This window comes from Rhineura floridana, chromosome 17, assembly GCF_030035675.1.
Source record: "Rhineura floridana isolate rRhiFlo1 chromosome 17, rRhiFlo1.hap2, whole genome shotgun sequence".
NCBI lineage: Eukaryota > Metazoa > Chordata > Lepidosauria > Squamata > Rhineuridae > Rhineura > Rhineura floridana.
The window spans coordinates 19,195,662-19,339,840 of record NC_084496.1 but is presented as its reverse complement, the minus strand read 5'-3'; the positions used below and the strand labels follow the sequence as shown (position 1 = coordinate 19,339,840).

Here is a 144,179-nt window from a genome sequence, read left to right as displayed (position 1 = left end):
TGTGCACATGCCGGGGCCCAGGGCAAGCTGATGTCCAAGGACCCTGGCATGCCTGGGGCCGGCTCTGCCACTTTAAACAGTCTTGGCTTCTTCCAAAGCATCCTTGGAGCAGCAATTTGTTAACGGTGCTGAATATTGCTTGCAAAAAATGTGTGCATTAGTCAGAACTGCATAGAAACATGTTTTTATTAGGAGAAATTTGCACTAAAAGGCTGAAGAGTTTTCACGATTTAAATGAGAAACTGAAAGCACCAAAATTGACCAATCCTTATTTTTATATTTTTTATTTATTTGTTCCATTTTTAAACCGCCCATAGCGAATAGCTCTCTGGGCGGTGTACAAAAAGATTAAAATACAAATATCATAATAAAAACAGCCGAACAATAATAAACACAAACAGAAACCACAGAAATATAAAAGTAAACACATTAAAATGCCTGGGAGCATAGCCAGGTCTTAACCTGGCGCCGAAAAGATAGCAGCGTAGGCGCCAGGCGTATTTCTTCAGGGAGGCTATTCCACAATTCAGGGGCCACTACAGGAAAGGCCCTAGATCGTGTAACTGTCCTCCGGGCTTCCTGATGTGTTGGTACCCGGAGGAGGGCCTTAGCTGCTGAGCGAAGTGACCGGGTAGGTTCATAGTGGGAGAGGCGTTCCACAAGATATTGCGGTCCCACGCCATGTAAGGCTTTATAGGTCATGACCAGCACCTTGAATCTGGCTCAGAAACAGATGGGTAGCCAGTGCAAATGGGCCAGAACAGGTGTTATATGTGCTGACCGGCTGGTCCTTGTCAGCAGTCTGGCTGCTGCATTTTGCACTAGCTGAAGTTTCCGAACTGTCTTCAGGGGCAGCCCAACGTAGAGTGCATTACAGTAATCCAACCTAGAAGTTACCAGAGCATGAACAACTGAGGCGAGGTCATCCCTGTCAAGATAGGGGCGTAGCTGGGCTACCAACCGAAGGTGGTAGAACGCATTCCTTGCCACCGAGGCCACTTGCGCCTCAAGAGACAAGGAAGGATCGAAAAGCACCCCCAGACTACGAACCTGTTCCTTCAAGGGGAGTGTAACCCCATCCAGAACAGGGTAAACATCCACCATCTGAACAGGGAAGGCATTCACCAACAGTGTCTCAGTCTTGTCTGGATTGAGTCTCAGTTTATTAGCTCTCATCCAGTCCATTATCGCGGTCAGGCAGTGGTTCAGCACATCCACAGACTCACCTGTAGAAGATGAAAAGGAGAAATAGAGCTGCGTGTCATCAGCGTACTGGTGGCAACGCACTCCAAAACTCCTGATGATGGCACCCAGAGGCTGCATGTAGATGTTAAAAAGCATGGGGGACAAAACCGACCCCTGAGGGACTCCACAATGGACAGTCCAAGGTGTCGAGCAATGTTCCCCAAGTACTACCTTCTGGTGACGATCCGCCAAGTAGGAGCGGAACCACTGCCAAGCAGTGCCTCCAACTCCCAACTCCGCGAGTCTCCCCAGAAGGATACCATGGTCGATGGTATCAAACGCCGCTGAGAGATCAAGGAAAATCAACAGAGTCACACTCCCTCTGTCCCTCTCCCGACAAAGGTCATTGTACAGGGCGACCAAGGCTGTTTCAGTGCCAAAACCAGGCCTAAAACCGGATTGAAATGGATCCAGATAATCAGTCTCATCCAAGAGCGCCTGGAGCTGACCGGCAACCACCCGTTCTAGAACCTTGCCCAAAAAGGGGACATTCGCCACCGGTCTATAGTTGTTCAGGTCATCTGGGTCTAAGGAAGGTTTCTTTAAAAGAGGTCTTACTACTGCCTCCTTGAGGCTACTAGGGACTACTCCCTCACTCAAGGAGGCATTTATCACTTCCTTAGCCCAGCCGGTGGTACCAGTCCTACTAGCCTTCACTAGCCAAGATGGACAAGGATCCAGCACAGACGTGGTCGCACGCACCATTCCAAGCACCTTGTCCACTTCCTCAAGCTGCACCAACTGAAACTCATCCAATAATGAAGGACAAGACCGTGCTCTGGACACTTCAGTGGATTCAACTGTCATAACATCAGAGTCTAGGTCCCTACGGATGCATGCGATTTTATTTTGGAAGTGCCCTGCAATGTCGTTACAGCGAGCTTCAGATGTTTCAATGGTATCTTGAGGACCTGAATGTAAGAGTCCTCTTACAACCCTAAAAAGCTCTGCTGGGCGGCAAAGAGATGTCCTAATAGAAGCAGCGAAGTAAGACTTCTTTGCCACCCTTACCGCTTTTATGTACGACTTAGTAGAGGCACTTACCAAAGCATAATTGCATCCGTCTGGAGTTCGTCTCCATCTGCACTCCAGCCTCCTTCTCTCTTGCTTCATCGCTCTCAGCTCCGGGGTATACCCCGGAGCTGTATGAGCTCTGCAACGAAGAGGGCGCGCGGGAGTGATCGTGTCAATAGCCCGGGTCATCTCCATATTCCACAGTTTGACCAAGGCCTCGACAGGAGCGCCAGTACTATCAGCCGGAAAAACTCCCAGAGCCCTCTGAAAACCAGTAGGATCCATGAGTCTCCAGGAGCGGACCAACTTAATAGGTCCTCCACCCTTGCAGAGGGAAAGAGTCGTCGTGAGTCTAAAACTCAGCAGGCAATGATCTGTCCATGACAATGGGGTAGATGAAAAACACCCCACCTCCAGATCACCATCTCCATGACCAGTGGCGAAGATCAAATCAAGAGTGTGACCCGACACATGCGTTGGGCCAGTAACAAATTGAGACAGCCCCATGGTTGTCATGGAGGCCATGAAGTCCTGAGCCGCCCCAGATAAGATAGCCTCGGCATGAATGTTGAAGTCCCCCAACACCACAAGTTTGGGGGACCTCAACAACACCCCCGAGACCATCTCTGTCAGCTCAGCTAGGGAAGCTGTTGGGCAGCAAGGTGGACGGTACACCAACAGGATTCCCAGTCTGTCTCCTTGGCCCAGCACAAGGTGGAGGCACTCTAGACCAGTCGCTGTCTGGACAGGATGCCTGGTGAGCGAGAAAGTACTCCTATAGACCACAGCGACCCCGCCTCCCCGGCCCTCAGATCTACCATAGTGCTGCACCGAATACCCAGGTGGGCAAAGCTGAGAGAGGGCAACTCCTCCCTGCTCACCCACCCAGGTCTCGGTTATACATGCCAGGTCGGCACCCTCATCCACAATTAAATCGTGGACAAGGGAGGTTTTATTATATACCGACCTGGCGTTCAAAAGCAGCACCTGGAGATCTAAGGGCTGGCTGATAGAACAACCAGCAGTTCTGTGGCCTTGAGGAGAACCAGAACAAGGCACAGACACAACTTGTCTGGGGCGAGTTCCCCTTACCTGGCACGTTCTCCTCCTAATGCCATACCTCCCATTACCCGTCACTACGCCAATTGGGGCCCCCGAAAGCCCCCCCGTTAAGTGCAAAGTATGCTCTCCCAGGCACATTTTTAAAACACTTTAAAGCACAGACAATATATTCACACAACAGCAAATAAAAATAAAAATAGACATAAATACATACAAACACATCCACACTATCTCATTCAAACACGCAACAACAAAACAAACATACAATTAAAAACACCCACACAACAGCAAAAGCAGCCAATCTCTCCGGTGCCTTCTCTCCACCACGGTCGTTTCCGAGCTGGCTCTCACGGCGCTCTCACCGCCACTCACTGCCAGCTCTCCAAGGCCTCTCCGCGGTTCTCACGTCGCCCCCAAGCCGCTCCTTCTACTCCTTCTCGGCACCTCCTCACCACCACCAAGCCAGATCTCCTCGGCGTCCTCCCACCACCATCTGGACTGCTGTCGGGACTGTCTGTGGCACTCTCACCGCCACTCACCGCCAACGACCTGCCGTCCTGCCATCTAATGCCCACAGCTCTGCTCTCATCCAGGCAGCAACGTCCCAAGACTGCCGGGACAATGCCGTCCTGGCAGCGGCCCACGCAGAGTCGCAGCTCCAAGCCAGAGAGCGCCGGTGGCCTACACCAGACTGCACCGCTATAGGGGTTGACTCCTATGGCGCTCTCACCGCCACCAGGACTGCAGTCGGGGCTGGCTCCCGTGGCGCTCTCACCGCCACTCACCGCCCATGACCCTCCATCCTGCCATCCAACGCCCACAGCTCCGCTCTCATCCAGGTAGCAACGCTCCGCCAGCGGCTCGCACCAAACTCAAGTCCAGGCAGCCGCTCTCCGCTCCACGGCCGCTTTCCGTAACGGACTCCCGCGCCCCTCCGCCGCCGCCACGGCACCACCCGGCGCAAGGTAGGAGGATAACCGACTCAATTTAGCAAAGGGGGTGACGACTGTTCTGCTCCGTCCATGCATACCCTCAGATAGTAAATAGATGGTAAATAGGTGGTAAAAATTAGAGGTAAAGAGGTGGTCACTGCGGAGCTCCGAAAAAAGGCATCCGCCTACACCGCCATTTTCCAAGACTGCCAGTTTGGCTGGCTGGCTTCAGCAGATGGACAGAGTGATGCGCCATTTTGTCCGTTTGCTCAGGCAGCAACACGTCCTGGGTCAGCCCTGAACTTACCTGCTACCCACCCCCACAATCGACAATGTTCCTTGTGACGGGAGGATTTCACCAGTTTCCACATAGCTGAGTGGAACCTTCTTTTTTTTCCCCTCAATAGACAGGTCTGTGAGTTGAGTTAGTCTTTCCTCTTCCGATGTTTTACTTAAGAAGCCACACTGTGAGAGACACAGTGAGTCACATTCCTCAAAAGGAAAGGAAATATTAGAAAAGAAGTCTTTCAAGAAAAAAAAACTATACAACAAGGTTTCTAGAGGAGAAATTGTGTGGAAAGTTCACCAAATCTTGGCTAGCAGCAAGAATTCCACTGGAAAAAAAGCACCACCATAGAGCAGAAAACTGAGAATAACCTAAATTCTCCCTGGAACTATCTTGTCCTTCTTTGGGGAGCAAGAATCTGGGAGTGGTGCATTTCGCTCAGGTGTCCTTTGCTCCAATGGTTCTGTATCCACAAGGATTCCTTGAACATCAGTTTGGGAATAATAACCTCTCATAACTAAGTAAACCAGTGGTCTGACTTGGAAAACAGAGTCAGAACAGGAGTAAGGAAATCCTGAAGATCAAACCTCTCCAACAATGTCTCCCTTCATGTTGCATTGGCACAAGAAATGATTGCTCAACCATGCCATTAAAATGCAACCACCACCACCATCAAGTTGGCTTGATGTAGACTCCTTGAGTTGCCTGACTTCCAACCTTCCAAAGCTTTATAGGGAGCAAGTGAAATGTCCCTGCTCCCTTGTTAAAACATACTGTAAGCAAGTAAAATACTAGCTTTCTACTTGCAAGGAGAAATAGTGTTATGGAGGACAGTCTGGCTGGCAGCTGTTAGCAGCTTGGTTTCTGTGTTCTGTGCCAGCTGTAATTTCAAAACAAACATTTACCAAAGGGCTTTATATAATCTGAGTCTGATATACTAACTGTGATGCCTTCTCAACAGAGATAACCAGAGTTATCCATGCCCTGGTAACTTGAAGGCTGGGTTACTGCAATGCACTTTGCTTGGGGCTGCCTTTGAAGACAGTTCAGAGACTGCAGCTAGTCTAGAACACGGTTGCTAGGTTGCTAACAGGGATTGGGCAAAGAGATTGTATCTTGCCTGAGCTGAAACCATTCCACTGGCTCCCAGTTAGTTTCCAAGAAAAGTGGAAAGTCTTAACTTTTAAAACCCTACATGGCTTAGATATGTGTTGGGTTGACTTTTCTCATATCAATCTGCCTATGCACTGAGATTGCCATCTGATATCTTTCTCCGAGGGCCTCCACCATCCAAAGTGAGGCAAGTATGTGGTGACCGCAGAGAAAGCCTTTTCTGTGGTGGCTCCACACCTTGGAATGCCCTCCCTCCAGGATGCCTGACTAGAAACCACATTACTAATATTTCATTGCCAGACAACAGCATTCCTATTTTCTCATGCTTTTTAGGGAAAACAGGAATGTTAAGGGAAGCATTCCTTAACTTAGAGCAGCTTGATTTTGCCATCTTTTTAAATGGTCCATTCCTGTTTTAGCTAACTGTTTTAATTTGCTGTATTAGTTTCTGTGTTGTTTTAGTTTTTATTTTAAGTTGTACTTTCCATGTCTTATTTATTTATTTATTTATTATTTGATTTATATCCTGTGCTTCCTTGAAGCAGGAGCCCACCTTATTAGCTGCTCTGAAAACATAAGTGTAGATTGAAGGGGCTGTTGTTAGGGATGGGGGGGAGAGACATTTTATTCAGTTTGCATTAAAAGGTGAACCTGCCTACTTTGCACTATCCAAAGGAATACCTGGACTGAAACACAGCTGTCTTTCAAAATTCCCAAATTTTGCAATGCAGTTCACCAGCCAAGTAATGGGAACAAAAATGCATATAGAATAAAGTGTGCATGAAAACGTATATATTAGTAAAAAATAATGTTTATATTTATACTAGGGGACATTGCTTTGCAAAATTGTGTGTATTAGGCAAAACTGCATACCAAATGTGTATAACAGAAGAAATTTCCACTAAAATGGTGATGAATTTTCATGAGGATTTTTAAAAAAAATACATCTGCAAACTGATGTGGAAACGTGGAGAAATGTACTTACGAATGGAAAAATAAGAAACAGAGAAACCATGATGGACATGCTCTTCCATCCTGATGCACGTTATAATTGTGTAAGTGAATGAAGGAACAAACTAATAACTCATGCAGTAGTTACCAAAGCCTATATCATGGTAGCAAAACTCCAAACCCTCCACCAAGATAGGATTAGCAGCAATGCAGGGAATTATTGAGATTCCCAGAGCTGAGCTGAGTTGCTAGTCTAGGACAATTCATTATTGCGGCCTATTGCCGAAATAAAACACAAACACCATTCATTGGGTTAAATCATGGGCCACTTTATTAAACGGAATCAAATAGAATAATGAACCTGCAGAGGGGAAATCAAGTGCGGGAGCATTCTGATGATCCAGGCAAAGCCTGCTTGCAGCCATAGGGCAACCAAACCCTTGCCTGAGCCCGGGGCTGCCCTGTGCCAGACCCCAGCTCAGGCCACACCCTGAAGATGTGTAGGGGGTCCAACCCGCATCACCGCCCCCCGGAGCCCTGAAACTCTGAGCGGATGAGGCACATTGGCCCCAAAGGCGGCCTGTGTTCTGCCCCCGGGCCGTATAGCCCTGAGCTGCAGGCTCCCAGACCGCCAATCACCCCCAAAGGTGCCTAAAGGTGTCACCTAGCTGCCCTTTCCCTTTTAACCTTTCCCCCGCACTTCCTTGCCACAAAAGGGGGACAAGCCTCTGCTTAGTCTCCCTTTACCCCACACCCGATAAGAATCTTGTGCAGACCCCTCTGCAGGTCCGTCAAGAAGATGCCATCATTGCCTCACAACTGCATGTCCTCACATGCCTGCCACTGAGGGCCTTGCCCTCCAGCAGATGACCAGAGGCTATCGTAGCCTCAACTGCATGTCCTCACATGCCTGCCACTGAGGGCCTTGCCCTCCATGTCTGACCACGGCAGACAACCAGAGACTATCATGGCCTCAACCGCATGTCCTCACATGCCTGCCACTGAGGGCCTTGCCCTCCATGTCTGACCACGGCAGACAACCAGAGGCTATCATGGCCTCAACCGCATGTCCTCACATGCCTGTCACTGAGGGCCTTGCCCTTGAGTAACCAGGTCATTCCCACCCAGGGGAATGACCACCACCTGCGGGACCTTCCGCACTCAACCCTGCTGGAACAACATGGGTAGGAGACCATCCCAGTGCATACTCTGTCGACCCAGCCACCAATCCGTGGCCCACCATCAGAGGCCCAGCCGTGAACCAATGTGCATTTGCGGCCCCAAGGCCAGCCTATAAGATCATGCCATGGCTGCAGAGTAGACTGCGCATCTGCTCCATCCCCGTCCAGCAATCTGCCAAAAACAGAAACAATCGTGAACAGTTGGGTCCTGGACCTTCAGACTCGGCCCAGGGGTGAATGCACTCCAGGTGCCCCATAATTCCACCTTCCGACGGCCTACACCTGCATATACCAAACCAATTGCCCAGGTAGGCAATTCCCCAGCCCCAATTCCATAGGAGCATGTCCCCCAAAACCCCATGTGTCTGCTGCCAGGCTCTGCAACGCTAGACCAAAACTTTATGAGGAAAGATCCCTCCCCCTGAGTATCAGGTAACCAGGCCTGTAGCTACAGGCCAAAAAAAAAAAAACACTGTGACACCCTCACGGGACAAGTGTCCAGTCCCGGGGCAAGATAAAATAATGGTGTGCCTCTTGTGCCCCTGGTCTGCCTGGAAACAAACTTCGGACAGCAGGATGGCTCGTAGGGAAGTCTGACCTGGACCCAAACACTCCCGCCCTCCATCCGGAAGGCTCCAAAGTTAAGTGTGAGGGCCGCTGCTCGCAACTGCTGGTCACAGGGCACCTCCCTGAACAACAATCCCTGGCGGGTCAGGTGAACACGGAGGATGAGGATAAGGGGTACGGTGGTGTGCATGGGCCAGCCGCCCAGCACATGACATATCCCAAGCCATCTGAATGGTCCCAAAGGCCCCCTGCCAGCCTACCTTGCAACACTCTGATGGACAGGCTTTACTCCTACCATCCATGATGAATTCCTGTGCATGATTCATAGGAATAGGCCACACTTTGCATAGCCCATGCCGGCCCCTAACTCCCAGAAATCCCCTCCTGCCCTCTGATAGCTGGTGAGCATCCTGGAGCAACAGATAGGCATATGGCCATATCTGACTCCCCTCCCCCATCTCCCAGTGTGTGGTATGGGACTAGCAGTTCTCCTCCCCAGAGTCGTTCCCTCCTCTAACTAAAAACACCATTGACACACTGTCGGAAAGGGGGGGGCACGCCTCAGGTTGGCGCATAAGGTAGCCAAAAAACAAAAACAAAACAAACCCTGAAGCTGTGGTAAGGCTGTGACATCCCTGTTATGGCACCATAAACCCCACCGTCGAAGGCCCCCAACAACTGAAGGGCAGAAAGCAAACACTTTCCCAGCCCCTGAAAACTCCAGGATCTTGATCTGCAACGGTTCAAGCCCTTTTCTCGGGCAGCCTGCAGCCCTGGGTCCAAGAGACAATCTTAATACCCTGGAAGGTGAACCCTAGGGCAGGATCCTCCATTTTCCCAGCTGCCAAAGGAACCCCCCAGTTCATAGCCACGCCATAAACGGTGCCATCAGGTGCTAACATGCACCCAAAGTCTGCCCTACCTGTGAACCGTAAATCATGAACATAGTGCCCCACTGCTTCTGAGCCCTCTCGTCTCCTGACTGTCCCTTCCAAGAAGGAGCTGAAGTGCTCCATACAAGAATACAGCAGCCCATAGGTAATGCTCTGCTGCATAGTTGACCTAAAAGGCAAAACTCAACATCCGGCAATGCAGGCAGATTAGCTGCCACCCTTGCCCATAAGGCACCTCTGCCAGAGGCGCGCACCATATGGAATGCAGTGTAGTGCACTGTGCATAGTCTATCTGGTATGAAGCCATTACTGACTGACCCCACTTGTATGATGGATGATGAATCAGGTAGACTCCGCCCACTGCCACATTGGGCCCTATGGGGGGGCATTGTGAGAGCAGAGGTAGGGGATGATGGGAAGGGGCCAATAACCCTGCCCAACAGTATGTCTTTATCAATCGTCCCCTGGACCAGTGCGTCTGTACCTAAGATTGATTTAAGATCGCTGGCCATAAGGGCAAGCCAGGGGCCACAGTATAGGACCCAGAAGAACCGCCTAATAAAGAAAAAACCGCATCATAAATTGAGTCTCCCCATAAACTGGGCAGTCTGCCAGCAAGGTCCATAGCACCTCGAGCTTAGCTGGAAATGGACACTTTCTTTGAGCAGCCTCTGCTATCCTTCTGGCTTGTTGTTGTGACTTCAATTGCGGGTTCATATGCAGCAGTTATTAGATGGCATGGAGCTGAGCAATGTCATCCTCCAATGTCTGCAGATCAAATGACTCCCAAAAAGCACAGGACTAGTGGCCTGCAAAAAGGTGGCCATCTCATCCACAGCCAGTTTGCAAACTAGCTAAAGAGAAGATGCAAGCAAATGTGCATCCTGTACATGGTTACTGAAAAGAATTCCATTATGTTTAAATAATTTACTCAGAGAAATATGACTTGGACCAATTCTATGCGTACTTACTTATGAGAAAATCCCACTGAGTGTATTGTTACTTCTTCCCACGGAAGGGTGCACATGATTGCACCCATACAGCAGAATCCTAAGTATGTTTACTCAGAATATCACAGGTTAAATGGGTCTCTGGACTGAGGTTTATAGGACTTAACTAATGGAAAGGTTTGTATATTCTTACCTGGGTTTTGAAGAACGTATTTGGGGAGGGGAAGCTTGACAGTGAAAAGAGGGGATGAGCTCCCTTTGCATTAGCGGGGTTGAGGTAGTTTTGGAGGTGAGGTTGCAGCACTAACTGGAATCCCTACTGGCTCCTGCAGCCTCCTTTCTATCTCCAGCTGCCATCTGCCCTCCCCAAAAAGCCTCTGCTCAATAATGTCATTGCATTGATCCAATCCAAATGGCCTCCAACTGATGGCCACCATATGTTTCTCCTCATATGCTCTGGGATGAAACATCACCCCCATTATCTTTTAGAATATATCTCAGAATATTGCCACGTTATAACAGAGCATCTTTCTAGGGTACAGGTAAATTTTGCCCCTCTCATCTTCAAGTTCTCCCTAATTGACTAACCCCTTCTCCAAATTTTCCTGGTTTGCAAAGACAGTGTGTAAGTGGAATGGCCGTTTCAGTACATCCCTAATAAAAGCATCCCCACCCCTGGCTGTCCAGCTGCCTCTGGAATGTCCCCAGTGTCAGTACCACTCTAGGTAATTGGTAAATGAAAAGGAACATTCGGTTTAAACTAAAAATACTCTTCAGTATCAAGAAAAGGAGTCTATTCCTATTTCACTTTCTGTAGTGGGCGAGGGGGCCCCCATAGAAGTATCTCCTGGCCCTAACTGGAGGTGCTGAGGGCTGAACCTGAGGACCCTCGGCATGCAAAGCAAGTGATCTGTTACTGAGCTACACTCCTTCATCTCCAGGGTCCGAGACCCCTGTAAATGGTAGAATAATCCTAGTAATAAAACACATGAACTGCATTGGCTATGTTTCACTCCTCCGCAGCTGGGGGTGGGCGTCTACCCTCCGCCCTGGGGGCCCTGCCCTTCTGGCCCACTTTGCCCTTTTTGGGTGGCATCCTGGGATTAAGCGTGTAGCCGGGTCTATTCCCTTCCGCTAACCCCTCCCCCAGCCTATGCCCCATTGCAGAAGCCAGGGGAGTGCCTCCTCCAGAAAGGAAAGGTGGTAAGCATGAGGAAGCACTAAAGGGAGACCCAGCACCTTCACAGCCCGGCTGGACTGTGCCCTCTTCTCATCCTGCACCCCCCCAGTCACCAACCCATTGGCTCCCTTGTCCAGCCCCAGACAATCCAGGCCGCCTGGGCCACCAAGTGACCAAATAGGGGGTGTGATGGAGCTGGTGCCCAGCACCCAATTCCCCTACTATGTGGTAGGGTGAGGGGGTGATGATCTTTCCCACCCACCCCCACAGGGATCCCCTTGAGGAACCGTCAAGGAAAGAACGCGGCCAAAGGCCGCCTCGCCTGTGCTCTTGAGCCGCCCGTAATGCTTTGGATCTGCCGCCGTCTCCAGGCCTTGCCACTGCCGTCTCCAGGCCTTGCCACCTCCGAGGAGCTGCTGCCGCCGCCACCGCTGCGCACCACTGGGCCGCTCTCGATACCTCCAGAAGGCCTCCCCGGCCAGGAGCTCCGCTGCCGCCATCGCTGTAGGGCCTCCCACAGCCAAGAGCTGGCAGCCTCAACCCCGCCTAGCCAGGCGCCTCGCCGCCTCAACGCCGCCCAAGAAAAAACAAGGGAAGCCATGTGCGCCGGAGAGCTCCACGTGCGCTGAATGCGCCATGCATGCCCTCAGAAGGCCTCGCTGCTGCCGCCGCCGTTAAACCTCCCCATTGTAAGGCCTCCCTTGGCCGGAGCCTCGCCATTGCAAGGCTGCCGAGCTGCATGCTTCGCCCGATGCCGCAAGGCCTCACCGCACCGCAGGCCCTGCCGCGCCGAAAGCCTCGCCGCCAAAATTCAAAGGAAGGCGGGAGGCTGGCGAAGCGGACTTAAATGGCCTTCAGCAGCCCCACCTCCTATTGTGTGTCACGCAGGCACGCCAGCGCACTGTGTGCACACACACATCCCTCACGATGGCGGCCTGGGCTACGGCTGCGGCCGCAAACTCGCCCCTTTGCCCGGCATGTACCGGGTGCGGAATGGGATTGTGGAGGGAGGAACATGTTTCATAATGAGCTTTATGGCTGCTTCTGGCTGAATGCAAACAGCACATGATGCCATAATTGTTAGAGATGGATGTGTGAACGCCAGGACTACTCATAACACCTTATTGTGCAGGCTGCACCTTCTTGCAACACAATACACCTATTGGCTCTGCTGCCCTCAGATTGTCCTGACCTAAGGACGAATGGTAAAGAGAAGCACTTCTCCTGTTGTCTGAGGCTAGGGGGTTGAATTTTCTGAAAATCTTGACATCAAGCTTACCTGCACAGATATTTTTCTAATTCTCATCTAGCTCCTTGATTTCAAAGAGAAGTTAGTTATTTTGCTGTTATTTTCAAATGGCACAATGTGTGTTCATGAATATTATGGGTTTTTCCTCTTTGCTGTGGTTATCTTGATAACCATGTATAATATTTGCTGCTTGAGATCTGTAGACCAAATTATCTGTCTGTCTGTCTGTCTGTCTGTCTGTCTGTCTGTCCGTCTGTCTGTCTATCTATCTATCTAATCTATCTATCTACATGCACTTTAACTCAGTGGGACTGATCCTCAGATAAATGTGCATAGGACTGGACCCTAAGCTTTCCTTCCTTCCTTCCTTCCTTCCTTCCTTCCTTCCTTCCTTCCTTCCTTCCTTCCTTCCTTCCTTCCTTCCTTCCTTCCTTCCTTCCTTCCTTCCTTCCTTCCTTCCTTCCTTCCTTCCTTCCTTCCTTTCAAGAAAATAAAACCAAGACAATTACTGGATGCAAAGATGGACAAGAGAAGGAGAGGAAAAGAACTGCTGGACGTCAAGATGGAAAGTGTTCCTGTGCTTTTGATTGTCATGTGAGTGGCATACTTTCCAACTCTGCAGAGGTGGAAAAATAGAGACATGCTCAAAACATCCTTCCTCTCATTCCCAGCCATTCCGCTAGCACGTTGCAGGAGGCTCTACCCTGTGTGCTGAATGCCATCTTCACTTACTCTGCCAGAGCCTGTCCTGCAATGGTTTGTTTGAAAAACCAAGAAGGTGTTTACTCTTGTGGTTAAAAGATATGCTAGAAAAACAGAACAGATTATCAGCAGCTCCAACATCAGTGCCACTGATGGGGCATCAGCCCTGATGTCTGCCCGAGACCCTCCGAACTGGGTCCGCAAGCCAGCATTTGGTATGGAGAACTCTGTGTGTGTGCATGTGCGTGCGTGGATATGCAGTGAAGGCTGCTCCATCTGGATAAATGGGTCACTGCCCTACCAGCCTCAGTCTGCCCTCAGCTAGCTCCCACCTGCCTGCGTTCTTACAACCACTCCAAGAAGTGTGGCCCTGGTTGTCAGCTTCTTATTCACAGGGTTACTCTTGTAGACCTCAACAGGGAAAGGGATGGGGAGAAAACTCAAATTCGTTGGCTCTGCCTGTCATTGGCTCTGGCTCCACCTACTGTTGGCCTCCCTGCTTTCTGCTCCACCCGTCCCAATGGGCACCAGCTGCCACTGTGGGCACTGGAGTTGATACCTCTGGAGGGCCATAGATGTTTCTTCCCCACCCTCCCACCACTTCTATAGACTGACTGTTTAGGAGCACAGCTTCTTTTCTTGAGCAGTAATAATTATCTCATTGGCTTTAGTTCCACCTACTTTGGGTCTTCTCGCCCCCTGCCCTACCAGTCCTAAGGGGCACCAGACACCCAGAGCACCTCCACATAGGACCCCAAATGAGAGGGAGAAGGAGTGGGCTGCATCCTTCAGAGCTAGTATGGCTGTGCATGAAGGTGAATAGATTTCCTGCCAAGCTGCCTTCCACATATCCTCAATCAATCTGCAGTTGTGGTAGCCAGTTTCTTTCAGGAATGATGCCTTGAGCAAGGTCTGTGTTGCTCAGCAAGAAAAGGAGGGGAAAAAGATAAATGGTCTCTATCATTTTGGACAGCAGCATCAATTCAGATATGGCTTGTGAGGGTCAGTGGCAGCTCTCTCTGTCTCTCTCTTTCTGTCTTCTGGAAACAGACTTTCTCTTTCCTCATCAAAAAATAACAACACAGAAATAAAATGTAGGCATCTCTCCCTCAGTCCACTCACCCACCTACTATAAACAGTTTTGCAGCTCTTGGTTTCTGGAGAGATTTCTGCACAGAGGCAGAACGGGCCATCTGCCGCATGTGGGGGGCACTTATGCCTCAGGATGGAGGAACTGACAGTTTTTATTCTTATTTTTCCAATCTTTATTATTTATTTATTTATTTATTTTATTATTTGATTTATATCCCGCCCTTCCTCCCAGGAGCCCAGTTCAGTTCAGTTCTCTACATTTCTGCAGACATTTGTGATTTTTTAAAAACATTCATGAAAATTCATCACCATTTTAGTGTGAATTTCTCCTAATAAGCACATTTTTGTATTCAGTTTTGATTAATGTACACATTTTTGCAAGCAGTTTTCCCCACAGAATGCATTCATGTATCTTATTTTTACAAATATATTCATTCTAATGCAAACATTACCCTAGTACTTTTCTGTTTCATTGTTACTTTGATGGCTAATTGTTCCTTTGTGACTGCTATTGCTTCTTCTTTTTTGCTATTTTTCTTGATTTTTGTGTTTATTTGGAGTGTGTGTATGTGTGTGTAAATAACTGGTTGATTGTGTTACACTGTAAACCACTCTGACTTTAAAAACACACACAAAGCAGTGTATACATTTAGTAAATAAATAAATTCTCCCACAACCAGCCCTGTGCCAAGGATGGCCGTGTGTAGTGCTTTGAAGAGGGTGTTCCTCTATTTGGAGGGTCTACCTTTGAAGGCATCTTCTTTTTGTAGATCTGGCTGGACCAAGTTCAGTTTAAAGATCAAGAACCCTGAGAAGGGAGAGCAGGAGAGGCCTTGAAGTTGTCCATCAACAGTTAGCACCAAGACAGCAGACTGAGAGGGCGAGAACACAGGTCTCCCAGTCTTCTCTCTGTGGTGAGATGTGCTGTATTTCTCTATTTAGAGAGCCAGGGTGGTGTTAAGGTGTTGGACTATGGCCTAGGAGACCAGGGTTTGAATCCCCACTCAGCCATGAAGAGCACTGGATGACCTTTCACCAGTCACTGTCTTTTAGCCTAACCTACCTCACAGGATTGTTGTGAGGATAAAATGGGGAGAGAACTATGCACACCACTCCTTGGAGGAAAGGTGGGATATAAATGTAAAAAATAAATTAATTATAATAACTGGATCATATCCATCAAATTAATGGACATGACTGACTTAGTTTGATTAATTTCAGTAGGTTGAGTAGTTATCGTAGTCTGATTAAACCCATTGTTTCTAAATTCTTATCTATGTATATAAATTAGCATATGCAAATATTATGCAACTTCAAGTCCTCAGTTTTGGTGATGCATGAATGATCACCCTGCCTGAGCCCCTGGATAAAAAAAACAGAGATTCCAGGCCAACAGCCTTTCGGGCAGCCCAAACAGGGGTAGAGGAACCTTTGGCCCTCCAGATTCCATTGGACTCCAATTCCCATCAGCACCAGACAGCAATGGTGAAGGAAGATGGGAGATGAAGTCCAACAAGGTCTTAAGAGCCACAGGTTCCCCACTCCTCGCCTAGAACCTGAGTGCCTTTCTTTTAAGAAATTAAGGACTTCTTAGACATACCAAAGTCTGGGTATTGTTATATGGCATGCATTACATCAGTGGTTCCCAAACCTTTTCCCCCAAAGACTACCTGGAAATTGCTGAAGGTCTTGGTAGACCACTTAATGATTTATCTGCCTGTTGCAATTGTTCTGTGTTGATGCAGTTAATTACATTTTTATTTCATAGAATCATAGAATAGTAGAGTTGGAAGGGGCCTACAAGGCCATCAAGTCCAACCCCCTGCTCAATGCAGGAATCCAAATCAAAGCATTCCCGACAGATGGCTGTCCAGCTGCCTCTTGAAGGCCTCCAGTGTCGGAGAGCCCACTACCTCTCTAGGTAATTGGTTCTTCTTTTCCATAGAATTCAGATTGTAAGTATTCTTCACAGACACAACGTGGACCTCTTGAATGAAGCCCCTGGACCACAGTGGTCCACAGGCCGCAGTTTGAGAACCCCTGCATTGCATAGTAGCACTATTAATCTGATAGTTGCTACATAGGAAAAGGCCTCTGATTCATCTAGTGTGGAGGAATATGACTTACTTGGAAAAAAGAAAACAAGACGAAAGGCTAAACAGCTTGAGGCATTGTTTGTCCTTTCCAGCCACAACATAACACTGCGTCTGTGACAGTGGAGACAACAGACAGGCTTCTCTTTACTCTCTGGTGCCTGCTGTTTGCTTTTCCTGGTGCTACCAGGAGGTTGGCTGAAGCCTTTGGTGTGGTGTTCCATGCTGTGGCCATTCAGAAAACAGCCCAGTTTGTTGCTGACTGGTCTCTTTTGTTACTAATCCCCCAGTTTATATTGAGAATGGCAGAGAGAGAGAGACATGAGCAAATACACCAGCTCAGCTTTCACCCTGCACAACCCTTGGCCATGATCAACCCCTTTCAGGACAGCCAGAAATGAAAAGAAATAGATGTCTGCAGTGATGGATGTGGATTGCTGGTTAAATAAAATTAAAACATACACACACACGCACAAATGGAAATCTCTGTGCCAAGTGCTGGGAAGACTGCAGCAGTGTCTGTGTGGACCAGACACTCACCTTATTGAAGCCAACGGGAGCTTTGGCAGGGATGCGAACGGGTCCCTCAGATGAGCTGTACAGCTTCTGCCTTGCCAAGTTGGCAAAGCAGAGAAGTTCAGAACAAAAGAGCTGGCTGGCTGGTGTCGATTAAAAAGGCCCATCTAGGCCAACCACCTGCCTTTAGTTGGTCTTCTGTCCTCTGCCCAGCATTTCTCCCAGCCCTGCAGGGCTGACTGCAAGGCTGAGCAAAGTGCACTCTGGAGAGTCTCCTCCTAGGCGGGTGAGGCCTGATGGATAGGGAGAAACATTGTAACGCTATCTGACTGAATTCCGACTTCCCAAAACAGAATGCAAACTGACATGCAGCGGCCCTTCAAAATCCCCACTTGTTTCTAGGCAACGCTCACACACCTCTCTCTACCCTCCATCCAGTAAAACGGGAGGCAATGTTTTTGTTCAAGGGCACATTCCCGCAAGGCAAAAATACTCGAGGGCATAAGCATGGCTGGTGACCTGGGAAGAGAGGGTGTGTGGCATGGGAGAGTCCTGAGGGCCAGATAGGGTGGCTTGGAGGGCCGCATTTGGCCCCTGGGCTGGAGGTGCCCTGCCCTTGCTCTAACCCTAGCCTTACCCTCTTGAAGGCCTTCCCACCAGTCCCTACCCTAGTGGTTTTCAGCTTGGCAGCGCTGGCAACAGCTCATCTGCACGATTTAGGATGCGTTCTGCCATCTCTAGATTCTGGGTGAACGATGCAGCAGGGAGTTGGCACAGAGGCAGGACTGGCCAATGGCCTGCCAGGCTGGCCTTGCCTGAAACTGTTGGGCATTAGCAGTATCCTGAGTCAGTGTTGCGTGGCTGAGCGCCACCCCTGATGCATTGTGGGATTTGAAGCAGTGGCTTCAAGGATGCCAACCAAGGGCTGGCAGCAGCTCTCAGGGTTCTGACAGAGGCATTTTTCCTAGCCCTCCCTTGACATGTCTGTGACTGAACTTGGGACCTTCTGCAAGCAAAGCAGGTGCTCTACCACTGTGCTATACTGTGCTACCCTGAGCTCCTACTGGGAGGAAGGGTGGGAGATAAATTTAATTAATTAATAAATAAACAACAACAACAGCAACAATAACAACAACAACAACATATCCCCTTCCTAGCAGTTCTCCAGAATTTCAGACAGTGGGCTTTCCCAGCCCTAACTGGAGATGCCAGTTTTAACCTGGAATGTTCTGCTTGCAAAGCACAATGGCCTTCATCCTGCATAAAGCTGCTTCTTCCTCAGGCAGTGTTCTGGTCCACCTATTGTCTGCAACAGTGTTCTTGGGTCACAGATATTGTTGGACTCCCATCATCCCTGACTATTGGCTATGCCGGCTGGAGGTGATGGGACCTGTAATCCAAAGACATCTGAGAACCCAAGGTTGAAGAATACTGAACTACTTTGTCCATTTAGTTTAATACTGTCTACACTGTCTGAAGTGATCTTTCCTAATCCTGCCTGGGACTGAACTTGGGACCTTCTGCATGTGTTCTTCCGCTGAGCTAAACTCCCTTCCTTCTAGCTCTCTAGGGTTTCAGGCAGGTGTCTTTCCTGTGGAGAATCGCCAGTATCTTTGATAATGAATAGATATCAATGTATAAAGCCACCACAACAAATCCTCTTAAAAATAGCACTGTGTTTTGCAAATTAAGTATTGAATAATCAAAGAGCAGGCCTTTGAATCTTCTTGTGGATTTCCTGGTTCACTTCTCTTTCTCTCTGCCCCCCATGAAACTTTAACTGGGACCTAGGTTGTCAACCCTCCAGGTTTGGCCTGGAATGACCAGGACTTGACCCTGATCTCCAAGAACCTCCTGAGACAATACCGGAGATGTGAGAAACCACCACTGTGGTCTCACACCATCCTGTCATCTCAAGAAGTCTGAGCAGAAAAGTGGAGGAGATACAAAGGGACTGGGGGAGTTAATAGTCAGTAAAGAGTGGGGAAAACCATGGCAGTGAGTCCTAGCTAAATGTTGCAAAATGGAGTTAGGAGACTGATAGAAGTGCAGACAGCCAGGAGTGACAGAGAGAAGGAGCTGAGTATTCAAGAACAGTTCCCTGTATTGCTCTGGAGCTCAGCATGTTGCAGCTGCCTGCTGACTGAGCCAGGAGAAGGCCTCTCTGTGCTATTCTGGTCAGTCATATGATTTTTCTTTCTTAAATTTAAACACAAACATTCAAATCATGACAGACAGTGGTGGTGGTGTGGTGAAGGACCTTCAGACAGTGGCACAATAAAAAGGAGAAGGTGTTTGTATAGTTTTAATGCCAAATGGTGCAAGGAAGATGCATTCAAAATTGTCTTCACAAAGTCAACACAGTTACAGCGGAATGCGTTCTATGCCGTCAAGGGTTTTCCATTAAGTATGAGAGAAGAAAAGCAGTGAGTAGCCATACTGAAAGCATAAACTACAAGGAATTAGAGAAACAACAGAAAAGAATGTCACAAATCTCATCATTTCTTACCAAAAAAGACCCTTCCCAAGAAAATCAGGTGACAATATCTGAGGTAGGGCAGGTTTACCACAGTATTTCCCACCATTTAAGTTACACAAGACTGCAAACAAAATGCTTCCAAGAATATTGCCTGATTCTGAAATTGCACCCCCCCCCAAAAAAAATATTGTGGGCAGACAAAAGCAACCGGCATAGCAGAAGATATTTTGGCACCAAAATCACTAAAACTTTTGCTCTGTATATTACTTTTCTGTGACAGAGGGAGTTAAGCATGGCTTGTTTGATTTTTACAATGACAATGATAAGACAAGTGAGGCAGTTGCAACATGGATCTCCAGTATTCAACAGAAGCATGGTCTCAGCATTAACAGTGTGTCTTCTTATGTGGCTGACAATACTTCTGTAAATTCTGGAAAACACAAGTCTGTATCAGAAATGAAAATAATGTAATGACCACCTGATACAATTGGGTTGCAAATGTCATATAATCCACAATTGCCTCAAACATGGGATGAAGGCTTTGTGTTTTAATGCAGAAACACTTATCCTCAAGGTATGCAATGAGTTTAGCTTCTCAGCCAAGAAGGCAGAGTCTCTTTTGTCCTTTTCTGAGGAAGAAATGGAATACAAAGATGGGCATGTGCCAACAAGGTGGCTGTCATTTCTACCCACTATTGAATACATACTACAGTGTTGGCCTGTAAGTTGCAGTGAAATGAAGAAACTGGGCTCTTTCACACTTTCCTTTCCTGTGTCTAATGCCTTTTGGAGAGTGCTTTCAGTTTAATGACACAACTGTGGACCAAGGACCAGAACAGACTGAGTGATTAGATTGTGAAGGCCAAGCTGCAGGTGAAACTGAACATTAACATGACCTATGCAGAGTCTTTCTTTCTTTCTTTCTTTCTTTCTTTCTTTCTTTCTTTCTTTCTTTCTTTCTTTCTTTCTTTCTTTCTTTCTTTCTTTCTTTCTTTCTTTCTTTCTTCTCAGAAGGAGCCCAGGGCGGCTTCTCAAAAAAGAACCCAGATCTGCTAAAAACAGCAAGATGCCAGCTCAAATATAAATTTAAGAAATTGGGAAGCTGAGGAGAAGCCAACCCAACCTTAAGTTAAAAACATCTCATCCCATTTCAAGTATTAGTATGAAGGTGCCATGCTGACCACCTAGCTGCAGAGAAGGACAGAACAACTTAAGAAAGTGACAGAAATGGCCTCCACTAGTGGTTATCTTTGGAGACTCTTCCTGGGGTTTTCTTTTTTAAAAAAATACTCTTTATTTTAAATGTTTTTCACTTTTTTTACAGAATGGCAACAAAATGACATGCAAAAGAAAACTGAGTACATTGAGAGAAGAAAACAAAAAAGAACAAAAATAATAGACAATAAATAAACAAAATATATAAAATAGGGTGTGCTCTCTGGTCCAGTTTTCCAAGTCTGGGACAAATTAATGAGGTGAAATTTTGTCCATGGATTTAGACAGGTAAAGCAACATGTAGATCTCAATTTGAAAAAAAATCTCCAGGATTTTCCTCAGCCAGAGTTAGAAACCCTGGTGGGACCTGAAATAGTATGTGACACAGCTATCCTCTGAAATTTCCACGTTTCCAAATTTTGTGATGCAGTTCTTCAACCACACATTGTGTACAAAAGTACATATAAGAAGGGGTGTGCATAAACATGTGTATATTAATGAAAAAGATACACAAATTTATTATATTAGGCAGGCTCTCCCTTAGCATGTGCAGGGTCCGGGGCAAAAGCATAGTTGCCCCCCCCCCCACATTCTTTCTCTCTATATATATCCTTTCCTTCAGGCAGCGGCGGAGGCTTTGTATTTTGGGTGCTAGGAGCTTGCGGCTGTGGCTCCCTTTTTTGCAGCCTTCGTTGGCAGAGGCTTTGTATTTTTTGACTGCAGCTCCCTTTTTTGCAGCCTTCATTGTAGACTTGCTTAACGTTTCTCGCTGCGAGGTTTTCTCCTTCCCGGCTCACTCCCACGGGCGTCAGGACACCTCCGCTGCACCTGTTTCTCCAGGCTCGTTTCTACGGTCCCCTCAGCTCGCTACTGCGGCTGTGAGGAGGATGCGGCGGCTGCTTTTATATGCAGATTGCCAAGTGTGGGGCCCCCAAAGCGCGGGGCCCGGGGCAACTGCCCCGCTTCCCGGTGCCTAGGGGCGGCTCTGATATTAGGGATAATGGGTTCCAAAAATGTGTAATATTTATGTATTTATTACATTTCTATCCCATGTTTCCTCTAAGGAGCTCAAGGTGGAGTAGATGGTTCTCCTTCTCCATTTATCCTCATAACAACCCTATGAGGTAGGTTAGGCTGAGAGACTGTGACTGGCCCAAAGTCATCCAGCAAGCTTCATGGCAGAGTCAGGATTTGAACCCTGGTCTCCCAGGTCCTAATCCAGCACTCTAATCACTACATCTCTCTGGTATTGTATGCAATTGGGCAAGATTGTGTTAAAAATGTATATATTTAGAGAAAATGTATATATTAGGAGAAAGCACTAAAATGCTGACAAATATTTAAGAGAACTTTTTTTAAAAAAAAGCAATCTGATGCAGGAATATGGAGGATTGAACGAGAAACTAAAATTGACCGATTTATCTATCGTGATCTGTGCCTCCTAACATATGTTGTACTTTTTCCTGTGAAGACAACCACCGGAACCCACCTAGGGTGGCTGCACATGCACTGGCAAAAAAGAGGAGGCAGATTTGCATAACATTTGGATATACTAATCAATATGTACAGATACAAATTTAGAAATCAACTTCAATACGAATTCAGTACATCTCACCATAGTGGGAAAGACTGCAAACACCCTCTGTCTGCTGTCAGTCTGCTGTCCAGGTGATAACTGTTGATGGGCAACTTTAAAGTCCCTTCTGCTCCCCTAAGCTGGGCTTGGATCAGACAGCTCCTCAAATAGAGGATTGGCCTCTGTAAAAAAGGACACATGGCCACCCTAAAGCCAGCAGCTCCACTGGGCACATGGAGATCAGCACACACATTGGCAGCATCATTCATTTCAGAGTTGGGAATCCTCCATGCCCGCACATATCAACATGTGCCCGTCAATCTGCTTACATGAGGAATTCTGTGAATCCCATGAAGCCCACCTTTGGGTCATGAATTAAGCAATGAATTTTAGTTTATCCACTGTTTTATCCTGAAGGAAGCATATAATCTTTATTCACAGGGAAAGCCATATGTCAGTGGCAGAGCACATGATTTGCAAGCAAAAGGTTCCAGGTCCAATCCCTGGCATCTCCAGTTAGGGCTAGGAAAGACCCTTGTCTGGAACGCTGAAGGGCTGCTGGGAAGTGTGTGCAGCACTGTGCCAGAGCACACATGCTTTGCATGCAGATGGCCCCAGGTTCAGACTGAGGCATCTCCACGTTGTGCTGGGAAAGGCAACTGCATGAAATCTGGGAGAGCTGCTTCCAGCCAGTATAGACAATCTTTGGAGGCACCATATCAATTTCCCACAATGCGTTGGAGGAGGAGAGACACTCAGCTATGCAGTGCTAATACGGAAAGAGGAGGAAGGGCAACTTAACTCAGGCCTGCTATCATTAACTTAGGGGACACATGGATGCAAGTCAGCCAATGGCATGTGCAAAAAAGAACGCTGAGCTGTGAGGTCATAGCAATATCATATTGCTATCCCAGCAGTTTTCTCACTGCTTACAATTATCACTCCCTTTTATTCTTGTACATGGCTTCTTAGACTTTGATCTAGCCTTTTTGCTTAGCATCCTTTGATCCACTTTGGCTTACATTGTCTGTAACCTGACCTGCTGCATTGCCTTCTAATCTCCCCCTCTCCCCCCATTTTGTTTTTAAGCCGTATCAACCACTCTCTCCTTCTTTCATCTTTCTTTTGTACCAGTGTATACAAGGGCTGTAACAAAGAGACTACAGTGTTGGAACAACAGTTCCAAGAACCCTTAGAAGTCAGTCCATTCAAATGCAAGGGGGGTGGGGTTAGTGGAATTCCTTCCTTGGCAGATTTAAAATTCTGCAGTCATAATAAAAGTGAAAGGAATGTGCAGATATTTCAAAAGTACACAGCAGTATAATGTAGTTAGGAATCACAGCACTAACATGAATGAAGTACTTCAAATTCAGATACCTAATAAGGGAGTTTGCTTAGACCAGTCTTTTCCATACTTTGGTACAAGAGGCTGATCTTGGAACAAGTTACATAATTTTTGTTGGAAGATCAGAAATTCCAGTGAGCTTCTTGACTTGGTCAGGATTTGAACCTGGGTTCCCCCAATTGTAACTTGACTAAGCCTTGTCCCACCCTGGCTTATACTGTTGTACAAGGGAAGGACCATAGCTCAGTGGTAGAACATTTGCTTTGCATGCAGAAGATCAGAGGTTCAATCCCTGGCATCTCCCAGAAGGACTGGGCATGTCACCTGCCTGAAATCCTCAGCTTCCTATGTCCTTATTAGCATAAGCAGTCTGCAGGCTTATGGGATGCGGTTTGTTTCTTTTTACTAGAATCTTACCTTGAGATCCACCAACCAGAGCTGGGTGCAAAACAAAAATTGGGGGGCAGATCCAGATCCATCATAGTGGCTCAAGAGGTGGAGCCAACTGCATACTACACTCCATGAGTATTCACAAGTACCCGTCTTTGTTAGGGATGGATGGATGAGCCTATTTCTGTTCCATCTCCTGTCAATCATAAGTATGTTCTGTCTCATTTTTGACTTCTATGACTTCTCTGCATCAACTCCCTTTCTCTCTCTCTCTCTTTTTCCTCCATCGTTGTTCCTACAAAGATGGCTCAAATCTTTCTGGGTCTGAACACCTGCAAAGCCTGTTGCAAATTACTCAAATGTTGCAAGTGTGGGATGGTGCTTTTCCAGTTCATATCCTTTTGCACAGCTGGCAAACAAGATCCCTTTCTCTGAGCCAACAGATGCCTTTTCCCTTTGCTGAAAAATAAATTAGGTCACTTGAACATGTTTATCATGACTGTATGTATGAGCATGGATGAAGGCACTCAAAGAAACAAGTGCAGCTGCTGCTTAGGCAGCTTAAAATAAAATGATCACACACTTTGTAACCCCTGTGCAAAATCTGCAGGGCTGTTGCAATGACTCCATGTTCCCTGCATAGATGCCTCACTTCAGCACAGAGCTACAATAGTACTTCTTCATGCAATAGGCCTGTCCTGTAGATGTCCTTTTTATTGTGCATTCATGATTATTTGTGCTCATGATGGTAGCAGAATAGTTATACGCATTCCCATTTTCAATACAATTTACTCCTTCAAAAGTCTTTGGGCAGACATATGTGCATGTCCTTGCTGAAATCTTGTCTTGTTCTTACAGAGGATTGGGATTGGAAATCTTTTTTGGCTTTATAAAGATTATTTATTTTCTTACATTTGTATCCTGCCTTTCTTTCATTAAGGAACCCAAGGTGGCATACATGTGGTCCCTAGGCAACCTCCCATCCAGGCACTGACCAGACCCAGACCTGCTTAGCTTCAGCAAGGCAGTGGCCTCATGTGTCTTCAGACCACAGCACAGTGGGGAGGAGAGCCTGGCTGGGAGTCCTGAGTCTGTGAGTTCAAATCCCCGCTCGTGTCTCCTGGGTGTCAAGGGACAGCTAAAGATCACCCCCACAGTGAGTGACTTAGGGGTTACGTGCCCTGCCACCTGTGCAGCCGTGGGCAAGCTGCACAGTCCCAAGTAGCCCAGTTGCCCCCCAGCTGGCAGTTGCAGACAAGGCAGGGGCTGGCTTGTGCAGCTGTGGCAAGCTGAGCAGGCCCTAGCCAGCTGGGGAGGACTAGCATCAGAGGAAGGCAATGGTAAACTCCCTCTGAATACCGCTTATCGTGAAACCCTATTCATAGGGTAGCCATAACTCGGGATTGACTTGAAGGCAGTTCATTTCCATTTCCCACGTTTACTGTGCAATAGTGCCCCTCCAGACAACCATACTGCAATAACACTGGGGAAGCCTCACAGAAAAACTGATTAAGCAGGATGATTCGTGGATGGCCCAGTATAAATGCACCATGAATGCACTATTAGTGCATCAATAACGTGTTGCAGAATACACCTGGGGAAAAAACCCACAAGTCTGTAGGGGGCGAACATGGGATTGCCACTGAATTTTCTGCCACATGAGGTGATGAAGGCTCCAAGCTTGGGGTAAAGATAGGTGCAACATTTTTAGAGCACTTGGGCTGATTTGGAAGGGGTACGGTGTATTATTGTTGTTGTTGTTATTATTGTTATTGTTATTAAGAAGAGCCTGCTGGATCAGGCCAATGGCTCATCAAATCCAGCATTCTGTTTTCACAGTGGCCAGCCAGATGCCCATGGGAAGCCCACAAGCAGGACCTGACTGCAACAGTATTCTCCCTACCTGCATTTTCCAGCAACTGGTATTCAGAAGCAGGCTGCCTCCAATAGTGGAGGTTGAACATAGCCATTGTGACTAGTAGCCATGGATAGCCTTATGCTCCACATATTTGTCTAATCATCTTTTAAAGCCATTCAAGCTGGAAGGCAGAGAGCCAAGACAGCCAGTGTGGTGTAGTGCTTAAGGTGCTGGACTTCGACCTGGGAGATCAGGATTTGAATCCCCACACAGCCATGAAGCTCACTGGGTGACCTTGGGCCAGTCACTGTCTCTCACCCTCAGAGGAAGGCAATGGGAAACCACCTCTGAATACTGCTTACCAGGAAAACCCTATTCACAGGGTTGCCATAAGTTGGGATCAACATGAAGGCAGTCCATTTCTTTCTTATTCTTCAAACTGGAGGCCATCACTGCCTGCTGTGGAAGCGATGATGATGATGATGATGATAATGATGATGATGATGATGATTATAAAATGTGATGGTGAGAGGTGTGCGTTTCATTCTGCCCCCTCTCCTGACTGCATGTTTAATTAGGGTTTTAAAGCCTAGTGAAATACTCTGCAAGGTCTCTGAATTGGTGTGGGGCCTGGGGTCAGATCAGCCTCGGATCATTCTGGGCTGGATCAGGACTGCTGCAAAGGGCTGGACTGGGCCCCAAATCAGATTGGAGTGTGTGCACAGTCCTAATATTGAAGGCATGGGGGAGGAGTGAAAGTCTTATGAGCGGGCGCTTTGTCCTGGCCATGGGAGCTCCTCCCTCACTGCAGTCCCTGGTGGTACCCTCCCCAGACTGGCTCCAGCAAGTCACAAGACCCTTGAAATGAGCTCCTCGTGCAGCATGATGGAACTGTCAGGTCATTCAGGGCTTTGCACATCAAGGCTCCTGTCTTGATATACAAAGCCCTGAACAACTTGGGCCCAAGACACCTTAAGGGCCGTCTGAGCCCTTGTGTTACAGACCAATCATTGCGATCATCCAGAGGAGCGCTGCTACTTGTCCCTTGTGTTTCAGAGGTCTGACAGCCCTCAACCAGAATTCGGGCATTTAGTGTTGTCGGTCCCATGCTTTGGAACACTCTTCTGGCAGAGATTCAGCAGACCATCTCGCTGTTGACTTTCAGGCATCTCTTGAAGACTTTTTTGTGGTAACAAGCCTAGGCAATTATTTAAAATACCTTTTGAGTAGCCAGTCATTTTTAATGATTGTTTTGTATTGCTTTTAAATGTTTTTATGTTGCTGTACACATAACGATGTTTTGCAAAAGGGTTATATATAAATGCCTTTACAAATGAACGAACAATCAAACTGCAATAGGAGTGGGGAAAAGTGGAGGGACCCAGTGGATTTGCATGCAAGGATTTGAGGATCCCAGGCATACATCCTGTCTGAGCCCTAGATCAATATATTCCTGCTTTAGATAGGACTGGAAAGAACAACAACAAACCCAATGATTTTATCTAGGTGGTTTGTGTTTACCATGGTAAAATGGAGTGTTATTTATAGCTGCTTTTTTTTAATCCTCATGTATAATTGATGCATAAATCGGTCATGGTCTGTCCATGGACTGCCCAGCGTCTAATGTGGTGGCGTTGATGAGACAGCTTTGATCCAAGTGCTTACGATTAAAATCACTGAGGCAGCTGAGCAGACACACGGGCACCATTTAAGGACTTTCCCTAATCTCTTGTAAAGTGATTAAATATTGGGTGAATGTGTGCGTGTGTGTCTGTTTTCTGTTTTGGATGAAGAGCATCTAGCCAACACCTTCTCCAGGAATGGCACTCTCTGGCCCTTTGCCACACTGCTAAAACCGGATTTCCCTGAGAAATGGAAGAGGTTAAAAAGGGATCCCAGATGGGAATCATTTAACTAAAACTGGGATGGGGACACTTTTTCAATTGGAAGGCCACATTTCCTTCTGGGCAACCTTCTGAGGCCACATGACACTGATGGGCAGGGCCAGAGGCAAAACTGGGTGGAGCAATACATGTAAATTTTACTTGTTAGAGTATGCTACTTTCTACACAGATTCACATTCTCCTCTCTATCCTCCACCCAAAGAAGCAAGAGCTTCAAGGACACATTCCAGCCAGGCAAAAACACTCAAAGAAGCAGGGCTGGTGAGGAGCGGGGCTCAGGAGAGTATGTAGCCTGGAGAGAGTCCTGAGAGCCACATAGAGAGGTCTGGAGGGCCACATTTGGCCCCTGGGTATAGGGGGGTGGATGTTTCCCATGTCTGAACTAAATCATGCCCTGGAAGGCTGAAGTCTATGAGCATTATCATAGAATCATAGAATAGTAGAGTTGGAAGGGGCCTATAAGGCCATCAAATCCAACCCCCTGCTCAATGCAGGAATCCAAATCAAAGCATTCCCGACAGGTGGCTGTCCAGCTGCCTCTTGAATGCCTCCAGTGTTGGAGAGCCCACTACCTCTCTAGGTAATTGATTCCATTGTCATATGGCTCTAACAGTTAGGAAGTTTTTCCTGATGTCCAGTCAAAATCTGGCTTCCTGCAACTTGAGCCCATTATTCCATGTCCTACACTCTTGAACGATTGAGAAGAGATCCCGGCCCTCCTCTATGTGATGACCTATGTCCTATTTAAACTGGGGAGGCCGGAGCTTACTGGTCCAGTCATACTCTGTACCCAGCCTACCTCATAGGGTTGTTGGGAAATTAAAAGTTTGGGGATCATTTAACATCGCTCTGGACTCTTATGTAGCAGGGATGAGATCCAAAGTAGTATAATCACCATGACTGAAACTACTGCCAGTGCTGATTATAGATTACTCAACCAAGCATGGCACACTCCTTACCCCAGGTGAAAACAATGTCCAAAATTTAGTAACCTGATCTGAAGAAAAATGATCATTCTGACCCCCAAAGAGGATAGTTTGACGAGACCTTGAGCAAAATCCAAAAAACTCCAAAGATTTTTTGTTACTAATGGGACCACACCATTATGGCTATCATGATTTTGAAACCCAAACTGAGGAGGGGGCAGTTTGTTTAATACCCGGGTGTGAGCTCCATGCTGTCTGTCAGCCAGTGAAGACTGGTGGCTCTGATGTCAGTGGGACAGTGAATCCACTCTGGAATTTAGTCTGAACTTCAAGCTGTCCAAAGTGCTGAAGATCCTTGAAAGTCTGGACTAAAACCCAGAGCAGATTTACTGCCCACTGACATCAGAGCCACCAGTCTCCACTGAACTTGGCACTCTTGAACATAAACCATCAGCAACATTGTGTGAGCTCATTTCCAGACCATTTACTACTGCACTGCCTGGAACACTTTTGGTTCAGACACTGAGAATGCATGCCTGAAAGAACATGGTATGGAAATGAAATCAAGAGCTGGTATGGAAGCAGGATTCAATCCTACCACCATCAACATCTTCTCACTTGCCTTGGGATCTCTCTGTGTGTTCCTCTGATGCCTTGGAGCTAGCCATATGTTGTCCATGCCAGCTCATCCCTGGTTCTTTAGAATGGACAAGAGATTGCAAAGGTTTTGACAAAACCTTATCTTCTTTCATTTTCAGCATGAGCTTTGCCTTAGACACTTGCATCGAGGGTAGTGCAGCATTCCTTTACTTCCCCCCTCTGTGCCCCCCCCGGTGTTATTAGCACCCTACCTCATCCCTCCACTATATGAACTTGCCAGCTGATGTTGCTATGTGCTGATTTTGAGTAATTTCATTGTGATGCTCCTCTAAGATTCATTGAGCTGGCTGGATGAGTCTTGTTGGTGGAAATGGGGATGTCCATCTCCACCTCGGAATGCTAACTGTTGTGCACTATCTATCTATCTCAGCCTTTCCCAACCAGTGTGCCTCCAGATGTTGTGGGACCACAACTCCCATCAGCCTCAGCCAGCATTGCCAATGGTCAGGAAAGATGGGAATTGTGGTCCAACAACATCTGGAGGCACACTGGTTGGGAAAGGCTGATCTATCTGTCTGTCTGTCTAGTTGTTATATTGATTCCTTTTGTAGGGGTATGTAAACCACTTACAGAATTCTGTTTAATAACAACAACAACAACAACAGTAACAGTAACAGTAACAGTAACAGTAGCAACAACTTCAGAATCGCACTGGGCACAGATTCAGGAACCCTCACTTTGGTGTGCTGCTGCCTCACATTGCGAGCCACCAGGATTGCAATTCAGAACATCTTGGGCACCCAAGGTTGCATGCAAACTGCATTTTGCAGGAGGAATTCCAAATAAAAGGAAATTTAGGTTTTTGCAATTAAAGTGGATTAAAGTGCTTTGTTACTCTACCACAACCACTTCACTTTAAAAACGTTTTGTGATTCAGAATGTGATGGGGAATAATGCATCAAAAAGTGTAGAATGAATGAACCAGAATAAGTATGGCGGGATCTGTCCATTTCAGTTCTCTGTTTCTCCTTTTTTAAATCTTAAATTCAGTTCTCCACATTTCTGCAGCAAATTGTGGTTTTATTTTTTTAAAAATCCTAATTAAACTTCTTTGGCATGTTAGTGTGAATTCCTCCTAATGCAGACATTTTCGTATTCAGCTATGACATTTTTGCAAGGAACTTCTAATATAATGTGTATGTTATTTTTATGCACACCTTCACCTACTACATACATTTTTGTAAACATTGGTTGGTTGGAGAACTGCATCAGTTCAGAGATGTGCAAATTTTGAAGGATGACTATTGATTCTCATATTGTTTCAGAAAGTTGATTTGACTTCAGATATGAAGTAAATTGAATTTCTTCTCCATTCCTAATTGGGAAGATGTATAAACACCTGCCAGCAAATCAGGACAAATGCACAATGGATGCTTGTTGCCATATCATCTCCTTGCAAACAAATTAGAACAAATGCTCAATGATGCCTGGATACAATCTAGCATCCATGTAAGTTTTGTGCAAGCAAATAAGGATGAATACTCAATAAGCAGTAGGTCTGAAGGAGCCCCATGTGTCCTCGGGTTCCAGATTGGCTCCATCCAGCTTCCCAGGCAGGCTACTGGTCCTCTCCTGGCTAGAAAGTGCTTAAAAAGGCTTCCTGTTTGGGCTGGGATTTTGCCATGGCAACATTCAGCATGGCTCTTTCTCCTAATGTTTGACATCTAGTCTTGTTCTTTGATAGTTTCCAAATTGCGTGAAGTATTAGTTCCCCTCTATTCAGCACTGGTTAGGCCTCATCTTGAGTACTGCATCCAGTTCTGGTCTCCGCACTTCAAGAAGGATGCAGACAAACTGGAACAGGTTCAGAGGAGGGCAACAAGGATGATCAGGGGACTGGAAACAAAGCCCTATGAGGAGAGATTGAAAGAACTGGGCATGTTTAGCCTGGAGAAGAGAAGACTGGGGGGATAGCACTCTTCAAGTACATGAAAGGTTGTCACACAGAGGAGGGCTAGGATCTCTTCTCGGTCATCCCAGAGTGCAGGACACAGAATAATGGGCTCAAGTTGCAGGAAGCCAGATTTCGACTGGACATCAGGAAAAACTTCCTAACTGTTAGAGCCATACGACAATGGAATCAATTACCTAGAGAGGTAGTGGGCTCTCCGACACTGGAGGCATTCAAGAGGCAGCTGGACAGCCATCTGTCGGGAATGCTTTGATTTGGATTCCTGCATTGCACAGGGGGTTGGACTTGATGGCCTTATAGGCCCCTTCCAACTCTACTATTCTATAATTCTGTGATATTGACTCCTGGCTTGACACCTCATCTCTGATCCACCCACGATAAATGACTTCTACTTCCACCCTGACAGCTGACTATGGTTTAGCTTTGCCATACCATTTGCTTACAAGTGTTGCTTCTTAGGAAGAATTAGATTTTGTGCATAAGAAGAGCCCTGCTGGGTCAAGCCAAAGGTTCATCTAGTCCAGCATCCTGTACTCACAGTGGCCAACCAGATGCCCATGGGAAGCCCACAAGCAGGACCTGAGTGCAACAGTTCTTTCCTCACTTGTAATTCTCAGCAACTGGTTGTTATGGGCCACAGGGGCTTGTTGGTCCTTTTCCAGCACCTTACATTTTACATAGGCCCTAATCCACACTACCAGGCATCCGCCAGGCAATGGCTCCCAAGGAGACTGTATGTAGACATTGCCTGGAGGTTCCACCTCTGCTAGAAGGAGCTGGGTGGGGCCTTCTCATTCATCTGTCTGAGAGAAGGGAAGGAGTACAGCTCCAGGTCTCAGGCAGAATGATGGGTGGGGACACCTGCAGGATATAAAATGCCTCAGAGAGGAGAAAGAGGAGCAGAGGAATTCCAGGCAAGAGGTTAGAGTAGCTAGGTCTCTAAGGGAAGGGCCTCAACCAGAAGAAGGGAAAGAGTGTGGTGTGTGGCGTGGGGTGGGCAGGAGCCAACTACAGACTATCTCCCTAAGACCCATTGGGTGGGCCAAAGGGAATATCAGCATTTCAGGTGTGTCTAGCCCCCTTCCTCCACAGGAGGACCCTGTGACTGACAGCACAGCAGCCCGGCACCCCAGGAAAGGAGGCCTACAGAAGGGCTCATACTGGTGAAAGTAACCGGAGTGGTTGCTGCCCTGTGAAGCAACACACTTGAAATAAAGCCACACATGGAGCAGACTCATTGGGAGTCAGTGTCTTCTTTGACTGCTCAGTCAGGTGGGCAATATGGAGCACCCCTGTTTTGATGAGCCCTTTCCCTTGGGGTGCAGCATACTGATATTCAGAGGCATGCTGCCTCTGACAGTGGAGATATAGCATAGCCCTCATGGCTAGTACCACTGATCATCTTGTCCTCCAAGAATTGGTTTAATCCTCTTTTAAAGCCAACCAAGTTGGTGGCCATCCATGCTTCTTGTGGGAGCAAATCCCATAGTTTGAAGAAGCCCTTTCTTTTGTATGAACAGAATCTTCCAATCATCCAGCTTCATTTGATGACTCTGCATTCTTGTACTATGAGAAATGAGGAGAAAATGATTTTCTCTCTACTTTCTCCACACCATGCATAATCTCATGCACCTCTATCATGGCTCTCCTTACATGCCTTTTATATAAACTAAAAAGCCCCAAACCTTGTAACCTTTCCTTATAGGGAAAGTTGCTCCAACTCCTTATCTCAAGGTCCTGTTGTTGGTATTCTTACCTCACCCCCACCATGTTTAAAACATAGACCTTGAAGGAATTGTAAAGCAGACTGGGTGATTTCTTTTAAGTTAGTGAGACTGGTGGGAGAGACTAGCTGGCTTCATTTTATTTTGTTTCATGATTGCATGTTGCTTTGAAAACTCCTGTAAATAAAAAAGACTGATAAATTTATACTATAAATAAATAAAAGAATTTGCCATCTTCTTGGGAATCCAGAGTACAGGTTTTCCAACATAAGTTTGCAAAGAAACAAAGTAAGATACACACATACAGAAGCCTATTCTCTTGACCTACACATTAAGAATTTCTAGCAGTTTTCCATACAAATAAGAGCGCCTTCTCAAAAAAAGAGTGAAGAATTAAATCTGACACCTCAGTCACCACTATCCAATAAGAAAAGTCATGAACATTTGGGAAAAGGAAATGAGAAATGAGGTCAGCTAGTCAACTGTAAAGTCTGTTTTCCTGGATACATGGAAAATTGTTAAAGTAATTTAACACACCTGTAATGCTCTAAATAAAGAAGGGAAAAAAACTTTGTTTATGTATGTGGAATTTTGCTCTATTCTGATTGTAATTACAGTTTGTAAACTCGTTTTAGCTCTCTTTGGGGATTTTGCCCCTTTTCTTTTCCCCATTTTTCTCCTTTTAAAAAAATTAATCTGTTCTACTTGGTTCTTAATGAATTGTATTTTTGAAATGAAAATTTAAAAAATAGAAAAAAATGAATATTTGACCCAAGACTCTCATCTCACAGCTGGTTTCCCACTAGAGCATCAATGCTAGGGTGGATGGAGGAAAGTCAGAGTTAAAGGGCTCATCCAGGCAACTGGTTTAGTCAGCATGTGTCCTCATTTGTTTGTGCAAAGCTTGCACAGAGCAGTGGCGGCTGGTGGCTCCATGTCAGTGGGTCTCCTCCGGGTTTTAGTCAGAACTTTTAAGGAGCTGTCCAAGGTGCTGAAACATTCTTTCTGATTTGTTTATGGGGGAGTTATACGACAATGAACATTCATCCTGATTTGCTTGCAGAGTGTTTATACGGCTTCCTGTGAATAAATAAATAAATAATAATCATCCCTCTGGCCCACAATTTTCAGCACATTTCCACACCACTCTCCCAATTGCAAAAGAAGTCTGTAGTTGTTCCTGTTAAAGTGTGCTAGGGTGACAGAGTGCTTTAATCCACTTTAACAGCACATGCCTAAATTTCTTGGTATACACTTGAATCCCTTCTGCCAGATAGTGACAGTCTGGAATCACCCAATGTCTGAATGCTTCCCTCCAGTCCAGGCCTCTCTGTCTGACCCTCGGAACGCTCTGCATATGATATTGTGCTTTGAAGCCTCAGCAAGGGAACGGACAGAGGCAGCCTATACAGAATAAAACCCCACCCATCAGGTGACATCATTCTCCATTAGATTGACATTGGCTGATTGGCAGGTGGACATGTTTTTTTATAGGCCTCACAGGCCAAATATGACCTCCTGACAGGCCAAAATTGGCCCACGGCCAGAGGCTCCTTACCCCTGGTCTACACTGACTGGAAGCAGCTCTCCTGGGTTTCAGAAAGGAGGGGGTCTTTCCCCGCCCTACCTGGAGACATTCCCAGCCCTATCTGAGCCTGAGACCTTCTGCATGCAAAGCAGATGCGCTGCCGCTGCTCTTCCTCACACATCCTCTCCACCCTCATCAACTTCATACCAACAAACATTCCCCCAATAAATAATAATCTCTGCTTTTTCCAGGAAGAAGGATAAACTGGAACAAGAATTTAGTTGTTTCTGAACAAAGGAAAAACTCCCCCCCAACTTATATTCTCAACCATGGCAAAAGAAGAAGCAGTTTTATGTGGAGGTCATGAAACAGCCATTGTAGATATGCTCAAAGGTGGGTTGTTGAGTTTTGTTTTGTTTGGCCAACTCCTGTTGCTTAGATTAAGTCAATGGCTTTGTGGAATGTTGTTATCCATGGGGGCAGCGTGTGTGTGTGTGAGGAAGCATCAAGAATGTGTTCCAACATTGTAACTATCACTGTAGCATGGAGACAGGATTTAAAATCTATGAACCCAAAACAGGAGAGATTGGCTCCCATGGACAGCTTTGTCTTGTGTTTCAAGATCCACATTTTTTCCACAGTGCATGAAAGAAAAACACATTTTACAACACCCATCCCTTCCTGAGTTTTTATTTTCAAGATGCTGCAAATTAGCATTCAGTGACAGGGTGGTCTGGACTCTTAATTTACAAGACTGATTTGTAGCTCACAATTAACTAGCGCCAAGACAGAAAGGCTTTGAATTTACACTGTACCTGAGATCCAAGCTTTAAAATGTCATTTTGATAAAAGGCTTTTCAATTCCAATTATCTATTTGACACCCCCCTGAACATGTGATTGCTATTTAAGAGGCAAGCACATCATCCTGTCCTCTTGCTTAGTCTAGTTTTCCCCCCAGCCTCTGCTATTCACTTCTTAAGAATAAGAATAAGAATAAGAAGACAAGATTCACTAGAAAAGACAATAATGCTGGGAAAAACAGAAGGGAGTAGAAAAAGAGGAAGGCCAAACAAGAGATGGATTGATTCCATAAGGAAGCCACAGACCTGAACTTACAAGATCTGAACAGGGTGGTTCATGACAGATGCTATTGGAGGTCACTTATTGTAGGGTCGCCATAAGTTGTGATCGACTTGAAGGCACATAACAAGAACAACATAGTAGATTTCAATCTGACAAAGTAACTTTTTCTTACAGTGCATGGTTAAACTGTGGAATTTGCTCCCACAAGAGGCAGTGATGGCCACCAACTTTGGATGGCTTTATTTATTTATTTATTTATTTATTTTATTAAATTTCTATACCGCCCCATAGCCAAAGCTCTCTGGGCGGTGTACAAACTAAAACTTCCATCTACAATTAAAACACATATTTAAACAATTTTAAAACTACATCCAAATTTCAAAATTGTAAACATTTTAAGACAGACAAAAACACATATTAAAATACTAAATACTAAAATACTAAAATGCCTGGGAGAAGAGGAAAGTTTTAACCTGGCACCGAAAGGATAGTAATGTTGGCGCCAGGCATGCCTCGTCAGGAAGATCATTCCACAATTCGGGGGCCACTACTGAGAAGGCCCTCTTTCTTGTTGTCATCCTCCGAGCCTCCCTCTGAGGAGGCACCCGGAGGAGGGCCTTCAATGTTGAGCACAGTGTACAGGTAGGTTCACATCGGGAGAGGCGTTCCATCAGGTAATGTGGTCCCAAGCCGTGTAAGGCTTTATAGGTTAAAACCAGCACTTTGAATCGAGCCTGGAAACATATAGGCAGCCAATGCAAGCGGGCCAGAATTGGTGTTATGTGTTCGGACCGCCTTGTCCGTGTCAATAGTCTGGTCGCTGCATTTTGCACGAGCTGCAATTTCCGAACCGTCTTCAAAGGCAGCCCCACGTAGAGCGCATTGCAGTAATCTAATTTGGAGGTTACCAAAGCATGGACAACTGCAGCGAGATTTTCCCTGTCCAGATAGGGGCGCAGCTTTAAAAGAGGATTAGGCAAATCCATGCAGGACAAGCCTTTCAATGGCTACTAACCCTGATGGCTATGTTCTGCCTCCACTGTTGCAGGCAATATGCTTCAGAATACCAGTTGCTGGAACAGTTTATGGACAGGCTCAGGAATGTCTTTCCACTTCTTTCCTTTTATACTCTTTTCCATTCACTCTCTTTAATTGAATTGTTAACTGTGTCTTAATATGTTTTGGGCATCCTGTGGTTCAGATGCTGGGAAAATGTATGGCCATGTGATGGAGCTTTTAAGTTTATGAGGAAAGGTTGGGTGGTTTGGGGAAGGTAAGGATTAAACACACTGAAACAGATCAGGGTTGGGGAACCTGTGACCCTCTTTAGATGGTTGTTGGACTCCAACTCCCATCAGCGCTAGAAAACTGGAGTCCAGAAATATGTGGAGGGCCATAGATGTTGCCCCATTGCTTCTACAGACTGACTGTTTTGCCGCACAGCTTATTTGCTTATTTTCTTTAATCCAAATTTAAAGTAATAGGGTCCAGAATATTAAAATGCTGACCAGGGACAGGTACCTGATCAAGTTTAGGGAACCTGAGGTCCAGGGGCTGAATGTGGCCCTCCAGGCCTCTCTGTCTAGTCCTCTTCATGGAAACTCTCCTGAGGCCACACTCCTTATTTATTTATTTATTTATTTATTTATTTATTTATTTATTTATTTATTTGGTTGCATTTATATACCGCCCTTAGCAAATAGCTCTCAGGGCGGTAAACAGCATAGGGTAAAATACATACATGGCAATAATAAAATCACAAAAACATATATGACATAAAAACAAATACAGTTAAACAGAAAATAAAAATAAAGACTTAGTATACAAGATTAAAAAGCTAAAAAGATTAGAGTGATTAAAATGCCTGGGAGCATAAAAAGGTCTTTACCTGGCACCGAAAAGATAATAGTGTAGGCGCCAGGCGTACCTCTTCGGGGAGGGAATTCCACAACTCGGGGGCCACCACAGAAAAGGCCCTAGATCTAGTAACCACCCTCCGGGCTTCACAATGAGTTGGTACCCGGAGGAGGGCTTTCGATGACGAACGAAGCAAACGGGTAGGTTCATAGTGGGAGAGGCGTTCCACCAGGTATTGCGGTCCCACGCCATGTAAGGCTTTATAGGTCATAACCAACACCTTGAATCTCACCTGGAAGCAAATAGGTAGCCAGTGCAGGCGAGCCAGAACAGGAGTTATATGCGAAGACCGACTGGTCCTCGTCAATAATCTAGCTGCCGCATTCTGCACTAGCTGAAGCTTCCAAACTGTCTTCAAGGGCAGCCCAATGCATTACAGTAATCCAATCTCGAAGTTACCAGAGCATGGACAACTGAGGCGAGGTCGTCGCCGTCCAGATAGGGGCGTAGTTGGGCTACCAAACGGAGATGGTAAAATGCATTCCGTGCCACCGAGGCCACTTGAGCCTCAAGAGACAAGGAAGGGTCAAAAAGAACCCCCAGACTACAGACCTGTTCTTTCAGGGGGAGTGTAACCCCATCCAGAACAGGATGCACATTCACCATCTGAGCGGGGAAGGCGTTCACCAACAGTGTCTCAGTCTTGTCTGGATTGAGTCTCAGTTTATTAGCTCTCATCCAGTCCATTATCGCGGTCAGGCAACGGTTCAGCACATCAACAGACTCACCTGAAGAAGATGAAAAGGAGAAATAGAGTTGCGTGTCATCAGCATACTGATGACAATGCACTCCAAAACTCCTGATGACCGCACCCAGAGGCTGCATGTAAATGTTAAAAAGCATGGGGGACAAAACCGACCCCTGAGGGACTCCACAATGGAGAGTCCAGGGTGTCGAGTAATGTTCCCCAAGCACTACCTTCTGGTGACAATCCGCGAAGTAGGAGCGGAACCACTGCCAAGCAGTACCCCCAACTCCCAACTCCGCGAGTCTCCCCAGAAGGATACCATGGTCGATGGTATCAAACACCGGTGAGAGATCAAGGAGAATCAACAAAGTCACACTCCCCCTGTCCCTCTCCCGACAAAGGTCATCATACAGGGCGACCAAGGCTGTTTCAGTGCCAAAACCGGGCCTAAAACCGGATTGAAACGGATCCAGATAATCGGTTTCATCCAAGAGCACCTGGAGTTGGCTAGCAACCACTCCTCTTCTCTTTGCATACCAAAGGGGAGATAGAGGGTTCTCCAGCTGCCAAGGCTGCCCATGCTTACCTGCCTTCCTCTACCTGCCCTCCTTCCATTCGGGCTGTAACAGGTTCCCCACCCCACCCCATTCCAGATGACTGAGACAATTCCTGGTAAGGAGGGCCAGTTGGAGTGGACCCTCAGGTTTCTTCTCTGTCTAGGTCTGCTGGCTGGGGCTGATGGGAGTTGTAGCCTGAAACATCTGGAGGGCACTGGGTGGCAAAGGCTGTACTCAGTGATAATATTGATCTGAGATGGGAGCGATTCCAAGAGTGCTTTAACAAGCCTCACTGGCCTATTGGTTCGAGAGAAGGTTTTAGGACATCCTTCTCAAGTGAGTTGCAGAAACAAAGAAAGAGAAAGGGTCAAGCGATTCATGTACAGAAAGAGTGGAATGGGAAGCTGGCGGAGGTTGCTGCTGGAGATTGTTATCTTTTCTAAATGGCTCCCATGTTCGCTGCCTCTCTGCCTACAAAAGCACGAGTCCTGCATAATGAAGCAGCCATATAAAAGGCTCATCTCATCATTCATGTGTATTGAAGGCATATCCTTTTTTTTCTGCTGTGGGAAACAGGGATCTGTCATGTTGAAAAAGAACTAAAAGGAAAATATGAATGCCTGCTGATGAGGATGGTAAATGGCTGGGCTTTCTGAGGATTGCAGTGTGTGTGTGTTAGGGATGAGGTTCAGTAGATGAGTTCTGACAGTCCGGCTTTCAGTATTGATCTGACATGTTTTTGTTCCCAATTGTTTTTTGCGGGTTTTTACCCCCCCCACACACAAAAAAAATAACGTAATTGCTAACGAAAATGTTAATGAAAATGCTTATGCTGTAGGCACTTGTTCCACAGATTCTTTTTCTTATTTAATTGTCATTTAGGCAGCTAATTGCCCATTAATTCTGACTCTTGCCTCAGGCTAACTGCTGTGCTTAATGAGCAGCCCCCCCTTTTGCTATCCTCGTTGTTTTCCAGTGCTTTTGATTGTTAATGGCGATTGTAATCACCTAAAGAGAAGTTAAGAATGCATCAGCTTAGAGGAAAGCTGATTTTGAAGACAATAACGTAAAATTTGGAGCAGATTATTTTTAACCGTGCCAATGACATCTGTAACCTGCCGCAAGAAATCAATGCCCGTCAGAAAACAGGATTGTTGGATTATGTCAAAACTTGGTAATAAATCCAATTTATCAAATATTCTCCCCCCATCCCGGTGTGTGTGTGTGTGTGTATTAGGGGGAGGTAAAGCTGCCTTGGTTAGATATTCTCTTGAAATATCAGCTAGAGGACATACCATCAGGACACAGGAAGCTGCTTTCTCCTGAGCCAGACCATGAAGTTCACTGGGAAACCCTGGGCCAATTACTATCTTTCAGTCTAACCTACATCACAGGGTTGTTGTGAGGATAAAATGGGGAGAACAATGTACACCACCTTGAGCTCCTGGGAAGAAAAGGTGGTATGTAAATGTGGTAAATAAATCAATCCTAGCTCACTGACTGCAAGTGGCTCTCCAGGGTTTCAGAAGGGGGACATTTTCAGCCCTACCTTGAGATATGTTGAAGACTGAAGAAGGAAGATGTTCTTCCACAGAGCTATGTCCCTTTCCCTGAATAGGAACATAGGGAGCTGCCTTATACTGAGTCAGACCATTGGTCCATCTACCTCAGTATTGTCTACACTGACTGGCAGCGGCTCTCCAGGGTTTCAGAAGTGGCCTTCTGCATGCAAAGCAGATGCTCTTCCATAGAGTTATGGCCAATCCAAGGAGCTTGGTAAGCTAAAGGAAAGGGGGCCCTTTGGGTGAGACAGTCTGACCTTGATTTAAAAAAATATTTATTTATTTATTACATTTGTTCCCCACCTTTCTTTTCATGATAGAAACCCAAGGTGACATACGGTTCCCAGGTGGTCTCCCATCCAGGCACTGACCACACTTGACACTGCTTAGCTTCAGCAGGGAGCTGGCCTCATGTGCCTTCAGACCATAGCCTGGGACCTCCCAGCTGTTGATTTGGGGTCAGTGGGTGGCAATGTGAGAGAGGGCTTTCTCAGTGATGGCATCCTGACTGTGGAATAGTCTCCCCAAGGAAGTTTCTTTCTTTTTCTTTTGGATTAGGAAACCATTCTGGATCAGGGATCCAGAAATGATTTTTTTAAAATAAAAATAAAAACAGTAGCCAGTTTAAGCACACAAGCTTTTTTTAAAAAGCATGTTTATTGTAACATGTCATTTCACCTAGAGGAAACATTGATCTTCTGAAATGTCACATTCTGGCTCGGATTTTTTTTTTTAAATGAACCTCATAAAAATCTGCATCAGCCCTATGTCAGGGCACCACTTCCTCTTACTCTCTGCTAAACATAGGAGCATCACAAATGGGACCCATGGGTGGTGATGTGCAAGCTGCACTGCAGGAATTGTATTTATTCCATTTTTATTTATTTATTATTTATTTATTTATTAGATTTCTATACCGCCCCATAGCCGAAGCTCTCTGAGTGGTGCACAACATTCAAACATAAAAATACAATAGGTCACATATAAACAAATTTAAAACTTTTTTAAAACTTTAAAATTATAAAATATCCAGAAGAATCAAGACCATTTTTCAACACATACTAAAATGCTAAAATGCCTGGGAAAAGAGGAACATTTTAACCTGGCGCCAAAACCATAGTAATGTTGGTGCCAGGCGTACCTTCTCAGGGAGATTGTTCCATAATTCAGGGGCCACCACTGAGAGAGGCCACCTTTTTCTTGTTGTCACCCTCCGAGCTTCCCTATGAGTAGGTACCCAGAGCAGGGTCTTCGATGAAGAGCGTAGTGTATGGGTGGGTTCATATTGGGGGAGGCGTTCCACCAGGTATTGTGGTCCCGCACCATATAAGGCTTTATAGGTTAAAACCAGCACTTTGAACCTGGCCCGGAAACATATAGGCAGCCAATGCAAGCGAGCCAATTCATCCCTCAGCACTGGATTTCCTTGGAGAAGTCTGTCTCTTCATCAACATCCAGATCTTCAAAGTTGCATCCCTCGTTTCTTTTTTGAAGAGTGCACTCATTTCTTAGGGACTGCTTGAACCTTTATATCCCAGTTCGATCACTGAAATCATCTGCAGGAGCAGCTTTGGTTGCCCCCCGAGTTGGCGAGGCTAATTTAACATCAACATGAAATCGAGCCTTCAGTGTCATTGGCCCAGTTCTCTGGAATGCTCTGCCAACAGAGATCCAGCAGGCGCCTTCTCTTTTAACTGTTAAGCGTCTGCTGAAAACCTGCCAGGCTTATGCAGGCCATTAAGAACATGCTTTTTTCACAACAATTTACCTTTGTTTTTTATTGTATTTTTAATATTTTATTATTCTATGTTGGTGGTTGTTTTAAACATGTTACAAACTGCTTTGATGTTTTTAATGAAATCACAGTATACAAATATTTTTATAAATAAATAAATAAATCGTGCCTTTTGAAAATAAGAGCAAAGTAACTAGCTTCTCTTTATCAAGGAGCAAGATGAGAATTAGAAAAATATCTGTGCTGATAAAATTCATTTCAGAAAATTCAACCCCCTAGCCTCAGGCAGCAGGAGAAGTGATTCTCTCTACGATTCGTCCCTTAGGTCAGGACAATCTGAGGGCAGCAGACCCAATAGGTTTATTGTGTTGCAAGAAGGTGCAGCCTGCACAATAAGGTGTTATGACTAGTCCTGGCATTCACACATCCGTCTCTAACAATTATGGCATCATGTGCTGTTTGCATTCAGCCAGAAGCAGCCATAAAGCTCATTATGAAACACATCCTCCCTCAGCTCTAGGAATCCTGATAATTCCCTGCATTGCTGCTAACCCTACCTTAGTGGACGGTTTCGAGTTTTACTACCATGATATAGACTCTGGTAACCACTACACAAGTTATTAGTTCATTCTTTCATTCACTTACATAATTCACTGTATATCTTGCATCAGGATGGAAAAGAATGTCCGTGTTGGTTTCTCGGTTTCTCGTTTTTCCATTCTTAAGCACGTCTCCACGTTTCCACATCAGTTTGCAAATTTATTTTTTTAAAGTCCTCATGAAAATTCATCACTATTTTAGTGAAATTTCTTCTACTATACACATTTTGTATGCAATTTTGCCTAATGCACACAATTTTGCAAAGCAATGTCCCCTAGCATGAATAGTTTCGCCTAGAGGAAACATTGGTGGTGATGTGCAAGATGCACCACTGAATGTAGTATTAAAGATAGATCAAGCCTTAGCCAGTGATGGCATCCCCATTGAGACTGGCAGGGTGGAAGGCAGAGAGGCCAACAGTAGGTGGAGCCAGAGGCAATGACAGACAAAACCAGAGTCAATGATAGGCGGAGCCAACTAATTCTAGTTTTATACCTGCCCTGTCCATTGATGAGTTCTACAACGGCAACACTGAGACTTAGGAGAAGGAAGCTGGCAGCTAGGAACCCTCCCCCCCAACTGGTAAGAAGGTAAGCAGGTGGGGGCTGGCTGAGGGCAGACTGAGGTTGGTAGGGCAGTGTCTAATGCACCCTATTGAACCAATCTTCACTGTATCCTTATGCATAGCTGTATTCAGCTTACAATATGCATTTTGCTGATATAGCAAACCTTTCATAAACAGGATTGGGAGCGAAATGTGGACTATGCTAAGCAAATTCATCAATCCACAGGATAAGCATGAGTATTGGTTTTTATGAATAAGCAATAGCAGCATCCAAGAAGATTTCTCCAAGCACCCTTTTCAGAACGACATTGCCCTCTCCTTCTAGTATCTCACCTCACATCTTTTCATGAGCTCTCGCTCAAATGAATCCCTCTATTATTGCATTCGATTGAAGAGGGCCAAGAATTTGGATTGTCTGATGTCCCAGAAGAAATCTCTCCACCCTAGTGGCCCAGAGGTCTAAAAATGTCTGGATGAGAAATTAATATAGCAGAACAAACATCTGTCCTGGCACCCACCCGGTGCCACAAGATGCTGCAATACAGATGTAGTTATCTGGCGAGGCTTTGAAAGAGCCGCTTTCATAAGCCTCAAGCTTAACGTAGGTGTTGATTCTGGCACTTGTTTCAAAAGTGACAGTACACTAACTCCTAGCTCTTGGCAGTTTCCTTTGGAGAACACTCCTTCATATCATCCCTTCAAGCAGGGATAAATCACGCAATTACTGCATGCCATATGAGATAATATCTTAAATCCATCTCTGATTCACATGATATAGACTGTTGTGTGGTGTAGTGATAGTTTAATGGAAAACAATGATAGTTACTGGTAGTGATGGGGGAGAAATTTGATTCAGTTCACATATGAAGCTGAATCTATCAAATCCACACTTTCCAAAACAATACGAGAACTGAAACACAGCCATCCTCCAAAATTCACATCTGATTTTTGCCATGCAGCTCTCCAGCCAAAGAATGTTTACAAAAATGCATCTGTTAGGGGAAAGCGTGCATAAAGATGAATATATCTATCTATACAAATAATACAAATGTAAGTGTCACAATGTCACGCTGTGCAGTTTTGCAGTGTCACAGGCAGGCGGGGCAGTGAACAGCACAGCATGACCAAGCCACGCTGAGCTCAAGATGGGGGTGGGGAGGAAGGAAGGAGGCCAAGACAGAGAGCAGGAGAGCTCGTGGGCAGCGGTGGCCTGGGCGACCCACAAACCCACTTCATGGGAAGCCTCAGAATTGCTGCTGTGAAGCTTTCCTTTGCTCCAGGAGGTGGGAGAGAAGCCGGGAAGTGACCTGAGCAGGGTATCAGCAGTGGCGTCAGCCTGGGTGAACACAAGCAACCTAGAGGGTATGGTGGCAGTGTTTGTTGGGTTGGCAGCACAGGGCAGAGGCGAAGGACTGCAGCAGCATTGGAACAGGCAAGGCAAGTGGGCATGAAGGATAAATGGGCCCATGGCATCTGAGGCATGCCAATGCCTATGGGCACTGGGGGGGGTATTGTGAGGGAGGGTTGGCAAGGGGAGTGAGCTGCCTTGGGGGGATGGTTTAAAAGTGCCTGGGGAGATTGGTGGTGATTTGAAAATGCCAGGGGCTGTGTGTGTGTGAAAGTGCCAGGCATAGGGAGGATGGATTGGAAGTGCCAGGGCTGGGTGTGTTTGGATGGTTTGAAAGTGCCAGGGGTGGGTGGGTGATAGTTTGGGAGTATCTGGCGTGGGATGGGGATGGTTTAGGAGTATGTGGGGGGGTTGGCTGACAAAGTGAGCAGGGGCAAAGCCCCTAGTTAGTGGAAATAACATACAATATTAAGAGAAGTTGCTTGCAAAAATGTGTATGTTAGTGAAAACTGCATGCAAAAATGTGTATGTTAGGAGAAATTCACATTAAAATGCTGAGTTTCATGAGTATTTTTTTGTAAAAAATTGCACATTTTTGCAGAAATGTGAAGTGAATTTAAGAATAGAAAATAAGGAACTGAGAGAACTGAAATTGGCAGATCCTTCTATCCCTAGTTACTGGTAGTCAGCTGATGGCAATGAAGCAGCAAGTGTGTGTGTGTGTGTGTGTGTGTTCTTTTATTGCAGGGGTAGCCAGTGAGATGCCCTCCAGATGTCATGGACTGCAACTTCCATCAGCCCATCAACATGACCAATAGCTGGGGAGACAAGAGCTGTAGTCCAAAACATCCAGAAGGCACCTTGCTGGCTAACTCTGTTTTATTGTTACCTTGAATATTAGGAATATTTTTAAATTTTATTAAGTTATTCAATACATTACCATAAAGAAAACATGCAGAAAATAAAAACACAAATTTAGAAGAGATAAAGGAAGAGACAAAACTCTTAAACTCATCTGGATGTTTTGCAGGGTCATCACTTGATCCAGCCTCAAAGATCCCCTGGAGACCACCCAGCTTATGAAACTACGAACGTTCTCTGGTTACTAGTTTCACAAGACAGTTATGAAAAGAGCCTTGTTTTGCTGTGTATTGTTTCAACTGATTTTCATATGGCATTTTACATTGCTGTAACCTGCTAGTGAAGGACAGGTAAGAAATCTAAATGATGATGATGATGACGATGTAGAAGAAGAAGAATAAGAAACATTGGGAGTAGTGCTTTGCTGAAAATTTCTTCCACTTTTTTACCATTATTGATCAATTAAAGAGAAGTCAAACCACACTCAAAAATTATCTATAAGATGCCACATGGGTGGAGTCAAACCATTGATAAATCTAGCTCAGTATTGTCTAGCACTGGCAGCACTTCTTCAGGGTTTCAAGCAGTGCTTTCCCCAGCTCTAGCTGGAGACACCAGGGATTGAACCTAAGACCTTCTGCATGCAAGGCAGATGCTCTGCACTGAACCCCTATAGTTTGTTGTGTTTTACCTTATTTCAGGATGCTTGAGCTGGTTTTTTTCATTGTCCATTCTTTCATTATGCAAATCATTTCTCTGGGGATCTGCATTCTAAAGCCTTCATGGGACTCACATTGCCTAAAAATCCCACAAGGTCCTTGGCTAGACTTTCCTTAACACAGGAAATTAGGGAGGCTGCCTATCATGTATGTGTGTGTGTGAGAGAGAGAGTGTATGAAGTCTTTTACTTTTAAAGAAGTCAGTGCAGGTGTTTTTTTTTACAAGGAAGAACTTCCCTTACAAGCAAAATGGGCAAGTGCATCGATTTCAGGCACATGGTAGCCAGCCTCCCTGTGCTCCATGCTTCCATTAAAGCCCAGGAAAAGACATTCAGGCCAGGAAAAGCAAGTAGTCAAGGAGACTACAGAGTGCTAGAGCAGGAGCAGTCAACATGGTGCCCCTCCTCAGATGCTGTGGACTATAGTTCCTGTCACCACTGGTTGTTAGCCCTGCTGACTGGGGCTGTTGAGAATTGTAGTCAAAAATATCTGGAGGACACCACATTGGCTACCCCTGTGCTTGAGAAAAGGCTTCAGAAATAGTTCATGGACAGGAAAGCTCCCACACTACCCTTCACCACTCCACAGTGATAAGGTGGGCTCAACCCTGCACCCTTTGAAATGATAAAGAAGTTCTAAAGTGCTCAGTAAATAAGGCAGAAAGCCAGAAGTAGGATAAACAAAACCCACAGGAGACTTAAAGATAAGCAGAAGAGATAAGACAGAGATCTTCACAGTTCTTCCCGTCTATTGTTCTTTAGAATTATAACCCAGCAAAGACCGTCTATGCAATATAAACATGTTGGACAATTATAGAAAAAATGTTCTAAACTGTTTGTTGAGTTTTAAACAAAACATGTAGCAGGACTATCTTCTGTTTTTATGTACACAGTTGATTAAGAGAGCCAGTGTGGTGTAGTGGTTAAGGTGTTGGACTACAACCTGGGAGACCAGAGTTCAAATCCCCACATAGCCATGAAGCTCACTGGGTGACCTTGGGCTCATCACTGCCTCTCAGTCTCATGAAAACCCTATGCATAGGGTCGCCATACATCAGAATCAACTTGAAGGCAGTACATTTACATTTTTAAGCAGCACTCTTTGGAGTGGTTGTGATGGGTTGCTGAGGGTCTTCTGCTCTGCCAGTTTTTGTGGTGGGGCTACTCAGAGATCCAGACTCTTCCCAGGACTATAAACTTCCAGTCTCCAGGGCAAGTGGAACTTTGGGTTTTGAATATGGAGATTAGGAATGGAGAGGTCATGTCAGTTTCAGTCCTGTTTCTCATTTTTCCAATCAGCTCTCCACATTTCTGCAGCAATTTGCAATTTAAAAAACTCATGAAAATTCTCCAGCATTTTAGTGTAAATTTCTCCTAATAAACACATTTTTGTATGCAGTTTTTACTAATGTACACATTTTTGCAAGCAATTTATAATGGATATTTTTATATTATTCTCACCCATATATTCATTTTTATGCACACTCTCCCCTAACACATGGATTTTTATTAACATTGTTTGGCTGGAGAACTGCATCACAAAATCTGAACAAGTGCAAATATCAAAGGATGGCTGTATTTCAATTCTCCTATTGTTTTGGAAAATGCAAATTTGATAGATTTGGCTTGAAATGAGAACTGAATCAAAATTCTCCCCCATCCCTAATGGAGATAGTAAATTCTGAAGTTGTCATTATATATTAAGTTTCTACATTGCTAGACATGTTGCAGATTTATCCCTCTCCATTTTCAACATGGTACCAGCATACGAAAAGGGTTGTAGCATCTAAGGAGTTACTTACATGATCTGACCTAGGCATGGGAAACTGGTGGCCCTCCTGATGTTGCTGGAATACAATTTACAGGGTAGCTCAGTGGTAGAATATGCGATTTCCATGGAAAAGTTCTGATCAAGCCCCAGTTCAATCCCCACTATCTCTAGGTAGGGCTGGCAGAGACTCCTCCCGGAAACCTTTGGGAACTGGTGCTCATCAGTGTAGACAATACTGACTTAAATGGACCAATGATTTGAGCTTCCAATGTCCCCACAATCCCTGATGATTGGCCATCTCAGCTGGGGAGGATGGAAGCTGAAGTTCAACAATGTCTAGCAAGCCACTGGTTACATGTCACTGATCTAATCTTTGCTAATTTCTGATAAATTTCACTGCCATTCTATACGATGCCCACAGCATATCTGGACCTCCTGTCCTGACTTTTAACTGTTCATTCTAATATATTTCAGCCCATATATGCTTGAATAAAGACCTTCTGCTTTGTGACCTTTTCCAGAATGAAAAATATATGACCAACAGAGTGGTGGGTTGAAGGACACTGAGTGGCTTAAAAATACACTGTCAGGTTCTTTTGGGAATGAACTTTAGACCAATCTGCCAATAGCCTCTTCAAAAGCTGCTGGGTGTCTGGGACTACTGAGGTCAGGGCTAACAAAGCAGCCCCAGTTATGTCTCATTCTCTGTCAGCGGGGTGGGGCTGAGCAGTAAGCCCTTGGTCACAATTGGGTCAACTAATCTAGTCTGTTAACTCTGAAAAAAAATGGGTTTTCCATTTACAGTGCAGTGTAGCAGTTTGAGATACTTAGATGCTGAGATGCTGTGTCTTAATGGAGATCCGTCTTCCCCTGTCTGGCTGTCAGTAGGCTACATTAATATTAATCCCTCTGTCAGATAATGGAAATAGCCCAAAGTTAATGTGCAGGGGCTCTCAGCAGTGGATTTACACAATGCCTCAGAGAGTTGTCGTTTATGTATGTTCACTTTGGCTTTAAACCTTCAAATCAAATTCCAAACCCCATTTCAACATGGTTTTAACAAGCCTTTCTTAGGGGTTTCACAGTGAGATTTTTTTTTAAGTTACTAAAGCCAATTTGTACTACACCAGGACATTTAGACCTGGGGTTTATTGTGTTCATTTTACTGATAACACTAGTGCTTCTGTCCAATTTCACATATTCCTGTCACACTGCAGTACCTGCTGCATTGTGAAACTGGAGGTATTTGACCAACATACGACCATCTCATGCTAAATTTCATTCATACCAGTGGCTATGGTATGACACAACAATGAATGTCATTGGACATGCCGCTACTCCCCCACCCTTTGCATACATGCACATTTCTGTTCCCCCATGATTCCCTCATGAAAATGTTGGGAAAGAACTGTATGCCAGTATACTGCCCCACATTTCATTAATTTTCTCCCAAGATGTTCTGGGTTAATCGGGTTGAAAACTGATTTTTTTCCTGGAAAGCAATTGAGCACTACCATTATATTCTGCTAGGTTTCCAGAAGTGGCTTTTACATAATGTGAAAGATAAAAGGAAACATCGGGAAAATGGAATGAAATCCTGTCTGATTGCAGCCTACGGATATGCAGTAGCCCTCCCAGAGATCATGATGGTCTTATCAAAACTCCTGTCCATGTCCCTCAAAATTCCTTTAATCTTCTGTCTAGAAAGGAACCATAAGCTTTCCTCCAAAACTTTCAAAAAGAGGTCTTTAGGTGAAATTCAGTGGCAATTCTGTAGGATATACATTTTATCTCCTTGAGCAGTCCTGAATACTATGGCATTGTGCCCATGTTGTGGAATTTATGACTAGGTTCTTTTTCGAGGAGACTTAATAATGAAGCCAAAGCCTGGTTTAAGGTTATTTATTCGGCCAAGTGCTTAGCTGGAGCAAAGTACAAAGATGGTCAGATAGACTTCCGGGAAGGATTGCTTCGCTTGTGCCTGCCTCTGAGACGAGCTCTCATCTCAGAGGAAGCTTTTTCAGTTTTAAAACCAGTCAAAAGGGTTTTTTTTGACTGGTAAAAACTTTCTCCCAGGCAAGGGAGAAACGAAGAGTTCATCCACAAGCTTCGTTGTGTTTGTTGGGGGACTTGAATTCATTAGGATCGTCTATGAACGAAGGACCAGCCAGCAACGCCGGACGGAGCCAGGGAATTTCAAGCAAGGTCAAACTGATTAAGCGAGACGTTTTTCTTTTCTTCAAAGAAAAACAGATTTTAACAGGCAAGCATTCTTCTGTCTATCTTTATCATTTGGCTTAAATTGTTGCAGTAAAAGAGATTTGTTAAAAGAATCAGCAGTAAAGAATCCCTGGGTGAGTTATAACTTTTCTCTCTTATACACGGAATTAAGGCAGAAGGAAATCGAAATAGCTTATCGTTGTTTATATTGCAAAAAGCTGGCCTCAAATTGAGCATTATAAAGATACACACGGATGAGAGGCATCTGATCTGAGGAGAAAATTTTTGATTTATATGAACTTTTGAGTATTATACGTCTGGGACTATTTTTTCTGGTCTACTTCATTTTGACGAATCTGCTTGTTCTTTATGCCACTAACTATTTGGATGCTGTGAACTAAATTTGTTTTGCATTCTTGGACACATAAGAGATAAGGCAGTTTGTGCTGTCTACATTATGATGTCATCAGGTTTGGAATATTAACTCCTTTGTTGCTGGAAAAAGAAATAAATTGCTCTTTGCTTGGGAATAGTGCTATATTTGAAATTGAAGGGTTTTTTTTCTTCTTGGTTTTAAAGATGACAATTGGGAAGGTGGCTGAGACCCTGGAAGCAAATATGTTTCAGAAAATAATGGATGAGATTGAGATGGCGAGGCAAGAACTGAGACATGGCAAACAAGAGATGAAAATTGAATTTGGCAAAATGAAGCAGGAGCTGAAAGAAATAGGGGATTTTATGAGAGAGGAGGTTGATGAGATCAAAGTTATAACTAAACAAGCAATAGAAGAAGAAAGAAAAATCAAAGGGAAGATGCAAGTCCTGGAGATTGGAACAAATATATCAAATGTGGAACTGGAAAAAGATTTGGAGTTTATGGACCTTAGAGATAAAGATTACTGTTTGGAATTCAGCGTTGTCCCTGAAGAAATTGATGAAGATATCAGAGATAAAGCTATCAATGTTTCAAAAAAATTTCTGGACTGGAATGATGTGATGGAGCTTGAAATAGAGAAAATCTATAGAATTAATTACAGATACGTGACAATGGAAAAACTCTCAAGAGATGTGCTAGTACATTTCGTAAAAAAGAGGAACAGAGATATGACTTTACAACAACATTTCAGTAACACATTCAGAATTGATGGCAAGGAAATATTTGTGAGGAAGGAAATTCCCATCAGACTCTTATTATATGACTATGACAGCAAGATTATTATGGATACAAGGATGGAAGATGGAAGATGGAATTAACACTGATAATGGAAGAATGGCTATTGAAATTACTGGACCTAGCAGACTTGATGACATGGATTAATCGACATGTTTATTTGGAGAAAAATAGATGGATATATTTCTCAAGGACTGGAAACCTCTCTTTGACTTTTTGCGGAAAAAAATAAAGTGATGTTAATGAGATTTGATGATTAATTAAGATAACTACTGGAGGAAAGTGATTTTGTAATATATTAAGAGACAGGTTTGTTATATATTATAGACCTATAACTGATCTGCGACAAATCGGAAGTCAACATTTTATTTTATTGTATTAGTTATTAATTTGTTTTTGTTTTGTTTTGTTTTGTTTTTTGAAACTTTGAATAAAAATTAATGAAAAAAATAAAAATAAAATGATGGTCAGATACAGACATATATATACCCCCACATTCGTCATGACCATAGCAATGGTTTCATCCAATTATTCTTATTTATTTATTTATTTATTAAATTTCTATACCGCCCCATAGCCGAAGCTCTCTGGGCGGTTCACAACAGAATAAAACATCAATATACAATTAAAACCACATATAGAATTCAAAAACACACAAGAATACTAAATATTAAAATACTAATATACTAAAATACTAAAATTATTAAATATAAAAGTACAAAGATGTGATAATGTTACATGATTAAAATGCCTGAGAGAAGAGGAAGGATTTTAACCTGGCGTTGAAAAGTTAACAACGTTGGTGCCAGGCGTACTTCAAGGGGGAGATTGTTCCATAGTTCAGGGGCCACCACTGAGAAGGCCCTTTTTCTTGTTGCTACCCTCTGAGCTTCTCTCTGAGTAGGCGCCCGGAGGAGGGCCTTCGATGTTGAATGAAGTGTACGGGTAGGTTCATATCGGGAGAGGCGTTCCATGAGGTATTGAGGTCCCAGGCCGTGTAAGGCTTTATAGGTTAAAACCAGCACCTTGAATTGGGACCGGAAACATATAGGCAGCCAGTGCAAGCGGGCCAGAATCGGTGTTATATGTTTGGACCACCTGGTCCCTGTTAACAATCTGGCCGCTGCATTTTGCACGAGCTGTAGTTTCCGAACCGTCTTCAAAGGCAGCCCCACGTAGAGCGCATTACAGTAATCTAATTTAGAGGTTACTAGAGCATGAACAACTGAAGCAAGGTTGTCTCTGTCCAGATAGGGGCGTAGCTGGGCCACCAACCGGAGTTGGTAGAAAGCATTCCGTGCCACCGAGGCTACCTGAGCCTCAAGTGACAAGGATGGTTTGAAAAGAATGCCCAAGCTACGAACCTGCTCCTTCAGGGGGAGTGCAACCCCATCCAGTACAGGACGAACATCCATCATCTGATCAGAAGAACCACCCACTAACAGCATTTTCAGTCTTGTCTGGATTGAGCCTCAGTTCATTAGCTCTCATCCAGTCCATTGTCGCGGCCAGACACCGGTTCAGCACCTCGACAGCCTCACCTGAAAAAGATGAAAAGGAGAAGTAGAGCTGTGTGTCATCAGCATACTGGTGACAACGCACTCCAAAACTCCTGATGACCATACCCAGTGGCTTCATGTAGATGTTAAAAAGCATGGGGGATAGAACTGACCCCTGCGGAACTCCATACTGGAGGACCCAAGGTGCCGAGCAATACTCCCCTACCTTCTGGAGGCGACCCGCTAAGTAGGAGCAGAACCACTGCCAAGCAGTACCTCCAACTCCCAGATCAGCGAGTCTCCCCAGAAGGATACCATGGCCAATGGTATCAAAGGCCGCTGATAAATCAAGGAGAATCAACAGAGTTACACTCCCCCTGTCTTTCTCCCGACAAAGGTCATCATACAGGGTGACCAAGGCTGTCTCAGTGCCAAAACCGGGCCTGAAACCCGATTGAAATGGATCCAGATAATCGGTCTCATCCAAGAGTGTCTGGAGCTGATCCGCAACCACTCGTTCCAGGACCTTGCCCAGGAATGGGATATTTGCTACCGGCCTATAATTGTTGAAGTTTTCTGGGTCCAGGGAAGATTTCTTCAGGAGCAGTCTCACTACTGCCTCTTTTAGGCAGTCAGGGACCACTCCCTCTCTCAATGAGGCATTAATCATTTCCCTAGCCCATCCGGCTGTTCCATCCCTGCTAGCTTTTATTAGCCAAGAAGGGCAAGGATCCAATACAGAAGTGGTTGCACGCACCTGTCCAAGCACCTTGTCAATGTCCTCAAGCTGTACCAACTGAAATTCATCCAAAAAATCAGGACAAGACTGTGTTCCAGATACCTCATTTGATTCAACTGTTATAACATTGGAGTCTAAGTCCCGATGGATATGCTACTGTGATGCCCTGCCCCCTGTAACAGCCATCCTCCTCTATGCATTCCTGCAATATCAGTATCCTTGGCACATGCTCACTCTACTACAGCAGTACTATTCACTATTACCTACATGAGCCCCCTGCTTACAGGAAAAGGCGGACAGAATCCTCCTCACCCACTAGGGATAGGATCCACTTGGTGGTGCCAGTTCGGATCGCATTCTGCCGAACTAGCAGGTGGCTATGGTTGGTTTTCATTATTTTTCCTTTGCTTTTACCAATTCTTTTTTTTCTCCTGAAAAATAACAATATTATTTCTAACAACATTTTTCTATAGGAAAGGAAAAAGGCTTTCTCACTGCCCTGTGCCCACCCATCCAATTCCCCCCTTGGCCTCCTCCTCCTGCTTCCAAATTGTATTGGATCTCCTTCCTCCCCACCCAGCCTGGGAGAAAGCAAGAATCACCTGGTCATTCTCTCCACTGGCTGCCAGTTTGTTTCCGATCACAATTCAAAGTGCTGGTTTTGACCTATAAAGCCCTATATGGCCCAGGCCCAGACTATTTGTCAGACCGTATCTCCCCATATGAGCCTGCCTGGGCATTGAGATCCTCAGGAGAGGCCCTTCTCCCAGTCCCAACACCTTCGCAAGCGGGATTGGTGGGGATGCGAGATAGGGCCTTCTCGGTGGCTGCCCCCAGGTTCTGGAACTCCCTTCCTAGGGAAGCACAAATGGCCCCTTCTTTGCTATCCTTTCGTCGGCAGACAAAGACTTTTTTATTCCAACAGGCTTTTGGACTAGAAGATGATGAAGATAGGGCCTCATAAGGTCTGTTGTATTGTGCTATGGTCCTATTCTTAATGTTTTAAATTGTCTTAGTATCTTAAGTGTACGTTTCATGGTTTTAATGTCACGAATAGTTTAATTCTATTTTAATTGTATATTTTTGTATGTTTTTTTACCTATGTGTAGTTTTTATTTGTAAGCCGCCCTGAGTTCCAGTTTTGGAAAAAGGGCGGGGTAAAAATAAAGATTTATTATTATTATTATTATTATTATTATTATTATTATTATTATTATTACCATGAGAGAGGGACAGAAGGGCTGGTCAGTTTCCTGGTAGCAAAGCAAAGACACATACTAAATCATATTCACCTTAGCGAAGCAAAGATCCATGCTGGTCACTTTCTCCTTAGCAAAGCGAATACCCACGCTGGTCTGTTTCAGGTTAGCACTGCAACACAGCTCAGAGAATACAATGATAATAATATTGTTATAGTCAATGCAGTTTTTAAAAAATCCAGTGTTGGGAAAAGCCACAGAAGCATTCACAGCATTCAGGATTTACCCACAAAGATAGTGTGTGAGCTATGGGGAAGTCTGCTGCCAAGTTTAATATAGCAAGATTCTCATCCCTCTCTAGTGCCTGCATAAGGACACAGCATATGGACTCATGGATCAGTCAGCAGATACTTCCCTAAATGATAGCACTTCCCTTAGGTTACCTTAGATCAACCTTCCATAGCTTGGTTCTCTCTAGATGTTTTGGACTACATCAGTCCCAGCCAAAATGGCAAATGACCAAGGATGATGGCAGCTGCAGCCCAACACCTTCTGGAGGGCACCAGACTAGGAAGGAATGCCTTAGAAACTACTTACTCTCATACAAACCTACCTGGTCTTCACAATCAGCTTCAGAAACTCTGTTTTCTGACCCATCCACCTTGAACAGGAGCATTCCATGATGCAACATTTTGTTGTAGGGTGGCCACAACAGTCCCCTGTTTGAAGGAGTCTTCTGTATGAAGGATTGTCTGGTCCAAGTCTGGTTTAAAAACAAAGAACCCTAAGGAAGGAGAGCAGGAGGAGCCTTGAAGTTTCCCATCATTAACTGTTAGCATCTGACCAGCAGACTGAACAGGCACACAAGTCACCTGGTCACAGTCTTCCCCACTAGGGTGTGATGCATTGCATTTATATTTAAATCATAGTTATAGTTCCTTAATTTGCATCTACACATATGAGTTGTCATATGCAAAATTTATGCAAATCTGCATCCTCTTTTGTCCTCCCTTTTAAGAATTGATGATTTCAGCTCCTGATCTTATATCTTTTGCAGGGAGAGTATATGCACTTATTGAAAGAACCACTGAACAAAAGGCAGCATTTAGCTGACTGTAAAATAACCACACATTGAAAAGTGCTGGCATTATGAAGATTGAGATTTGTTTATTATTATTATTATTATTAACATGCACCATTGAAGCTTGTGGTGCTCAGTACAGAAAAGAGGTCCTTACCTTGAGGAGCTTACAGTCTAAGGTTCACCAGAAAGAGGGGAGTAAGATGGTGATGAGGGTAACAGGCCCATCTGGTTCAACATCCTGTTCGCAGTGGCCAACCTATGGGAGGCCTGCAAGCAGGTCCTAAATGCAAAAGCATTTTCCACTCCTGCAGTTTCCAGGCACTGGTATTCAGAAGTATACTGCCTCTGATGGTGGCGGCAGAGCATAACCATCATGGTTAGCTTTATCCTCCAGGAACTGGTCTAATCCTCTTTTAAAGTATTATCCAAGTTGGTAACCAACACTGATTTTTGTGGGAGCAAACTCCAGAGCTTGGAAAAGTTACTTTTTTGAACTACAACTCCCATCAGCCCCAGCCAGCACGGCCACTCAATTGGACTGATGGGAGTTGTAGTTCAAAAAGTAACTTTTCCAAGCTCTAACTTTGCACTGTACGAAGAAGTACTTTCTTTTGTCTTTCCTGAATCTCCAACATTCAGCTTCATTGGATGTCCACAAGTTCTAATATGAGAGCAGAAAAACCTCCCTCTGCCCACTTTCTATCCACTTTTGTTGATGCATTTCCTTGTCTTTGGTGATGCAGGTGGACACCCTATTTTGTTGCAAAACCTAAAGTTTCTACCAGCTGAGGACCTTTTTTCCTGTCCTTTGCAGAATATGAAAGAGATACTTTTGCTTAGAGGTTCAATGAACATAAATACTCTAAGATCTGGGACTCCTACTAAGAGGGATTTGCATGATTGGTATGCCACGTGGGCTCTGTCAAGCCTATTCCCTCCCATCCCATCTCCTTCCATATCCAACCCCTCCTCCCACAATTTATTTATTTGTTTTTATTTATTTATTCTTCCTTTCTTTTCTCTCGCTTTTACAAACATATGTCTAATGGTATTATGAATTGAAATTCTTACCTGCTCTGTCCCTCCCCTCTCCACAATTATTGTTCCTGCTTCTTACTTCTCGTTACAGTAAAATTTGAAAAACCAATAAACTATGCATTAAAAAACTAAGGTTTTGTTTCAGCTCTAACACTTTTGTTAGGTTAAAGAGTGGGAACTCTAAAACCAGCCTGACATGTTCCCCCCTCCCTTCTGACCATGCATATTTCCGGGTTCAGAGTAAGAATTGTCACATTGTATCCATGTGTATTTTATTAGCCATTTTTCATTGTAAACTGAATTACCGGACAACCTTCATAACAATAACAATAACAATGATGGTTTTGGGAGGGGGCATGATTTCACAGACAGCTGAGCAGAAGAACCTTCCATCTGAGAAATTAAAGTTCAGGTTTTTACAGCAAAACGAAAGCCTTTTCCCAAATTAATTCACAGCAAATTAAAATTCCCATGACTTGAAATAGTTTTCCTTCCTCTGTCTGCTATGTTAAGATAGTTTGACTCCTTTTTATCCTCTATGGGTAAATGGACATCATTTTCTTGAAAGACGACAGTTCTACAAGGTCAGCAGCCTTCAAAAAGCCTTCAAAAAGCCTTCAAAAAGGGTGATGGCTTGCTTGCTTATAAATGGTTATTCAAGGTCGGACCTTCTTCACCCAACTCTCCTAGATGGATTGTTGGCCTTTGTACATTGAGCTGATTAAACCATGCTCCATCCAAACACTGTCAAAAGAACGTCCTTCCTGAAAATCAAAAGGGTCACAGAACATGCAAGGCCTGAGTCCTGTTTTAACTTAAGGTTTACAGAAGAGGGGAAAATCAGAAACAACAGATAATAAAAGCATTCAGATTTAATTGAAAGACTTAAAAGGAGCTCTGCTGGATCATACTGATGTTCCATCTAGTCCAAAATTCCTACTGATTCCTACTGTGGCAATCCAATACCCACTTTCCTGCAAGGAAGCCCCATTGAACTCAATGGCACTTCTGGATGAGTAGACATGATTAGGATTGCACTGTAAATTACCAAGCTCCTCATCAATCCTCTAGAGCAGCCTTTCCCAACCAGTGTGCCTCCAGATGTTACTGGACTACAATTCCCATCTTTCCTGACCATTGGCAATGCTGGCTGAGGCTGATGGGAGTTGTGGTCCAACAACATCTGGAGGCACACTGGTTGGGAAAGTCTGTTCTAGAGACTATCGACCAATCTGTACTTTACATTTAAAGCTGTATCATACCACTTTAAAAAGTCACAGCTTCCCTCAAAGAGTGTAGCTTGTGAAAGGTACTGAGAGGAGACCCCCTATTCGCCTCATAGACCTAGTTCCCAGAATTCCATGGGAAGAGGGATTGTCAAACCACTGTGTGAACTGTAGCTCTATGAGGTGAATCAGGGTCTCCCAACAATTCTCATTATCCAAGATTCTTTGGGGAAAGAGTAATTTAACAATCAGTCCCTGTTCCCAGGAAACTCTGGGAATCATAGCCATGTGAGGGGAATAGGGAATCCCATTGACAATTCTCAGCACCCTTACCAAACTACAGCTCCCAAGATTCTTTGGTGGAAGCCACAACTGTGTAAAGTAGTATAATGCTGCTTTAAAAATAGAGGGCAGATGGGGCCTGTCATACAGGAAATAAAAATGTCTAGGGAGCATAGTCCTTTGTTTTATGGTTTTTAAAAACATTTTATTTACAGGAGCCCAATTCCAATTTTTTAAAAGTTAAAATTGACAGGAAACTCGGAATTGGCAGGAGTTCATCCAACCCTTACCAAGATTATTATTATTTTGTAGCTGCTGAACAAGGGAGGAGACAGGATGTGGTACGGCAACACTGGCGGCTAATAACCTGAATGATGGATTAACAACAACTTGGCCAAGTTTGACTTGCCTTTTCAGCAGCAAAATTTCCAGCAAGTCATTGCTTGCCTGAAGCGATAACTTTTCTTTCTGCATTAGCTGGAAAGAAAACAAGACAAGAAAAAAATTTGTTCAGCCCACATTTCAATTTATCCTGTTCCCTCCTGACAGGGTTATTTTGTTTTAAAGAGCAATAAGAAACCAAATGATATGCCCAATAATACACATCGGGGTAGTTGTTTCTTCTCCCCTTTCCATCCTGCAGTAATTTTTAAAGAGGAGTAGGGAAAAAAAGGGGAGAAAGGGCAAATGCTATATTAGGCTGCATTAACAGAAGTATAGTTTCCAAATCGCGTGAAGTATTAGTTCCCCTCTATTCAGCACTGGTTAGGCCTCATCTTGAGTACTGTGTCCAGTTCTGGTCTCCGCACTCAAGAAGGATGCTGACAAACTGGAACAGGTTCAGAGGAGGGCAACAAGGATGATCAGGGGACTGGAAACAAAGCCCTATGAGGAGAGACTGAAAGAACTGGGCATGTTTCGCTTGGAGAAGAGAAGACTGAGGGGAGATATGATAGCACTCTTCAAGTACAGAGGAGGGCCGGAATCTCTTCTTGATCATCCCAGAGTGCAGGACACAGAATAATGGGCTCAAGTTGCAGGAAGCCAGATTTCGACTGAGCATCAGGAAAAACTTCCTGTTAGAGCCAAACGACAATGGAACCAATTACCTGGAGAGGTAGTGGGCTCTCCGACAATGGAAGCATTCAAGAGGCAGCTGGACAGCCATCTGTCGGGAATGCTTTGATTTGGATTCCTGCATTGAGCAGGGGATTGGACTTGATGGCCTTATAGGCCCCTTCCAACTCTGCTATTCTATGATTCAGGCTGTGGGTACCACTGAAAAACAGCATGAACATAATTTTGAGCCCAGAAGGGTAGAGCTGAGCTGAAAATTCTCAGAAGACCTTTTTGGGGGGGAGGCACCTTTTTTAGATTTTTCTTTTTTTCAGTCCACAAGAAAAAGAAAGGCATGTTGCAGACTATTCTATGAATATTGTCCACTATACTGCTTCCCTACCTACAGATCCTCTTGGGCGTTCGGATTATCAGAGGAGGCCTTCTTGGTAGTTCCACTGCCCTTGGAAGTTTAGCAGGTGGCAGCCTGGGAGAGGACCCTCTCTGTGGCAGCCCCTAAGCTGCAGAATCCCCTCCCCATAGAGGTATGTCTGGCACCTTCATTGTCTAGCTCTAGTCATATGCTGAAGATGCATCTTTTTACCCTGGTTGTACTTTTGCATTCTTGTAACATTCTCCTCTGGTGTTTTATGGTGAATGGCAGGTAAGAAGTATTTATTATTGTTATTGTTGTTGTTGTTATTTGCTTTTTTGGTAAAAAAAAAATGAGGTGCCAGTACTCATATCTTGATAAAAGTGTTGTGGGTGCCAGCCCAAAATGGCTGCCATAGGCAGCAAAAAATGAGATGCTGGTATTCTGTACCAGTGAGTACTGTCACAAAAAGCCATGATGATAATTATAATATTTAAAGTGGAAGAAGCCGCAACCATATTGGTGCCTGGCTGCCATTTGGTATCTTCTACAATGCATCCTAGAAAAAAGGCTATGGCTGAGGTACTGTAGAGAATGCAAAATGGCGTCCTGGCTGTCAGCATAGTTGCTGCTGCTACCAACTCTTGATGTGGCAGTAAAACCTTAGGAAAAAGAGAGAAATGATGTTTCCGATATTGTTAGTAATGGTTCCCCACCCACAAGAAATTTCTGGAGAATTTCTCCCCAACCCTAGAGAATTTCAATGAAATTGTTTCCCCAATTTCTCTGCCCACAATTGAAGGAGGGAGAATTTTAAGAGGCTATTTGCACAAAGCTGTAGTGGAGTTTTTCTTTTTTAAAGGAAAATGTGAAAGTTTGCACACCAGTAATGTAATGAATCAATGGGATCTCTTAAACAAAACAAAAAGTCCTGTCACTTACCAAACAGTCCCTGGACTACACAACAGAGAGGGCTTTGGGATCTCTGGTTTCTCCTTTTGTATTGTGTTCCTGGCAAATAAAATGAAAATGAAAAACACACACAATGAGAAAGAAGATAAAAAAGAAGAAAGCTTCCATTGATCCCCGTCTCAAAAAATGTCCACCAAAGAGATTCTTATTTTCAGGTAGCTTTGCTGGTTCTTGAGGGACAGATTAATTCATCCACTTTATTTGAGTAAATAGTCTCTCGTTCCTGCTCTCCCCCACTTTTTTTAGAAGGGTGATGAACGGGGAGTCAGGGCCCATGCTTCCTTTGAAGCAAATGGAAGTTTATCCTTAAGGCCATGCCCAAGATTCCCGTTATACACCAATTGTGGTTTTTCCCACGATATGATTAAGCTTTCCTGTATGCCACCTGTCTCAGTCAGCCAGTGAACTTTAAGTGAACCCTTCCTTCTAAACCTCCAGTCATGACACCAACCTTCACGTCTTCATGTTGACCACTCTAAGTGGTTCAGTATTATCTGTTGTAGCAAAGAAGATGGGCAATGGAATGGCGAAATGGAATCCTAGCCAGTTAGGCTTGTTTGACCTTTCTGAGAAAAGTGGGGATGGGAGATGGGAGTGTAACATCCAAGCTTATTAATAACATAATTAAGTGGTTGGGACAATTGCCAAAAGAGGTAATGGGGATCGGGGTTTTATGCCAGAAATCTGATTCCTGATCCAGCTGTGCAGAAGCAAAGATGGACCCAGTGCATTGAGATGATCAAGATATAGCATGATGTAGGTAGCTGGGTGTGAGGAACCTTTGGCCCTCCAGATGTTGTTAAACTATAGCTGCCATCCACCCCAGCAAGCATGGGTAACGGCCAGGGCAGATGGGAGTTGTAGTACAGCAACATCTTGTGGTCAAAGGTTCCCCATACCTGCATTGAGCAGAGTCTGACATCACACAACATGGTAAAAACTACTGGTAAAACTAAGCACAACTGGTCTTTTGAGCTACCTCTGTGTGAGACTGTCTGGGAACCATAAGCAAGACACCCTTAGCTCTTTGGACAGGGGTGGGGAACCTGTGGCTCCCAAGATGTTGCTGGATACTAACTCTCACCAGCTCCAGCCAACATGGCCAATGATCAGAGATGATGGGAATTGTAGGGCCACATATTACCCAACCCTGTCATTGAAGGAAGAGTGTAAAAAATATATAAAGATTCAGGTAATCCAGATCAGTGTTTGTATGTACAAACCAATAATGTTAACAAAAATCTGAAGAAATTTTGGTCCACACATGGAAACTCTTAGGCATACTGGGGGAAATTTGATGAGGAATATCCATGAATCTTATTGGCCACCTAGTATTGTGATCTCATCCCATTCATGCTGTGTTCTCTGATAGGTTCATCGATGGTGTGTGATCCTGGATGGAGAATGAAGCAGCACCCAGACAGAAATAATGGTGGTAAAGCAGCACCTATCAAGAAAAATTATTGGGAAAAAGTAAATATTTACCAAAGTAAATATATTTACCAAAAGTAAAAGTATATTTACCAGTATCTACCAAAGTAAAAGTAATATTTCCAAATATTATTGGGAAAAAGTAAATATTTGCACAGTTTAGATATTTTTCAGGAGAAATTTCTAGCCTACTAAAATAACTACTTTTGGACTGAAAATCAAAGTGGGAGATTCTTTAATAGAGGATCCTTAGTCATGTATGTATAAATTAGCATATATACATATTATGCAAACCAGTGCCTTTTTTGGTGATGTGTAAGTGTCTCCCAACTTCAGGGCCTCATTTGGTGACAGGGCCTGGGCAAGGAATCCTCTGTTGCCCCCCCTTTATCAGCAGGTCCTGGTGGGCATTCCAGGCTGCAGTGGTGGCATTCCAAGAAGTAGTGTGTTACTTATGGACCACTTATGGACCATTTAGGGGCATTGTGGGAAATTAAAATGGCAGCTGGATCTAGCTTTCTAGTGCTATGTGGAATGTCAGGCTAGGAACAAAGAAAAAGGAGGGCCTGGGGAGACTTCAGCTGTGGGACCTGTCAGGATTGCCCAAGGATTGGCGTGTGCTGACACCAGCCCTGTTGCAGTTATTTAGTTATATAGAGATTAAATTAGAGCTTGGAAAAGTTACTTTTTTGAACTACAACTCCCATCAGCCCAATCCAGTGGCCATGCTGGCTGGGGCTGATGGGAGTTGTAGTTCAAAAAAGTAACTTTTCCAAGCTCTGGATTAAATATAGATATATAGATATCACCTGCCTTCATTTAGGTATTCATTAATTTTTATATACTGCTTTTCAGAAAAATCATCTCACAAAGACAGTCACTCACTAACAAGGCAATCCAAACTGCGACTGGGCAGCAGCAAAACATCTGCAGCCCTGATGCTAACACTGGCTGGAGTGGAAGGTGGTTCCAGCAGGTTTGGGGGGAACAGCATGGAGCTGCTGCAGCGATGAGGCCCAGACTGAGCCTGATGCCAGGCATACCAGGTGATGGCAGTGTGGCTGGCTCATAGAATCATAGAATAGTAGAGTTGGAAGGGGCCTATAAGGCCATCAAGTCCAAACCCTGCTCAATGCTCAGCCCCACTTGGCCCCCGGAATGCTCCACTCAGTGGGTGGAATGAGGAGCTCCATGCTGGCAGAGGAATGCTGGTGGGGGCAGCACCTCCATCCAATCCAACCTGCCCCTGACTGCCTGACACAAAGGTGAAGAGGTTCATTTAAAAAAAAAACACCCAAAAAACCATTCCTATTCAGTATGTGACGTTTCATCTAGGCCAAACTACATGTTACAATAAACTAAGGATGGAAAAATCTGTCAGTTTCAGTTCTCCTAGTGGCTGGTATAGTACAGTGGGGAGGAAAGCCTGGCTGGGAGTCCAGAGTCTGTGAGTTCAAATCCCCACTCTTGTCTCTTGTGTGTCAAGGGCCAGCTAAAATCACCCCACAGCTCAGGGGTTATGTGACCTACCGCCTGTGCAGCTGCGGGCAAGCTGCATAGTCCCAAGGAGCCCAGTTGCCCCCAGCTGGTAGTGCAGACAAGGAAGGGGCTGGCTTCCTTGGCCCTAGCCAGCTGGGGAGGACTAGCCTCAGAGGGAGGCAATGGTAAACCCCCTCTGAATACCGCTTACCATGTAAACCGTATTCATAGGGTAGCCATAAGTTGGGATCGACTTGAAGGCAGTCCATTTCTATTTCAGTTTCTCATTTTTCTAATCTTAAATTTAATTTTCCAGGTTTCTCCAGGAACTTGAGGGTTTTTTTTAAAATCCTCATGAAATTTCTGTAGCATTCTTACGCTGGATCCTGAGCCATTTGATTTCCTAGTGCATTTTGTGTCCTGGCACAGCAAATAAGGTGCGCGCGCACACACACACACACTGCTGTTCACCTTCTGCAATGGCTCGCAGGGAATCCATCACTCCCTAGCCTCTCTTATGATTGCCTGGCCTATTTAAAAGTTATTAAAGATTGGGCAAAGAGGATATCCTGTGAAGAGAGTTCCATAGCGATGGGGCCACCATGGAGAAGGCCCTGTCTCTTGTGCTTGTCCATCTGATTGATGGGTAAAGGGCCTAGGAATGATCGTTGTGTGAAACTGTAGAGAGCCATTGCTGGTCTGTGGTGACAGTACTGGGCTTAATAGACCAATGGTCTGACATTTTTATGCAGCTTTGATCATGCATATAGAGTTTTCAGTGCCAAGGACTTAGCCCTAACTACCAAAATTGAAGAGTCAATCCAGTTCTCTCTGTATCTCATTTTTCCAATCTTAAATTCAAGATTTCTACATTTCTGTAGCAATTTGTGATTTTTGTTTTTTAAATCCTCATGAAAATCCTTCAGCATTTCAGTATGATTTTCTCTTAACACACACATTTTGTATGCCATTTTGACTAATGACACATTTTTGCAAGCAATTTATCCTAATGCAATGCATTTTTGTATGTTATTTTCATTAATTTTCACCAAATATGCCGCCAAACAAGATCGGCCTCACAAGACCTTCTCTCGGTCCCACCTGTGAAAACAGCTAGGCTGGTGCGGACCAGAGAGAGGGCCTTCTCGGTCGTGGCCCCCACCCTCTGGAACTTGCTTCCTTTTGACCTTCAACATGCCTCCTCCCTGATGGCTTTTCGTCGAGCCTTAAAGACCTTGTTATTCAGGCAGGCCTACGGGATTTCTGGGGTGGGTTAGACTATTATGTTGTATTACTAACGGGTGGTTTAGATGTATTGTTGTTTAATATGGTGACTGTTGTATGAATATGTTTTAAATTGTATTTTATATTGTGTAAGTCGCCCAGAGTGTCTGTTAAGTCAGACAGATGGGCGACTAACAAATAAAATTTTATTATTATTATTTTATTATAATATATTCATTCTTATGCATTCTTGCCTAATCTCTGCATTTTTATTCACATTGTTGAAGAATGGCATCGCAATATTTGATAATTGGAAATTTTGGAGGATGGCTGTGTTTTGGTTCTCAGAAAGTGTATATTTAATAGATTTGGCTTTAAATGTGAACTGAATTTAATTTATTCTTCCATCATTACTGCAGATTAGTGCGTTTCAGCAGCAGAGGTCTGAAAGACTATCTTGATGTGCGTTGTTGACTGCCTCTTTCAACACGGCTTTTAAGTACATATCTCAAGTAGAGATGTTTGTTTTTAAGATTTTTAAGATTTTTTTTTTAGTGTTTTATCATTTGGTGCTTCTGGGAGGAAGGGTGGGATATGAATTTAATAAATAAAATGATAATATTAATATTCATAATAATAATGATGATATTTGTTGCTCCCAAAGCTGTTTTATTGGGAGTTGTCTCTGGATTTTTTAAATGAAGCATCATTAAAATGTGTAATTGATGCTTTATACTCTTAATTATTTTTTGTAAGTCACTTGGAGGACTTTTTTATTTAGCAAGTGACTGATAAGTTCAAATAATAATAGGAAGCTGCCTTATACTGAGTCAAGCCAATGGACCATCTAGCTCTGTATTGTCTACTCTGATGGGCAGTGGCTCTCCAGGGATTCAGGCAAAAGCTTTTTCCAGACCTACCTAAAGACACCAGAGATTGAACCTGGGACCTTCTGCATGCAAAGCAGATGCTCTACCACTGAGCTATGATTCTTCCCCAGAATCTGAATCCGTAGGATTTTAATTTTGATGCATCAACCATAATATATGACTGAATGGAATCTCTGTCTGTCTCTCACACGAGCTGCATTCAGAGATGGGGTTCATTGTGCTAGTTTTATTGATTATAAAGATAGTGCTTCTGTCCCGATTTCTCACTTTTCTTTCACACTGTAGTACCTGCTGCCTTTTGGAACTGGGAGTATTTGATCAATATACCACCAACTTGTGCTAAATTTCATCCACACCAGTGAGCATACTGGTGGGATACAACAATGAATGTCATTGGACATGTCGCTACTCCCCCACCCTTTCCGCACATGCACACTTCTGTTACCCCATGATTCCCTCATAAAATGAAGGGAAAGATCTGTATCCTTGAATACCACTCGAAATTTCATCACAACTCCTATGATTTTCTGGGTTAATGAATTGCAAATGGATTTTTTTGGAAAGCAATTCACATGGAAATGAACACAAAACTTCTGCTAGATTTCCAGAAACGGCTTTTACATCATCTAAAAGGTAAAATGAAATGCAGAAATTATCAAGTAAGGAAACATCAGGAAAGCAGAATAAAGTGCTGTCTGAATGCAGCTTATGTCACATTCCAGCTACCAATACTGCTAGTGCAAGCCACTACTCCCAAGTAAACCCACCAACAGAAAAGGGGGCCCACCAGAGTACACCACCACCACCAGGACCTGCAACAGGAGTGTAGTGAGACAATTTTCATTTGGTGGGGCAGAGACAAAAATTGAGGGGGCTAGGCTATTGGTTGCTATAAAATTTCTGGGGGGAAATGTTTTTATAGGTAATGACAACCCTTTCCCAATTCATGCATTATAATTAGGAACTATGGCTTGCGATGGTTACAAAGAAGCAAATCAATTTAAATACAATATTTTCCACATGCAAAATAGTAGTGTAAACTAAAAAGCAGTGACTATGAAATAAATGTGTATCAAGTCATTCTACCATAATGATCTGAACTATTAATAAAGTCTAAAGCACAGTAATTTCTCTGCAAACTTGCAGAGGACCTGTTCACTTAAAATTCCTTCAAACATGTTATTTTCAAAAGCCAAGATTACTAAGTTTGCTTTTTTCTGATGAAACATTGAATGCCTGTATGGTGTCAGCGCATGTGTCAAAGTTGAGAATGAATTGTCACACAAAGTTGTAGATGAGTCCTGCAGCATACAAAGTATACATGTGTGGAAAGGCTTCCTTGTGCAGGTACAATGATTAGTAAGATGGTGAACAGTGAGTTCAGTTCTCCTGAGGCAGCTACTTCCCAGAACTAACTACCCTGGTCTCCGTTGCCATGTCAGGAAAGCAATTTAGAGAAGTTTCGCTTTAAAAATTAAATTAATACCTATAAACATCACTTTTCAATTCTTTTATAATTCCCAGGCCGGTCTAAAATACACTTTTAACTGTTCTTCTTCAGGGCTCTGATGAATCCATTACCTTTTGCGAAGGCAAATTTATAAATCAAGCCATGCAGAAAAGGAAGAATTTGCTTAGGCTCAAGTCCTGATTTTATTTATTGTTATTGATAATGTTTTATTGTATGTATGTGTTTTAATTGTTTGATTGCTGAGGTCTGTGGACTATGCAATAAAGAATTTGATTTGATTTGACATAAGAAAATGCTTGACAGCATGTCACATAAGAACTTATACATTTGTCTGAACTACAGGTGCTAGAATCAACTGTACAAGCACCCAATCTCTGTTCTACAGAAAGGCCCTGGGCCAGCCAGCTAGCTCACACTGCTTCTGATGGCTCTACCAGCACATGTCATACACTCTGTTTTGGTAGTACATAAGTTCGCATGAGAAAAGTTAAATAAGGTGAATTGTTTATAATGATTTGCACAGCTTGGTGGAGGTCTAAAACTGTTGCAACTAAGCCTCAAGCCACACTGTACTCTTCAAAACCATTTTAAAAATGGAACCAGCTTGAAAGGATTGAAAGGACATCTTTTTCAACTTGTTACACCAAAAAGGCTCTTTACATCTGGAGGAAGCTCCAAAAATACACACCAGATGGGCAACCAAGATATAAGACAACACCTTTATTGATTATCTTTTGCAAAAGAGAGACCAGGTATTCGGCTCCTGCCTGAAAACCAGTCTAAGGCAGGGTTACAAGGTGCCAGTGATATATGCTTTCGAGTTCTCCTCACACAGCCCCTCCCATCTTGTTAGTATCTTTTCAGTGTGCTCCATTGTCTTTTCATTGAGCTAGCTCCCTGGCCTTGATCACTTCATTCGTGCTGTTCCTACCTCCCTCAGGCACAACACATTCCAGCTTAGTCACTATCTATATGGATGGTGTCCCATTACATGGGGTGAATAAGCTAGCTTTTAAGTATCAAACACCAACTGAGCATCTAGCCTCTACAGGCACATTAGGATTTTTTTTTTTGCTTCTATGTTAGATCAGGTTAACCCATTCTATACTGTGCCAAATTAACACCGCATACACTATAGTTCCCAAACTATGTCTCATTTCATTACAAACTTGGGAAGAAATGCCGCCCAGACATGCATGCACACACAGTATTCCAGCTCCTCATTGCCTGGGCTATGTTAGTAAGGTCTCATTAGGCTTCCTGGGCCTTGGAGAGCCAGCTCACTCACCTCTCTGCTTCTTCTCAGGTCCTGCCCTGGACTAGGTTAGGTTGCTGCACTCCCTAGGCCAGCCTTTCCCAACTGGTATGCCTCCAGATGTTGTTGGACCACAATTCCCATCTTTCCTGACCATTGGCAATGCTGGCTGAGGCTGATGGGAGTTGTGGTCCAACAACATCTGGAGGCACACTGGTTGGGAAAGGCTGCTCTAGGCCCAAGACCTAGGCACACCCACCAGATGCACTAACACCACCCACTACCTACAGAGGCTGCCTGAGCAGTACAGTGCAGGGGGAAATGCTCTGCAGTGCATCACAATACTGTCCTTCCCACCTTTTCTTCCTCCAGTTGCAAACCTTTAGGTTTGCCAATTCCCTCCCCCATCCATCAAGACTTGTGTTCATTTCATTCACAGTTGTAACTTTTAACTCTGATATTTGCTGTGTTCGCATTCCGTTGGTAACTTTGCCCTGCCCCTCTCTTTGGTTGCCTAAACTGTATTTATAAAAGCTCAATTGAAGTTTTAAGTTACTGCAATGCTAGAAATTTGGAGGCTGAAGGAAAATTTTATGGGGGGAAGAATTATCATTTGGGGGCAATACCCTCATTGGCTCCCCACCAATTGCTACACTGCTGCCCTGCAGCACATGCAAACTCACTCTCACACATACACACACATCATGACAACTATTCCTCCCAAGGAGAGTCTTATACACATGGTAGAAGAGTATAAAACTATGCATGGCATGGAGAAAGTAGACAGAGAAACACTTTCTTCCCTCTCTCATAACACTAGAACTCATATACTTTCAATGAAACTGAATGTTGGAGGCTTCAGGACAGATAAAAGCAAGTCCTTCTTCACACAGCACACAGTTAAACTGTGGCATTTGCGCCTACAAGAGGCAGTGATGGCCACCAATTGGATGGCTTTAAAAGAGGATTAAACAAATTCATGGAGGAGAAGGCTATCCTAGCTGATGGCTATGTTCTGCCTCTACCGTCAGAGACAGTGGGCCGCTGAATACCAGTTGCTGGAAATCACAGTTGGAGAGAGTGATGCTCAGGTCCTGCTTGCAGACTTCTCATATGTGTCTGGTTGGCCACTGTGAGAACAGGTTTCTGGCCTGATCAAGCAGGACTCTTCCTAATATACAGCCAAGTGTATATACAGTAGGGCCCCGCTTTAGGGCGCTTCGCTTTACAGTGATTCGCTAATACAGCAGTCTCAGTTAGACGCAATTAGACTAAAGCCCCACTCATATGGTGCTTGTTCTGCTTTTACAGCGGGTTTTGGGCATCACGCGCCATTTTATTCAATGAGTTCAGCTTTATACCGGCTTTCGCTTTACAGCGGGGGTCCGGAACGTAACCCGCTGTATGAGTGGGGCCCTGCTGTAGCTGAAATGATTGTACAGTCTTGCCCTGTAACCCTTGCTACCATCGTATTCCCCTCTTTCTGGTGAACCCTGGATTGTAAGCTCCTCAAGGCAGGGACCACTCTTCTTGTTACTCTGTAGAGGACCACAAGCATTGATGATGCATATCTAACAAGAACAACAACAACAACAATAATAACAAAAAAATCTGAATCTCAATAATGCCAGCATTTTTCAATGTGTGGTCATTTTACAGGCAGCAAAATGCTGCTTTCTGTTCAGTCCTTGTATACTCCCTGCACAATGAAAAAGATCAGTAGCCCATTTCAGGGAGCTTGAAGTGTCAGTGTTGATATTGGTAAAGTTGCTCAAACCTTTTCTTTTTCCTTCCTTCCTTCCTTCCTTCCTTCCTTCCTTCCTTCCTTCCTTCCTTCCTTCCTTCCTTCCTTCCTTCCTTCCTTCCTTCCTTCCTTCCTTCCTTCCTTCCTTCCTTCCTTCCTTCCTTCCTTCCTTCCTTCCTTCCTTCTTTCTTTCTTTCTTTCTTTCTTTATGTAAAGCCACATGGAAAATCTCCTTGGGGTTTGGATTTTTATTACCAATCTGAAACTCAGAACTGGGTCAGCAGAAGTTCAGCTGATGCCTGCAGTTCAGCTGCATAACCTGGAATCCAGTTTATTATGTGAAAACCTTCGATTGGCAGCAGAAAGTCCTTTGGGATATTGTCAGAATCTCCTTGCATTCCAGAGCTTAGCTTGCTTCTGATGCTGTCATTCAGTGATGCTTCTCTATCTGTTGCTTAAATCACTTTGGGATGCTTTATGGGAAGCGATTCATAAATGTAATAAATAAATAAATAGTTCTAGTGGTTAACTTTTTTCTAGTAGAGATAGCCATATTCCAGCTCCTACACTTAAAGCAGTAAAGTAGACCTGTGCATTGCTTCCTAAATGTCATGACACTTGTATCTGGCAGTGATCTGGACAGAGTAGGAGGTTCCAGATGGGGAGTCAGGTCAGGGACAAGGCTCAGAGCTGACAGCTGAAGATAGGGAGAGACAGTTGCACCTGAGACCACCAGGGCCTATAGGGCCAGAGCCGAGATCTTCACAAGCACCTTCCCCCTGAGCCTGAAGAACAAGATGCTTCCCACTGCACATCAAAAGTCCAACGGTGCAGAGAGTGCATGAGGAGGGAGACTATGGAGCGGAGGAAGAGTGCCCATCTTCAGATCAGAAGACTGGCCCTTTAAGCTCTGAAGCTCTCTACAGGGAGCAGGAGCCTGAAGGTGATAGTCTGGAGACAGAGGCCTCAGTCTGCTCCCAACCTTTGTCAGAGCAAGTTGCTCACTTGCAGCTGTCTATGGTCCTCCCCCCACTCCACCCCTTTTTCTGTGGGATTTGGCATTGAATCAGAACACGCCACTAAAGAAAACAGAGGAGCCTGTCTCAACATGTCAGTAGGCCCCAAAACTAGAAATGGGGGGTGTTTTGCTGAAGTTGCCCTTTTATATGAAGCAGGTGAATCTAGCTGCCATTCTGGTAATGCTGAAAAAATCTCCTCTGTGAAAGCTTTCTTGATAATTCATTGAGAGAATTGGGATAGAAAATATAAAAAACCCAAGTTAATAACATGGCTATATTGTCAGTCTAAATTTATTTATAGAGTGCTCTCCCCAGCGAGATCTGCCTGACACCAGGTCTGCCATCATTCTGGCACCAAGCACAGCTATTTTTTTGTTTTCCTAGGGATTTGGGCAGTACCAATGATATCATATATCATATATCATATTAGATTGTTAAATCTTTTTAATCTATTTTTGTAATTTCATGATTGAATTGAATTGAATTGAAACTTTATTTTTACCCCGCCCTTTTTCCAAACTGGAACTCAGGGCGGCTTACAAATAAAACTACATGTAGTTAAAAACATAGAAAAACATACAATTAAACTATGCACAACCTTAAAACCGTAAAAGGCACTTAAAAATCTAAAAACAATTTAAAATAATACAGATAATAATATAAAACAATAAAACAAGCCTTTTAAAGCCCAATCCTAAACACCTTCTATCCCAAAAGCCTGTCGGAATAAAAAAGTATTTGCTTGCCAATGGAAAGATGGCAAGGAGGGGGCCATTCGTGCCTCCCTAGGAAGGGAATTCCAGAACCTAGGAGCAGCCACCGAGAAGGCCCTATCTCGCATCCCCACCAATCGCACTTGCGAGGGTGTTGGGACTGAGAGAAGGGCCTCTCCTGAAGATCTCAGGGCCCGGGGAGGCTCGTATAGGGAGATAAGGTCTGACAGATAGCCTGGACCTGGGCCGTATAGGGCTTTAAAGGTCAAAACCAGCACTTTGAATTGTGACCGGAAACAAACTGGCAGCCAGTGGAGCTGTTGTAACAAGGGAGTTGTATGGTCCCTGTAACCAGTAGTTTTTGCTTGCTTGTAAATTGCTTCAGGACTTTTTTTTAGTGAGACACAATCAACACTGGAGAGCCAGTGTGGTGTAATGCTTAGACTATGACCTGGGAGACCAGGGTTCCAATCCCCACTGAGCCATGAAGCCCACTAGGTGACCTTGGGCCACTCACTGTCTTCCAGCCTAACCCACCTCACAGGGTTGTTGTGAGGATAAAATGGGGATGGGAGAACCATACAAGCAACCTTGAGGCCCTTGGAGGAAAGATGGGATATCAATGTAATAATAAATAAACACATTCAGTAAACCTTAACCATACATTACAAATTTAAAAATCCTAACAATTGTATGCCTTTTCATGACACTCGAAATCAGCTGCCTGAGTGAGGTTTACCTAATGATAGGGCCGGCACTGATTTTTCCCCCGCTACAAATTTAACCTCACTTGCTCTGCCTCCATGTTCCCTTTCTCTAACTGGAAATGTGACTTTTGATTCCCAAGAGATCCTTAATATTGTGGGCCTCATGGAGAGTTCCTGGAGTGATCAGGAGGAGGAAGAAAAAGTCTAGAATCCTGTGGAGGGGCCTACTGGACTGCAGAGGGAGGGGTAAGAAACAGGAGAAGGCTTCAGCAATTTAGACAGTAACAGTTCTGCCCCTGTAATTCCAGTTACAACTGATGATATGCTGTCTGGCAATGAGCCAGCCTCTTTCCCGCCTCTCAGCCCTCTGTTGTTGCCCCAGCCAAAGCTGCTCATGCCTCCTCTCAAGAAGGAGGAATCGGAGGCTCAATCAGAGGCTGTATCCAAGGAGCATCTCAATGAACTGTTGCCAAGGTTGCACAGGCAAATGCATAGGTGTGAGTAGATAGCACCAGCTTTTCAACTTGTCCCTTGCTCACGCAATTCCATTCAGAGAAACCTTCCCCATGCAAATAGAGATAGCCTGCCCCAAGCTTACTTAAAGGGTCTCAAGGGGCTGCTGTTGCTGCAACAGCTTGAGAACTTGTGCCTGTGTAGAGTACCGTGCAGAGAAACAGAGTTCTGTATAATCTGTAAGCTGATCTATGAAGCGCTCTAAGCTGACTTTTCACATTAAACATAACAGAGAAAAAAGCATCAGTGAGTCTGAGTCTGAATGCAAGGGGATTGGCCAGGACACTTGGCAAACTTGGGCTCCCTCCCTACTGGCTGACATATCTAGCCTTCTGGACAAATGCTTAGAAGTCTGATCTTGCCTAGACCTTGTATTTGTTCATTTGGCAGAATACACGGAGTGTTGTCTCAGATTATGATTCATGTGTTGTTTACCTGCTTCCGTTTTTGCACTCATAAAACACACACACACACACACACACAAAGAGCCCAGTTGTTCATCTTCTTGATCGTCAACAAGTGGCATTTCTTCCAGAACTGGCAAATTATACTGCCTCCTAACTGTCAGAAATATTTTTCAGAAAAGTTGTTCACCCTCATTACTGCATGGAAACGTTGAAAAACACACATCACATGGTTCTCTCCCTCTCCATTTTATCCTCACAACAACCCTGCGAGGTTATGCTGGGAGGCAGTGAGTGGCCTGAGGTCTCCCAATGAGTTTCATGGCCAAGTGGGGACTTGAACTCCCAGGTTGTAGTCCAACACTCTAACCACTTTGCCACACTGGCTGTCTAATGTCAACACAGGGATGGGAACATAGGGTCCCTCAGATGTTGCTGGACTACAATTCACATTGTCTCTGACCATTGGCCATAGAGGCTGGGGCTGATGGAAATTGTAGTCCAATAACACCTGAAGAGCCACAGGCTTCCCACCTGTTTCAGAAGACCCACCATGCCAAGGGCAAGTCTTTTCAGGGAAATGTTAAGAGTACATATGTTGTGTGCAAAAGGTCACAGCTTCAGTCCTTTGCATCTCAACTTAGGGCTGGGAAAGGGCTCCTGTTTGAAACCCTGGCGAGTTGCTTATAGGACCAGTAACTATATAGTTACGTTCAGACTCTAGGCTCAAGAAAATAAGAAAGCTTGTTTATTATACGAAATACATGCTTGATAGAAAAAGAGTTCCTAGTTTGATCTAACAGAGCTGGAGATGCAAAGACCCATGCTTGGTCTTTGCCCTCATGTTTCTGGAGAGAGAGGAAGACAAAGGCAAGACGTCTCCTCTCTCAAAGCATGATGGTGAAAAAGGAGGAGCTGGAAATGAGGTCCATCTAATCAGAAGAAAGGGGAGCATGGAGATCAAAGGGCAGTGAGGCAGTGTAGGAATCTTGCTTCCCTCTCTATCTACATTAACACCATACAAACCCACCAAGTTTGAGTTGCATTCCAACACTTCCAACAGAGAGCATCTCACAGCCAGTGTAGACAATACTGAGCTCCAGACTATAACACCCATCATGCCTCCTGTTGGCTATGCTGGCTGGGGAACATAGGAGTTACAGTCCAACAACAACTAGAAGGCCACAGGACCCCCACCCTGAGCTGATCTAACTTGATGGAGGGCACTACCACTAGGGATGAGGGAGAACTATCACTTTGCATTTAAAGTCAAATTTATTAAATTTGCATCTTCTGAAACAATATGAGAACTGAAACATAGTCATCCTTTGAAAGTTGCACATATCTTGATTTTGCAATGCAATGTTATTAAAAATAAAAATGTACTGCCTTCAAGTTGATCCCGACTTATGGTGACCCTACAAATAGGGTTTTCATGGTAAGTGGTATTCAGAGGTGGTTTTACCATTGCCTTCCTCTGAGGCTGAGAGGCAGTGACTGGCCCAAGGTCACCCAATGAGCTTCATGGCTATGTGGGGATTCGAACACTGGTCTCCTGGGTCGTAGTCCAACACTCTAACTGCTATGCCACACCGGCTCTCAAAAGACATTAGGAGAAATTGCATACAAAAAATGTGTTTAGAAAATGCTGAAGAATTTTCATGAGGATTTTTTTAAAAAATAAAAAATATCTGCAGGAATGTGGAGAGCCAAGTTTAAAATTGGAAAAATGCAAAAAGGAGAGAACAGAAACTGACAGATTCATCCATCCCTGGCCTGTGCATGAAATTGAAATAAGTGCATATTCTCCCTTTCTTTACTCCTGGCCTCCATTTTCCTTGCCTTCCTCTGTTATTTCCAGTGCATCTATTTCTAGACTGTAACTCACTTGCAGTGAGGGTGTCTCCTTCCTAAGAAATCAGCACTGGAGAACTAGTGTGGTGTAATGGTTGCTAACCTGTGTATATGAGGAGAAATGTGCACTGAAATGCTGATGGATTTTCCTGAGGACTTTAAAAAAAAAGATTCACAAACTTATGCAGGAATGTGGAGAACTTAAAACTAGAAGATGAGAAACTGAGAGAAATAAGGATTAGTGTATCCCAAGATAACAGGTACCTGCTCCATGTAAGAGCTCATAAAGCTGCACTGGCTAAGTGAGAAAGAGCAAAGAAAAATGTAGAGAAGTGTTCAAAGGGAGATGCAGATTAGTCTGGTGTCAAAGCAAACATGAGTTTGTGTCTACGACAATAACTCCTTCGGTACTAGGTGGTGCAATTTCTTTCCCTCCGCCCCTTCCCCACTCTTCACAAATTGGCTAAAGAATTTCCATTCTAAATATTGTATGTTGGAACATACAGACCACCTGTGTCTGGAATTCTTGTGCAAAAAAATATATGTTACAAGTAAAGACATTGCCTAAAAATGCTTCCTGAAGCAAATATATGAGATCCTACAAAAGTAAATACATGACGTGTCTATAGAGCGTTTTTCAGTGCATATTTATATACCGCTTTTCCTACAAGTACATTTGTGCTCAAAGACAATAATCGAAATACATCATTAAAAAAAAATCACTACAACATAACAATAGCAACTGAGGCCCTTGGCATTTGCTCCCTCAGGGATACGATTTCTTGTTTTTATAGAAATATTTCTGCAGTCATTCTTGCCAGGAAACAAGACACTATTAAGTCAATATGTAATACAATAATGTAACTCTGTCAGGCTTACCAGCTTCTGTACAAGGATGTCCTTTGCTCTTCGGATCTATTTGTTTCAAGGGTCTCTGCTCCATAGGGGTGGGTGGCTTTTTGCCCATACATGTTTTATTTTCTATATTTTGTATTCTGATCTTTTTTATTTCTATATATCTAAATGCTTAATAAAAAGTACACGCAAAAAACTTCAGGAAAAAAGGATTGGTAGGAAGTTTTCTAGGGCAAAGAAACCTTTTTCTTATTAAAGTCATGGAGGATAAGGCCATCCATCAATGGCTACTAGCTATGATGGCTATGTTCTACTTCCACAGCTGGAGGCAGCATGTTTCTGAATACCAGTTGCTGGAAACGGCAGGAGTGGAGAGTACTCTGGAGCTCAGGTGTGGCTTGCGGGTTTCCCATAGGCATCTGGCTGGCCACTGTGAGAACGGGATGCTCATAGAATCATAGAATAGTAGAGTTGGAAGGGGCCTATAAGGGCATCAAATCCAACCTCCTGCTCAATGCAGGAATCCAAATCAAAGCATTTCTGGCAGATGGCTGCCAGCTGCCTCTTGAATGCCTCCAGTGTCGGAGAGCCCACTACCTCTTTAGGTAATTGGTTCCATTGTCATATGGTTCTAACAGTTAGGAAGTTTTTCCTGATGTCCAGTCGAAATCTGGCTTCCTGCAACTGGAGCCCATTATTCCATGTCCTGCACTCTGGGACAATCGAGAAGAGATCCCGGCCCTCCTCTATGTGACAACCTTTCATGAACTTGAAGAGTGCTATCATATCTCCCCTCAGTCTTCTCTTCTCCAGGCTAAACATGCCCAGTTCTTTCAGTCTCTCCTCATAGCAGAGCTTGGAAGATTACTTTTAAAAAGTAATAAATGACACTTACAGGTACATGGCCAAAAAACGTAGTAATTACTGTTACAATTACAATTGCTCTGAAAGTAACTGATTACTTTACTTTTCCTCCAAAGTAATCACTACAATTACATTTCAGTTACTTAAAAAAGCCGCCTACAAGCTGCTGGCCTTGGCTGCTGCACATCTAAGTAGCCTAAAACAACATTAAAAATAAACAAACACATACAGAGGTAGTAGAATAATTATTTTTATTCATAAGATAGCAATGGTGGTAAGGGTGGTGGGGAGGGTGGCTGAGGCCACTACTCAGATCTTTGCATGCCAAACCAAGTGCAACCCCCCCACTCAGCCAGCCAGCATAATTGCTCTCACTTAACCACCTCCCAGACCCTGTCCTGCCACCAACTAAGGGACACTCACTCAAGCAAACATTTCCCCCTGAGATGCAAAAAAGTTAAAATACTGCAAATGCAGCACAGTAGCCAGACAGGGTGGTGGCCACTTTGTGTCAAGTGCAAACTCCACCCCGTCTCACTCTCCGCCTCCTCCCTTGTCGCCTCCTGCCCATTCACAGAGCATGAGGAAAGAGTGACACTGCACAGAAGCCCAGTTTGAGGTACATGATTTTCATCCACAAATCAGAGGAGCAGAAGACTTCCCCTGCTCCCCCCTCCCAAGTAATGCCCAAAAGTAATTCTGGAAACGTTACAATTACTCTACAAAAGTAGTAAAATTACTCCTAGTTCTATTACAATCAAAATGTAAAGGAAACCCACTCGTTACTCAAAAAAGTAATGAATTACAAGTAATTCATTACTTGTAACTAGTTACTTCCAAGCTCTGCCTCATAGGGCTTTGTTTCCAGTCCCCTGATCATTTTTGTTGCTCTCCTCTAAACCCGTTCCAGCTTGTCTGCATCCTTCTTGAAGTGCGGAGACCAGAACTGGACACAGTATTCAAGATGAGGCCTAACCAGAGGAACTAGTACTTCACGCGATTTGGAAACTATACTTCTGTTAATGCAGCCTAATATAGCATTTGCCTCGACTCGATGAGCCAATGGTCTGATCCAGCAGGCTCTTCTTATGTTCTTATTAGAAGTGTGCAGGTTGCTCCAGATGGACTTACCCCCCTCCAAAACACAGGGCCATCTACCATCAACTGCCTTGCACGAAGGATTCCAGGAGAGAGAGGGAGGCTGACAAAAATCATGTGCTCCAATTGGATTAAACATTCCACATCACAAGGTCATTCTGTCAACAACTGATTGCTGCCCTGGGCTCCTGCCGGGAGGAAAGGCAGGATATAAATCAAATAATTAATAAATAATGAAATAAATAAACTGCCCTGTGGGCAGAATCCTGATGACTTTTTATATGTTCATATTGTTTATCTCATTGGTTTAACAATGTTGTTTAATATTTCTTGTAAATCATAGAAACATAGAATTTTACACTTGGAAGGGGCCTATAAGCCCTTTGAGTCCAGCCACCTGCTCAATGCAGGAATCCAAGTTAAAGCACACCTGAATGCCCACCACCTTCCTAGGTAATGGGTTCCATTGTAGTACTGCTCTAACAGTTAGGAAGTTTTTCTTGATGTTCAGTTGAAATCTGGCTTCCTGTAACTTGAGCCCATTATTCCGTGTCCTGCACTCTGGGATGATTGAGAAGAGATCCTGGCCCTCCTCTGCGTGGCAACCTTTCAAGTACTTGAAGAGCGCTATCATATCTCCCCTCAGTCTTCTCTTCTCAAGGCTAAACATGCCCAGTCTCTCCTCATAGGGCTTTGTTTCCAGTCTCTTGATTATCCTTGCTGCCCTTTTCTGAATCTGTTCCAGTTTGTCTGCATCCTTCTTAAAGTGTGCTGTCCAGAACTGGACACAGTACTCAAGATGAGGCCTAATTAATGCTGAATAGAGATGAACTAGTATTTTACACAAATTGGAAACTATACTTGTGTTAATGCAGCCTAAAATAGCATTTGCCTTTTTTGCAGCCACATTGCACTGTTGGCTCATGTTCAGCTTGTGATCAACAACAATTTCAAGATCCTTCTTGTATGTAGTATTGCTGAGCCAAGTATCCCCTGTCTTGTAACTGGTGCATTTGGTTTCTTTTTCGTAGGTGTAGAACTTTGCCCTTATTCCTGTTAAATTCCATTCTGTTGTTTTCAGCCCAATGCTCCAGCCTATCAATATTACTTTGAATTTTGTTTCTGTCTTCCAAGGTATTAGCTATCCCTCCCAATTTTGTATCATCTGTAAATCTGATAAGCGTTCCCTGCACCTCCTCATCCAAGTCATTAATAAAAAATGTTGAAGAGCACTGGGGCCATGACTGAGCCCTGAGGTACCCTGCTTGTTACCTCCCCCCCCACTTTGTGAAGGAACCATTGATAAGCACTCTTTGAGTACGATTCCATAGCCAACCATGGATCCACCTGATAGTCGTTCCATCCAGCCCACATTTGACTAGCTTGCTAATCAGAATATCATGGGGTACTTTGTCAAAAGCTTTGCTGAAGTTGAGATATATTATGTCTACAGTATCCCCACAGTCTACCAGGGAGGTTACCTGATCAAAAAATGAGATAAGATGTATCTGGCAGGCTTTGTTTTTGATAAATCCATGTTGGCTTCTAGTAATCACTGCATTGTTTTCAAGGTGCTTACAGATTGACCGCTTTATAATCTGCTCCAGAACGTTCCTAGGGATTGATGTCAGGCTGACTGGTCTGTAGTTCCCAGGTTCCTCCTTTTTACCTTATTTGAAGATAAGGACAACATTAGCTTTCCTCCAGTCATCCAACACTTCACCCATCCTCCATGATTTTGCAAAGATAACAGACAGTGGTTCTTAGAGTTGTTCAGCCAGTTCCTTCATTACGCTAGGATGCAGTTCATCAGGCCCTAGAGATTTGAATGAATTCAAAGTAATTAGGTATTTTTTGAACATTTGTCTATCAATCTCAAGCTGCAATCCTTGTGCTGCCAGGAGGGTAATAGACTCTCTTTTGGGAGAAGACTTCTGCTGTTTTCCACCATTTTTTCTTATTGGAATTGTGTGCAATAGTGCCTTTAGAATTTCCTTTTTAGAAAATTCTGCCCATCTTGGACTCCTTTTCTTTTTGGGGTCACTTGCCATGGAACCTTACTTATCATTGTTCTGAGTTTATTAAATTGGTTTTCATGAAATCCACGGTACACGTATGGCTACTCTCAGGTTTTGCTTTCTTTAAAATGAAGAACTCAAGTACAACATGGCCACTTTCACCCAGAGTTCCCGTAACTGCCATTTCATCCACTAAGTCATCTCTATTGGTTAGAATCAAGTCCAGGATTGCTGATCATCTAGTTCCTTCCTCCACTTTCTGCAGGAGAAAGTTATTTCCAACACAAGTCAGGAATTTCTTGGAGGGGCCATTTTTGGCAGAATTAGTCTTCCAACAGATATTGGGGTAATTGAAGTCCCCCATTACCTCATGCCTCCTTGAAACATTGCCTCCTTCTTGGACTTCCGGGAAGGGTGACTTCGCTTGTGCCTGCTTTTGGGACGGGCTCCCGCCTCAAAAGAAGCTTATTCAGATATAAATCAGTCAGAACATTTTTTTTTTTTGACTGATGAAATTTCTCCCGGGCAGGGAGAAACGTAGAGATCAACCTCAAAAGCCTGTTTTTGTTGGGAGGACTGGATTTCATTAATTTATGAGATAAGGTCCAGCCAACAATGCCGGACGGACTTCCAAACAAGCTCTATCTGTTTAAGCGATATGTTTATCTTTTCTTTAAAGAGAGAACGGACTAACAGGCAAGCACCCTTCTTTCTATTATTTTTTTTACTTGGTTTAAATTGTTGCAGCAAAAGGAGATTTGTCAGATTGATTGGCTTTGGACAACTTCTGGGTGAGCTATAACTCTTCTCTGTTATTCACGAAATTAACAGCTTATCTCTGTTTCTGTCGCAAAAAGCTGTCCTGGAAGTGCATTCTAAAGATAATAAACAGAAGAGGGATTTCTATTCCTGATTTCTATTCCGAGGAATATTATATTGTCTGGGACTATTCTCTTTTTGGTCTATTTTATTTTGACGAATCTGCTTCTTCACGACGCCACTAACTGTTTTGATGCTGGGAACTAAATTTGTTTTGTATTCTTGAACATAGAGAGATAAGGCAGGTTGCTCTGTTTATACTGTGATGTCATCAAGCCTGGAATATTAACCCAATTGTTGCTGAAATAAGAAGTGGTTCTTCTTTATTTTTGTTTTGTTTTGTTTTCGTGGTTTTAAAAATGGCAATCAAGAAAGTGGCTGAGAATCTGGAAGTAACTATGTTTCAGAAAATAATGGATGAGATTGAGATAACGAAACAAACCCTGCGACAGGGTAGTAAGGAGCTGAAAATTGAACTGAGCAAAATGACGCAGGAGCTTAAAGAAATAGGGGATCCTGTGAGAGAGGAGAATGAGATCAGAGATGAGAAAAGAAAAAATAAAGGGAAGATACAAGCCCTGGAGATTGGAACAAATGTGGAATTGGAAAAAGATCTGGAGTTTATGGATTTTAGAAATAAAATCTACTGTTTGGAATTTAACGTTATCTCTGAAGAAATTAATGAAGATATTAGAGATAAAGTTATCAATGGCTTGGATAATCTTCTGGACTGGAATGATGTGATGGAGCTTGATATAGAGAAAATCTATGGAATTAACTGCAGCCATGTGACAATGGAAAAACTCTTAAGAGATGAGCCAGTGCATTTTGTAAAAAAGAAGAACACAGATATGACTTTACAACAGTATTTCAGCAACTTATTCAGAATGGATGGCAAGAAAATATTTGGGATAGAGGAAATTCCCATCAGACTCTTATTATATGACTATGGCTACAACAGCAAGATTATTATGGAATACTGATAATGGAAGATTGGACACTGAAATTACTGGACTTAACAGGACTATTGAAGATGGAAGATGGAACTAATAGGGATAATGGAATAATGGCTATTGAAATTATTGGACCTAACAGATTCTGATGAGATGGATTAATCGAAATGTTTATTTGGACTATGGTTATGACAATAAGATTATTATAATTATTAACGAGATGGATTAATTGACATGTTTATTTGGAGAAAAATTGATAGATATATTTCTTAAAGAATTGAAACCTCTCTTTGACTTTTTGTGGAAAGAATAAAGTAATGTTTATGAGATTTGATGATTAATTAAGATAACTACTGGAGGAAAGTGATTTTATAATATGATTTAAGAGACAGGATTGTTATATATTGTAGACCTATAACTGATTTGATATGTGACAAATGGGAAGTCAACATTTTATTTTTTTTGTTTAATCATTTTTGTTTTGTTTTGTTTTTTGTCTTTGAATGTTTTATGATTTTGTTTTCTATGTTTTATGAAAATTTGAATAAAAATTATTGTAAAAAAAAAAACATTGCCTCCTTCTTCTTGGTTGGGTGGTCAATAGTAGACTCCAATCACCATCTTTCTTTTATTCCTTGCCTCATTTATTTTAATCCAGATGTTCTTGACTACCAAGTTCATTCTCCTGTATTTCTGTGCAAGGATATATATTTTTAACATATAGTGTGACTCCACCTCCCTTTCTATTCCTTCTGTTCTTTCTGAACAAGTTACAGTATATCCTTCAGTCGCTGTATTCCAGTCATGGGAGTCATACCACCAAGTTTCAGTTATACCTGTCAAGTCATATTTACCCTCCTGCATTAAGAGGTCAAGCTCATCCTTTTTATTTCCCTTACTCTGGGCATTAGTATATAGACACCGAAGACAATGTGATTTAAGATCTGACTTCCTTCCTACATTTTTATGAAGAGTATTATTGGGCCCCATTAGAGCTGTTCTCTCAATTCATCTTACTGTGCACAAGCTTTTGTTCATCGTTACCACCAAGTTTACATCACCCTCCCCCTTAGGATTCAGTTTAAAGCTCTCCTGATAAATTTCTCCATGCTGTGGCCAAACACATTCTTTCCGGTCCTTGTGAGGTGCAACCCATCACTTGCCAGCAGCCCATCTTCCAGGAAATGTAACCTGTGGTCCCAGAATCCAAATCTCTTGTGTCAGCACCACATTCCTAGCCATCATTCACCTGAAGTGTTTTTCTTTCCCTTTCTACTCCTCTTCTAAGTACTGGAAGGATGAATGAGAAAACTATCAGTGCCCAAAGTCCTTGAGTTTCCTTTCCAGAGCTCCAAAGTCTGATGTGATTTCTTTGTAGCTCTACTTGGCAGTATCATTTGTTCTCACATGGATGAGAAGAAAGGGATACATGTCAGTGGGCTTTTTGAGTAGCTCTACTTGGCAGTATCATTTGTTCTCACATGGTTGAGAAGAAAGGGATACATGTCAGTGGGCTTTTTTTTCAGTCACATCTCTAATCCATTCTCTAGCGAGACAGCATACCTGGCGAGTCCATGGATCTTCTTGGCATACTTGGGTTTCAATCCCATGCATGAGGGAGACTCCCACTACTAACACTCTTCTAGTTGTTGTAGGATGTAGTTTCATTGCCTCTGCTTGACCAAGCTTCAGCCTCTCACTCACTGTCCATCTAGGTTTCCTGTAATTCTTCCTCTGCCAGGCTGTCCTCCAGTCTCATCCTCAAGTGCCTGAAATCAGTATCATAGTTCCACCAGTGAAAAGTGTCTTGTGTTCCTGTCACCCCTTTCCACTGAGCTTCCTCCATTTCGTTGTTCCTGTCCTCAACACTCTCTTCTTCTGCTTCAACTTGCTGGTGTCCTTCCACCTCCTGTACTTCTCTTTGCTGTTGTTGTTCCAGCTTTCTGTCTCTTTATCTTCTCTTATATTGAGTGTAGCCATTTACTGCTCCAGGCCTCTCACTTTGACTTCTAACAGTGCAACCAGCTTGAACTGGTTGCACATGCATGCCATGTTGTTCTCAGGCAAGAAAACAAACATTGCACATACCTTGCAGATCACCACCACCGGAGTGTCCTTTCTGACTATAGTCTCTACTACCTTTTGTTTCTGTCTTCCTACTTGTGTTGGAATGGCCTATGCTTTGTCCTGTCCTCCTTGAAGGTTAACAGGAGAGTCTCACTGGTCTATGATGCGTGCTACACAAATTTTTTTTGTTAGGGACCTCCCTCTTGACCTCCTCACCAAACTCCACTGCCAAACTCCTGTTAGGTTTCCCTGTTAGCCCACTGTGTTCTCTTGCTCACTTGTATGGACCAGCTAAGGCAGCTTCCTCTGCTCTGCTCAGTTAGGAGTCAGGAAACAGAAGTCACCTTGGAAGGATTTGTATGCTGAAAGACAGGATACAAATAATTGTAATGAATATATCCAACAATTAAAAGCTGGATTAAGGCAGGAGTGGGGAAACCTTGGCCCTCCAGATGTTTGTTTATTTATATATTATTTGATTTATATCCCGCCCTTCCTCCCAGCAGGAGCCCAGGGCGGCAAACAAAAACACTAAAAACACTTTAAAACATCATAAAAACAGACATTAAAATACATTAAAACAACCTTAAAAACATTTTTTTAAAAAGCTTTGAAGATTTTCTTTTTTTAAAAAAGGTTAAAAACATTGGTTTTTTCTAAAAAAAAGTTTTAAGAGCATATTAAAAAGCAATTCCAACACAGAAGCAGACTGGGATGTCACTAGTTAAAAGGCTTTTTGAAAGAGGAAGGTCTTCAATAGGCGCCGAAAAGATAACAGAGTTGACGCCTGTCTAATATTTAAGGGGAGGGAATTCCACAGCGTAGGTGCTGCCACACTAAAGCTCCATTTCCTATGTTGTGCAGAATGGACCTCCTGATATCTGCAGGCCCTCAGTGATTGACTGGGTCTATAAGGGAGAAGACAGTCTTTCAAGTATCCTGGTCCCAAGCTGTATAGGGCTTTGTAGACTAAAACCAGAACCTTGAACTTGGCCCAGTACTATATGCCGAACTATAATTCCCACTAGCCTTAAGAAGCATGGCCAATGGCCAGGGATGATGCGAATTGTTGTCCAGCAACATCTGGATGGCCAGAGGTTCCCCATGTCTGGATGGTGGGATACAGTAGTAATTTTATATTCTAATTATTTGAAGATCAGAAAGAAAGAGGCGGGAAATCTCTGTTCACAGGCAGTATGCTAAGGGAGAGGGATCTCAGACCTGGGAGCCAAATGTGGCCTTCCAAGCCTCTCTATGTAGCCCTTAGGACTTATTCCATGCCACATCCCCATGTTTATTATTTATTTATTTTATCTAGTATTACATTTCTATCCCACCTTTCTTTCAAGGAGATCAAGGTGGTGTGCATGGTTCTCCTCCCATTCCATCTTCATAACAACCCTGTGGGATAGGTTAGGCTGAGAGACTGTGGCTGTTGCTGTGGCTGTCTACTTAGGAGCTGAAGAAGCAGTTACAGCTGATACAGTCAATAAAGAATCAATCACCTAGAGAGGTAGTGGGCTCTCTGACACTGGAGGCATTCAAGAGGCAGCTGGACAGCCGTCGGGAATGCTTTGATTTGGATTCCTGCATTGAGCAGGGGGTTGGACTTGATGGCCTTGTAGGCCCCTTCCAACTCTACTATTCAATGATTCTATGATTCTAAGCCATGAGCTAAAATTCTTGCCTCCCCAGTAATTGTTCCTCCATACTGAGAGTTTGCATTTTAATATCTCCCTGCTTATTTATTTACTCAGTATGTGGCACAGTGCGCCATTTAAAGTGCTTTAAAACTGTGGGTTTAATTGACTGCATAATAGCCATTAGCCAAATATGTGCAATTAGAGGATTAATAGGTACTCCAGCTACTTGGGGCCTCTGAAAAGTAGCAAGCATCCATCAAAATGTTAACTCAGCCCATCAAAAAGTCAAGTCAGCCTGCATTTTAAACATGGAGCTTTATGGGCAGGATCCAAACAGTCATAATGAAAAGATGTGCACCGGTGTTATAATTCTCATGTTCATCCAAATGGAGCAGGGATCCACTGAACAGCCCTGCTCCTGATTCCTCTTCTATATGCCTAGTCATTTTATAACTTCATTTTTACAGCATCTATTCTACCTGAAAATGATAACAAATGCTTTTCCTATTTTGAGATCAAAGAAACACACTCTTTATTAAATAGAGCTTTATAATTATTTGTATATGCAAATAATTTTAGGTTATTCCATCATCAAGAGGTGTCATGACTGGGTAACTGGCCCTCTCACTGTTGCTGGGCAAATTCCCATAAAAGAGGGGCTAACTTTCACCAAATTGTCCCATTTCATCTTGACTTACCTATGGGATGTCCAGTGGTATAATGAGACAAGAGGGGACTGGCTCTTATGCTTTCTTGTTATGAATATTCTAGCTCAGGCTAGGTAAGCTTTGTTATTTTGTGCTTGTGTTGTATTTTCTCATTGTATTTTGATTAAGTGTTGACTATGCCTAACTCTGCTTTAGAATATTGGGCTTAAAGGAATTTGTATGCTGTTCTTTTATATACACTTTTATTATATTTAATAAACTGGCTCATATTACTTAGTGTGTGTTACTTGGGGCTTTGGCTCTGAAACCAGTACCTTGACCACAAAGCTACTGACTACTGATTTGGGTTTGGCTGGAAGCTCCAGAGTAGTGAGTGGAACATTTGGCTCTTGCTCTTGGGAATCTCTCCCAGTCTATTGGTGCTCCCTTGACTCAGAGTAGGACACCGGGTTAAGGGGTGATGGCAGTCTACCTACCTTACAGGGCTGGCATTGGGTGTAACTCAAACCTGGTAAGGAGAGGCACGGGGAGTGCCGGCCCAGGGACAATTGCCCTGGGATTAGGGGGTTGGACCCAGGGCCTTTGACAAACCTTATTCCCAAATAACATACAGGGTTATTTGACCAACTAAACAGAAATTTGGCCATTATTTGCTGTCTTAACTCAGCTGAGATAGAACTCCTATAATTTCTGATTTCCCTCTATTCAATTTATATTGTGCTAGTTTCCCATATATTAATATAGTTTCTTTCACTTGATGAAATTAAAGGCTTTGTTAATGTCAGTACAATGTCATCTGCATACAATTTAATTTTTTCTTCTCATGATTTATTTTTACCCAATATATACCTTGACTTGTTCTTAACATAACTGCCGATGGTTCTATTGCCAACACAAACAAAAGAGATGACAATGAACATCCTTGCCTTTAGATAAAGTAAAGGCTTCTGATTCCTTGCCATTTATACATAATTTTTTTAGGTTTTGTGTAAATTACCTTTATCCAAAACCTAAATATCTCTCCAAAATAGTTTCCCCTAAAAAAAAAATCAAATAAAAAAGGCCACTCAATACGATCAAATGCTTTTTTCAGCATCTAGAAATAAAGAGGTTGTTCCTTGATCTGTTGTTAAAGCATAATCTAAAGTATGTAGTATTTTCCAAATATTATCTGACATTTTTCTGTCCCAAATAAATCCTGATTGGCCTAATTGCACATACATTGCAATTATTGTGTTTACTCTCCTTGCCAAAATTCCAGTAAATATATTATAGCTGAACAGAGAAATAGGCCTGTAAGAAGTAGTTTTCATAATTTTCTTTTACTTTATTCCAGGGGAGATTTGTTCTGAACCAGACCCTCCTCAGCTCCTGTCAACTTTCCCCCCTCAATCAGTTTACAAGCTGTTCTGCCACCTTTTTATTTTAAGCACAAGCAGTCTGGTTCCATCCCAGCTCAAGTGGAGCCCATCTCTTTTATACACTCTGCATGCCAATCACCTCTCCCCACTATCTATATTCCTAATGATTGAATCACCCACTCCAACCCCTGGAGAAGTATCCTAGGCATAAGAGGATATCTGCTTGTCCTCCAATGAATGGGGGATCATTTCCCTGTTCCTCAGATAGATGCCGTCCTTCCCCTAGGTCCTCATTATCCATGATAGCAGGAGGGCTATCATCCTGGGAGCGGGACACAGCTATAATGTCTCCAAAGGTCTCATCCACAAACCTCTCTGCTTCTCACAGCTTCTCCAGGTCAGCCACCTTGGCCTCAAGGAAACAAACCTGTTCTCAGAGAGCCAGGAGCTCACTGCACCCATGGCATACCCATGACTTCTGTCCAACAGACAGATAACCATACATATTACAGAAAGTGCAAAACACTGAAAAGCCCCCACACCCCTGCTGGCTTCCTACATTCATAATTGTTTTTGTAGTTTATTTACTTTATTAAAAGATTAGGTTTTGTTTAGGTCAAGGAACAGACCATATTCCTATGGTCTGTGCACCAGACCTCATTCCATGCAGACCTAGTTGATCCAAACACACCTATATAACATAGTAACAGGTAGTGGAGACTGGTAGCTCTGATGTCATTTGCATAGTAAATCCACTCTGGGGTTTAGTCCAAACTTTCAAGGAGCTATCCAAGGTGCTGAACCTATTTGGGGAATATGTTTCAGAACTGTGGACAGCTCCTTAAAAGTCAGAGCAGATTCACTGCTCCACTCACATCAGAGCCACCAGTCTTCGCTGGTAACAGGGTTTTTCAAACTCAGTGGTGCAAGTCATCAAGCAGGAAGACTTGACTGGTCTTCAGCCCCCAAGATGCATTGGTGAGAAAGCTGGCTTGAATTTATTTAAGTTAAATTCTTTTTTAAAAAATCCTCATGAAAATTTTTCAGCATTTTAATGCGAATTTCTCCTAATAAATGAATTTTTATGCAGTTTTGACTAAAGACCACAGTTTTTTGAGTAATTTATCCTAATATAATGCATTTTTGTATGTTATTTTTACCAATATATTTTTGCACACTTTCCCCTGATATATGCACTTTTGTAAACATTGCTTGATTGGAATGGAAAAAATGCATTGCAAAATTCAGATAAGTGCAAATTTTGAAGGATGGCTCTATTTTGGTTCTCATACTGTTTTGGAAAATACGAATTTGATAAGCAGCTTTAAATGTGAACTTAATCAAATTCCTCCCTTCTCCATAGTCACTGCAGGTTACTGGGAGGGACAAAGGGAAGTAGCTGGGAGCTCTGTGGTATCCAAATGAACCAGTGGAGCCAATTTAGTGCTTCTACCAGTGCATTTGCACTGTGCCAGTTTCCTCGCTGCCTCCCCAATCTCCTCTCCATCCCTCTAAGCAAACATAGCCCACCTGCTGGGAGGATAGCATAGCAGCTACATCCCACTCAGTCAGCTGCTTCTGTTTACCCCAACCTGGACCACTGGCTATGCTGGCTGGGGCTGATCAGGGTTGTAGTCTAACAACATCCAGTCCAGAGCTCTCTTGGCTTACTACAGTGAGCAGCTATACATGAAGCAAGGGGGTCTTGGTTGCACCCCTGGCAGTTCCTGATAGCCTTTCCCCCTCCCCAGTCCTTCCCAAATTCTAAAGTTAGTGCTGACCAATATTGGTATGATAGGGATAGAAAGTTTGGTCAATTTCTGTTCTCTCCATTTCTTATTTTTCCAATTTTAAATTCAGTTCTCCACATTTCTGCAGCAATTTGCATTTTTTTAAAAAAAAATAGCCTCATGAAAATTCTCCAGCATTTTAGTGCAACTTTCTCCCAATAAACACATTTTGTGTGCAGTTTTGACTAATGTACACATTTTGTAAGCAATTACTTGTCATATAATGCATTTTTGTATTTTATTTTCACATATATTCATTTTTACACACATTTTCCCCTAATACATGCATTTTTGTAAACACTGGTTGACAAAGAGCATAACAAAATTTGAATAAGTGTGAATTTCAAAGGATGGCTGTGTTTCTGTTCTCATGTTGAACTACCGCATATGGGAGGAGGGGCGGGATATAAATAAAATAATTAATAAATATTCTTTTGGAAAGGGAAAATTTGAGAGAGTCGGCTTGAAATGCAAACTGAATTGAATTTCTCCCCCAAACCTGTGATGAGATTAAGTGTGCTATATGTGTGGTTTTTCAATTAAAGCAAGAAAGGGATATCATCTCTGATCAAGGAGGAAATATTAAGCAGCAAGTATCAAACTGAAAATAAAAAAAGTCAGGAACAATATATGGCAACAATTTTTTATGTTGTTTCCTATCACTTGTATACAATCAAATGTTTAAGAACAAAGCAAAACTTATTAGAATATGGGGTGAATTCAACACATTTGCAAAATAGATCCTTGCTGCGAGATAGTGATAAATCAAACCTTCAGCATACATGTTGGATAGTGCTCCAGCTGGGTTTTTAAGTTCAATTGGATTGTCAGCTATCAATTGAAATTTATTTTCTATTGTGGTTTAAATAAAGTTGAAATACGACTTTCAATTTTTTTTAAATTGTGGTTAGGTTCATGGTAGCCCTCATGTCCTCTAACATAAGGTGAGTTTTTGCATTCACACTTTTCAGTGTCTGGAAATTTTGAATCCTGGCATCAAAGGATTATAGAATTCACTTCCACACTTTCCCAAAATAGCCATGACCTGCCTTTCACACTTTTCTTTTTTAGGTGAAAAAGGAAACCACAAGCCATTAGAAAACAGAGCTCCATTGAACAAGAAACTCCCTCCTCCTTTTACTCCTTGGCAAGTTAAATTCTCTCTCCCCCCTCCCACTATTTAATTTTAGGCTGTGTGCTTATAGTACAAGGGAAAGGACAGCCTGTCAATAAAACTTACTGTATATGGATAAGAAATACCAAAGGCAGAGGCTCAGCGGCCAGTGAAAGCTGAGGTCTTGGCATCCAGAAACTCTCTTGTGGTAGTATAAGTGGAACAACTTGACAAAGTCATAACCCCAAAATGAGGGACTTCCCAATCTGCTCTGCAGATGCAATATTAAATGTAGGCCATCACTACACAAATGCTGTTGCTCTAAGTCAGCCTTCACCATCCTGACACCTTCCAGATGTTTTGGACAACAACAACTCCCCGTCCCAAAAGCCACAACCAGCATAGCTGTGCTGGCTGAGCTGTTGAAAGCTGTCATCCAAAACATCCAGAGGGCCCAGGCCGGCAAAGACTGAGTCTGCTAGGGCTGTGCCCTGGATTCAGCCAAGGCTTGAGCTAAATCAGGCCCATTCAAATGTTTTGGGGCCTTGACCAAGTCAGGTTCTGATAGCTACAGGTCAGATTTGATGACCCAGAGTGACCCAGGACTGTCAGGGGGTGGGGCATCAGGCAGGAAGAAGGGTTGCCACAGCTCTCCTTCCTGCCTGATGAGTAGAGGCAGTGATCCTCCAAGGGTGTGGGTGCTGTTTGTAGGAAAGCCCTTTGCAAACCAGCATTGTGCAGGATTGCTCCCTCTGCTCACGAACTGAGGGAGCGAACCTGGGTGATGCTGTTTTGCAAAGCAGCATCACACAGGATAAATTACCCCTGCTCTTGGGCGGGGGGGGAGATTTGATGTCTCCTTCCCCTGCCCCGCCAATGTTTAATTTGTTTTTTTTACCCTAATTAAACATGTCCCCATGAACTTATTCTGGAGTGATCCGTGCAGGGGTGGGTAGTCCCTGGGTCGACCCAGGGTGGGATGTCCCCCTCTCGATTAGAGCCACAGGGCAAATGGGGGAATCTGTGCACAGCTCTACCATCTGTGCTATACATTTAAAGCATTATTATACTACTTTAAACAATCATGGTTCTCCCAAAGGATCCTGGGAACTGTAGTTTGTTAAGGATGCTGACAGTTGTTCAGAGACCCCTCTTCCCCTCACAGAGCTACAATTCCTGGAGTCCCCTGGGAAGAGGAATTGATTGTTAGACCATAACTATTTAAAGTAGTATGAGACTGCTTTAAATGTATAGTGCAGATGGGGCCTAAATGTCATGGAAAGTGATTCTAAGCACGAAAGCATGCATGCACACACAAGGAAAATGTACAGGTATGTTGTAGCAGTGCATGCTTTGTGTGAAAATTATAATCAGTCTCCACTGGGCAGCTCTAAATTTTCCTTTTTTTAAAAACAATACGCTGCTTCTCTTCCAGGTACTTTTAATCTCGGAAGCCCAGAGGATGATTTTGCCGTATCTCCTTCTCACATGCAAAAATATCCAGCGCCTTCCTAACTGCGCCTTAGGGAGGTGGGAAAGGGGGCACTGTAGCCTTTGGCAAACTTTAGACTTCTTGAGGACCGTTCTGCTGCTGCTAACACATGTCTCTTGTTTACTCACTAACAGTCAACCTCCCCAGCCTACTGTGCTGACAGAAGGCATCCCAGTTCCTTCATGGGATAACCTTTGAATGCTCAATGCTGATCTGGGGGAGATAAAATATATCTTTCTGTGCTTTCATGTTTCTGGCCTCATGGTGGTCTATCCTAAGATCAGTTGGTTTGATGTAGGTAGATGGGTTGTTGTTGTTATGCATGCTTTTATTTTTACTGTTCTGCTGATGCGTGATACTTTCCTTTTTAAAATACTGAGTTCATTGAATTTAGAGGGAAAAATCATGGTTTTCCCCTTCAGTCAAATTCTACCACCAACGGTCCGTCTGCCACCAAGTCCTGTCCTGGCTGCTGTCTCAAGACACAACAATAGAGGGTCTTACTTGAAAGTAAGAGATAAAGCTTTATTCAAGCGAGCAATGGTACAGGTTCAGCAGCAGGCATAGGATATACGGAACCCAATACAAGAGTTCAAGAACAGGGCCAGAAGTTCAGGATAAGACAGAAGCAACAAAGATGTCCTGACACCCTGACCCACCCCTCCCTCCAAGCTTGTAAGGGCGAAGTGGGGCGAGTTTACTCCTGAGACTCTAGCTGCATTCAAATTAGGGCTGTGCAAGAATTCCACCCACTGGATTTGGTTCCGAATTGTCCATCCTTTCATTTATTCTCTATATTTGCTGATCGGATTTTTATGTAGTGATTTTCTGCAGCTATTTTAAAAAATATTAATATTAATAACAATATCAATCAATAACAATTTTATCAATATTTCCTTTCATTTTTTGATATTTCCTTTCAACATATTGACATTTCCTTTCAAAATATCAATATTAATATCAATATTTTTTGCTAGGGAAAAGCGGATTAGTAAAAGCAGTGGCTAGCAGTCAATGAACAAACTTGATTTGATGCCAGCCTGTTAAGTTGATGGAATGCTTTTGAACCAGCATGGATGCAATCTGTGTTATTGTGTTATCTTTCTTGATGATAATGCTAGTGCTTCTGTCCTGGTTTCTAATGTTCCTTTCATACTGCACTACCAGTGTTTTTGCATCAGTATATCACCACATTGAGCTAAATTTCATTCACACCAATAGATGTGTGGTGTGACACAGCAGTGGGCATCATTAGACTTGCCACACCCCAGCACCCTTTATGTGCATGTGCCCTTCTGTGTGCTGGAATACTGCCCCAAATTTCATTATGAGAGCAGCAGTGGCATGATTTCAAGAAAACTGCAGGAAAAATAAAGTGGCAAACTCCTGTGATTTTCCAGGTTAGCAGGGTTGCAAAGAGATTTTCTCTGGAAGCAATTAACATGGGAATGAGTGCTAACTTTCCACTTCTTTCCTCTAGATTTGCAGAAGTGGCTTTTATGTCATTTGTAAGATCGAGTAAAATGCAAATTTCAACAAGTAAGGAAACATGGGCAAAACAGCATAATGTGCTGTCTGAGTGCTGCCTCTCTCCTCACAGGAACGGTGTGCTTACAGACATGTTTCTCCAGGGTGGATGCGTCTGTTCCCATTAATGTAGATGGCAGAGAGTTTGGGGCGATGGGCTGGTGTCCTGTCCCCTCCCAACTCTGCCTCCTGTGCAGCCACACACACATATCCACACAGGCTGATCAAATTCTTTCCCACTTCCCAATGAGACTCTCCACTCCATGGAAGGGGTGGAGGGGAAGGCCAGCAAGTCTGCTTCTCCTTCCCTAACAGCTAGAGTCAGAGGGGCAGAACCTCTGCCCTTCATCCCAGATTGCCATGCTCATCCTCCTCCTCTATTCCCTCCTCCTCATCTGTCTGAGATTGCCACTCCAGGCCAGACCGTGATGGAACTGGAGGACTCATGACATGCCCTGTCGGAAGGAGCCTGATGACTTTTTATATGTTATACCATAATACTTCAGTTAATGAAGTAGATGCGTTCCTGGACATTACTTCTGTAACAGAAACTTTGGTACTAGAGGTACAAATAACATAGAAAGAATAGGGATAAGTTCCTGCACCACAAAAAAGAAGAGCAGTTCAACATATTTCAGCAAATGTTTTATTCAAAACTACCAATACGCACATCTGAAATGAAACAACCAGGTCAGGTAAGCTTTGCAAACAGACCACTTGAAGGCTTCTTCCAAAATGCATCAAGGGATGCCTGCCTTGCCTTTTTCCTTTTATCATGTAGCATCTTGCTATAGCAATCTAAAGCTTTGAACACAGTTCTCCTCTCCATATGCTTGAGCAGGCAAGCAAGGAGCAGCCACCACCCCCGTGCTTGGTCTCTCACTCTCTCTCTGCCATCCTTCCCTACACTCAAGCAGATGCATCTGCAGTAAACAATGCTTCCAGGGCACCCAAAGCACTGTTTATTGTGGAGGTACCTGTGCCACCTGCAAGGAGCGCCATTCCAGCCATGTCAGAGAATGCTGCCTGCAGCAGCCGCAATCCAGTAGACAAGGAGCCACATACTGATTATGTCAGGGTGTACACACCTCCATGTTCCCCCAAAGACTTTGTTAAAATGAGCTTCTTTCTGGAGGATTTGTTAACTGAGGTATTATTGTACACTGATGTGAATTTTACCTTTGTACACTAAGCTAATTTCCACATGTAAAATTGCTATTTAACTATTTAACTTTGACCCTCCAGATGTTGCTGAACTACACCTCCCATCATACCTGGCCAATGGCCATACTTAGCAGAGCTGATAGGAATTGTAGTTCAGTAACATCTGGAAGACTGAAAGTTCCTGCCCCTGATTTAACTAGATCAAAACTATTAACTTATCTGAAATATGCTTTCCCTAAAGGCAGGGAGAAACTGTTATTTAATAAGATGCTAGTAGCAAGGATCTTATATGCAAAATATTGGGGGGAAAGCAATCTCCTCACTTAAGGGAATGGTACATTAAACTTTGGGAACTGGCAACTTTGAGGAAAATCATATCTTATAAGGGTCCGATCGGGGGAAAGCCCCAGTAAGAAATAGATTTGAACAAGAATGGACAATGTTTTAAGAATGTTGGAATACCAAACAGAGGGTGACTGTTGTATCCAGTAACTCTTACTCAGAGTAAATCCATTGAAATTAATAGACCTATGTTAATCACATTCATTAGTTTCAACACTGGATATAACCCTGTGTATGTTTGACCATTTTCTACATAATTAATATTGCTTTTTTCCCCCAGGGAAAGCTACACATTACCAACAGCCAACACAGCTGATACTTACCCTAGTAAGAATGAGGGTCAGAAGCTTTTTTAAAAAAGGCTACTTCATTTATTCAGCAGAGATGGATAAAAATGACCCTGTTTTGAGATCCCTGGCCCATAGACTAACAGTCCCTATAGGGTTATGTTTTACCTGAGTTCTCTATAATAGTACCACTTTTGTTGCCAACTTATCAAGTAGTCTGAGAAGCATGACTTCCTGTTCTGAGGGTTATCAGGAAGTGAGCCAATATAAATGTAGTAGTCTTTGTAACCTTTTTTTTTTAAAAAAAAATAACAGATTGTGTTGAATACAAATAAGCTCATGGTTCAGTTCCTCATAGACTGAATTCTGTAGCCCTGAAATACTCTTGTAGATACACCTTAAACTGCTTTGATCATGGATTTTAAGATGTCTTAGTTTCCCAACACATTCCTGAGCTCGTAGAGCTGTCTCTCGGGTATGATGTTTCCTGTGGCTTTGTAAAAATATAGAACTGGTTGAATAAATATTTGTCATCTTTCAACTCTGGTGGTCTACAATTTGTGCCAATAATGTTTTCTTTTACTTTTTGCATTGTTCAGGAATACAACCAGTTATGAGTTGAGAAAAGGCATCTGTGTTCAAAAGACCAGTCACTGAAGCCATCAGTCAAACCCAACATGGTGCCTTCTGGAACTTGTGGGCTCCAGTTCCCATCAGGATTGGGCAGTGTGGCCAATGGTCAGGGATGACAGAAGCTGTAGACCAGCACCAACATCTAGAAACCCCCATGTTGGCTACTCCTGCCTTAGACCGGCAATATTATAAAGGCAGACCTTTCCCTCCAAAGTGACATTTTTAGAGTTTCCTTACTGGCTCTGACCAAATGGTCTCTCTAGCTGAACATTCCAGCAGTAGATAGCCAGACAGCCCTGGGAAGTTCAGAAAGAAGACACAATGCCTAGACTCTAGTTTCCACAATTGTTTTAACAGCAGAAGGGCAGGATATAAATCCTCTTAATCAATCAATAAATACTGCCCAAGATCTGACTCCTGCACACAAGAGGAAAAGAAACTGAAATGTATATACTTACCCAATTTATGAGATTTTCAGATAAACAGGGGGAAACCACCATTTTGTTTTCTAGACACTGCCTCAGGTCAATGAAATTGAAACACAATCCTGGCTTCACTGATTGGCTGCAATCCTGAACGGGCGGGGTTAAAGCTACGAAGTGCTATAGTACTGTGTACAGTACTGTTTAAAGAAAGATTTAACAGTTAGGGGGGCGGCTGACATTTTTATGTATATCTCGAGAACCAGACCACCTAGAAACCTAATTTTTTAAAAAAAATTAAAGCTGAGAATCCGGGCCACCTAAGAGGCTAGCCAGGCACCAGATGGCATGCAAAGAATCCGGGTAAAACCTGGCTAACTGGGCAATATGGCAACCCTAGGGGGGGCTCACATTTAGTCCCCAGGCCTGAGCTTCTCACTCCTCAACGTAGACTTCTGTAGATCAAGAATCATAGAATCATAGAATCATAGAGTTGGAAGGGGCCTTGTAGGCCATCGAGTCCAACCCCCTGCTCACAGCAGGAAATCCACAGCTAGAGCATCTCCCGCAGATAGCTGTCCAGCCTCTGCTTGAAGACATCCAGCGAAGGGGATCCCACCACCTCCCTAGGCAGTCGGTTCCATTGCCGAACTGCCCTTACTGTCAAGAAGCTCCTTCTAATGTCCAATCTGAATCTACGCTCCTGCAACTTAAAACCATTAGACCTAGTCCTACCCTCTGGGGCAGCAGAGAACAAATCTGTACCCTCCTCTATGTGACAGCCCTTCAGGTACTTACAGAGTGCAATCATGTCGCCCCTCAGCCTTCTCTTCACCAGACTGAACATGCCAAGTTCCTTCAACCTTTCCTCATAAGACTTGTTCTCCATACCGGCTATCATCCTCGTCGCCCTCTTCTGAACCCGCTCTAACTTGTCTATATCTTTCTTAAAATGAGGCGCCCAGAACTGAACGCAGTATTCCAGATGAGGCCTGACCAATGCAGAATATAGTGGGACTATTACTTCCCTCGACCTGGAAACTATAGCTCTGTTTATGCAGCCCAAAACCGTGTTTGCCTTTTTTGCCACAGCATCACACTGCTGGGTCATGTTCAACTTACGATCCACTACAATTCCAAGGTCCTTCTCACACGCACTACTGCTAAGCCGGGTATTTCCCATCCTGTACCCGTGCATTTTGTTTTTGTGGCCTAAATGCAGAATCCTGCATTTGTCTTTATTGAATGTCATTTTATTAATTTCAGCCCAATTTTCTAGTCTATCCAGGTCCCTAACCATCTAGTCATCTCAAATACTGTAGGGTTTTTTGCAGAAAACTCCATGACGCCTACTGTGTTGCTTCTACATATGGAGACCCAGAACAGCACATTGTAGGCTTGTCTTCTTTAAGGATCCCTAGACTGACCACCATGAGACACCCCCACACACATTTCCTCATGAGAATCCTGAAATGCATCTCTTGCCCTTTTGGCGAAATCTGCACGGTGAATAATTCTCTTGACAAAACTAAGATTCTTGTGTGAATCTGTCTGTTTTACTTTCTCTCAATTTCTCATTTTCTCAATTGTAAGTTTAGTTCTTCACATTACCACATCAGTGTGAAATTTATTTATTTATTTTAAAAAGTCCTCATGACGTTTTTGTGCAATATTGCTTAATACACACATTTTTTGCAAAGCAATATCCCCTAATATAATGCACTTTTGTATGTTACTTTTAGCAATATATATATATATATATATATATATATATATATATATGCACACTTCAGCCCAGTGTATGTATTTTTGTACACATTACTTGGCTGGAGAGCTGCACTGCAAACTTTTAAAAAGTGTGAATTATGAAGGATGGCTGTTTTTCATTTCTCAGATTGTTTGGGAAAGTGAATCAGGGAGGTTTTGAAGTTGTCCATCAACAGTGAACACCTGGACGCCAAACGAAGCACATAAACATCTGATCAACCTGGGTGAGGTGTATTATATATTTAAGTATATATTTAAATCATAGTAACTATTTCCAAACTTGCTTCTCTTTTTATACATTGGAAAATGTGGATTTTATGGAAATTTATCTCCTGTTTTGTCCTTTTCTTTGGTGATACATTTCCTCTTTTGGGAGATATGTAAATAACCACCCTCAACAGCCTCTGCCACCTCCTCATGGGTGGGATTCTCTCTTCCTATCAGTCTCCTTCCACCCTTGACTAAAGGTGGGTTTACTGTGTTCTTGCCTTCAATTAGACATCAGTAGAACATATTATTAAATATGGAGTTGAACAGGGCTACTGGGGCACTGCCTTACCAGCCTCAGTCTGCCCTCAAGCCACATGCCTACCTCCTTACTTAAAACACACCAGGGGGTGGCCCTGCCTGTCAGCTGCCTCCTCCTCTTTAGTCTCAGTGTTGTCCCTGGAAAACTCAACAGGGAAGAGGGTGGGGGACAAAGACAGGATGAGCTGGCTCTGTCTGCCCTTGGCTCTGTCTCCACCTACTGTCGGGCTCTCGGCCTTCTGCCCCACCAGCCCCAATGGGCACCAGCCACCACTGGGGTTGAACATTACAGTGCTGGATCAGTCCAAAGGCTCATCTAGTACAACTAGCCAAAGGCCTATGAGAACAGGACATGAGTGCAACACCCTTCTTCCCTCCTGTGGCTTCCAGCCATTGGTATTCAGAGGGAAGCTGCCTCTGAAAACAGAGACAGAACATTGCCATAGTGGCAAGTAGCCATAGCTAGCCTGCTTCTCCAAGAGTTTGTCAAATCCTCTTTGAAAGCCTTTGAAAGCTAATTGTAATTGGGTCATGGAGATGCTAAAGTTTTGTGTTCTTGCATCTTTAGGATGAAGGGATCCGTCGATTTTGATTCTCTCATTTACTCATTTTTCAGTCTTAAATTTGGCTCTCTACATTTCTGCAGTGATCTGTAATTTTTAAAAACATCTTCATGAAATTCTTCAGCATTTTAGTGCCAATTTCTTACTAAAACAATTTTAATGTAGTTTTGACTAATTCACACATTTTGCAAGCCATTTCTCTAATATAATGCATTTTATATGTTATTCTCATGAATATATACATTTTATGCAATTTACTCCCTAATTTATGCATTTTTGTAAGTATTGTTTCGTTGCATTGCAAGATTCAGATATGTGCAAATTCTGAAGGATAGCTATATTGGTTTGGAAACTGAAAATTTGATAATTTTGGTTTTAAATGTGGGCTTACCAAATTTCTTTGCCATCCCTAAGCATCATTGAGTGAACACCATAAAGGGTGACAATGGGAGCAACTAGAATTAGAGGGATCAAATATTAAAGTGCATGGGAGCAACTCCAGCCTCAAAGTTGGGTGTAACTTCCTCCAGTTGGCAGCTAGCTCTCTGAGCAAGCAGAGAGAGTTATAGGTAACTGATAGAGCAAATGTTTTCCATGCAGAAGTTCCCAAGTTCAATCCTGGCATCTACAGGTAAGGCTGGAAGAGACTCCTGCCGCTGCCAGAGTGTAAACAACACTGTTGGATGGACCAATAAGGCAGCTTCTTATATTCCTATGTTGCATTTCATTTATTATGGTAAGGACCTATAATCTCTGCTACTCTGGCATTTTAACAGTCAAGCTGATATTTTCTGTTTTGAATTTTAAGGCTAGGCCCTCTCATCCTCCAAGAGCCTTTATAATTTATTTATTTATTTATTTTATTTATTTATATACCGCCCTAAGCCCGAAGGCTCTCTGGGCAGTGTACATAAAAGATAAAACAAGCACAGTGTATAAGTACAATAAATACAATAAATCAAGAACCAAAAACAAACAAACAATAAAAGAACCAAACAACGTCCAAAATACAAGATAATAGTGAAATACTGTTAAAATACACTTTAAAATGCCTGGGAGTATAAAAAGGTTTTCACCTGGAAAAGATAGTAGCGTCGGCGCCAGGCGCACCTCATCAGCAAGACTGTTCCACAGTTCAGGGGCCACCACTGAAAAGGCCCTAGTTCTAGTCACCACCCTCTGAGCTTCTCGATGGGATGGCACTCGGAGGAGGGCCTTAGATGTTGAGCGCAGTGTACGGGTAGGTTCATATTGGGAGAGGCGTTCCACCAGGTATAATGACTAGATTAAATGGATGCCTTAAAAAAGAAATATTGCTTTTGCCAAAATATGTGCAAGAATGTTTCCTTTGGGTAAGATTTTTTTTTAACTAACAGGTTTGGGCATTGTACTGAATGATGCACAAACCTGGCTTTCATCAGCTTGCTTTGCTCTGAAAAATAAATCCATTATCAATTGTAGAAAAACAAGTGGGGGGGAGGGGACAAGCCTGGAAAGGGATTCTGGAAGAGAGCCACAGAGCTGTCTGTTCTTTGCGATATTGCGTTGGCTCTAGTACATACAACATGTTTCAAAACTAGAGAGTAGGTGAAGCATGTTTAGGAATTTTCAGTGGAGTGGCCAAGTTTTTCTCACGTAGCTTGCGTGACTTCTGTTATGTTCTGACAGTCCAGATAGCAAAGTATTGCCTGCCTAAGTTAGTTTTTTAAAAAGTCTCCAAAGCTCACCATGTTATTTATTTATTTTTATTTTGTTTATATATTACATTTATATCCCACCTTTCCTCCAAGGAGCTCAAGGTGCCAAACATGTTATCTCCCTCCTGATTTTATCTTCACAACAATCCTGTGAGGCAGGCGACAGACAGAGACTGGCCCAAGGCCCAAGTGACTGGCCCAAGGTCACCCAGTGAGTTCATGGCTGAGTGGGGTTTTGAACCCTGGTCTTCCACATCCCAGCCAATTGATGGGGATAGTGCCCTGAGCAGTAAGTGGGCATAAGCACTTGAGGCCTCTTCCTCTAGAGACACATTGAGCAATCCATATTAATCATAGATTCATAGAATTGTAGAGTTGGAAGGGGCCTACAAGGCCATCGAGTCCAACCCCCTGCTCGATGCAGGAATCCAAGTTAAAGCATACGCAACAGGTGGCTGTTCAGTGTCTCTTGATGCCTCCAGTGAGCTCTAGAACAAGGATGGGGAAACCTGCAGTCCTCCAGATACCATTGGACTGTTAACTCCCATGAGCCCCAACCAGCAGAGCCATTGGTCAGGGATGATGGGAGCTGTAGTCTAGCAACATCTGGAGGTTCAAAAGTTTCCCATCCCTACTCTTGAAGCTAGTCTAGTAAGGAAGAAACATGAGCTCTATTATAGAGTGCATGCTTTGTGTGCATACATTTGTATCCAATGTGGTGCTAAGCTATGTCATATAATTACTCTACTGGTGAAATATTTTGCACCGGTGGAACATCATTGCACAGGATAATGCATAACAGAATGCATAAGCAAGCTTCTGGTAAATTTGTTATGGAATAGATTGAGCAATCTGTTATGTAATTAGTTTTCCTAGCGTAACTATTTCTCTGGATTCTTCTGTTGCACAACATTAAAGCTCACTCATCCATTAGTGCAAGAGGCCTTTGGATACAGAATACAGAATATAGCCCATAATGTCCAAGTTCAGCAACAGACATATTTAGTCAGAGCAGGGATGTTCTTAACAAACCCATGATATTTTTTTCTGCCATCTGGCTATGTCCCATTTCATAGAATCATAGAATCACAAAATAGTAGAGTTGGAAGAACCCTACAAGGCCATTGATGCAGGAATCCAAATCAAAGCATTCCCTTTGATGGCTGGCCAGCTGCCTCTTGAATGCCTCCAGTGTCAGAGAGCCCACTACCTCTCTAGGTAATTGGTTCCATTGTCATATGGATCTAACAGTTAGGAAGTTTTTCCTGATGTCCAGTCGAAATCTGGCTTCCTGCAACTTGAGCCCATTATTCTGTGTCCTGCACTCTGGGACAATCAAGAAGAGATCAACTCACTGATCCTATTAGTTTTCAGGGTTGGACCTACCATGTAGCAAGGTGAAACTGATCGATTTTAACTGGCATTGTTATTTTTTTTAAGTGAACAACAACAACAAAAATCAATGTCCTCAAATTTATATTCCCCTTCTCTCTGTCCTTGTTCCAAGACACTTTCAATAGGAATGGGGGAGAAATTCAATGCACTTTTCATTGAAAGGAGAGCCTACAAAATTCACAAAATACACAAAATGAAGCACAGCAATCCTTGAAATTTGCCCTTCTCTTCATTTTGAGATCCAGTTTTCCAACCAAGTAATGTGTACAATAAAACTGGGGCAAAGTGTACCAAAAACTCATATTGCCCAAAGTTGTATCAAAATGTTTATAATAGGTGAAATTCACACTAAAATGCTGATGAATTTTCTTGAGGAGTTTTGTTGTTGTTAAACTGCAACTTGACGTGGAAATGTAGAGAAGTGGAAAAATGAGAAATTGGGAGAAATGGAAATGGACAGATTTGCCCTTCCCTCTCTTGCTGTCTTTCAGCCCTTTTCGTCTGCCACATAGTTTCAATTCTCCATGCACATCCACAGACACTTTTTGAAATAGGAAGCTATTCCTCCCACAGCCATAACACATTCTTTTCCTTTTAGATCTTGCTCTGTAACAACAGGCTGAGCCGATCACTTGACAGTTGTCTCTTAATTGCAGTGCTGGCTGTTGGCCTTTTTATTTGGGGCATCTCACTGTCACATAGTCGTCAAGCTTTTCTAGTTTAGCTCAAGTGTTTTGGTATCCCTTTCACCTGTTTGTAATTCTGTAACCTATGTTAGAGGAAGAAACTCAGCCTGCCTGGCCTAATGAGATGAGAAAATTAAGCTGGGGTGGGGTGGGGGTCGACTACGAATAGGAGAAAATTTGCCTCAGTTTGCATTTAAGTGTGAATCTACCAAATTCACACTTTCTGAAACAAGTGCTGAACTGAAAAAAGTGCAGCCATCCTTTGAAATTTACACGTTTCTGAATTTTACAATTCAGATCTTTGGTCAAGTCATGTGTACAAAAATTACATAGATCAGCACATACAGAATACAGCAAACTAGAACAATATAAAATAGAATTAAAATACAAAAACAGTCAGCCCCTTATGTAACATAAGATATTAAAACAATCTTATTTTATCAGCATTCTACAGCAGGCGATGGTGGTTCAGCAAAAACTAGCCACTAAGCTGTAACTGCAGGATTCTGATTATTGTTGTTGTTGATATTGATATTGATGATGATAATAAAATACTACTACTACTACTTATAATAATAATAAACAACCCACCTTCACCCAGAGGTCCCAGAGCAGGTTAAAACAAATTTGAAACACATAATTAAAACAGTTAAAAACAATGTAACCAACATCACAGAAAATAGGGTGGGTCCTAAACATATTCATCTCAGGTGTCAAAGGCCAGGGTAAAGAGTTACTTCTTCAGCATTTGCCAAAAGTTATACAGTGAAGTTGCCAGATGCACCTCGGTGGGGAGGGAGTTCCACAGCTTGGGGGCTGCCATAGTAAATGCTTTCTCCTGGGCCAACCCCACCAAACTTTTGAGGGTGACGGAACTGCTGATCACTTTTGCGGGTGACGGAAGGGATCCCTCTGCTGATCTCAACACCTGAGGGGGTCAGTAGGGAAGGAGGTGGTTTTTCAGATATTTGGAACCTAAGTTGTTTAGGGCTTTAGCACTAACGTGAGCACCTTAAACTGAGCCTGGAAATGAACTGGCAACCAATGCAGGTGTTTTAAAACAGGTTATATGAGTTCTAAAGGGAACCCCTGCCAATAATCTGGCTGCTGCATTTTGGACCAGTGGACGTTTCTGCGTCATCTCCAAGGGCAGCCCTATGTAGTAATAATCCATTCTAGAAGTTACTAGTGCATGGAGCACTGTAGCCAAGTCTTGTGTTGTAATAATCCAGTCTAGAAGTTACCAGGGCATGGAGCACTGTAGCCAAGTCTTCTCTGTCCAGAAGGGACCAAAGCTGGCTAACCAGCCTGAGCTGGAAAAGGGCACTCCTAGCCACTGAGATCACCTAAAACTCCAGTGTTGGATCAAGGAGTGTTGGATCTAGGACTACTCCCAGGCTGTGGGCCTGCACCTTGAAGAGCAACCCCATCCAGAACAGGCCGTCTTCCCACTTCCTGGACATAAGAACTCTGGACACATAACACTTATATCTTTTCAGGATTGAACTTCAATTTATTGGCCCACATCCAGTCCATCACTGCCTCCAAACATCGGTGCAACACTTCAACTGCCTCTGCTGATTCAGATGGAATATAGAGATAGAGCTGGGTTTCATCTGGATATTTATTTATTTATTATTTGATTTATATCCTGCCCTTCCTCCTAGCAGGAGCCCAGGGCAGTAATATTGATGGCATTTCACTCCAAAACTCCTGATGACAGCTCTTAGTGGCTTCATATAGATATTAAATAGCATGGAAGAGAAGATGAAACCATGAGTAACACCACAGGATAATTCCCACAGTGCTGAACAGGAGCCTCCCATAACTACTTTTTGGAGTGGCTCTGGAGGTATGAGCGGAACCACTGAACCACTGAAGCACAGTGCCCCCAATCCCCACCTCCTTGAGATGTTCCAAATGATACCAGGTCAATAGTATCAAAAGCTGCTGAGAAATCAAGGAGAATGAGCAGGGTCGCATTCCCCCTATCTCTCTCCTGACAGATGTCATCAACTAGGGCAAACAAGGCAGTTTTAGTGCTATGGCCAGGCCTGAAGCCAGACTCAAATGGATCCAAGTAATCAGTTCCACACCCCTTTGCACCATCTTTGCACATATAACATTTTTAAACTATGGGATTTGCTTCTACTAGATGTCATGATAGCCACCAACTTTGGCTGTCTTCAAAAGAGGATTAGACAAATTCATGGAGGAAAAGGCTATCAATGGCTACTAGTCATGATGGCTATATCCTCTTTCTGAATACCATTTGCTGGAATCCACAGGAGGGGAGAGTGCTCTTGCACACAGGTCCTGCTTGTGGGATTCCATGGGCATCTGGTTGGCCACTGTGAAAAGAGGATGCTGGACTAGATGGGCCATTGGCTTGATCCAGCAGTGCTCTTCTTATGTTCAGGGGTACTGTACAAAATACAAGAGAACAGGTCTCTGCCCTGAGGGGCTTGCAATTTATAATCTGAAACAAGAAGTCAGGGGTACCTGGGGACAAACATGCACACTGAGTGAAAATCGCTAAAGGGGCATGCCTCTTGCCTAGTGCCACTTCAATGCAACCCTTGAGGAGATGTTTCCTGTATCACATATTCCCCTCCCAGAGCTACAATTCTCAAAGCTGTAGAGGGAAGAGGGACTGACTGTTTAACTATGGGAATTGTAGCCCTTTGAGGGGGATGGGAGTCTCTCCTAACCATTCCCATCAACCTTCACAAAGACAGTTCCCAGGATTCTTTGGGGGAAGCCATGCCTGTTTAAAGTGGTATGAAGAACTTACACAAAAGATTGTTGTTGTTATGTGCCTCCAAGTTGACTGCGACTTATGGCGACCCTATGAATCAGCAACCCCCTTTAGGATGCACACCTTAACATGGTGAGGGGGTTTGAGAGTGTTGAAGAAGCTGAGAGCAATGCCGTCAGGAGTCTAGACCAAAAGGCTAGACTCCTAGCAGGGGCACCCATGGCGGAATGGTCAAAGCAGAGACACCAGACTAAGATGCATCCAAACTCAGAGGAAGGCAATGGTAAACCACCTCTGAATACCTCTTACCACGAAAACCCTATGAACAGAGTATCCAAAATGCAATACGAGATAGTGCTGGAAGATGAGACCCCCCCAGGTCAGAAGGCACTCACTGAGCTACTGGGGAAGAACAAAGGACAAGTACGAGTAGTGCTGTGACTAATGACGCAGCTGGGTCAAAGCCGAAAGGAAGCCCAGAGGCTGATGCGCACAGATGCGAAAGGAGAGTCCGGAGTTGTACGACGCACACAGTAGGAACATGGAATGTGAGAAGCATGAACCAGGGAAAGATAGAAATTGTCAAGCAAGAAATGGAGCATATCAACATTACAATACTTGGCGTGAGTGAATTAAAATGGACTGGAATGGGACATTTTCAATCAGGCAACTACAAAATATTTTATGCAGGAAATGAGAAATCAAGAAACGGGGTTGCTTTAATAGTGGGAAGTGATGTAGCAAAAGCAATTAGGAGCTACAACGCAAGGTCTGAGCGAGTGATATCAATGAGATTAAATGGGAAACCTATTAACATAACCATCATCCAAGTCTACACTCCAACATCAAACGCAGAAGAAGAGGAATTGGAGAGATTTTACGCAGGGAACAGAGAAGAACTAGGGATTGTGGGGAAATGGGGCTTAGGAGACAGAAATGAAGCAGGAGAAAGACTTATTGAATTCTGTGAAGCCAATGATTTGTTCCTTGCCAACACAGTTTTTGAGCAACCAAAAAGACGGCTGTACACGTGGACATCACCAGATGGTCAATATAGGAATCAAATTGATTATATAATTGGAAACAGAAGATGGAGAAGTTCCATACTTTCTGCAAAAACAAGACCAGGAGCAGACTGCGGTCCAGATCATGAACTGATCGTATTGAAAATCAGAGTAAAGCTAAAGAAGAAGAACAAAGCACTCATAATGCCAAAATACAATTTAAATAACATCCCAGAAGCATATAAACATCAAATAAGGAACAGGTTTGAGGCTTTAAACTTAGTTGACAGAGAACCAGAAGAACTATGGAATGAAGTCAGACTCATGATCAGGAAAGAATGCAAAAAGACAATACCTGTAGTTAAAAAGAGAGAAAGACCTCAATGGATGACTGAAGAAACTCTTAAGATGGTTAAAGAGAGAAGGAAAGCAAAAGCAAAAGGAGATAGAAACATGGTCAGAACCCTAAATACAACTATACAACAACTAATACATAGGGACAAAGAAAACTATTACAATAATTATTGTATAGAAATAGAAAAGGACAACAAAATGGGAAGAACAAGAGCCCTATTCCAAAAGGTTAGAGAAATGAAAGGGAAATTTAAAGCACGAGTAAGGGATGTTGAATAATCAACAGGGGAACACACTGACTAACCGAGATGAAATAAAAGGAAGATGGAAGCAATACACTGAAGAACTCTATAAAAGAGATGCCAGGATGACAGATTCATTCATGCAGGAACCATATGATGAAGAACCAGAAATTTTAGAATGTGAGGTGAAAGCTGCTCTTAAAATTCTTGGAAGAAACAAATCACCAGGAATAGATGGCATACCAATAGAGTTGCTACAAGCTACTGAGACTGAATCAGTCCAAATTTTGACTAAAATTTGTCAACAAATATGGAAAACTAAACAATGTTCCACAGACTGGAAGCGTTCAATATATATCCCAGTTCCAAAGAAAGGGGATCCCAGAGAATGCAGTAATTACTGAACTATTGCCTTAATATCCCATGCAAGTAAAGTAATGCTCGAGATTCTACAACAAAGGCTCTTACCATATATGGAGCGAGAAATGCCAGACGTCCAAGCTGGATTTAGAAGGGGAAGAGGCACTAGAGATCATATTGCAAACACACGTTTGATAATGGAATGGAGCAAGGAATTTCAGAAGAAAATCACCCTGTGCTTTATAGATTACAGCAAAGCCTTTGACTGTGTAGATCAGCCTTGTCCAACCTTTGGGTTCCCAGATGTTGCTAGACTGCAACTCCCATCAGCCCCAGCCAGCATGGCCAATGGTCAGGAATTATGGGAACTGTAGTCCAGCAACATCTGTGGCCCAAAGGTTGGACAAGGCCGGTGTAGATCATGAAAAACTATGGAATGCTTTAAAAGAAATGGGGGTGCCACAGCATCTGATTGTCCTGATGCGCAACCTATACTCTGGACAAGAAGCTACTGTAAGGACAGAATATGGAGAAACCGATTGGTTCCCTATCAGAAAGGGTGTGAGACAGGGGTGTATTTTATCACCCTACTTGTTTAATCTGTACGCAAAATATATCATACGGAAAGCAGGATTGGACCAAGATGAAGGAGGTGTGAAAATTGGAGGGAGAAACATCAATAATTTAAGATATGCAGATGATACCATACTCTTAGCAGAAACCAGTAATGATTTGAAACGAATGCTGATGAAAGTTAAAGAGGAAAGCACAAAAGCAGGACTACAGCTGAACGTCAAGAAGACTGAAGTAATGACAACAGAAGATTTATGTAACTTTACAGTTGACAATGAGGACATTGAACTTGCCAAGGATTATCAATACCTTGGCACAGTCATTAACCAAAATGGAGACAATAGTCAAGAAATCAGAAGAAGGCTAGGACTGGGTAGGGCAGCTGTGAGAGAACTAGAAAAGATCCTCAAATGCAAAGATGTATCACTGAACACCAAAGTCAGGATCATTCAGACCATGGTGTTCCCGATCTCTATGTATGGATGTGAAAGTTGGACAGTGAAAAAGGCAGATAAGAGAAAAATCAACTCCTTTGAAATGTGGTGCTGGAGAAGAGCTTTGCGCATACCATGGACTGCGAAAAAGACAAATAATTGGGTGTTAGATCAAATTAAACCAGAACTATCACTTGAAGCTAAAATGTTGAAACTAAGGTTATCATACTTTGGACACATAATAAGAAGACAAGATTCACTAGAAAAGACAATAATGCTGGGAAAAACAGAAGGGAGTAGAAAAAGAGGAAGATCAAACAAGAGATGGATTGATTCCATAACGGAAGCCACAGACCTGAACTTACAAGATATGAATAGGGTGTTTCATGACAGATGCTCTTGGAGGTCGCTGATTCATAGGGTCGCCATAAGTTGTAATCGACTTGAAGGCACATAACAACAACAACAATGAATCAGCGACCTCCAAGAGCATCTGTCATGAACCACCCTATTCATATCTTGTAAGTTCAGGTCTGTGGCTTCCTTTATGAAATCAATCCATCTCAAGTTTGGCCTTCCTCTTTTTCTACTCCCTTCTGTTTTTCCCAGCATTAAAGATTACAAAGGGCAGAAAACAAGATAACACATTTGTCACAGAATGGTGGAGTTTTATTTCTCATACTTAATGAGGCAGATAGCACTATCACGGTTCCCAAGGTCTTCCGCCATGTGTGGCTATTGTAAAGGTGAATAACTATTTTTGTATCGTCTTTGGATCTAGGTGCAGAAAAGCCTGTATTTTTGGACACACTTTCATCAGTTCTTAATATGATATCAAGATATTCCTATTTTCCTGGTTTTTGTACTCTACTATTCTGTTTGTTTTGATATATCTAATAAATAAATAAAAATTATTAACAAAATCCCCCCCAGACAAAATCAAATATGACAGTTTAAAGTGGTGTTAGTGCCATAAATGCATACCGCAGATGGGATATATTTCACTACACAGTAAAGAGGCGGCCAAACATAGCACCTCCCATATCTCCTGATTTTATTGGATTATTTCCTATCATTTTTAAACAGAAAGACTCAACTGAATACTCCCCCCACCACTTACAAACAATGGGCTGCTTATTGTCATTTTCGGCACTTATCTTTAGTCAATACAAAAAAATTGCATTCCTGAGGCTATGTCAAGGGCAACCCGTAACAAGCACTTTATTCAGTGTTTGTTAAGGTGTTTTTTTAAAAAAAATAATACCCAGTGTAAGTATCTCATTTTTGTGTCTCAGGCCCCTTTACATAATGCAGTTAAGCACCAGATTAACATGTGGAAAGATTGTACATGTGTAGGAAGTTGGATCTGATAGCGAGTATAAAAGCTATTATGTGTAATTGGTTCGAGATTTAAAAAAGGGGGAATGACTTGCCCTCCTGCTCATCACAATGAAAAAAAAGAAAAAGAAACCCTCCACACAACAGGAACTCTCTCTCTCAAAGCCTGCTGATACATTTTGAGAATTCAGGCTCCTCCTGATTTTACATTTGCGAAAACCATTCAGATGCGTGGCTCATCGGAAGCTATCTTATACGAAGATAAGAGCCCTGCTGGATCAGATCAGTGGCCCATCGAGTCCAGCAGCCTGTCCTCACAGTGGCCAACCAGATACCTATGATAAGCCCACAAGGAGGGCCTGAGTGTGCTGTCTCCATTTGTGAATCCCAGCAACTGGAATTTAGAAGCATGCTTCCTCTGACAGTGGAGGGACCACACAGCCATCTTAGCTAGCAACTATTGACTCTCTGTCCTTCATGGACTGATCTAATCCCCCATGGAATGCCTAACTGAAAGAAACTGAATGGAGATCTGGATAAGGAGGTGGCCAGTCTTAAGAACATAAGAAGAGCTTGCTGGATTAGGCCAGTGGCGCATCTGGTCCAGCATCCTCTTCTCACAGTGGCCAGCCAGATGCCAATGGGAAGTCAGCAAGTAGGACCTGAACATAAGAGCAATCTCCCCTCCTATGGTTTCCAGCAGCTGGTATTAGAAAATATAGTGCCCCTGACTGTGGAAGCAGAACATAGCCATCACGGCTAGTAGCCATTGATAGCCGTATCCTCCATGATAAGGACAGTCCTTTCTTTGCCCAAATAATGTTCTTTGGGGGGCTGGGTGCTAGAGCCATGCACACTTTTCCAAGTGGAGTCACAAGAAAGATTTATATAGTGAACATCAGAACAAAGGACCATTTCTTGCCCAGTTCACATTCTTTCTTTGCATCTTGCCTCTGCTTTGGAGAAAATCATGTCATAAGTCTACGGGTGGAGTTATTGTCCAATCAAGAAAAGAATCTGTCTCCACTGACCCGGTAAGCCTTTTAGCACAGGCAGTATCCTTGCCATCTTGGAAAGCCTATAAAAGCCACTGATTTCCTTATTTTGAACTTCATAATGACACAGAGGGAGAAAAAGGGAGCAAAGCAGAAATCTGCTAAACCGTCCAAATACATGATTTAAAAACACAGAGACACACAAACCTGTAGCAATTTATTCACTTTGATCCAATTCTAGAACCCAAATAATGTGCTTGCTTCCACTAAATAATGGGTCTAATGTTTATATGCTGAGCTAGAAGTTTTCTTTTTTTCTCTCCTCTCTTTATTTTGTTGGGGGCGGGAGTGTAACTTTTTACATAAAAAGTTCTTTGATTACAATATCTGCAGCAGTAGGAAGTCCCCCCCAGTACAATAATGAAAAGGCCTTTCAGATGGCCAGTGCAAAGACAGCCCAGAAGAAGATGCTGACGGAACATTGACACTTTGAGACTTTGCCTTGCCAAGAAGGAAGCCTGTGTGACGTTGTGTTTCTTGTGTTTCATTCTGAAGAAATGTCACTGGAGAAATAAAATGGGGGGGGCTTTACGAGGGTTTACGGGTAGACTTAGTGCAGATTTAGGCTGTCGTGTACTGGGTGGTCTATCCAGGGGAGGAGGGAAATACCCCAACAGAACTGCAAGCCCACTACAAATCAGCTGCATGAACAATTCTTAAAAGTAGTGTTGAAAAATGTTCAGGCTTCAGATTTGGGGGTCTCCAGGAAGGAAAGAAAAACAAAAAACAGACCTTCCTTCCTTCCACCCAACAAGGGCACTTGGAACAGGAAATACCCATATACAGAGCAATCCTGACCCCCTTCCAATGCTGATGGCTGTGGGGGATCATTAGAATGGTGCACAATCCCCCATTTGCTAGCCTCCATCAGTGGAGAGCACCTCTGATGGTGGGGGTGGTATGCTGATGGTTGGGATTTCAAAGCACTACTCTCGCAGAGACATATCTGTCTATCTATCTATCTACAGTTCCCCCAGATCCTCCCTATGGGGCAAGGATGGTGCCATTTTGGCTAAATATTTGCATTCAGCCCCTGAATGTTGGAAATAGTAGGTATTATTAGGATGGTGTCCTGTCATCTCAATATGTCAATTTATTTATTTATGTATTGTTCCACATATTTATAAACTGCCCTTCCTCCCCATGGGGAGCCCAGGGCAAATCACAGCAATAAAATTATATAAAACAATTCAAAACATTATAGTATATCAAAGACAAAAGTTAAAGCCAACAGTCCTCTATATGAAGGTGTCCTCTAGCAGACTTTTATTCCACTGTAAACAATCATGGCTTCCCCCAAAGAATCCTGGAAAGTGTAGTTTGTGAAGAGTACTGAAAGCTGTTAGGAGGCTCATGTTCCACCCACAGAGCTACAGTTCTCAGAGTTTTCTGGGAAGAGGAAATTGACCCTGGCAAACAACTCTCAGCACCCTCCACAAGCTACACTTCCCAGGATTCTTTGGGGGAAGACTTGATTGTTTACATTGGAATAAAAGTGGAATAAATGTCTGGTGTGAATGTGGCCCTACAATTCCCAGAGTGGTTTAACAATCAACCCCTCTTCCCAGAGAACTCTTGGAATTGTGGTTCTGTCAGGGGCAGAGGGGGTATCTGAACAACTCACAGCACCCTTCACAAACTACAGTTCCCAGGGTTATTGGGGGTATCCTTGGCTGTTTAAAGTGGTATAAGAGTGCTTTAAATGTAACGTGCACATCGGGCCAAAGTTTGGTTGAAAAGATAAGGAATGACAAGATGTGAGTGAGAGGTCTGAAGTTGCTCATTAACAGCAGCACCCAGTCAACAGGCAGGCACACAACATGTGTGTTACACTGAGATACAATGCAGTGCATTTCCATTTAAATTAAAGTCATTATTTCTACATTTGGATCTAAATCTCCATATGTAAATCTTATGCAAATTAGTGGGGGTTGTGATGCAAATTCTCTCTCTCTCTCTCTCTCTCTCTCTCTTGGCAATTTGTGACTGGCCTCTGCCCTATCCTTTATCCGCCTTCCCTGCTGCTCTTCTGGAATTCAGGAAACCAGCAAGCAAGGCTGGTTAAGAACCAAAGAAGTGGTGGCGCAAGCGCCAAGCTCACCTTGAGGGAGGCCTCTTTTCAGTGGGCCCACAAAACCTGGAGCCGACCCCAGAGACACACCTGACAACAGTGAAACGGTCAGTGTGGCAATGACTCAGCATGCAAATGCCTGGAACTAGGCATTTCTGAAAAGTATGCCTATTCCTCAAGAGGTTTCTAGCCTCCTCTAGGAATGGATGTGGAAGGACTGTGTGCCCGGAGTGCATGCAGCTGCCCAGCTAGGATGGGTAACCGGAGGTGACTGACAGTCAAGATTTGTCTTCCAGATTCTCTTACAGGAGGTTACCTTATGGCAGGGATGGGGAGCCCGTGACCCTTCAGATGTTGCTGAATGGCAAATCTTTGTATAGTGGGCTCAGTTCTATACACAAACACACGATCTCCCTCTCCTCCATCCAGGCATGCAAGAGTTCAAGGACATATTCCAGATGAGCAAAAACCCTCAAGGTGGGTATGAAGGATGGCTGGTGTGTGTGTGTGGTAGCCTGATGAGAGAGGGGGTGCCTGGGTTGTGGCCTAAGGAGAGTTCCAAGAGTCCCAGACAGACCAGGAGGGCTGCACTCAGTTCTTGGGCCTGAGATTCCCCACCCCTGCTCTAATGGCTGGTACAGGAAGGCCCTGCGGATGCACAGCAGACCCTTTGGTGCAAAAGGGCATGCATGTCAAGCAAAGCCTGAGGCACAAGGCAGGGGTGGAGTGACTGCTGACAACTCACTAGGACTAGGGCCAGATTTCAGCAAGTCCTCAAACAAACAAAAACAAACAAACAACAACAACAGCAAACAGTTCCTCCAGTCTTCATGCAAGTAACCTTGCAGGCATCTCTAAATTTGCCAACATGGTCCTGACTTACAGATGACTGCATTTTCATCAACTTATGCCAGAAAGGTGGCCAAATGAAAACTTGGCTTTTCTATACTCTGGTGCATCTGTACTTTCAAGCATGTTCAGTACAGCCTTCATTGGAATGCAGATGGGGTGTGTGTTTAAATTTTTTGCTTTTTTGCTGTTCTGTGTAGAAAATGCCTTCTTCCTTTTAAGCTGAAGGGACACCTGAATGGACCTGTCCCACCCAAACAAACTGGTATAGACCTCTGTTAGAAATAGATGCTGGCAGGACTCACCTTTATTTGTTTGTTTATTTACTAGGGGATTTGCTCCTGCACACTTTGTACCCCATCCCCATACAGGGACTCCCAAACACACACACACACGCACAGAGAGAGAGAGAGAGAGAGAGAGAGAGAGACCCAACCCTCCCCCTGGACTCCCAAACATACACACACAGAGCCAGTAGCTAGCTGTGATGAAAACCATTCAAGAGCCCAGATTTTGAACGAGCACAACCCATATTGGATGCCAATTCATCCTACTCCCCCCTCTTTGAATATCTTCACAAACCTTAGAGTCATTTATTGATAGATGAGGTGTACATTTTATGTCTTTTGGAACACAAGACAGATTCAATCCCATGGATCTTGATTAAATGGGAGTCTATTTCAGAAAGCCACTAAACGTTTCATCCTTCAAAACCTGCCCAATGTTCATTCTGTGCTAAGGAGGAGATGGGCATTGATTCATTTACAATCCTGGTTCAGAGGATATGACACCTGACATTGATCTTTGCAGACAATTACTGTGTTTCAAGGGAACATAATTTAGTGAGAAATATTGCCGTATTTGCCCCCTGAGGGTTGGATTTGTGGATTTCAATGAGTCTTGAGTGTTGCCTTCATGCAGTCTGCCTAATTGTCTGGGCACTTCTGAAATGTTGTAGTGGGTGGACACAGCTATTTGCTGATTCCACTTCAGCCATTCTCACCCTCAGAGGAATTCTATTGAAGTAAAGAAAATGTGACTTGTTTTCTGGGAGAAAATTTGCAGACAGCAGTGATAATGAGAAGGCAGAATCGTCAGCTCATTCCAGACACTATCCCACCCCCACCCCTTGCATCCCAGCCTGATGTTAATATCTAATTATCTAGATTAATGACTGGTTATGTTTCCTGAATGTCTTTGGCCTTTAGTAATTCCTGTATCAACATGTTTTACTGATTTTTTTGGGGGGGGATGTTATCTGAAGTGTGAAATTAACCATTCCTTTGTTATGAAATCACCACTTGGCACACATGCTATTAAAGAGTTTTCAAACCTGGGACTTATCTGAACTGTTTCCAAGTTCATCTAGAGTGTGACCATGTGTGTTTTTCAATAATTAGAACTGCCTGCGTAATGTATGGCTGTGGAAGAACCAGGGGTGTGGGCTCTAATGGCTGTAGTGATGAGCTTGAGAAATCTATCCATGAGGACAGTGAAGGCTGGTCTTTTAGAGCCAATCGGACACTGCCCCACCAGCCCCAGTCTGCCCTCAGCCAGCCCCCCACCTGCCCTGCCTTTTCACAACCAGACTAGGAGGTAGCCCTGGTGGCCAGTTTTTCCTCTTCTTTACATTTACTGTTGCCCTTGTAGAACTCATCAGGGAGGATGAGGATGATGTACTGCCTTCAAGTCGATCCCGACTTATGGCGACCCTATGAATAAGGTTTTCATGGTAAGCAGTATTCAGAGGTGGTTTACCATTGCCTCTTTCTGAGGCTAAGTGGCAGTGACTGGCCCAAGGTCACCCAGTGAGCTTCAAGGCTGTGTGGGGATTTGAACCCTGGTCTCCCAGGTCGCAGTCCAGCACCTTAACCACTACACCACACTGGCTCATCAGGGAGGAGGATGGGGACAAAACTAGGATTTGGCTGCAGTCAGACATGGGGTTTACAGCATTAGTTTCACAGATTATAATGTGAGTGCTCCTGTCCTGATTTCTAAAATTCCTTTCATACTGCAGTGCCAGGAACCACGACTTCTCAACTGACAAACCACCATGTTGCAGTAAATGTCTTTCACAGTGCTGCAATGAACAATGACTTCTTGCCCTTGCTCTGCCGTTATACACCTGCACATTGTAGTTCCCCCATAATTCACTGCACAAGTGTGCATCTCATCTCCGTGCAACCCCTCTTCCTTTCACTTCTGACATTTTGGTGCGGTGTGTTGAGTGGGGGGAACTGCTACCTGTGCCTATGCTGGGATATGCTGAAATACTGGCACAATGTTTGTGAGGTAGGAAAAAAAGGGGGGACAGCTGCATGCTGGGATACTGCACTCCAGGTGGTCATGTGAGCTATGGTGGCGTGATCACAGGAAAATGACAGCACAAAACTCCCATGATTTACTGGATTTAAGGCTTGCAAACAGAATATTTCTGGAAACATTTTCATGGAAACTTCCACTATACTCCTGAACTGGCTTCTACAGCATAAGAAAGGCTAAAATAAGATGTGAAAATCATGAGGTAACGGGAAATGGATTAAACTGCTGTCTGAAAGCACCCTTAGTTGGCTGTGCCTGCCACTGGCTCTGGCGCCACCTACTGTTGGCTTTTCTGCCTTCTGCCCTACCGGTCTCATTGGGCACCAGCCTGGACTGGTTGCAAGTAAGAATGCAGGTGGGTGGTAGAGTGAGTGTGGTGCAGTGCCCCAGTTGCCCTAATGCAGCCTTTCCCAACCAGTGTGCCTCCAGATGTTGTTGGACCACAACTCCCATCAGCCTCAGCCAGCATTGTCAATGGTCAGGAAAGATGGGAATTGTGGTCCAACAACATCTGGAGGCACACTGGTTGGGAAAGGCTGCCCTAATGGAACAGTCTCTGCTGCCTCTTTCTAACTTTAACTTGGATTTCAGTATAATTTTTTACTTCCTGTTTACAGGCCCTTGTGCATCTTTTCATTTCAAAATGTCTTGCACAAGTTCCCCTGAAGCCTGCTAGATACGGACATAAGAATCTAAACAAATACACAAGAATGCCCATAGTTGTATGGCATTCTCTCCCATAAACTAGAAGTTATGAGCGATCATGGGCTGGTTGCCATATTTAAATCACCGTGAACAAGCTCTTCTGAGCTCATTTGGAAAACCTGATGAATAGCGCTGCCATTCACCAATTTTGGACTGGACCAAAAAAAGAAATACTGGACACTAGGGAAACCTTTCCACTGCCAATCTTCAATAACCGTGTTTTTAAAAAAATGTTTAACTTGTGGCTGATCACCATATGGGAAAACTTTTCCTGCCAGGTGAAAAGAGCTAGGAACTCCAGTCATCTTAGCTCTCTCCATATAGCAACTGAATTGGCTAATTCACTTGGGAACTTATTTGTGTCACTATCAGCACTGGGCTATCAGCCAGGAATGGGAGAATCTTATCCATTTCAGTTGGTCATTTTTCCACTCTCATCATCAGTTCTCCACATTTCCACATTAGTTTGTGATTTTCTTCCTTTTTAAAAAAAGTTCTCATGAACATTCATTAACATCTTTGTAGAATTTCTCCTAATGTAGACAGTTTTGCAAAGCAATTTTCTGTAATATAATGCACTTTTTCATGTTATTTTCTCTAATATATGCAGTTTGATGCACGCTTTCCCCTAATATATGTATTTTCATACACATTACTTGGCTGGAGAACTGCATTCCAAATTTCAGAGAAGTGCACATTTGGAAGGATGGCTGCTTTTCAGTTTGTAAATTGTTTCAAGAAGTGTGAATTAGGTAGGTTCACCTTTAAATGCAACCTGAATTTAATTTCTCCTGCATCTCTAGCTTCAACTGGTAGGTGCCGGGGAACACAAACTGAGCCAAAGATAGGGATGTGCTAGAATTCCACCCAATTTGGATTTGGGACCAAATTTTCCATTAATTCACTTATTCTCTATTGTTGTAGATCGGGTTTTTATGTAGCAATTTTCCATGACTATTTGCAAAAACAGACTTTTTAAAAAAAATATCTGTCTCTAAAATATCAAGAATGATAATTTTATCAATATTTCCTTTCAGTTCAGTTCAGTTCATTGCACAATACCCAACCAGGCATTTTGCATATACTGTATACCAATGTGTCATTTCTGCTCCAATGCCCCAAAACTTCTGCATCTGAGGCTTTGTGCGGGGGAAGCCATTTTGTTTATTTATTTATTGCATTTATATCCCACCTCCAAGAAACTCAAGGTGGCATACATGGTTCTCCCCCTCCCCATGTTCACAACTACCTTGTGAGATAGGGTTGACTGAGAAACAGTAATTGGCCCAAGGTCATCCACTGACTCTTTATGGCTGAGCGAGGATTTGGACCTTGGTCTCCCAGGTCTTAGTCCAACACTCTAACCACTACACCACACATGATAATCAGGCTCTTGCCACTGCTTAGGCTTGTGGTTTCAGCAAACCAAGAAGGAAGGTGTGCCTCCAATCCTGCTAATGATGCTCCCTGCCTCCCTAAATGACTGTGATAATTGGCTGTTTGGAGAAGTTCAACAGCACTCCTCCACTGCTGTGGCTGCCATTTTCACCCAGCACCAGCGGTGCTATCAGGGCAGGGGATGGGGGGCAGATGTCTCCACACACACACACAATGCTTCAGGCATAGCATCAAGTTTGGACATTGTAGGGGGAAATGACACATTCAGGGTTGTAGGCATGACTAATTCAGGTCTATTAATTTCAGTAAGTCTACTTGGAGGAGGACTAACATTGGATACAATCCATAGTAACTATCTGATAAAATAGTTCTCTTTTTCTAGGAGGCGGCTTAGGAAAAAAATGGTCAGAGATTTCCCCACCCCAAAAAATATTGAGAAAAGACACATCTCTAAGATACAGGGCTATAGTTGTCTGGGGTCGGGGGGGTCACAGGCCCCTTACTTTTTTGTGAGCAAGGTCCCAGCCAGATCCCTATCATCATGAAAAGGAAGCATGTTAGCCACCTAGAAGAGAACTTGTCCTGCCATGCAGATTGGAGCCAATCAGAGTGAAAGGAGGTAAATCAGCCACTGAGAAGACTCAGTAGCTAACACACAGCCTCGCCTTTCCCTCTGATTGGCTCCTAGGGATGTCTGTTGTAGTGGAGTAAGGATTTGGAGACAACATGGAGAGCAAGGGAGATGAAGGAAAGTGGAAAGGGGGGGCATGGCTGTAAGGGGGCATGGTGTGACTACCATGAAGGGATCCCACACTTCTGAATTTGCCACTACGCTACTGCTAAGAAGTCCAGAACTCAATTCCGCAGAATGAACAGCTCCCCTGCCCATGCAACAGGGCTAATTTACCACATTTGGTGGTAACTGAAATAATATGCGTTACCATCTAAATCAGGGATGGGGGACTGGTGGCCTTCCAGATATTGTTGGATTCTATCAGCCCCAGCCAACATGGCTAATGATCAGGATGATGGGAGATGGAGTCCAGCAATTTCTGGAGGGTCCCAGGTTTCCCATCCCTGATTTGAAGAGTCAAGAGCTTACAGAGCCCCAGATTACCTAACTGCACCACTCTAGCAAAAGTAGAGGAGGACAAGAAGAGACAGTTAGTGCAACACAAACTATCTCATTAGCAAATTGGGACAAAGCAGAAGTCCTGGCTTGAAAAGGTGGCTGCCCTAGATGAACCCGGAGTTGTATGCAATGCTAGGCCATGACTAATAGGCTCATTAATTTCAATGTGTCTACTCTGAGTAGGACTTAGTTGGCTACAACCTCTCTTTTCACTCTACCCATGTTGTGGTAGCAGCATACCATGTTTTCCACAGGATGATTGACGAGGATCTGAGTGGGGTAACAAAACGTGTTTCCCTCTGGGCAAAGGTTAGACCAAATGACCTTTAGGTGCCCTCCAATGATTCCATGAATGGGGGAGGGAGGAAGAGAGAGACGGGAGGGGGAGAGAATGAATGAACGCTGCTGTGGTACTTTATCCAGCCCTGTGCCAGGTGCTGACAGCTGCAGGGGAAGGATTTGCCCTGGCACCATTCCATTCCCAAGCAGCCAATGTGCATCTGGGCTCACAGCCCTTGTTGTTGTTATGTAAATTTGTATAGATATTAGCAGAGATTGTCAACGGTCTGAGATGCATGTGTGCCAGTGTGTGCATTTACCTAAGTGGCAGGCTTTTACCCTGCATTGAGATCACTGAGACTTAAGATTTAGTAAAATAAGAAAAATTTCTTTATTTATAGAAATACATAGTAGATAGGAAAGGCATATCTAGTTCTAACTAACTAAGTTGGAGGAGCAACACCCAGGTTTGGGAGTTGCCCTCATGGCTCAGGAGGGAGAGAGCAGAGACAAAGGTGTCTCCTCTCTCTCAGACAGGCGAAGAAGAGAAGGGAAGGAATGGGCGGAAGGAGGAGGGGCAGATAAGCTTCCCTAAGCATATCAGTCTAACGATGAAAGGAAGTCAGTCAGAGCATCACAGGTAAAGGAAGTCAAGCCTACCAATCTGGAGGACCCTAACTTGATCTCCCTTCTGGAACACAAACAAAATAACAAAACGGGTTGATCTTACCCCACTTCCAACAGTTGTGGTTTTGTGCTAACTTGTGAGCACAGCTATAGATTGCTTGGATGCTTAGTGCAGGGATGGAAAATCAGGATTTATCACAAAATGTGTCAGTGGAATGATTAGCTGGGACTAGTGGTGTGCGTGAAACCCACAGAACAGATTACATTTGCATATCTACTGTTTCTGGCTCAGAACAGTAAAGTTCTGTACAATTCCATGTGTGTTTTCATTATTATTATTATTATTATTATTATTATTATTAAAAAATCAGTTTCCTTTAGGAAGGGCTTCATTTCCCCCCTTGACCACATCTGAGATGACTCTATGATATGCCTTCATAACATAGCCAGAGAGTCCCAGGTTATGATATGTAATGTGGCTGTAGCTGTCAGCTTCCGCCTTCTCCTTACAATGTTGCCCTTGTAGATCTCAGCAGAATCATAGAATAGTAGAGTTGGAAGGGGCCTACAAGGCCATCGAGTCCAACCCCCTGCTCAATGCAGGAATCCAAATCAAAGCATTCCCAACAGATGGCTGGCCAGCTGCTTCTTGAATGCCTCCAGTGTCGGAGAGACCACTACCTCTCTAGGTAATTGGTTCCATTGTCATATGGCTCTAACAGTTAGGAAGTTTTTCCTGATGTTCAGTCAAAATCTGGCTTTCTGCAACTTGAGCCCATCATTCAGTGTCCTGCACTCTGGGATGAGTACATACATACGTGTTTGTGTGCTAGTTTTGCAGCCAGGTTAATTGGCTTCATTTCAACTGGAGGATTATCGCATTGCTCATCCCCAGCCTCCTTCTCTGAGTGAATTATAAATTGCCCAGGAAGAGCACTATAATAAACTTACCCCCTTTCAGGGGTTTCTTCCTCTCACCCGTTGCACAGGCAAGAGGGGAAATATGTGGAATTTGGGACAGAGCAGCAACGAGAAATATTCATTGGCAAGTCAGGGGGCTTCTGTTGAGGGACACTTTGTTATTTATGTGGAAGATCTGATCTCTGTGCGGGAGCGCCTATGGTTCAGTGGCAGAGCTAATGTCTTGCATGCAGAAGGTGCCAGGATCGATTCCCAGCATCTCCAGTTCAAAAGGATTGTAGGGTCCTTTCTGCCTGGAGAGCCAATAGGGAAGGGGGAAGCTCCAACTTGGAACAGAGGAAGCTGCCTGATATTGTGTCAGACCATTGGTCTTTTCTAACTCAGTATTGTCTACACCAGCCTTTCCCAACTAGTGGGCCACCAGATGTTGTTGGACCACAACTCCCATCAGCCTCAGCCAGCATTGCCAATGGTCAGGAAAGATGGGAATTGTGGTCCAACAACATCTGGTGGCCCACTAGTTGGGAAAGGGTGGTCTACACTGACTGGTAGGGCTCTCCAGGGTTTTCAGCAGGGCACATTCTCAGCCATACCTGGAGATGCCAGGGACTGAACCAAGGGAGATGTTCTATTACTGAACGATGACTCTTCCCCTAAATAGGAAGGTAGGAAGCTGCCTGATTCTGAATCACACCATTGGTCCATCTAGCTCAGTATCATCTACACTGACCGGCAGTGGCTCTCCAGGGGTTTTGGGCAGGGGTCTCTCCCAGCCTTACCTAGAGATGCCAGGGATTGAACATGGGACCTTCTGCATGCAAAGCAGATGAGATGCTGTATGGAATCCCTCATCAAATATTGAAATTTATTTATTTTTATTTATTTATTGAATTTATTAGTCGCCCATCTGGCTGGCTATCCAGCCACTCTGGGCAATGTGCAACATAAGCATACAATAAGTAGGCATTAAAAATCTAAAACCAATGAAGATAAAATCTAACCCACCCCAAAAGCCTGCCTGAAGAGCCAGGTCTTCAAGGCCTGGTGGAAGCTCATCATAGAAGGGGCATGGCGGAGATCATTTGGGAGGGAATTCCACAGGGTGGGGGCCACAATTGAAAAAGCCCTCTCTCTAGTCCTCACCAGTTTGGCTGTTTTGACTGATGGGATGGAGAGAAGGTCTTTTGAGGCTGATGTTGTTGGGCGGCATAGCTGATGATGCTGGAGGCGCTCCTTTAGATAGACTGGGCCGAGACTGTATAGGGATTTAAAGGTCAAAACCAACACCTTGAATTGGGCCCGGTAAGCAACTGGTAACCAGTGTGACTCTTTGAGCACGGGAGTGATATGATTTAATCAGGTGCTCCGCCGCATTCTGTACCAGTTGCAGCTTCCAGACCGTTTTCAAGGGTAGCCCCACGTAGAGCGCATTACAGTAGTCTAGGTGAGAGGAGACCAGGAGTACCACCGATGGGAACAGATGGTTGGGAAGGTAGGGGCGTAGCCTCCGTATCAGAAATAAACACATCACATGATATGGTACCTACCCCCATCCCTGCTCTGCTTCATTGGCAGCTCCTTTTTATCGTGTGACCAAGTGTCACTAGAAGATCCCACTGCATCAATCCATCTAGCCCAGCCTTCCCCAGCCTGGAGCCTTCCAGATGTTCCAGGATTGCAATCTCCATCAGCCCCAGCCACCATGGCCAATGGTTGATGGGAGTTGTAGTCAAAACAGTTGGAGGACACCAGATTGTGGGAGGCTGATCTACTCCACCTTCCTGCACCCACCAGTGGCCAGCCAGATGCCCTCAAAGAACCATTATCAGTACATAAAAGGGGATTGCCTGCTTCTGTTGTTGGCTCTCAGCAACTGGCATTCAAAGGCATTCTTGACCAAACACACACACAGGTAGTGGATGTGTCTGAAGGGAGTGTTAGCCTCCCCCTTGTAACTGTTCACATATTTATTGGGAAGCTCATCTCACAATTTAGAAGAATATTGTTCCATGCTCCGCCCAGCATGCAAAGAGACAGCTTCTGATGCAGTGTCTGTACAGAACGTCTCCCACTACCCCCCCATCCTCCCTTCAATGTAGGTAACTTTGTAGTTCAAATACATTCATTTCTAGGCTCAACAACAGCATGGTCACCCCATCACCACCTCTGTCCTTGTATCAGTTTCTACCAAGAGGCTGAAGATGGCTGTCCCAAATCTCTCTGAGAGAGCAGTTAGTGGCGGCAATACAGAAACTCATTTCTGAGCTTCCAGAAACATCATGTCTTCAAAACCTTTCATTCTACTGCCACCTTGTGGGAAAAAGTAGGTCCTCTGCAGCATTTTACTTTATGTAATTTTTAATCTCATCGCCTGGATTATATTAGCTTCTGTCAGATTCTATTGGGTTGTGTATTTGGACAAAACCTAAAAATTTTGTGCCTTTTTGGGGGGGGCTTCTGTCTAACGGTAGGGAAAAAAAGGTCTGTACAGTAGTCTTATAATGGTTAAGATAGAGTGAATCTATATTAAGGTTAAACAAACAAATGACTTTTTTTGTTTTGATTGCCTGGGAAAGGGGAACCCTTTTCCATTCCTGGGGAAGTTTCCAGCCTCTTTGTAAATGTCTCAAGCTGTTGGCAATCCCAGTGAAATGAGATACGCCTTGGGCAGCAGAAATGTTTTCCACTGGGTTGGGGTGATGTGTGGTGGAATTCCCTTCAGCCACTCTGCCAGGAGACACAGATGGACGCACAAGTCAACTTTCTCTCTGGCTCACCCCCCTCCCCCGGCTCAACTCCTCCTGTGTAACGGCAACATATTTGTTTTCACTAGAGGCGTCAGTGAACTCTGTAAAACTCTGGATGGTGTTGCCAGATTTGTGGAGTTTTGTCCCTTTCGTTTTCCACAGATGCATTCTGGATTGAACTCCAGACCATTCGGAATCAGGGCCTAGCCCATGACAAATCTGTGTTAGGGTTCTGGAGGCCTTGGCATGAGGTCAACAGTGCACTTAAGTAATTGTACATTCTGGACTGAATGGTCTTCACACACACACACACATCACTTGCTTCAACATGAGGTATGCCAGCCCCCAAAGTCCTGCCCTGACAGTACACCTGCATGAGGATGATGACATTCTGGATGCCAAAGAGAAGCACTGACTGGTGCCCATTGGGAGTGGTGGGGTGGTAGGCAGGAAGGCCAGCAATAGGTGGAGCCCGAGCCAATGGCAGACACAGCCAACTAATTCTAGGCTTGTCCCCATCATCCTCCCTGCTGAGTTCTACTGGGGCAACACTGAGACTAACGAGGAGAAGGAGGCTGATTGCTGGGCCTGCCCACTCTGTGGGTGTAAGTAAGCAGAGAGGGAAGTGAGTGTGTGGGTGTGTTCACAGAATCATAGAATAGTAGAGTTGGAAGGGGCCTACAAGGCCATTGAGTCCAACCCCCTGAGCAATGCAGGAATCCAAATCAAAGCATTCCCCACAGATGGCTGTCCAGCTGCCTCTTGAATGCCTCCAGTGTCGGAGAGCCCACTACCTCTCTAGGTAATTGGTTCCATTGTCGTATGGCTGTAACAGTTAGGAAGTTTTTCCTGATGTCCAGTCGAAATCTGGCTTCCTGCAACTTGAGCCCATTATTCCATGTCCTGCACTCTGGGATGATGAGAAGAGATCCCGGCCCTCCTCTATGTGACAACCTTTCATGTACTTGAAGAGTGCTATCATATCTCCCCTCAGTCTTCTCTTCTCCAGGCGAAACATGCCCAGTTCTTTCAGTCTCACCTCATAGGGCTTTGTTTCCAGTCACCTGATCATCTTTGTTGCCCTCCTCTGAACCCGTTCCAGTTTGTCTGCATCCTTCTTGAAGTGCAGAGACCAGAACTGGATGCAGTATTCAAGATGAGGCCTAACCAGTGCTGAATAGAGGGGAACTAGTACTTCACGTGTTGCCTGAGGGCAGATTGAGGTTGGAAGGGAAAAGGTCTAATGGACCAGCCTCCACTGCTGGAGAGTCTTTTCAGGCTTTGATACCAGTAGCAGGTCTCTCCCCATCATGCCATCACCCTTCTTCATCACTCCCCCAAGCAGGGCTCTGAGAAACCTGAGGAAGTTGTTGCCCCAATGCCACCAGAAGCTTCTCTCTTCTAGAAACAAGACATGTCTGATGCCCATTGGGACAGTTAAGGCAACAGACAGGGAGACCAACAGTAGATGAAGCCAGAGCCAGTGGCAGGCAGAACCAACTGCACTCTACATTTCAAGCAGAAGTATACTACTTTACCCAGTCATGGCTTCTCCCAAAGCATCCTGGGAATGGTAGTTTGCTAAGGGTGCTGAGAGCTGTTAGAGCTACAATTCCCAGAGTTGTTTAATAGTCAATCCTTCCTCCCTGGGAACTTTGGGAACTGTAGCTCTGTGAGGGGAAGAGGGGATCTCATAACAAGTCAGTATTGTCTACACACTGACCTGCAGTGGCTCCCCAGGGTTTCAGGCAGAGGTCTTTCCCAGCCCTGCCTGCAGATGCCAGGGATTGAGCCTGGGCCTTTCTGCATGCAGATTTATTTATTTATTTATTTGTTAAATTTTTTATACCGCCCCACTAGCATAGCTCTCTGGGCGGTGTACAACAGAAAGTATATACAATAAGATCACATAAATCGGTACAAAAACATATATATAAAAATCCACAAATCTAAAACCAAATTGAACATATTAAACTAAAACGCCTGAGCAAAGAGAAAGGTTTTAACTTGGCGCCGAAAAGATAGCAATGTCGGTGCCAAGCGCACCTCAACGGGAAGACTATTCCACAATTCAGGGGCCACCACTGAGAAGGCCCTGGTTCTGGTAACCATCCTCCGAGCCTCTCTATAAGTCGGAACTCGGAGGAGGGCCTTCGATGTTGAACGTAGTGTACGGGCAGGTTCATATCGGGAGAGGCGTTCCAGGAGGTATTGTGGTCCTGCGCCATATAAGGCTTTATAGGTTAAAACCAACACTTTGAATCTGGCCTGGAAACATATAGGCAGCCAGTGCAAGCGGGCCAGAACAGGTGTTATGTGTTCGGACCGCCTGGTCCTCGTTATCAGCCTGGCCGCCGCATTTTGCACTAGCTGTAGTTTCTGGACCGTCTTCAAAGGCAGCCCTACGTAGAGAGCATTGCAGTAATCCAATCGAGAGGTTACCAGAGCATGGACAACTGAGATGAGGTCCTCCCTGTCCAGATAGGGACATAGCTGGGCTACCAACCGAAGTTGGTAGAACGCATTCCGTGCCACCGAGGCTACCTGAGCCTCGAGTGACAGGGAAGGATCTAAGAGTACTCCCAGACTACGAACCCGCTCCTTCAGGGGGAGCGTAACCCCGTCCAGAACAGGGTGCATATCCACCATCTGATCAGAGAAATCACCCACCAACAGCATCTCAGTCTTGTCTGGATTCAACCTCAGTTTATTAGCTCTCATCCAGTCCATTATCGCAGCCAGGCAACAGTTCAGCACATTGACAGCCTCACCTGAAGAAGATGAAAAGGAGAAATAGAGCTGCGTGTCATCAGCGTACTGGTGGCAACGCACTCCAAAACTCCTGATGACCGCACTCAGCGGCTTCATGTAGATGTTAAAAAGCATGGGGGACAGAACTGACCCCTGCAGGACTCCACATTGGAGAGCCCACAGTGTCGAGCAATGTTCCCCAAGCACTACCTTCTGGAGACAACCCGCCAGGTAGGAGCGGAACCACTGCCAAGCATTGTCCCCAACTCCCAACTCCATGAGCCTCTCCAGAAGGATACCATGGTCGATGGTATCAAAAGCTGCTGAGAGATCAAGGAGAATCAACAGAGTTACACTCCCTCCGTCCCTCTCCCGACATAAGTCATCATACAGGGCAACCAAGGCTGTCTCGGTGCTAAAACCAGGCCTAAAACCTGATTGAAATGGATCTAGATAATCGGTTTCATCCAATAGTGCCTGGAGCTGGGCAGCAACCACTCGTGAGCAACAAGAGGTAAAAAACCAGGATGCTGAAAGAGTCTTTATTATGTACAAAAGTACTATATTAAAAATAGGTAGGAATTATAGTTGAAAATACAACAGAAATCTTGTGAAAAATTAATATCCAAAAGATGCTTGGAAATATACGATAGAAATTCAAAGCCCAACGCGTTTCAGCTTGTACAACCCAGCCTTCATCAGGGGCTAAAACAGAAAAGAATTTATATATACATATATATGTATATTTACAACCACACAGTTAAAAGTACATATATCTTACTTGAATCATCTAAAATTATATGAAAAATACTTACACATATAAATTCTTCATCCAACTTTCATAAATAGTTTTGTTATAACTTCTGTTGTGTGAAGAACATTCTAAGCTAAATATAGCTCTATACCTGGGCACACCTGACTGTAATTAAGAATACCTATTTTTTCTGTGTAAACTAAATTAAAGGCAACAGGTTGAATTCCTCATTCAACCCATTTGGAACCATAGTACCCAATTCTAAAATCCAATGTAATTCTCTACATAATAAGATATCTGTATCTCTTCCATGTACCTTTTCCAGAACCCAAAACCTGCATTCTGTTATAGAACAAGGACATTGATTGTAATGGTCTACAAGAGGGGCCCTTCCATGATTCCAAATGGGTTGAATGAATATTAATTTTTCACAAGATTTCTGTTGTATTTTCAACTATAATTCCTACCTATTTTTAATATAGTACTTTTGTACATAATAAAGACTCTTTCAGCATCCTGGTTTTTTACCTCTTGTTGCTCGCTTTTGTGGATGCTACACACTCTACTTTCAGCAACCACTCGTTCCAAGATCTTGCCCAGGAATGGAACATTCGCTACTGGTCTAGATCAGGTGCTCTACCACTGAGCACATTTTAACTTTTGCATGTTTTTTTATATCTACATTAAAAACGTGTTTTTAAATAGCATGTATCTCCTGCCTATTTATTGAAGTTCTCAAGACAGCCTATAATAGATTTGAAAGACAATAAAATAATCTTGATGTTAGAGCCTGCAGCTGAGCACTTATTCTGTTCCTGCCATCTAGTGGCAGATGCAAGTCACACTTTTTTTGGGAGGGAGGAGCATTATCCTCCACAGTTTAATTCTTTTCAAAAACCACCTAAGAGCTGAACTTGATGTTCTGGTACTGGTGTATAAAGTCCTAAAAAGCTTGGGACTGGTATTCCTAAAATATTATTTCACTATCAGTCAGCAAGGGAAGACTTGCCTTCATCGTACACAGAGTTGAGATCTAGCTGGTCAGACCTACTCCCTTGCCTCAGAGGACTTAAAAATGTAAGAACAGCCCTGCTGGCCATCTAGTCCAGTACTCAGTGCCCACAGTGGATAGCCAGATTCCCCAATAAGAAGCCCATATGCAGGACCTGAGTGCAACAGCACTCTCCCCACTTAGTGATTCCCAGCAACTAGCATTCAACGGCAAAGACTGTTTCACCCATTATTAGGGATGGTGGAGAAATTCGATCCAGTTCTCATTTAAAGCCTAACCTATCAATTTAGCATTTTCCAAAATATCTGAATTTTGTGATGCAGTTGTCCAATCAACCAATATTTACAAAAATACATATATTAGGGGAAAGTGTGCATAAAAATGAATAGATTAGTGAACTTAACATACAAAAATGCATTATATTAGGATAAAATGCTTGCAAAAATCTGTACGTTAATCAAAACCATACAAAAATGTGTTTATTAGGAGAAATTCACACTAAAATGTTGAAGAATTTTCATAAGGATTTTTTATGTTTTTACATTTGCAAATTGCTGCAGAAATATGAATTTAAGATTTGAAAAATGAGAAGCTGAGAGGATGAAAATTGACAAATCTTTCCACCCCTACCCACTGCATTCCAAACTGATCACTGCAGCAGGAGAGGACCTCCTGCACCTACCATCTTATCGGGAGATCTGTAGGAATCTAGCCTTTAATGTGATGGCAACTGCATCTCGGAATCCCCTCCCATTACAAACCAACAAATGAGGTCTCGTTTGTCTTTTTGGCACCTGTTGAAGGCCTTCTTTTTCAACAAGTCTTTTAAGGGGAGCTTTTTATCCCAGTCTGTACCTGTATTGGACTTGAAACTGTTTGCAGTGTTAAAATCACTTTGGGATGTTTAATGGTACAGAATTCATAAATGAAATAAATAAACAAAATAATACAGACAATAAAAAGTACCATGGCTGGATTTTAAGCCTTTGATCTGCATCGGGCCCTTTGCCCCTGATAATTCAATCATTCCGTGCCTGTCATCTAATGGGACACTTTTAGTGATCTCCTCTGGTCCTTAAGCCGTGGCAGCTGGTGCCTTTTGGGACTGGTGGGGTAGAAGGCTGGGACTCGCAGAGCTTGGAAAAGTTACTTTTTTGAACTACAATTCCCATCAGCCCAATCCAGTGACCATGCTGGCTGGGGCTGATACAAGTTGTAGTTTAAAAAAGTAACTTTTCCAAGCTCTGGGAGCCCAAACAGCAGGTGGAGCCAGGGGCAGTGGCAGGCAGAGCCAAGTAGCTGATTTTGTCCCCATCCTCCTTGCTGAGTCCTACAAGTTCTACAACTCTGAGATGAAGGAGGAAGCTGACAAACAGTTTCATCCCTGGACAGGATGCACGTAACAAGGTAGGCAGGTGAAGGTTGCCAGAGGACAGACTGAGGTGGGAGGCACAGGGCTGCACTTACTCTAATTGACCAACTTCCATTACCCTTGAGGTTCACTTGATCTTCATCAGGGACTCAGCCTTCAGTGGGGCAGGCCCTGTCCTGTGGGGCCCCTTGCCTCTTGTCAAGAGGAGGCATCCCTGCTTTCTTTCAGATGTCTTTTGAAACATGACATGTTTTACCAACCAGCTTTTTTATTGATATGTTATTGATATTTTTACTGTGTATTATGATTGTGTTTTTATGGTCACCCTCCAGCTACTTGCAACCAGTCCAGGGGGTAGGCCTGGCTGTCAGCTTCCACCTCCTTAGTCTCTTTGTTGCCCTTGTAGAACTGAGCAGGGAGGAGAATAAGAGCAAACCTAGACTTAGCTGTGTCTGCCTACCATTGGCTGTGGCTCTGCCTGTCTGCCTCTGGGTCTACCTACTTTTGGTGTCCTTTCCTCCCACCCCACCAGCCCCAACGGGTGCCAGCCACCACTGATTGAAATATTTCATATGAAAGTACGGTTCACAAATGTTTAAATAAAATCTGAATCCGGATCTGAACTGCAGCAGGGGCAAAGAGTTTAAGCTCCCCTATCCTCATATATGCATGTTCATCAAATGATGACTTCAGTGGAGGCTGCTGGCTCTGATGTCAGTGCTGTAGTGAATCTGCTCCAGGTTTTTGTCGAAACCTTGGGACAGCTCCTTGAAATATACATTAGTGTACATCAGTTACTCTCATGGAAACAGCCCAAGCCCGTAGAACATTCAAGAGACATTTGTCAGGTTGCCAGCCAGTGTCATACCAACTCTAAAGAAAAACTACCCTTCTTTAGGAAGGATATTCTTTCACCCTTATGTCCCATATCACTCCAGGTGTTTATCGTAAACATACTGTACAACCACCCCATACAGTAAGGCCCCGCTCAAACAGCGGGTTCCATTTCAGACCCCCACTGTAAAGCAGAAATTGTCATAAAGCAAAATCCATTGACGATAATGGGGCGCATTGCGTGAAAATGATGTCAAAATGGCACGCGACGGGAAAAAAATGCTGTAAAAGTGGAACAAGTGCCTTAATGCGGGGACTTTCCCTAATTGAAAGCCGCCGCATTAGCGAATCGCTGTAAAGTGAAGTGCTGTAAAGCGGGGCCCTACTGTACTTAGTTCCAAGCATTTACTCCAAAACTTTTTAAAATGTTACTTTCTGGAAATATAAGATAGTGTCAGGCTCATGCATGCTCTGCTTTGCCCAAGTACAAAGTAACATGTCCTCTCATGCAACTTCCATTGATGCAACCTAATCTCTTTTAGATGTGTGCATACTGAGATTGCCAGCACCTCACTTGCGCCAGACATTGCCAGACAAAGGGCCACTCCAGACTGGTGCTTTACTGCAAGTATATTATGCAAAATGTTCTGGATACAATAATAGTGATGCTTCCCCACTGCTACCATGTTATTGCTGTCCAGAGGAGTTATAGTGCAACAAAAGCAGGACAAAACAATTGTACTATAAAAAACTATGGGATTTCATCAGGAAGTTGCAAGCACTGTTTAGAAACAAAGCAATATGACTGCCCCAAAACGTTTGCAGGCACAAATAGCTTTAAAAGTGGGATCACTTATTACCATCCCGATAGCATATGAGCACAAATCATTTTGAATGCACAATAAGAAGGATGACGCGGGGGGGGACACCTACTCAATCTCCCTTTTCCATTCAGCCTTTAAGGCCCAGCTCTTTGAGGCTTAGGAAGTGACAACTCTTCATGTGATTGTAGCTTTGTACATTGTTTTTTGAAGAGGTAACAATGTACAAAAAAGGATATAATTTTCTTTATCATAGAATAGAGTCATAGAGTTAAGGCCATCGAGTCCAACCCTCTGCTCAATGCAGGAATACAAATTAAAGCATACCCAACAGGTGGCTATCCAGCTGTCTCTTGAAGGCCTCCAGTGTTGGAGAGCCCACCACCTCCCTAGGTAATTGGTTCCACTGTCATACCTCTCTAACAGCAAGTTTTTCCTGATGTTCAGTTGAAATCTGGCTTCCTGCAACTTGAGCCCATTATTCAGTGTCCTGCACTCTAGGATGATCGAGAAGAGATGTGGCTACCTCTCAAGTACTTGAAAAATGTTATCATATCTCCCCTTACAAGATCTGAACAGGGTGGTTCACAACAGATGCTATTGGAGGGCGCTGATTTATAGGGTCACCATAAGTCGTAATTGACTTGAAGGCACATAACAACAAATCTCCCCTCAGTCTTCTCTTTTCAAGGCTAAACATGCCCAGTTCTTTCTGTCTCTCCCCATAGGCTTTGTTTCCAGTCCCCTGATCTTCCTTGTTGTCATCTTCTGAACCCGTTCCAATTTGTCTGTATCTTTTTCAAAGTGAGGTGTCCAGAACAGGACACAGTACTTAAGGTGAGGCCTAACAGGTGCCAAATAGAGGGGAACCAATATTTCACGTGATTTGTAAATTATATTTCTGTTAATGCAGCCTAAAGTAGCATTTGCCTTTTTTGCAGCCATATCACACTGTTGGCTCATATTCAGCTTGTAATCAACAACAATCCCAAGATCCTTCTCGCATATAGCATTGCTGAGCCAAGTATTCCCCCATCTTATAACTGTAACGATAACTTATGATTCTATGAAATCATTTGTATCATTCAATGTATAAGTAAGAACAGTGTTAAGGAAAATAATCCAGAAAGGGTTACATACACTAAAATAAATATTTAATAACCCTGAAATAAAATAAACACAACAGCTAACAATACAGCATTCCTATGTCCTAATAAGGCCTATTCCAATTTAAAAAGAGTGCTTCTGGAGTAGGTTGGCCAGATACATTTCCACCTTTTGGTCTTCAAAATATGACCTTGCCTATTAGTTACTTGATTTTTTACTAGGCAACAGATTGTTCAAACATCCAGGGTGCTGCAACATGAATTATTTATGAAGATTTCTATTAAACCTCTTATTGGAATTCTTTATTCCTAAACCCACAATTTCCCTTTGAAATGTAACAGCCAGCTTCCTTTCTTAGGCCAAACTTTAAGAATAAGATGTTTCCAAGGGAATATTCAAAAACAAACAAACAAAAAACCCAAAAACAAAACAGGGAGTGAGTCAGCAGTGGTGGATATATTAGAGCACATTCTTACACACTATGCTTCATTTCTGTTATTGGCGAGTAACTCGATCTTCTACTTAACTGTCCCAGCTTCATGCACAAAAACAAATGTTGTCCTCAGCTGACACCAAGGGTGGCAAATATCATTCACACCAGATATTTATTCCACTATTATTCCACATTAAACAGTCATGACTTCCCTCAAAGAATCCTGGGAAGTGTAGTTTGTGAAGGGTGCTAAAAGCCGTTAGAAGTCTCCTGTTCCCCTCACAGAGCTACAATTCTCAAGAGTTTTCTGTAAACAGGAAATGACTGTTAAACCACTATGGCAAATTGTAGCTCTGTGAGGAGAATAGGGGTCTCCTAACAACTCTCAGCACCCTTCACAAGCTACACTTCCCATCATTCTTTGGGAGAAGCCATGACTGTTTAAAATGGAATAATAGTGGAATAAATGTCTGGTGTGAATGTGGCCTATGTAGGGCTATTTTCACCATCCTACTTTGTCCCAATCTTTTCCTGTAACTTTTCAAAATTCCAAAACATCTATAGAGTGTTATCCTGGATGTTGTCAGTGACACACTGACTTGTAGTTAACTCTAGAATTTCTGTGGGTGGTGAACTTTTAATTTCGTATTAATAAAAAGAGGAAATAAATTAATAGGATGGCTATTTAATTCTCCCATGATATGGCCTTAGAGCCAAAGTCAGAAACCTCTAGTCTATGGGCCTAATTAAGCCCATCAGGCTTCCCCATTTGTCCTGCAAGGATGTATTAGCCAAGCCATGCCCACCTGTCCCACGCCTGGCACCATATATAATGCCAGGGGTGGGGCATATATGTTGCAGAGTAGGGTTTTACCTCACCAAATGAAAGGTGAATTAGGGACATATTCGCCCATCAAGTCTGACTCTTGCATCAGGCTTACTGCTTTCCAGACCACCCCCTCCTTCAATGTAACCATTTTTTGTTATTTAGAATTAATTTTCAGTACTTCTGATTTTACAGTTGAAAACTGAATGACTGCTGCTTAGTTTAACCAAGCTAATTGAGCACCTTTTATCAAAATAAAAATTTGAGTTTAATGGTGTTTTTTGAAAAAAAGCAAAGTATTTTTGCAGTTGATTTTTAAATTTTCATTTTTATATTTTATCTCTCAATGTTTTATTATAGATTTTTTAGTCATGGCATTCACAAAGCAAACTAAGTCTGGTGAGGGGGGTACACACAAGGATAAGATGTCTGATAGATAGAATGGTCACAGGTGAAGCTTTCCCCATAATTGTATTTTTATACAAAAAAGGCTTACTCCATTTAATTTCTACCTGCCCCACAGGTGTCCATAAGAGCCTGATCTCCTGCAATGCCACCCCTAAACCATGCAAAGAACTCAAGTAAAAAAGCCAACAAACACAGAATTTGGGCAAATCTTTTTTAAAAAAGAACATCTGTAACAGTATGAAATACATTTTCAGGCAAAAGGAAGTTATGAGACAGTAGACATGAAACCCACGCACAAAGCCTTGACAAAGACCGACAAAAATACTCTGAGCATGAGCATTTTCACATTTAAAATTTTTACTCATCATTGTTTTTGCTTATTTATTGCCTTGGACTCTCAGCCTAACCTACCTCGCAGGGCTGTTGTGAAGATATAGAAGGCAGAATTAAAATGGGGGAAAAGGAAACTAAGGCTGCAATGCAATACATGTCTACTCAGAAGTAAGCTTTATTGGGTTCAATGGGACTTACTCCCAGGTACGTGTGTACACAATACATACTCGTCTGGGAGTAAGTCCCATTAAACCCAATGGGACTTACTTCTGAGTAGACAAGTACTGGATTGCAGGTCAGTCCTTGTATTACATGCATCACATTTTACTTGCCTTAACCAGATTGATGCATGTTTGTACTATAATAATAATAATAATAATAATAATATGCCCCTTCCCTGGATACCTTCCGCCGAGCGTTAAAAACTTGGCTGTTTGGTCAGGCCTTTGAGACTATCGGGAAAGGCTAATTATATACTCAATCCCCGCTGCTATGTATTACAATTAATGCTATTCTGTCACTGATGGTTATTTGTATTTTATTGTATTTATTGTATTTACTGTATTTTGTATTTTATTGAATTTAATATGTACGCCGCCTAGAGTGGCTTCGGCCAGATAGGCGGCCTAAAAAAAAAAAAAAATTAAATTATTATTATTATTATTATAAACTTTATTTCTACCCTGCCCTTTTTCCAATAGGACTCAGAGCGGCTTACAACTAAAAACAACACAAATTAAAACATACAGAAGTATACTATTAAAAAAGAATTAAACTATGAGAAAAATTAAAACCATAAAACATAGGTTAAAAACAGCGGACAATTTAAAATAATAAAATCATATAATTTAATCACCAAACCTATGACACTTAATCCTGGTCATTCTCTATCCCAAATGCCCGCTGAAATAAAACAGTCTTTAATTGTCGCCAGAAAGATGGCAAGGAGGGAGCTGATCGCACCTCACTCGGAAGGGAGTTCCACAGCCTAGGGGCGGCCACCGAAAAGGCCCTATCTCGTGTCCGCATCATATGTGCTTGCGAAGGTGTGGGGAACACAAGAAGGGCCTCACCTGAAGATCTCAAATCCCGGACAGGTTCATGTAGGGAGATACGATCATATAAAGGGTCATATATTTTCTCTCCCCCCTCTCGCCCACCAATTGGTACAGCTGCAACCAGACCTTATCTTGCCTAATTATATCCTATATAGGGTTGCCAGGCTCAGGGCTTGAGAATGACTCTGTATCTTTAAGAAGAGAACATTCAGCGGAGTGCAGGTTTTCTCAACACTGTAATGGGAAAAACCACAAGGTTAAATTCTCCCTTCCCCCTGCACAACCTTTAAAGCTACAGAAGACCTCTTGGAGGCTGGGCCTAGCAACCAAGAGGTCTTCTGTATCTTTAAAAGTTGTGCAGGGGGAAGGCAGAATTGCAAGAGAGGATTGTGGTGCAGCAATTGCAAATACTCTTGGATGAAACAGGTTATCTTGACCCATCCCAGTCTGGGTTCAGGCCTGGTTACAGGACTGAATTGGCCTTGGGAGCCCTGATGGATGACCTTTATCAGGAGAAGGACAGGGGAGTGCAACCCTGTTATTCTTACTTGATCTCTTGGCGGCTTTTGATACCAGTGACCAGAGCTTGGAAGTTTACTTTTTAAAAGTAATAAATTACAGTTACAGTTACATGGCCCAAAAAAGTAGTAATTACCGTTACAATTGCAATTGCTCTGAAAGTAACTGATTACTTTACTTTTCCTTCAAAGTAATCACTACAATTACATTTCAGTTACTTTAAAAGAAAAACACCTACAAGGTGCTGGCCTTGGCTGCTGCACATCTAAGTAGCCTAAAACAACATTAAAAATAAACAAACACATACAGAGGTAGTAGAATAATTATTTTTATTCATAAGATAGCAATGGTGGTCTCTCCGCTGGTAAGGGTAGTGGGGAGGGTGGCTGAGGCCACTACTTAGATCTTTGCATGCCAAACCAAGCGCAACCCCCCCCCCACTCAGCCAGCCAGCATAATCTCTCTCACTTAACCACCTCCCGGGCCCTGCCCTGCCACCAACTAAGGGACACTCACTCAAGCAAACATTTTCCCCTGAGATGCAAAGAAGTTAAAATACTGGAAATGCAGCACAGTAGCCAGAGAGGGTGGTGGAGGCGACTTTGTGTGCCAAGTGCAAACACAGTATTCACACACACACACAGTGGAGGCGACTTTGTGTGCCAAGTGCAAACACAGTATTCACACACACACACACACAGTGGAGGCGACTTTGTGTGCCAAGTGCAAACACAGTATTCACACACACACACGTCATCATCTTTCACCTCCACAGTTCTTTATCTCCATTCTGCTGCTGTCTCCTTCTCCTCCTTTATCTATGTTCTTGACCTCTGGATCCTTTCCCCCTCCACTCCATTCTTCACCACCACTATCAATTTTTTAAAATAATTGTTTTCTCCACTCCACCCCGTCTCACTCTCCTCCTCCTCCCTCGTCACCTCCTGCCCATCCACAGAGCATGAGGAAAGAGCGATGCTGCACAGAAGCCCAGTTTGAGGCACATGGTTTTCATCCACAAATCAGAGGAGCAGAAGACTTCCCCTGCCCCACCAAGTAATGCCCAAAAGTAATTCTGGAAACGTTACAATTACTCCACAAAAGTAGTAAAATTACTCCTAGTTCTATTACAATCAAAATGTAAATGAATTACCCATTCGTTACTCAAAAAAGTAATGAATTACAAGTAATTTGTTACTTGTAACTAGTTACTTCCAAGCTCTGCCAGTGACCATGGTATCCTTCTGGGCCGACTTGGTGAGACGGGTATTGGAGACACTATTTTACAGAGTCTCCAGAGTCGTCTTCAGACAATGGTATTGGGCAATTGTCTTTTGTCCCCCTGGAAGTTGTGCTGTGGGGAGCCGCATGGTACCATCTTGTCCCCCATGCTGTTTAACATCTACATGAAACCCTTGGAAGTGGCCATCAGGAGATCTAGAATGAGGTGTCAGCAGTACACTGACAATACCCAGCTCTATTTCTCTGTAACATCTGAATCAGGAGAGGCCGTGCAAGCCCTGGACTGGTGCCTGGATTTGGTGGTGGGTTGGACGAGGGCAATAAATTGAGTCTGAATCCTAGCAAGACAGAGATGCTGTGGGTGGTTCCCGAGTTTGGATATTTGGTCGGTTGCCTGCTTTTTGGATGGGTTTGTACTCCCTCTGAAAGAGCAGGTCCATAGACTGGGGGTGCTCCTGGATCCATCTTTGTCACTAGAGGCCCAGGTGACCGCAGTGGCTTGGAGTGGCTTTTACCAGCTTCTGCTGGTAAGACAGCTGCAGCCATTTCTGGGCCAAGATAGCTTGATTACTGTTGACCTCACAGCTGCATTACTGTAACGTGCTCTACGTCGGGCTACCCGTGAGGTTGGTCTGGAAGCTGCAGCTGGTGCAAAATGCAGTGGTGAGACTGCTCACTAGGACAGGGTATCATCAACATGTCACCCCTCTGCTGAAAGAATTGCACTGGCTGCCCATTTCCTGCCAGGCTAAGTTCAAAGTTCTAGTTTTGTGTACAAAGCCCTATACAGCTTGGGACCAGGATACATGAAAGACTGTCTTATTCCTTATGTACCCAGTCAATCGCTGTGCTCTGCGGGTGAGGGCCTCCTGTAGATACCATCTTATGAGGAGGTCCATTCCGCACAACATAGGAAACAGACCTTTAGTGTAGTGTCACCTATCCTTTGGAATTCCTTCCCCATAAATATTAGACAGGTGCCATCTCTGTTATCTTTTTGGCGCCTACTGAAGACCTTCCTCTTTCAACAAGCCTTTTAAGTAGAGACTTTATCCCAGTCTGTGTCTGTGTTGGAATTGCTTTTTAATGTGTTTTTAAACTTTTTTTTTAAAAGGATGTTTTTAAAGCTTTCTAAAAATGTTTTAAAAGATGTTTTAATATATTTTCAGCTCTGTTTTTATGATGTTTTAGTGTTTTACTTTGGCATCCTGGGCTCCTACTGGGAGGAAGGGTGGGATATAAATCTAATAAATAAATAAATAATAAATAATTGTAATATTTTGTCCCTCAGGACAATTCTGTATGTAATCAAACTAGTTATAGAGTGAATACCACCACCTCTCTCCACAAAACAAAATCCCATCACCATATGACTCATACTAGGTATAGAAAACAAAGAGTGGCACCTCCCTGATCTAATCCAATTGGATTCTGCTTTGAAGCTTCTATTTTTGACGCTATAAAAACTCCAGGCTTCACAGTAAAATTGTTATGAGTTCTAGTTACCCAGTTCCACTATGAAATCACTTGCTGAATCACTTGTGTGGGTTCTGGCTCCCCAGATCCACTCTGCTGATGCAGAATATCACAGCTTGGAAAAGTCACTTTTTTGAACTACAACTCCCATCAGCCTCAGCCAGCACAGCCACTGGATTGGGCTGATGGGAGTTGTAGTTCAAAAAAGTAACTTTTCCAAGCTCTGCACTTGCTGAATCACTTAGGCAGCCAGAACCCAGAGGTCTGACCTCCCAGCTTTTCCTTGTCTCTGGTTTCCTGCATCAAAAGTCCACTACAGTTCCTGCTTCCCCTGGATCCTTGGTTAGTTGAAGCAGAGATCCAAGAAGCCATTTTCAGGGTTTCTTCCTGTTTGCTGCATTTGGTGTTTTCCTACCTGACCCAGGAGTTTCACACACCCCTGCTCTACTTCTTCAGGATTGCCCACCAGGGCTAGGAGAGGTACATCTAGCTCCTTTTCTGTCTTCTGGAGGTCCTTACCCTATAAACCGTAGACTCCACATCTGTTCCCTCTGCCTGTCTTTTTGTGTGTGACTGTGTTTCGGAAGCCCCTCCTTGGGCCTTCCTGCCCAGCTGCTCACAACTGAGACCTGGACTTCCGGTTCCAGTTCCGGTACGACGCATTATTTTCTCGTCCCTGAATTTTTGCTTATCTGTTTTTGATTCTATCTTTTACTTAACTCTTAGAACCCATGAGAGACCTGTATAGGCTGCAGGCTGTCTAACCGCCGCGGAAAAGCTCAGACAAACTATTTAATTTTTAGACCTCTCAATTACGACACCTCCAGCTCAGATTGCTCTTTCGTGTCTCAGACGCCATTCCTGACAGCTGTCTCTGTTTTATTGCTGACCGTTCCTTTATTGTTATACTGTTTTACTGACACAAGAAACAGTGTTCTTAAATTTTACAGTCAAATTAGAACAGACACTAGACTTTCTTTGCTCTATCCCCTGCATACATTCTCCTCGACAATGCCATCAAGAGATACTAGCCAAAGCATTTTTGCTGCTTCTCCAAAATGTCTCATTCAAACTAAAATCTCATGCTTTTTTGCTCCCACGACTAAACCGAGTCCTGCACTGAACATATCTTCATCAAAACGTATACTCACCCACTCCGAGAGCTGTGCTACATGAGTGGTCTCTCGACCGTCAACTCTTTACCAACTTCTCCTTGGATCTCTCTGCGTCTAAGAATCTTGCAGAAGAGCTGCAAGACGCAGGTTTTAACAACTCATTAAACCCATCGCTGGCTAAAGAAATGTTTCCCTCATCTCTTCTTACAATTGATTCATACCAACCCTTCAATGACTCGACATTGCCACCTGCTGTTCATAAAAACAAAAGCAAAACCTCTACAGAATGGAAGTCGGATTGTTCACTGCTTGATGAAATAAAACTTATTAAAGACTATATTTTAGCAACTAACCAGCTACTTAATACAGTTGCTCGGTCTGTTCGGTCTCTCTTATCTTCCACTCAACAATCCTCACCAGGGCTTCAAGATGACATGAATAAGATCCCGAGGGAAATCAAGCAACCACCAAAACCAACTAAACCCTCCAAAAAATCTAAAAATATAAAAAACCAAAAGACTAACTTTTCCAACAAACTAAATTACAAACCCCTGTTTAAACTTCTTGAGCCAAAAAAAACAAAGCCATCTTCCAACCGTCGCAATAAAGGAAAACGCGGAAAGGACAATGTCTCTACTTCTGATACTCCTCACTCAGTCTCAGCTTATTGCAGTTCAGAAAATATACAAGCCACGGCTCAAATAACTCTCAAGCCTTGTGCAATTGCTCTTCTTTGATGGAGGGTTATTCTGGATCCCCTGCATCTTCTTGGACTTTACTATTACAATCGGACAAACTGGTGATCTCTTATAAAGGCAATCGCAATGCCACCAGACCACCGTTTCCTAGTATCTCTTTTTTGGACACTTGTTTTAGTAAATCAATGGCGGCTCCTAGACGAATGAACTTCATTAGATCTATGAAAATCTTAGCCCAATCCTTTTATGAATGGAGACTGATTATAACATGCCATTCGCGGAATAGGACTAACCAAATCCTCCGAATAAGGAATTCTCTGACTAAGTTTGGCATTACAGTTCAGAGATACTACATCAACACTTCACCGCCAGCTCCTCTAATCGATCTGTCTTCGCAAACTAGTTTTAGAAGCACTTCTGTATCAGAAGCTACCACAAGCACCTCCTCTGCATCTATGCTCACAAATGACACCTTGGCACGGCCATCCAACTCCCAGGAGCAAACGGCCCCTGCCCAACTCCAAGTGACGTCCTTCCAGGAACTGGACTTTGAGGAGAGTCAATTGGTTGACCTATACCTAACTATGCCTGAAAAGGACAGACTATCCCGCATAGACAGATTCTGATGACTGACTTCTCGTTTACAGATGTCTTCTATATCTAACTCCCCTTCAGATAATCTTGCGCTTAATGAGCAACCATCTCAGCACACCATCGATAAGAACACTATGGATTACCCAGCTAATACTTCTTGCCACTTTGAAGGACCGAGTTATATGAACTCCCAACTGCCTGCGGAGCATCTCTATGCTGCTACTAACCTAAGGAACTCTCCTCCCCCTCAGAGTCTATCTCAAAACACAAACACCATAAAAAAAATGAAGCTATTTATATTGATGTCAATGGTTCGTTAGACTTAATCGCTGAACTCAATTGACAACATCCTTCTCCTCCTAATGATGCTCCCCCACCCGACCTTGTGCGGTCCTATAACTCAACCAACCGTCTACAATTAATCTCTTGGAATATTGCGGGCTGGAAATCAAAAGTAGCAGACCCAGAATGGTTTTTATATCTTTCTAACTTTGATATTGTCATGCTGCAGGAGACTTGGGTTGCATATGCACCTGATATAAATGGTTATTCCTCCTTTAATCTTCCTGCTATACCCTCTTCTAGCGGCAGAGCGAAAGGGGGCTTACTGACCCTTATTTCATCCTCTCTTAACATCAAAATCCAACCTTTACAATCTCTTGCCCCTTTTGCACTCTCTTTACTCCTGGAAACAGATGCTTACTCTATCATACTTATTAATGTATATATTCCTCCAGCCAAAGATTTGGCCTCCATAGACCACAGTTGGGTTCTAATTGACCAGTATATTGCAAATTTTGAGATCTCCTACCCCTATGCGAAAATGATTATTATGGGAGATCTCAACGCAAGAATTGGCTCTAATAATAACGATTTACTTTCATCAAAACTTTGGCGAGGCGAAGAATGTGATCCTTTGGCCTTTCCATATGAAAGGAATTCGAAAGATACAATGATTAATTACGGGGGAATTAATTTAGCCCGTTTTGTAGCTACACATCATATGATCATTTTAAATGGTCTTAAGAGTATTGACGATTGGGCAGAGTACACCTATATTTCCAATCATGGCTCTAGCACAATCGATTATGCTTTAATTTCCCAGAACTTCATATATATGATTGATGAATTCTCTATTGGAACGAAATTAAACAGTGATCACCTTCCCTTAAATCTGTCATGTACTATACCAGGAGGAATTAGTCTAGCCCATAAATACAACTTCTCAGATAAATTTTCTTCCCACCACAAACGACCTGTTCGGTCACTTTCTCTAGCCACATGTCTAGAAAAGTTTTTGCTCTCTCCAAGCACCGAAGCCCTGCACTCCTTAATGATGAACTCGAACTCTCCCGATGAGATTCTTTTCAAATACAATTCCCTATCTTCTATGCTATGTACTTTACTATCTCCCTGTTCACTTAACTACAAACCCACTAACCTAAACCGCCCTAAATGGTTTGACCAAGACTGTTTAGCCCTAAAACTACGCTTAAGGTCCATTTACTATAATTACCGGCAACAACACTTGGACCATCTCCCCCCTGAATACTTCTCCATCAAGAGACTTTATAAGATGACCCTTGTCTCTAAAAAAAACCAAGCAACTAAAGAGGAATGGAATAACCTTATTGACGCATCCAGACAAAACAATTCCGAGAAATTTTGGGGCATTATCACTAAGGCCTTTAAAACCCAACCCCTAGCCTTGTATTCTATTTCCCCCCATGTCTGGGAAAATTATTTCATATTGCTATACCAAAATAAATATCCCACCATTTCAATAAATTCCCTGATTCTTGACCCTCTCCTCCTTCCGGACTGGCCGCCTGTCGACCAAGCCCATATTAGGGAATTGATTATAGGCCTCAAGAAAGGAAAAGCCCCAGGCCCAGACAACATCCCCGCTGAACTTTTACAAAATAACTTAAACTGGTGGGCCTCTTTATTAGCTAACCTGTTTTCCAACTTTAACAAATCGGGCCACTTCCCTCCCTCTTGGCAAGAGGTTATTATTATACCTATTTTTAAAAAAGGAGATAAACATGACCCTGCTAACTACCGTCCCATCAGCCTCTTATCTACTATTGGTAAATTGTATGCACTCTACTTGAAAATAAAACTCCAGTCCTGGCTCGATGAGCAAAATATTTTGGGATCAGAACAAGCAGGGTTTCGTAAGGGTTGCTCCACACTGGACCACTGCTTAATTTTACAGCATCTTGCTGAGAAATATAACAAATACAACAGCACAGGTCTACATGCTGCCTTTATTGACCTAAGGGCTGCATTTGACTCCATCCCACGGGATAAACTTTCGTTTAAACTTTCACAATCCTCTATCGATAAGAGACTCCTTTTTCTGATTTACAAACTACATCAAAATACC

The 144,179-nt window shown here is 43.5% G+C and overlaps 2 long non-coding RNA genes across 5 annotated transcripts; both read right to left on the bottom strand.

Annotated features, from left to right (window-relative positions):
* Positions 1–33,106: 33,106 nt before the first annotated feature.
* Positions 33,107–55,557, bottom strand: LOC133371818 (uncharacterized). 3 transcript variants are annotated; one of them, XR_009759391.1, is made up of 3 exons: positions 55,391–55,557; positions 54,871–54,960; positions 33,107–34,095 (listed from the first exon to the last, which is right to left on the bottom strand). It is a non-coding gene; the product is annotated as an uncharacterized LOC133371818 (long non-coding RNA). The 3 variants fall into 3 exon arrangements; XR_009759392.1 differs by having other exon boundaries at positions 54,871–54,949; XR_009759393.1 differs by lacking the exon at positions 33,107–34,095 and adding an exon at positions 52,071–52,881 and having other exon boundaries at positions 54,871–54,949.
* A 3,258-nt stretch (positions 55,558–58,815) lies between these two features.
* Positions 58,816–140,660, bottom strand: LOC133371817 (uncharacterized). Of its 2 annotated transcripts, XR_009759390.1 has the most exons (5): positions 140,535–140,660; positions 100,564–100,785; positions 62,137–62,255; positions 60,779–60,847; positions 58,816–58,884 (listed from the first exon to the last, which is right to left on the bottom strand). It is a non-coding gene; the product is annotated as an uncharacterized LOC133371817 (long non-coding RNA). The 2 variants fall into 2 exon arrangements; XR_009759389.1 differs by lacking the exon at positions 100,564–100,785.
* Between the last annotated feature and the right edge of the window lie 3,519 nt (positions 140,661–144,179).